Source organism: Myripristis murdjan, chromosome 22 (genome assembly GCF_902150065.1).
Source record: "Myripristis murdjan chromosome 22, fMyrMur1.1, whole genome shotgun sequence".
Lineage (NCBI taxonomy): Eukaryota > Metazoa > Chordata > Actinopteri > Holocentriformes > Holocentridae > Myripristis > Myripristis murdjan.
This window is the reverse complement of record NC_044001.1, coordinates 20,398,607-20,521,334: the sequence shown is the minus strand read 5'-3', so window position 1 is coordinate 20,521,334 and position 122,728 is coordinate 20,398,607. Positions and strand designations below refer to the sequence as shown.

Here is a 122,728-nt window from a genome sequence, read left to right as displayed (position 1 = left end):
TTCAGTGTGGCTGCGGGATGCCTTGTGTTTGACTCCCTCTGCTGACTGACGGTACTTGGGCCTGTATGTAGAAAACACATGGCAAAGCATAATACTAACTGAACACTGGGATTTAGCACAGAAATGTTTCACCATCCAACAATATGATCATGCCAGTCTGCAGAGGGAAATCTATTCTGAATTTTCATTTTGAAGCCGCCTAGCTCATAACATGCCATTCATGCGCATTATCTACCCCCTATCATGACTTGAATGACAGGTTTAAATTAAAGGGAAGGATAAATAATATTTTCGCTGCCAGTTTGCTGCCAAGAGCTGTTCACAGTTGATCTCTGCCACTGCGCCTGATACAAAGCCCAGTTTTCACAATTCACCGGGGCCAACACGCAAGGCCTGCCATGATGAATTTAAGACATAAGCCGCAGGAGGCCTGCTTTACTGCGCTTTCAGCAGAGCCAGCAGGCATGCACCATTGTATTTAAAAAGAATGGATGGAAATATTCAATGAATCTTTATTTTTATTTGATAATGACTAATCCTAAATATTATTTTGACAAGCAACATAGCTCTTGAACAGTAGGGTTTGCTGAGTGACACATACTGTTGACATTAGTGGTGATTTTGGCTGGCACATTAATATTTGCTGTTATAGGGTCACAGGTGCATATTTCTCATTGTGCAGTGGCTTCAAACCAAGGACTGGAAGTAGGCTATGTGTTTCAACATTCAGCGATGAGCAACTAAAGGCAAAGCTTTATAGTTTTAACGAAGCCAAGAGGCCTCGGTTTGGGCACAGCTTTACTTCAGATGGAATAAATAAAATTTTATGCAGTTTAAAATCAGTGCAAAACATGTCCCGATGTAGTGTATTACTTTTATAACAGAGTTTACAGAGTGCTTTGACAGAGAAAGGTACAGAGAAAGCAGAACGCGACCAATAACAACAGAAAGGCAAACAAAAACAATGCAAATTTAAGATAAAATCAAGATATGGTTAAAACAGGGAAACAGGAAAGCTGTTGTCCTTCCACTGTGCAAAACACAGTAGAGCAAAAAGAGAAGGATGTTGAAAGAGATAACAAAAAGGAGATAAAAAGGCAAAGAAATAAACAAACAAAAAAGTAAATATAAATTAACAATTACAACTACAAGAATAAAAGCAATAGTAAATAAATGCAATCAAAAGAAAACATCACATGAAGGCAAGTCTATAAAAATGGGTTTTAAGAAGTGATTTAAAAGAAGTTACTGATTCTGTGAGTCTTGTCTCCTCAGGCAGGTCGCTCCAAAGCTGAGCGGCCCTGATGGCAAAAGCTCGGTCACCTTCAGATTTAAGCCTCACCTGAACATCTGAGGCTGTGGACTGGCTCATACGGGGTCAACATTTCAATTATATAATGTGGGGCCACACAGAGACATGCTTTAAAAGGGATCAGTAAAATCTTAAAATCAGTTCTTAACTGAACAAGGAGCCAATGAAGAGAAGCCAAGATTGGTGTGGTGTGATGTCGTGGCCATGCTGCCTCATTCTGAACTAGTTTCAGGTGAAAGAGTGACTTTAAAAAAAGACATGGTAACACACCATTATATTGAGCACAACCTTTAATTTTTGATTGATAACTACAAACGTGCATGTCCTGAAGAAAGTGGAGGTGACTGTGTGTTGTACCCTGGACACTGAAGCCCAGCTCTTCTACAACTCCAAAAGGATAAAAGTAGGGCTTAGAAGAGAGAGGCAGATGGTGCTCAAGTGTTCTCACATTTAAAAAAGTACAGGGGATTAAGCAACATCAGGAAAAGCTTAGGTAAGAGAAAGAGAAAGAGCAAAGAGAAGGAGGAGAGAGAACCAAAGAAGAGGAAGCAAAAAAAAGAAGCCAAAAATAAAGCAGCAAAGAAAGGAGACGGAGCAGGAGGAGGTGAGAGAGGGGTGGAAGAAAGAGTGAGCAGAGAAAGAGAGGAGAGAGAAAGGGGAGTGAGGGGACAGGGGGCATCCACAGCAGCAGGACACCAAGATGAAGACAAAGAGCTGGAGGGCTGAAGGACTGGCACTTCAACAGACAGACAGACAGAGAGGGACATGAAGAAGACGGCCCAGAAGTTGTGGGACATCAGCAGAAAAAGAGGAAGATGATGCTAAAAAAAAAAAGGAAGAGGCGAGACAGAGGGAAGAGGAGCAGTAAGAGAAAAACTGAAAGAGAGAAGGCCTGGAGAGGAAGATAAGAAGAAAAGTTTATTAATTTTAGTATCAGATGGTTTGTGTGTCCCTTTGCAGTTTTTTATTAACGCATTCATCTGAAAAAAAAAAAAAAAAGCGTCTCCTCACAGTGTATGCACACACACACACACAAAACCCTCTTACTACCATACAATCTGTCTATCTTAATAGGACAGTGAGATCCCTGGTTTAAAATAACACAACAAAGTAAGGTTCTCCTCATGTCTGGGATTCCCCCCCCAACGTGCGCTCTTATGCTTTTGATAAAAAATGAACAGGCTCGTGCAGTCTCGCAGTTTTGTGCAGTTGCTTTGGCTCGGTTTTGAAAAGTGAGAAAGAGACTTCTTTTTACTTCTTCTTCTTTTTCTTCTCCTTCTGATGTTTGTCTTTTTTTGGTGTCATTTCCCCTACATCACCTTGAATTTGTTTTTATTAGGCAAATTTTAATTTTCCATGTACGTTTTTTCATGATATAAGAGTGTATAGAGTTTTAAAGTGCTGTAGATGTGCATGGTTTAATTCATTTTGGGTGATTCATAGATTCTGAAAATTGTACACGCTGAATTCATTTTTGTATTAAAGCAGCAAAACTCAAAAAGAGTCTGATGCACAGAGAACAGGGATTTTCAAACTTTTTCATGTCCACCACCCTCAAATTGACATTTACCTGCAGATGCCCATTTGAAGTGATTTGCTGTAGGGACTCTGGTTTGTGGGCCTGTTCAGCTTTCTGTTGTGCTGATGTCATACTTCAACATGGCCGAACAAATTCAAAGTGGTTACATGAACAAAATTATGTTACAATAATCATCCAATAAATTAAATTAGAGGGAAATTAAACTATTCCTCCTTTTTCTGAGGACCCCCATGGAAACTCCTCAAGGACCCCTAAGGACCCCACTTTGAAAACACAGAACACTGAAATTTTGGGATAATAAAATGGAGAAAAACAAGAATATGAATATGAATATGGCGGATGACCATTAACAATTAGCGATCATTAAATGTTATTTTCAAGCAACATGGGTGTGTAACAGTAGTCTATGCAGGGTGAAACTGGCTGTTGCGGTAAATGGGTTGCGTGCGTCAGCATCGAACAGCCAGTCAGAGCTTTGGAGCGGCACCACGGGGCCTGGCGCGGCAGGGGGCCCGCTGTGGTCTCTGGAGGGGCCAGGTAACAGGTTAAGACATTTTTCTCTGAGTCACTACAGCATCATAAATCTCGCCGCCCCATAATATTTTCCATGCGCTTTATCTGCTCTTTATATCTTCAAAAAAATGTTGGCCTTTAGTCAGAAAAATATGCTGGCATCCAACCCGTCCTTCAGGAAACACGTCGTCTGCGACTTGTTAGCCCAAGCGCCGAGGGTATGAGATGCTGATCCTGCAGCAAGGTGTGTTTCTCTTGCCAAGCTTCTCAGAGTCATGCGGCCTGTCATACACCCATCATATGTATGTCTTTTATTTATTTTTTTTGTTGTTGGCTGCAACAGAGGGTTCTTGTCTGGTGCCATAAGTAGGCCTGCATACTCTTGGTAGGTCAGTGCCAAATACATCAACATGCAAAGACTGATGTGGAGAGGTTATTTTCTACGCCTGAAACTGAGGAATATTCTCGAATATGGTATGTTTGATGCACGTTGATGTGTTTCACATACTTTTTCAGGAGCGGTGGATATCAATAGATGATTTAGCTGCTGTCCAGACTGGAGAAATTGGATGCACATGTCAAAAGTGGTGTATTATGTTTTATTTATCTGAATGAATATGTTTGTCACAGGCTCCCTCTGTTTCTCCAGCCTCCACACAATGAGTGTGTCTCTTGAGGACACATTGAGAGGCTCTGGACGGGCACACTTTGCCTCTGTAACAAATAGCATTAGTGATGACTTTACCTCTGTAGGGGTCTTAACGGCACCGCACAAGCCGAGTTCACAGTGGAGCTGATTGTGGCACCCCGTCAAGTTGCCAGACCGCCGAGTAACAACCCGACTTATCTGCTCCCCTCCCCTCTGTTCACTCTCACTCCAGCGCCTGCCTGCAGTCAACCAGCCTGGGTGGGTTCTGTGTGCTCACATTGTTTATTTTAGCCCTCATTAAAATGCGGTGGGGCGGCTTTCTCTCTCCGGGGCACGGTGGCTAGTGTGGTGGGGAGATAGGGGAGTGTGGTGGACCCCCCTTGGGCTGCCCAGGACGGCTGCCTCAACCCCTTCTCTCGTCTTTGCCCCTCACCCCATCTGGCCCGTTCAGTCACACCCTGTGGCAGAGCTGTGGTAATTGTGGCTGTTGGCTGGTAGACAGGCAGGGGAGTGAGAGAGAGAGAGGGGAGGTGTGGTGTGGTGTGGTGGGGGGGCTCAAGGATACGAGTGCCGTTTGCCAGAATGTCCACAAGAGGGGAGTCAACCACAGTAAGCAAAAAAAAAAAAAAAAAAGAAAGGGCAAAACACTCAAAAGTTGGCAGGGACTAGTCTCCTGGGGTATTGTTCTTATCTCCTCTACACGGTCAGCACTTTTTCACAGGAAGCATGAGAATAGAGAGAGGTGGTGTGTGTGTGTATGCATGTGTGTGTGTGCGCACTAAGAGAGAGAGAGAGAGAGAGAGAGAGAGAGAGAGGGATAAAGAGATATGTAAAAACAGGAACATTTTATGAATCCTCATCGCCTTTGTGCTTGAAAGAAGGCGACACCTTAAATGAGAGTGTCTCTGTTGGATTATGTGTCTCTGTGGCCCTTTGTCCGGCGTGTTCGGTCTCTCGCGAGTACAACAGTGGCTTGTTTTGTGTTGCTTGTGACGAAAAAACTATTAGACATAAAAGACTTTGCTCCGTCAGCAGCCGCTTCCCCCCCACCCTCAGCCCTGCTCGCAAAAAGATTTACCTTGCAATTTGTGTTATGTTAGTGTGTCAAAGCCTGCGGGGAATATCTGTCTGGTATGTGGCGAATTATTGCTGTGTGTGTGTGCACGCGTCTGCATGTGCGTGCATGTGTGCAACTATGTATATGTGTGTGTGTGTGTGAGTGTGTGTTTTCAGACTTAACCAAGCCCCTGTTGTTCTCTTTGAAAGGAATCAGGAAACGTCTGTTGGGTGTACTGACAATCCCAGGTGTGAGTGTGTGTACAGTATATGAGACAGCCTCCGCGCACTTCTTTGTACGTCTTTGTGCTAAAGTGAACTAGCAGGTTCCCTTTCAGAGCCGTATAGCACATCTATGGGGAGAGGAGGCCTTTGAAGTTCTGGGTCTGCCATCCGTCTCCAGCTCACTGGCTTTCTTTTCATGCCAGCTACTGCGAGGGCCAGGCCCATTAAAAGAGAAACGCTCCGGCCGGCTCCTCCTGGCCCCTCCCTGCCATGTCTCGGGGGTAAAACGACAGCACAGTGCAGCCATCCTCCGGTTTGATTCTCCTGGTAAAGTTCTGGCTGTGTGTTCAGCGTGTGTGTGTGTGTGTGTGCACTTCAAATGAACTATCATGTTCACACCAGGAGGGGGGGAATCACACAGTCAAGTAGAGTCAAAACAAGGCTTAAGCGATATCCAGAATTTACAAGCAGATGCTGTCCCACCCGGGAGATTTATCCAGCCTTTGAGAAATTATTAGGCCTAGCTTTTTTTATTCTAATTTCGACTTCTTAACCCTTCATAGGGCAAGTGACTATTTTTGGTCATTTCAGAAATTTTACATATCAGGCCCATCCCCTGTCTCAGTTAGTTCAATAATCATTTGGTCTTCACCCAGCCAGTCAGCAAAGATCGCTCTACATCCCAAGTCACATGATTGTGGCCAATTTGACCAATCTCAATGGCTTTGATTTTCTATTACAAAATGAAAATTTTAGAAAAATTTCATAGAAGTAATAAAGTCCTGTCATGTTCTCTAATAACAGTCTAGGGTTTTTTTTGTTTTTTTTTTATTTCAAAGTATTTCAATGAGTGCCCTATAAAGGGTTAAGTCTCCTAAATTAAAAGTTGAATTGCACATTGATCAAAACTTTCATGTGAAATCAAAAATACCTATGCTTACTATACTACTGTCAACAACTGAACATCCTGTAGTGAAAAAACTGCAAAAGTAACATGGTTAACCTGTTTTTACTGGATGTTTATCAGTTGCACTCACATCACATTACATTGAAGTAATGAAGCTCCTTTCAGAGTAATCAAAATAACTGCGCTCAACACTAAAATGGAATTGTCCTGCATAGCCATTCTTAGAAAACATCACTTTGAGCTGCAAATATCGCGGTATTCGATGATATTGGATATTGGCTCCAAATCTAGTAGAAACAATCGAGAGGGCCCTAAAGCAGAAAGCAGGTCATTTGTAATCTGCATGAATTAAAATGCCTGATCTCTGCCCGCATCGCAGGTCCCTCCACCTTTGATCTAAGGCAACGTGTCTCCTTTACTCGCCGGCCGCCACAGTGGACGCTGCAACATTTAGAATTATTAACACTGTCAGGAAGAGAGGAGCTAATATTGATTGGCTTTAGCTGCTCTTTCATAGATAGTCTGCATTGGTTTGTGTCGGCTAAGGCAAAGCCCTCTGGCCTAATGGCTTTTAGACCTCCATTAGGTTGTTGCAGGCAGTGTGGTTTAAGTAAGTAAGTAACAGGAGGGTCTGTCAGACTGCTTTAAGCATTAATAAGACAGTTGGTGTTACTGCTGCAGCCTGCCAGGTCATCAGGAAGCACAAAGTGGAAAGCTCAAAGCAGAGGTTTAACTAAAGGTATCTCAGCACCTCTGATTGCACCGTTATTACTGTTGGTAAAAGCTGAGGCGGGCTACCTGCAGCATCTTGGAAATGTGTTTAGCTGTGACCTCACTCACCAGTAAACCGCTAATTGTCCTTGAATGTGTCGCACTAAATTCCCCGCCTCTCACTGACAGGCCTGTGACGGAGGGATGGGAGCGCAAATGTTGCCGGGGTTCACTTCCCTTAACAAGCAGGGAGCAACCAGAGAGGGGCTCAGAGGGCGAGGACCGGGGGCCGCGCGTTCGTTTGGTGTTAAATCGCACCAGAACCGCAGGCCTGGCCCGGCATGAAAGGCAGAGCTGGTTGGGTTTTGGGGAGCTGCTTTGGGTTTTTTTTTTTTGGTTTTTTTTTGTTGTCGGGCTGCTGTCTGGTTCTGCTTCTCCAGCCATCTTGTTTTTATAAAAGTTGTTTATTAGGAGCGAGGTCCCTCTTGGTTGAAGAGAAAGGCGCTGTGGCCTACACTGTTTCAAATCACCGTAATTATTGAGTGGGTCTGGCTTTGATGGTGCACACACTGGCATGGGTCGATATGCAGGGTTGCACATATCCAGTATGTATTTGTGTAGACACACGTGCCCAAATGCACACGCACACGCACATATAATACTCCGCCTGCATTTCATACATGCGCCCAAATCACATTAGGTTGGCGTATGGCACTCCACTGACCCGTTTTGCCCAACAAACTCCCCTGCCTGCTAGATACTGCATGGTGTGTTTCTTCCCGGTCTGTCTCTAGAGTCGCTGTGTCCCTGCAATCCCTCAAAGTCCTGGGCCTTAAATGCATCTGTGATCATGTTTTTCCACGGAGGCGACTGTCGCTTGCCGGGAAAGCGGCACGCTGTGTGTATGGGCATGTCCGTGTGTGTGCGTGCGTTTGTGCCATTTTTGGAAGAGTCCCTGCGTTCTCTCTGCACCAGCGCTCAGGAGACTCGTCGAGCTACAGAAGCCTCTTGGGTCCATTTCTTCTGCGGCTGGACCACATGCCCCGGGACCCTGCTTTGCTTGGAAATGTGTCTGTTTTTTTCCAGCCATCATAAAGAAGACAAACTCTTCCACTCTCTCGCTGTCCCGTATTTAAAGGCTCTGTTGGCCCTGGCCTCACCATAATGGGTCCTTTCTGGGTTGCTGCTGGTTACAGCAAAAATCAACACCTTCTCTACCCCAGACTGAGACTTTTCAACGTGTGTATCCAGTTTCCCCCACGCACACTTGGCCTGCTCGGTCAGGAGGTGTGTGTGTGTGTGTGTGTGTCTGCCATTCTCTCTTTAGCCTTTGAGGCCCGCCTTGAACCGTGGCCTCATGGGGAAGTTAATTAAGTCAGCTTGAAATCTGTAGGTTTCACACACAATAGCTCGGTTTCCATTAAAGTATTTTTATGCAAATTATAATTGTCGCATAAAAAAGTTCTTGTTTGAGGCGGAAACATTTTTTTGTGGATGCAGATTTGAACAATTCACCCTCCATCGCCCGGGAGTTTGATGGTGGAGTGTATGGAAATGATTGAGTGTTTTTCCCCTCACAACACACACTTGCACCTTTCCCATAAATGAGGCAGACTTTGATCTTTCATTGTCAAGTGATCGCATTGCCGGCAGGTCATCAGATTTCACAAGACGGCAAGCGTGGGGTTCTATCAAAGTCTTGCGGACCTGTCTCAATTTGAAATAATGCAGTAATAGAGTGTGTGTCATTATGTTTTGATACCTGTAAGGCGTTCTCACATCCCCTCCCTTTCATCTTCGTTCCCTCCTCATGCGATACATTTGCTGGCATGGATTTCCTAGGATTACCATTTCGCCATCAGTTGCACCCCAGGCGTATCTCAGAGGCGCGCCGCTTCCCCCTCCCCCCTCCCCCCCTCCTTTTTGCGCCATCATTACTCCACAGGTAGTCTCTGCTGACGCTGTTGGCCTGTCATGCGGCTTATTGGCTGCTTGCTCTCTGGTCTGCCAGCCATGCAGGAAACAAAAGGGAGGCCAGAACAATGAGCTGGCTGCAGATCAGTAGGGCCCGGCTTGGCCTCTCCCAGACGCTACGTCTTATTTCCTGTTTGATTACTCACGCCTGCCTGATGAGCGGTGCACTCGCACTCCTTTTTCTGTCTGCCTGCCCCGTGAAAGAAATCACAAAGAAAAGGCCTTTTTTTTTTTTTGTAGGAGACTGGTTTTGATTTGGAGGCAGGAATGCCTTTGTGATAATGTTGCAAGATATCTTGGCGGGGGTGTGATCGATGTGTGTGTGAGTGAGAGGAAAAAGAGCAAAGTCGGGGCTGAGAATTATGATGTGTGCGCGTTCATTATTCAGGCGCGCATAGGTGAATTGTATGAGACACTGTGACTTTTTGGAGTATCGCGCGCGTGTGTGGCCGCGCGCGCTCGTGAGTGTGGAGGTTCGCTGCGCTGATTTATGTCAGTTTCCAGTGATGGGCTTCCAGGATCTGCCCATAAACAGCCTTTAAACAGCGGAATGGTAGTGCTGGCACTGAGGCCCAGACTGTATTGCCACCCAAGCGTGCTGATCGCCTGCTGTGGGCTGGGTCCCCTTCGCCTGGCCCACCCCCGCACCCCGCCACCCCTCTCCGCACCCCCCTCGCCACCAGGCCGGAGGTAGGAAATCAAACCAATTACGGCTGTATTTAAAGAAAATTGGAGCAGGGCCGGAAAAGTGGGGGCATTTCCAAAAACCACAAAAAGAAAACTGCAGGGCCACTCCTTGGCAAAATATGGAGTGGCTGTGGAGGGAGAATGGAACGGCCCTTTTCAGAAAACACAGAGTGAAATCTATTGTTTGGCACTGTGTGGTGCAGGCAGTAAACTGAACACAACAAACCCACTGGTCAACAAGCTCTAAATTTAAGTCGCTCTCCCAAACTATTCACAATAATCATTCTCAGTGTCATCGGTAATTTCTTTCTCTGTGTCAGTGAGTGAGATTGATGGTGCTGGCTCCCTCATGGAGCTATCTGATGGATGTCTTTTGTTTTTTTCCCAAGGAATAGCTGTGTTTCGGCTCGGGTCTACTTTCCCCTGCTGTGAGTCCCCTGCCAGAGGGCCGCACCTCATAATGCGGCTGAATCAGCCAAGACACCCCATTGCCCAAATCCTCCTTGGCTCGCTCGGCTGCACGGGCCCCTGCTGGGGCGCAGCGTAGGGCCCCTCTCAAAGCACAAACACCTGTAGGCTTCAAACCGGCTTCAGGACGTGTGCTCATGCGTGCCGGACTTGGGTATATTCACACGTGTGCGTGATCCTCTGGCCGTTATGAGAGTGTGTCCCAGCCTGGGACCATCTTTACAGCCAAGACGCTTGTCTGGGATCAGGTCTGTAATTGCCACCCCCTGGTCTGAGACGCTTTCTCTCTTTTACCTCTCTGCGTCTCCCTCCCTCTGTCTCTCTCTCTCTCTCTCTCTGTCTCTCTGATCCTCCTCCTCACTGTCATCTCTTAGGAAAATCCCCTCATTACCAGGCCCTGAATGTAAATGCTTCATTTTCCATCCCCCCACAAGCCGTCTTTGTTCCATGGCCCATTTGGCTGTTTTATCTCAGCACTTAAAAGCAATTATTCCTAAATATGAATGCTCCCCTAACAGACGTCGCCAGCCACTCAAAAGATATTTTCTCGTCTTCCTTCATCTTCCTCTATGCCTCATGGGCAAAAACAAAAGGCAGCAGGAATCAAGGTGTCTGGTGTCTACGGATCACCACTACACGTTTGCTGTGTGTGCGTGTGTGTGTGTGCATGTGTGTAAACACGCATACAAACACACAGACACACACACACACAATTACATGCCTTTGTCCTCGCAGGTGCACACACGGAAAACAAGAAAACACACACACACACAAACTCTTTACTTCACACACACACACACACCAAAAAAGAGTGTAAGATGATCTCCCATTAAGGATGAAAACAAACCAGTGAGTGGGTGGTGCCCCCTGAGGAAGCCCATAGTCGCTATAGTGGAACCATGGGAACTGGTTAGCTGAGGCCTGCGGGGCAGCTGTGGCCAGACACGGGGGTGTGTAACGCTGCCACACACACACACACACACACACACACACACTACAGACTGCAGACATAAACACCAAAGCAATGCCTTCGAGTCGCCTCACCTGTCCAACAGCAACACGGCGGTTCCTGTCACTGTGCTCGGTGTCACCGGTAGCTTGATTTATTCGGGCAGGACTCCAAGCCGCGACGGCCGTGTTTAATGATCAGGAGAGAAAAACAGCAACAGCCGTAAAAGTGACAGTTACGGAAAGAGTGATGCAATGAGAATAATGCAGATGGAGATGATCCAAGTTTTTTTTGTTTGTGTTTAATGACAACACGGCAACACGAGGGGCTGAGGGAGGACATGTTTTTGCCATTACTGCTTAGTCTGATACGTGAAGCTTTAGAGGCTGTAGGTCTGTGGTGCTCTACTGTTTTTTTTTGTCATTATAGACACATGAACTCTTACTGGTGAAGGGATATTAGTCACAAAAATTGGAGGCGAGCCCTGGAACAGCATTTGCATTCAGAGGAACAGACTTTTAAAAGATAAAACAATTAGCCAGGACCAGTCAAAAGCATGTCGTCTATCTGACGTGGCTGCTTCCCAAGCATGGGACTGGAAACTCGAAGGGAAAAGAGGACACAAGCTTTTTAATGACTATTCATGTTCCCACGTGATCTAAAACAGATTTCAGCAATCATTCTCATTTGATTCTCTGCTGGCGCACATGGATGAAAAAGGAAAGAGAGATAGAAAGATAGAAAGCGTGTGTGTGAACTGCCAATATAGCGTGTTCCCTGCTCGAGCAGGAAGTGAACAGGGACCTGGTCCACAGGGATCCCTGTTTCCCCTTTTGCCCCCCCTCCCCTCCCTGCACAGGACCCCACCGTGATGGCGGAGGCTCCCCACAAGAGCCTGCCTGCCTGGCAGTGGGCTACAGTGTGGTGTTTGTGTGTCTGTGTGTATTTGTATGTATGTGTGTGTGTCAGTTTCCTGTTTTATAGAGGAAACAGTGTTCACATGTACAGATTGTTATTCAGATTTGCTCTGTGAGAAAATCTGAATAACAAGGGCACAGTGTGTATCAATTCTCATGAATCTGTATGGGAAACAACTGCGATCATGTTTGGGAAACTTGCATTTTTTTTTTCTTTGTTTCTTTTTTTTTTCCTGCATCACTTCCTAGTAAATGTCTTGGTTCACTGGCAAAGCGCAAAGGCGGGAGCATAAAATGTAAATCAAACTTTGAAAAGCATGCTCTTTCATTTTTCCAGTCCACCAAAAAAATCCATATTATCCACTAATATCAAATGTTCTCCTTTCCTTCCCTGACATTTAATCAAATTAAGGGTGGGATTGGTTAGACACAGAGAAGCTGTGGTCATTATGTAATGAGAAGAATCTAAATCTAACCCATTAGGAGATCTGAATGAAAGTTAGCTGTTGTGGTCGTAGCCAGAATACCCTCTAACCATGGTCTGGGCCGCAGGTCCGCCACCATGCAGCGGTCTGTTGGGTTACTATAAAGGCCTGCGTCTGGTTTTGACTCATTTACATTTCTCGGTTCCCTGTGCCTAGATGAGTGGGGTAGGTCGATTCAGTCTGAGCTCAGTAGATTGATTCCAGCCTGGTCTTGTTATGATCAGCAATATCAGGATGGTTCTCTGTATCGCTGCTACCCAGTAAACAACACCACTTGAGGATTTTTATTTCTGTCATCGCAAAAAATATGGATTTCTCCAAGCCACGTAGTCAGATTTGGTGCTTCAGTGAGTTCTTGGCACAGGTAAAAAAAAAAAAAATCTGCCAATACTGTGAGATAACTTTTTTGTTTCAAGATTTCTGATATATCCTGATACACCGATATGTAGATGCTCTATAGCAAGATATTGTGACTTGTGAAAGTTTTGACAAAAGGTGAAAATGCGTTGGAAATTATTAAATGATCTCATCCCTGTCAGTTTTCTCCCCATCTTTCAAGGAAACTATTAAGACATATAGAGTTATATTAGAGTTATAGGCTTGTTAATAGAGATTGGAATCGGCAGGGACCTCCTGTTATACTCTGGTTCATGATGTTTGCGTGCTGATTTGATATGTATTAAATTATGTAACTGTTGTGATTCAGGTCAAGTTCACCCTGGACAATGGGAAAGCACAAAAAACTGAGATTTTCAGATGAATCAATTTTCCCACCATCCGTGCCTACATGAATATTTCCTGCATTGATGCTAAAACAAACATATGCCTCAGCTTCATGGTTGTTTTGCTCATCTTATGTCTGAACTTTGAATGTCCTTATCTCAGACGCGGTGCTGGTGACCTTAGATTTATGGTGGCAGCTCTCTGGATCGACCTGATAATGGGACTGAGTCTTCAAGCGGCTCCCGCAGGCTCTTAGGGATCCTCTGGGTATGAGCCGTGGCTCCATGGAGAGGTGCTCCACTGTGGGAACTGGCCTGGTGTGTGTGGAGCAACACAGCTCGGTCTCTGTAGACCCAGGCTGGATGAGAAACTACCTTCTGAACTGGGAGGGTATCACTTCAGCTTAACTCTCATATTCCCTCATCACCCTCTATCTTTTCTTCTCTCTCTCTGTCTCTCTCTGTCTCTCTTTCTCTCTCCCCCTTTCTTTTCTCTTATCTCATCCCCCATCCTGCCCTCCATCCACAAGCCTGCAGTAATCGTCAGTGTGAGAATGGTTGCATCACAGCTCTCGCGGTTTCTTAGCCCCTGGCCCCTGTGTTTCTCGGTCAATCTGTGGGAACCCTGATTTTGGACAGCAGCCTCCTTTCCCACCACCAGTCCGGTTAGAAAATAGACCTCTGGTCGCGTACCAGGCGCCCAAACCAAACCGGTTCTAGCCCGCTCCTTCTCACGGGTTCGGGGGAGGAGAGGTCAGCGGCTCCAGAATAGGCCCTAATGGGTTTCGTATGCAGGTACCGCAGCGGCTCCACGAGATACTGCACTCATGAGAAATGAGAGGGCTTTAACGATGCTGTGTTCTTTCCAAAACACTTTAACTCTCTCTCTCTCTCTCTCTCTCTCTCTCTCTCTCTCTCTTTCGTCTGTCCCCAGTTTGGACTCACAGCCACTGCTTTTATCTTTCTCAAAAAAATAGCCTTGCTTAATCACCATGCACCAGTTGATGAGGTGAAGATGAGCTTGGATGAGGGGAGAGAGCACAAAGAGGCTCGCTTTTGTCAAAAAGGAAAATCAGCCGAGATCATGCAAGGCCGTTGCGGTCACAAAGTATTTTCTATTTAGTGATCCTCTGTGTTTTCGTTTCTCTGCCGTCTTGTATTCACGCTCGATCACGATTACAGCCCCCTTTTATATTTCGTCCACTTAAAAAGCCATCCTGCCAGCCGTCTTATAAACCGATTCATCATGCCTCTGACTACAATTACATCCAGACAACAGACAAGCCCGTCTCGGCGCACGTTCACCCTCTTCCTGCAGAGTTACAATTTTAGGAAGAAGAGCAGCGGAGATGAACAAAGTGTCTCGGCTCATGTATGTCCATGACAAAGGACGGAGCCAGATGAGAGCGCCTCTGCTCCCCACATGTGAACTGCAGAAAGGCGATCTCATGGAGTGTGTGAAGACAGCTGGAAAATTCCCTTGAGCCCGGCCTAATTGAAAGCTTATCATCTTCTCTTTGTGCTTCCTGAGCTGTGGGGGATCGGCGCGGAGCGACTCAGAGAGAGCGCCTCTGTGATGAGACCTAGAGGAAATGGTGGGGAATGTTTAAGACGGCGCAGATCTGTCATACACTCGCACTCTGAAGTGGAGTTCAGACTGTGTGGGTGAGGGGTGGTGTGAGATCTTTCAGCAGGGGATTGTCTGAGTGTATGTGTATGTGTGTGTGTGTGTTTACTGTGCATGTCTGACTTGGGTGTGTGTGTGTGTGGAAATGCTTTGAATGTGCAGAGTTAATTGAATACAGTGTGTAGCGAGGCTGCGTGTGTGTGTGTGCATCCTGAAGCTTTGTTGTTCTGCCAACACTGCCCCCATAGAAGGCCTGATTCTGAGGTACACACACACACACACACACACACACACACACACACACAGCTTAAACCAAACAGAGGAAAAAGAAAGGAACAAATAGAAGAGAGGGAAAAAGGGAAGAGGAGAGAGTATAGATCAGAGAAATAATAGAATGAAAGATTTGGGAGAGAGAGACGGGAGTGATAAAAGTGAAAGCACTTTAATAGCATCTCAACAGGTGGCATTAGTTTAAGAGTGAGGGATTGTGGGTATTGTATTTCAGGTTAACCACATGAGTCATCTGAAATCAGACCACCCCACAAGGTAGCATCTCAAGTGTTTAATCTTGTGGCGAGGCCTCAAATGGGCCAAATAGATGCCATCAGCACTGCATAAATTAACAGCCTCCTAGCCGGGGAAAAAGACGGCTGACATTCCAGACTTCTCCTGTATTGTGTTTAACAAGTGACAACTTGCCGATGTGCGCTAACATGGAGGCTGCCAGGGCGGTGTTGGATTCCTGAGCTGCGCTTTATTTACGCCCTGGGTACCACCGTGTTGACAGCTGTGGCGTTTGCAAACCCCTGAGAAGTGTGGGTAATTTGCCAGCGAGAGTCCCAGTTACGGGAGGGAAGAGGATAATTATTAGAGAGGGTTATGAGGAACGGAGCGGCGGTGAGATCAGGGTTATGAATTGGAGGGGCACGGCATCTACGGTATTTATGGGGCTGAAAAAAAAAAAAAAAAAAGCAGAGGGGAGGAACAGATTTTGCTGGATCGAGATGTATCGGCATCAAATTGGGTCTCCTGAGCTTCTAGGTCTGTTTGCGCTGCTATTCAAATACTCATTTGTCATATTGGGTGAGGGTGTTTGGGCTTTTCTGGAGGTGAATTATACCCCGCGCCTTCGTGTTTAACGTTTTCACTCTCAACACCTCCCTCTCTTAAACCGTAAAAGATTTCACCGTCCAGACTTTTGAGTATTGAGTTTCATAATGAGTGAACTATTATACTATGGAATTGTTTTTATAGTGAAGCAAATGATGTTGAAGAATGTGGTCATAAATATTGACCTTAAATCTTTTAACCTTTTAATGTGTGTGTGTGTGTGATTTTCTCAGGAGAGCAGGTGGGGCTTCTATGCTGTGTAGAAAAAAAAAAATGTAAGTGAAAAATGTATGTAACTCAAAGTCGAGCTTCACAAAATAAGCAGCAGTTGTGAGGAAAAAAAGTGAGACAGGTCTTTTTTTTAATTAAAATGATTAAAAACTACATTGTCTTCACACTTGACAAGCACTTAATACAGAGGATGTAAGGGTAGTACATACATAGATGAGATTCTTAAATTAACATAGTTAACATCAGTTTTCAGACATACATGCTTTGAGCATAAAGAAAAATGAAGAGAGCAAAAATGAATTAACATCGTGGCATACCAAAAAAAAAAAAAAAAAAAAAAAAAAAATGAAAAGGAGATTCTTTTAAAAAGAAATGTCAAACAAAGAAAACAGCATTGTGCTCTTTTAATCCGATATACAATATAGTACATTTTAATTGTACAATTTGGCTTCATAGTCTATGAAACTCTCCGAAAGCTCTATTCCAAAACGCCTCTTGCATAAAGAATGATAGTGGAGAACGAACAAGACATCAGTCACTCAAAGCAAATCTTCCTCATCACTCAGATCCTAACATTATTACAGGCAGTTGTGGAGATCTTTGGTTTTTTTTTTGGAAGGAACCACACTAATAAAGGTACACATGTGGTTACTCTAGCTGCATGGTTGTTGCCCATAATAAAGCAAGACCTTCAGCCCCAGAGGGGGTTCCAGCGGAGGTGTGCAGGATAACATTCAACCCAAAGGGAGAACGTTTTATCGCTACTGATTGTCAGAAAGGGAAATAAGGCAGAGGCGCTACCTGTGGGGTCTGCAGGAGACTTTGCATAACCTCCTTTTAATCTTCTCTGTTTCATCCTTATTCACCTTTAAGCTTCGGCTGTGTCGCAACTGAACGCTTCCCGAGGCTCGCTCTTGTTTTGTTTTGTAAAAGTCTCCCTTAGCAGACATGAGACACCTGATACATGCTGTAAGTGGCTCAGTGTGGTTCGTACAAAAATGATGTGCGCGGGCATATCAATCGCTGGCAGAGCCATGAGCCTCTGGCACTAATGATCAGTAAATTACAACAGAAAAGACAAAAATCACGTCCATAAAGGCTTCAAAGGACTCGCCGCTTGTGTAGAACAAAGAGACCTCTGCACAACAAGTTTTTTGTTCTTTTTTTGTGTTCCTTTTTTTTTTTGCATAATTGCCCCTGGTGTTGGTAAGAAGATACCACTCCACCTCCGCCTCATCCCTCTATCCCTTCATCCACACACTCCTCTTCCTCCAGGGATAGAGGGATCACATGTGGGACAGCATGAAAAAGGCCCTTGGGACAGTTGGGAATGTGCACACTCACACCTGTGGTGCAGGAATGTGTGTGTGTGTGTGTGTGTATGTGTTTGTGTGTGTGTGTGTGAATAACAATTTGAAGGGTTTGGATTTAAGGACACTTTCAGTGAGTTGAGCAAATATGTGCAGGACTGGTTAATATTTAGCTTTGTTCTTTGTCGAAGCAGAGTTGCGAATTTTTTTTTTTGAAAATGCATAACTGACAAAGAAATTAACGTCTAAAAATAGTGCAAAAATTAAGAGAATGGCTTATGTAGCGCAGAAAGACATTTGGGAAATTGTTTCAAAAGAACAGGGGTCTAGATACACGATCTCATTGGCAGAATTGATGCTGGGCGTGGTTCTTAAGGAATAAAAAGATTTTAGTGCACCAAAGCTACATTGGAAAACAAAAAATAATTACATTAAAAGTTTTGTTTTTTTTATATAATTTAGGAGCAATATATTACACAAATTCCAATTTTATACTCAACAACAGACAAAAATGGTCTATATATATAAAAAAAGAAAAAAAGTAGAGAGAAATGCTGAATGATTTTAGGCATATCAGAATTTGGCTCAAATAAATATAAAAAGTAAACCATGTCATCCAGTTCAAACATAATACACTAGGACAAGTTTGCGGAGTTAGGGTTTGAATAAAGAGATTGGTGGAAACGATCCAAAGAAGGAGACAGGCATGAAACTTAAATCAAGACATAACTTTCTACTTTCGCCTCGTACATTCCTCAAAAAATGTCAACCATCGTCCTGCTGAAACTCAGCACAGCGGTGACACCGCAGAGGAGGATTCTTGGCTTTTTACACGTGAGTCCCGCCAGATAAAATGCTTCTCTTTCTCGCTCTCTCTCTCTCTCTCAAAAAAAAAAAAAAAAAAAAAAAAAAAAAAAGATATTAATCACGGTGAAACCCTCGCTGCATACTGTCACCACAAAACGGCTCGGCTGTCCTTTATCGAATAATAAATTAGGCATTTTCAGTTAGGCAATGCATAGGTACTGAGAGAACATAAAACAGGCTTGGGATGCAGTTAATGTTTTTGTTAATCTTTTTCACAACTGACACAGTAATTTGCAGTATTTAAAAAAAAAAAAAAAAGAAAAAAAAAAACTCCAAAAGTGAAAACGTAAAGAATAATCACTACAGCAGTGCAGCCACGCCTTGAGAGGATATCAGAGTCCCTCCTGGAGCAAACATCCATCCTGGCTCTTCTCCAACTGCCAAGTGAGTTGCGATCATGTGAGCAATGCCGTTAACTAATGTGTGCTGTGTTCTGTCCTTTTTTCCGGTTGTTTTGTTTTTCAGTTCGTCGGCTGTACAGATTGATCCTACAGTTGCTCCTCCATTGTCCTTTGTTGTCTGAGTCCCTCTGGTGAGCATGTATACTTGTTCATACCAGACAAAATGATCCTGATATATTACTATGGCTTCTCTGGTTTTACCCTGGCTTCTATTTACAGTTACACGTCGTCTCGTCTTATATGGCTTTTATAGTCCTGTAAGAGTACATTTCCTAGCACAGTGCAGGAGTTCGCTCAAAAAAAAATTTTTTTTTTACAAAACACATGGAAGTCTGGCAGACAGTTGGTAAAAATGCAGAAAGGCTTTGAAGCGAGTGCTGGAGAAATAAAAGACAAACATGCAGCATTTCTCTTTTTTATGTTTTTTTTCTGTTGTTTTTTTTTTTTTTTTTTTTTTTTGCAGTGTTCAGCTTTTTTGTTGTTGTTGTTGTTCTTGTTGTTCATCATCTTCTTTACATTTCCTCTCCCGCTTCTCCTGTCGTCTAGCCGCCCGTGAGTCAGTAGGGCCTCCAGACGGACTCATCCATGCGGCCTGAGGCGCTCATGGCCGTTGGGGAGTTGCTGTGGCTGCCGTCGGCCTCCACGCCCTCGCTCTGGTTGTTCAGGCCCGGGTTCATCAGGCTGTTGGCCCCTCCGGCGCCCGTGGCTCCCGAGCAGGACAGCAGGCGGGTGGGGGAGCGCTCGCCCCCGGTGTTTCCCGGCGCCACCATCGAGAACTGGTAGGACCCGGAGCCGGCGCCGTAGTACAGGTAGGAGTTGGACTGGAAGTTCTGGGTCTGGTTGTTTGAGTAGGGCGGGGGCAGGTAGGTGTGGTACCGGGACGAGGCCGACATGCTCAGGCCGCTGATGCCAGTGCTGGAAGAGTTGGCAGAGTAGGTGAAGGCCCCGGGATAGTGCATGCGGGGGTCCGAGAAACGAGGGTCAGTCAGCGGCGACAGAGATGGGAAGGTGGTTCTCTGCGGGAAGAGATCTGTACTCCCTGCAGGAAGACAAAAACAGAAAATATTGGACCATACCGTACAACAAACATCCTGCCATTAATGAAAACTGCTGCTGTGAATCAGAACCAGAGGATTCAGAGCTTTCTCATTTCCTTTCTTTAAAAAAAGAAGGGGGCTAGATCCCCAGATCGACAAATCTCCCCGAACCCCCTCTCCCAAGCTCAGGTTTCCCGCGATACGCTCAGAAAATGGAAATGTTTGCTCAAACTAATGAGCTGAGACATTTTTTTGCTTAATAACAGTCATCAAGCACTGACAGCACATCATCCCACAGCCCGATGCACAAGACCGGAGTTATGAAAAACGCCCCCTCACCACTGCCCTCCTGCCACTCCTTCAAAAGGAGAGCAACGTGCAGTATTCTCCTTTTTTTTTTTTTTTTTGAGAGCAGTGAAAAGAGGCATTGTCAGTGGAGAGGGGTGCTTTGTATAAACAGCGACGGCTTGTTGCGCTGTTGTGCAACTCATCATAAATCACACAAAGCGACAAGAGGCAGGAAACGAGAGAGCAAACCGTCGCAACCGGCGAGAGACAGATCTGGACGGGGGGTCAGAAGGAAAGGAAGGAGGACAAAGAAAGAAAGAAAGAAAGAAACTCGAGTGAATAACGCTTATATTATGGCCCACGATTGGTCAGCGTGAACCGCTGGTCTGTCTGGAAGTGTAATCTCTCAGGTAACAGGACACACCAAGCCCAGCTGTTGTGACTTTAATTTCACTGCGTACATTCTCTAATTTATCCAGCTGACAAACGGGAAATAAAAATCTTGCTCGCGGGTTTGACTTGGCAGCTTGCGTCTCTGAGATTTGGGGCCGCTACTGTCACCAACTTAGTTCCTTAAGTGAAAGACCACATTGCTGCACTCACTTAACTGCGGTATACTGCTGGCTGTTAGCTGATCTGACATCCTGAGCTGTGGATATGAACCCGTTAGTCCTCTCAGTCATGTCAGGCCCACTGAGGGCGGCCTGCTGCCACCTGCTGTAGCATTTGGGTTCGATGTTGATGCAGGGACAGACATTCAGTTTTAGGGTATCATGAACACATAGGGTTAAGTTAGAATGAGATGAAACCAAAAGATCCAGCATTTTTATCAGATCAGTGCTGCCAGGATGTACAGTAGTTTGGGGTATCAGGATAGTTTTTTTTTTAGTAAATCTTGCATCTCATCTTGAGAAATTGATGCAATCTATCTCTGCTGACATTTCATTACGAGGCAAGAAGAATTTATATGTCTTGCCTGACAAGTTCAACATGCCTAGTCATCTCCTTTATGACAGTCAGATGTCTCGGAAAATGGCGAGGTGGCCAATGGCCAGGCGGAGGAATTTTGTACGCCCTCAACCTGGCTGTATGCGTCAATAGCCTGGGAGAGTTCCTCATATCGATGTCAACATGTGCTACGTAGGTGTCTGCACCTGCTGCTTGTAAACATACAAATGCACGCCCATACACATGCACGCAGGCAAAAAAAACGCACAAAAATACACATCTCCATCCGTGGTGATTTGTTTGTCTGCATGTGGCTTTCATGGGTCCAGTGCGCCCACATGACTGTAAGTGTAAAATGTGGATTTGGATGGCAGAGAAAAGACAGCTTGTATTTGTGAAATAGCAAGCGCTTGCACGCCACAGCCCTGAGGGGGGAGGATGCCAAACTTGCGTGCCACAGTCTTGTTGAAATGTCTTTTCCCTACGTCTGGAGAACTGGGTCCGTTTTCAGCTATAAAAAAAAAATCTAAAAAAAAAAAAAAATTAAAAAAAATCTGTTCCTTTGCAATTTCCATGGCCTCTGCTGTGCTTTTTTCAACAACACATTTTTGCAGTTGAATTTCCTCCTCTTTTCGGGATGAGGGAGTTTGGTGGTGCTGGGAAGTGGTGGTGGGGGGGCTGTTTCTTTTTCCAGAGTCTACCAGGCACCGGAGTCGGGCTCCATATCTGATTTCACGCAAGGAAAATCCAAGCCTTCAGCTGCTGTTGATTCGGGAGAAGTGGAGTCGGCCCACTAATTCCTACCGGACTCCCAAAAAGCCTTTGCTCTCTCTCTCTCTCTCTCTCTCTCTCTCTCTCTCTCTCTCTCTCTCTCTCTCTCTTTCTCTCTGCTAAATATAGGCTTCAGGGTGAAGCCGGGGAGGGGATCTGTGGCACAGGGACTTGATGGCTCTGGCGGCTGTGGCCCACCCCGCACATGATCTCCATTTAATTGGAGTCGGTGGAAACGTGTTGGCTAAACTGCGGTGGGGATCGACTCCTGTGTTCTGTCAAGGGAAACTGGACTGGACACTTATCACAACACCTTAATGGGCTTGTGCAATATCAACCCCTTGGCTCTGAGCCAGGGAGGGTGCCCGCTACCACCGCACACTCTCTGTAGTACAGTAGCTCCCTCTGGAGGAGAGGGCTGTATAAACCGCTCTCTAACTCACACAATCAACAAATCTGCAGTCTGCTTTTTCTCCCTCCTAACCCTGTTGCATACCTCACTGCATCCCCACCCTCCCCCACCCAGTATAAGTACAGGCTTCGATGCTGCGGCTGTGGTAACAGTGGTGTATTTGGCAGAGAGGGTCTTCCTAACTGGGCCTAGGAGTAGCTGCCTGTAACCTCTGCGGCCCAAACCACACATGATCTCCATTAGGCTCATCTGAAACGTGTTGACTAAATTGCAGGGACAGGAGAGGGGATGGACCCCAGAGGGCTCGCTGGCACAGCCTTCCGTCTGTGATGTTCCCAGTCTATGAAGCGGGTAGCTGGGAATCGGGGCTTTTATAGAGAACATAGTGTTCCAGCGCACCCTTTGCTCCCCTTGCTCTTAAGCACAGCGCTGTGCGCTTATTTAATTCCTCAACACCATGGGTGGAGTCCTGCTCCTCTCTGCTTTCCCTCAAGAAGAAGTCCACTAGTCCACAGTCAAGCGTGTAACCCAGATTATGACAGGAGGTTTGCCTCATTTGGCTACGGGAGAAACTGATTTTGGTTGTTAACATAAGGCAAGTTTGAGGCTGTCATCCCAGTGTGTGTGAATGTGTGTGTGTCTGTGTGTGTGCGGTGGCCGGCGATGGGGAGATGCAAATCCAGGCGCTCACCTGTGAAATGTTTACTCAGGCTTGATGCAAACTGTGACGGCCAGCGCCCATGGAATGGTGTCTTAGACAAATAAGTGGAGGGAAGGGAAAAGGGAAGAAAAAAACCTGTGGCTCTTCCAGCTACGCTTTAAGACGGACACTGTCCTCTACGGCGAGATAGCTTCCTCATCTTTTCCCGCTTAAACAATAATACACCCTGGCCCCAAGGCTTTTCTCAAGAAATCAATTTGTGTTTCCCGCAGTGGAGTTTTGCTTTGAACCGCCGACTGGTTTGGGTGGTTTGAAAAGCGGATGCCATGAGGATGAGCAGTCACAGCTGATAACAGGGCAAGACAAGATAATACTGCTGTGCAAACCAACGAATAGGAGACCCAAATGAACACAAATGATCTCAAAGTGTTTATTTAAGTGCCGAGGCTTTGGGGACAGAGCATCATGTCGAATGCAAATGAAAATCACCTCTGTACAGTGGCTGTACATGGTCAACAACCCCAAAGCCTCATCCACGTTAGGCACTTTATCATGTGAGCGTGGAAAATTTTGCATGACCCTGATTTATGACATACAATACAAGCAGGCGGCAGAGTTTGTGATTACAAAAACCTGCATGAGATTTTCCTAATGCATCAACAAACAAGACGACATGAATAATCCATTTGAGTTTGTTAACTAAATCCTCTACTGTGAGTTGCTTGTAAACCTGCAGGTTGTCAAGATGAGGTGTGTGTTATATTATATATTACGAGTAGCATTATGATTCATTAAACATTTCTCCATCTCTGTCTCGATCCCTTCACTCTCAGGATGGATCGGAATTTCCTGTTTAGGCTTTAAGGCTTTAAGATCCAGTGCTTTTAGTGCCCTTCACTGTCAATCACATTTTTCACACTATAGTGAATATTTTGCGCAGCGCTGAATCCCTTGCTAGCAAATGTCTTGCACAAGCAGTGCCGAATGTAAATATATCACTGCACCTCCTCGGTTAAACTTTGGAAATGAACAGGTTTCAAAACTAAAATGCTGTGTTGAACTTGAAAATATTACACCCGGTCATACTTCTGTTTTCTGCCTCAGAGCTTTGTTCGTCTGATGAATTGGATGGGGAGAGCCAGAGTCATTCTCATTCTATTCTTCCTTTTCTCTGCGAGTGCGTAAATATGTCTTAGTGTGTGTCCTCATAAGAGTGTGAGTGGATGACTCAGCAGGTCTGGTGTGGTGTGCTGTGGTGGTTTCTGGGAAAGGGACGGATAGGAGACTGAGGGGGCTGTTAGAAACCAGCATAGGGCCAAATCACCAAGAACAAAGGAAAGAGAGAGTGGGTGGGAGTGAAGGAAGAAGGCAGGCAGGGTGGTGGCGTTCTAGGAATGTTCTGGGATGTAGTCGAGCCCTAAGGGCGAAACGAAACAGACTCCAGAAATTGTCACAGCACATGGCACACCCTCCACCATGCCCGCTTTTCCAGCTTCTCTGCTTCGGCGTTTGTTTGCGTTTCTTTGAAGCGATGACAGATGGCTAATAATGGAGATGAATTGTTCCAGTTTGTCCTGAGATGCTCTTAAAGACGAGCTGCTTGGATGATGTGAACTGAGTTTGGCTAGCATTGTGTGTAAAGTCCATAGCGCCTCAATTATATCCTCCATATTTTTCATGCCTGTTCTCTTAAACTAGCAATTAAGACAATTGCTTACTGCTAGCCATGCCTCTTATACTGCTTGCTGATTGGGCTTTGAATGTTATGATTAAAACTCAGCAACCGACGGACAGAACTGTTTTCTCATGAGCACGCACAAATGCACTCATATTTATGCTTATGCACAAACACACTGCACGCACATGCACAAACACTTTCCTCAAATTCACATAAAATTTGGGGTCAGCTAAGGAGAGAGGTGTTTGTGTTTGTGTCATCCCGCTGTGGTCAGGGAAAAAATGAAAGAGTGCCAAAAGTGAAGGAGCTGTGTGGTGTGAACCTTTGAGGAGGCCCGTTGCAGACAGAAGGCGGGGCTGTGTCTTACCTGGCCATGGTCTCAGGTCCTCCTCCACCTTGCATGTCTTCAGAGCAGGGGGATCCATCTGCTCTGGCCACAGGGCTGCAAAACACATTACGAACAACGCATGAATATTGGGCTCCGCTCATTAGAGAAACAACCCAGTGGAGGAATTCAGTTCATGCTGGAATGCAACATGTCAGTATGTCTGTGTGGAGCAAAGTTGTATTGGTGTGCAGGGCGAGGGGCTGAGTGTCTGTGCCATAGAAATCCAAAGCACATTCCACAAAAAAAAAAAAAAAAAAAAAAATCGTGACAGATTGTCAAAACTGTCTTGACATCTGGTGGTCTGGAGATGTGCCTTCCTGTGACGGGTCAGTCTCTGCTGACTGAGCAGTGAAGGCAGGGAAGGGCAGAGGAGGAGGGTGGGTTGGAAGGAGGGGGTCTTCTCACCGGAGTGAGACCGAGCTTGGAAAAACATGCCTGATGGGTGCATGGGAGATATTTTTGGGTCTCTCAGGCGAGACTGGAGGGGCAGAGGAGAGCTGTGAGGCGCAGGGCCTTTGGTGGCCCGTCCAGCCGTGCTGTCAGGGAGCGAGGGAGAGAGCAGAGTCCCAACTGGCCCAGCTCGTGGGACCGTGGTTCACACTCAACGGCCACACCGCAGGAGGGCTGACAATTTGACATGCAAATAGTGGCTGTTTGCTCTCGGTCTGAGACGGTGCATTTGTTACAAGACAACCTGCACGAACCACCACGGACGCCGGCAGCCTCAAACACGTGGGTTTAACAGAGGCAGGTTGGAGATTCAAGTGTTGAATCTCCAACCCCGTTTTAAATAGTGTAACATACTGGCAATCCTAAGATACATATACAATTCTTTTCCTGAACCTGCACATTATGTAACGGCTATAGAGGAGACCATAATGTTAATCTTATGGAGCTTCAATTTTAATGATGGGGCCCACTCAACCACGTAGTATAACTATGACACTAAGACACCGCAATATAGCAACCCTTTACCCGGACCTTGAAGGATGCCAGAGGCAGAGAGGGGTGGCACCAGGTTGTTCACCTATAGCCGCACTGGGCTCAGGGTGTGTTAAAGCTCTGCTTCCCCTGGAGCTCCTCCATTTCCTCTGCAAAGGCCCAAATCAGCACTCAGTCACTGAGAGGTCCTGCACTATGCTTCACAATGGCAAATTCTTACACATAAATGGCCTTATTCAGAAAGGCTTGCAAGCAGCTGGTGCGATTCGCTCAAGAAAATAAACATTTCCTTCAAATATTTTGATTGGCCAACGGACAACGTCAATACCAGGGGCACAGATTACCCCTGTTAATAAGAGACCCAGCCCCCTGGGCGGAGCCGGGGATTGGAGAAGGTGGAGGCTCAAATGGGAAGAAGCAGCGGCTGCGTCACTAATAAGTAGTTTTGGGGTGGTGCCAGTGCAGTTTTGGGGAGGATGCAAATAAACACACACGGCACTTTTGAAGCGCGCGCAGAGATGAAAGGGTGGCTGACGAGACGTTTGAGCCAAAATGGCGTCCATCCTCGTGACTCCGGATCCAGCAGCGCCTCTGAGACATGTAATGCGCCTGCCGTAATGAAGCGTGTCATTGAGACACAGTGAATGCTGGTCCTTGTGCTGGCTTCCTGTTTCGCTTAGGCCTTAGGCGTCGCAACGGGGAGAGAATGTGAGAGAGCAAGCAGGAGAGAAAGAAAGACGCCAGCGAGGGAAGGAGAGAAAAAGAGTGAGCGTGTTAGAGAGGGGAGGAACACGGCCTTGGCTCAGCTATGTGGGACATTTGATATGTCTTTTGAGCCCTCACTTATAACATGAGCAAAAACAAACACATGGGCTGAAAAATCCTATGTTCTCTTTGAGAGCTCGTCCTCCTCCCACCCTTCCCCTCTCCCCAGACTCAATAGAGACTGTTCATGGCACACATGTAGTTTCTGTAATTGCTGAAATGTAAAACTCAGCCTGACTCTGATGTGAAATTATAACTTACACAAACAGTTGAGTCTGGTAAAAAACTTGCTCTCACTTCTCTTTTTCCTTTCTTTTTTTCCACCAAGGAGGCAGCTTCAAAAGATTCTTTTTTTATTGACGAACAGAAACATTTTCAGTTTGAATTATTCATCTCAGGGTCACAAAAAGAGAGTAACCACAAGTGAAGCTTTCAGGCACCATAACAAATAAACTCCGTGGCGGCCATTGACATATTATGTAAATAGGGGAGTGAAGAAGTAAAACAGAGTGTCTAAAGCGCTGGTCCAGATTCCTGCTAGTTTAGGTTGTACTGGCCTCGGAGGGCCAGCTTCCTGCTTGGGTTTGGCACAAATCAGCATGAAACCAAACTGCCGTTACGGCTGTGCTCCCAAGTCCACACCGCAGCTACCTGACGGTGCTAATTTCCTGTCCTGCTCTCGCTTCTAATTGGCTGATCATGTCATCCTGGATGTGTGAATTGGTGTGAGGAGCTCGGCCGTGCCAGTAGCAGAGAGCTGTTTCTAACTTGGGGGGCCGGCCAGCTTGTTTATGTGGAGTAAACAGTGTGGTCACTGTGGACGAGGAGGGTGGGGGAGCGGTTGCGTCGGGCTGGTCCTCCATCAAACAGGACTTTCTCGAGTTCAGTCCAGCCCAGAGGCTGAGCCACAGCCTGAACGCGCTGAAAACAAGGGCCAAAGCACGACTGCAACAGATGTGCACCAGTCATACAGAAGGACGCCAGGAGATACAAACATTTGTGGAATTATCATAATGAGGAAAGGTTCAATAGGCTCCTTTGAAAGAAAGCATGAAATCTACATTTCAGTCCAAGTTTAAAATAAGAAATGTACAATATCGTTTATGAAAGATGATATTGTATTCAACACACTGTACTCTTAATGCTCTGATGCTTTTGATACCCCCTAACTGCTGCTCTGGATCACACATTAAAGCAGACACACACACATGCACACACACTTTTTCTTTTGGGCCCTCATCAAAGCAGCGAACACTTGATTTGATGGCGGAACGTTATGCTAGTATCTGATATTCATCTTCAGTGAGGAACACACAGGTGTTGGAACAAATAACATGTTAAATGATACCACCTCAAAAGTGCCAAGGCTTTCTTTTTGAATGATTAAATTGCTGCTGAATTTCTTTTTTTTTCCCCTCTCTCTCTCTCTCTCTCTCTTTCTCGCCTCCCCGTCTCACCGTTAAATACATTTACGGTTAAAACGAGCCGCTTTCGTCTCGGCTGCCTGTTAGAGGCTGTGCCAGGGGCTTGTTGAGTTTTGTCTGCATTTAAAATGGGATGAGCGAAAACTGAAATCGCTTTTCAAGGTCTGTAGCACCTTGTTTAAATTAAATGTTCTTAAGTGTGGAATGACCTGTGTGTATGTTACAAAATGTAAAGTCACAGTTAGATAGCAAGAAACGAAAATGTGCTACTTTCTGTGAGGATCACAGGCAGAAAAAAAATTGCCACCCACATACACACATACACATGTACCTCACTTGAGGTTAAGAAAACCAGAATAACAATTTTGTACGCGATTGTGTGATTGTCAGATTTGCTTGACTGCACTAGTAGAACCATGCATTTCCAACCACACACACACACATATGCATACACACACACACACACACACACACTCCCTCCGCCCTTACAGAGAATCATTCCACATGTCTAGCAGGCTTACCTGTGGCCACAGCAGAACAAAAACAAGCGGTGAACGCTGCGTCTGCCAGCGTGCAGGAATCCTGTCACTGCATGCACTGTAATGAGCTCTTAATTACCCTGTCTGTCTGGGGCACTAGTGGAGAACTTGCAACACTGGCACACAACTTTGTGCATGTGTGTGTGTGTGTGTGCGTGCGTGCATGTGTGTTTGTATTCGCTTTTGCGCCTATGGTGCAATCCTCTTTGTGTGAGTATGTGTGTGTGTGTGTGTTCCCAGAATCCAGGGCAGCGCTGAGCATAATGTCTGGAGTCGCGTCCTGTTGACAACACAACTGAGACAGTATTTCATAGCTCAGACAACAAAATGAAGCAAGGGGGCTTTAAGCACGAGATGACATTGTATTTTCTTATTTAGTCGTCTTGGAGGGAAACAGGCAAGGTCCCAGCCCGGATAATGGAAAACATCTTTTGTAATAGCAAGACGGGAATCCATTTAATTATAACGTGTTGACGGGCAATCTATCACCCAGCCGTTCTCAAACAAACAGGCCCCGGGATTAAATGTATCTGCAAAATACAATCGTGTCTGGCAGGGGCTGCCAGGACTCCGAGACGTGTGCGCTGTTTATATGTAAATACCTCACTGGATCTCTGAATGGGATTTATTACAGCAGGACTATTTTTGTTTGAGCTGCGCTTGTAGTAGTGCGGTGTTGTTGTCTGTGCGTGTGATCCCTGTACATGAGTACATGCAGTGTGATCCGCCCGTGACACAGGCTACATCATCTGCCAGTCTGCTGCTCAGACAGCGAGCTCCGAGACGAGGTGGGAGGGAGAAGGGCCCTCTCCACTGTTATTTAATTATTTTACCACTCTTGCCCTGCGGTATGCAGTCATGATGGTAATACCACAGATTAAGGTGTGTGGTTTTTACAACCCTCCCTCTCTCTCTCTCTCTCTCTCTCTCGCTCTCTCTCTATCTGTCTTTCTCTTTCTGACGTGTCTCCAGCCTCCAGTCACCAGCGGCTGTTATGTGAGCCCCTGACAGCTCCGACTGGACTGCATCTTCTAAAGGTGTGTGTTTGCCCGTGTGTGTGTGTGTCTGTATTTGTTGCAACAGCCCTTTGAGGCCCTGACAAGCACATTAAACGCTAATTCCTCCCTTAATCCCGCCGGTGCAAGGCAGACGAGAGCGGAGCAAAGAGGCTCCTCTTCATCTATCTGCCGTCCCGCTGCCGTCTGGACCAAGTCTGTACAGCTCTCCCTGCAGAGCGGAGCTGCTCGCCCATGTTCAGCCCAGCCCTCTGAACTAAAGCTCCCTGGATAAGCTTAGCTGCAGGGGGCTTTTCATTGGCAGACAACCTACAGAGCATACGCCAAGCTATAAACCGTCAGAAAGTTATCACCACAGTAGTTGTATTGTGTGAAACCCCCGATGTCGGCAAGCTGTTTATTTTCAGCGGAACTGGGTCGGTGGTGTTCTTAAAATGGCTGACATGTTTTCTGCTCAGTACAGGCTGTGCGGGAGGAACCAAATCAATATCAACAGAAAGTAAGGACGCAGGGCGAGTGGGGTGAAAGACCCTGTGTTCTCCACAGTCAGCTGTTAGATAGGCCCACACCGGTGACTCAGCGCCGGCTCGGCAAGCTACAAGGCCAAACACTGGCGTACGGTTGGTATACACACTGATAGAGTTCCACCCACACACGGCCCAGCACTCCCAAACAAGCCCTCTCATACACAGCAACATGCTGATACAAAGGTAATGGGACTCATTAGCTCGCATGAGAACCAGAGCGTGGGCGGGCGGGAGGGAGAGAGGAGGGCACACACCATGTGAGTGTGTTTGTGTGTGTGTGTGTGTGTATGTGTGTGTGTTTAGTCTGCATGCTCCCAGACATGGCATCCTGTTAAAAAGGCTCTGACATATGACTGAGAGTGAACACTCATCCTCACTCCAGCCATCACCCACGCAGCTGTCCTCACACACACACACACAAGCTGAAGACCCCCCTCTCCCCTCCCACCTTTAGTCTTCCCCTCTCTCTCTCTCTTTCTCTTTCTCTCTCTCTTTCCCTCTCTCTTTCTCTTTCTCTTTCTCTCTCCTCAGTCTGAGAGTGACGTGATTGCCAAGGTAGCGGGCGGCTGCTACATTCCTGAGGTGGTTAGTGTGTGTGGTGCGGCGGAGGCCAGGCCCCGGCATCCAGGCCAAGCTCGGCTGGCAGTGCCCGCCATGCCACCTGGCCACAGACTCAACCCTGCATGCTGTGTGGGGCCCAGACCCACCGACGCAGGGCATCCGGGGACAGGCCACTGGCATGAGCCTCCCCTCCGGACAGCCAACAGCCGTACAGCCCATCTCCTCTGACACTGAACATGAAGCCCCCACGGAGGAAATGTTAAGGAGAAAAACTGTGACGCTTGAGGTCTCCAGTGTGACTACTTAGTATCTTGGCAAATAGTGGAAAAATAGGTTTATCTAATTAAAAGAGTCATTAACCTAAAAATAATTGTGGCTGAGTGTGATCTGATTTAACACGGTAATTTTCCAGGGTTGTGTTGTGGGTGTTGGTGAATGTGGCTGTGGCTGCTCTGATCCAGCAGCTTACTCACTTCACTTGTGTGTGTCATGAGCCTTTACCTTGTGTGGTGCTGAGGTGGCCCTGGTGGATGGGGCGGGGGTTGTTGTTCACCGGGCCTATCCTCATACTCCGCTGGAAGCGCTCGATCTCGGACAGCCTGTCGGAGAACTGCATCTTCTGCGGGTCCTCGAGCTTCACTCGGTGCCCTGGAAACAAGCGGCGGGGAGAGGAGAGAGGTGAGGGCCGGCCAAGTTACCACCTACACAACTGGGAAACCCACATTGCACTTTATTATATTTCCAGACAAGCTCTAGGTTGTGCAAAAAATAGCAAAAAACAATAATAAGAGTCATATGTGAAAATATTTCCCTCTCTGTGCCCTAATTTCTTCATGAGGTCTGACAGGTTGACAGGTTGACAGGCCTTGGCTTAACAAATGCTCCCTTTCCCGGTCTGAACTGTAATGAATATGAATTCCACCTAGACTGTGAGGATCATCAGTATCACCCACTGGTATTCATAAACACATTAGATTTAATGATGTAAGGGGGGGGGGGGGGGGGGGGTGGGGGGGGGGGGGGGGGGTGGGTGGACAGCCACCGCCACTACAATGTTTTCAGCTTCCTACAAGAAAAATATTATTTGAATGTAAACAGACCTTGAAATAGATTGGCTAGACGCTAAGTATTACCCAAGCTGCACCTGCTCCTGGGTCATCCACAGATAACGACAGCATAAGAGGTTGAAAATAGCTGCTGTGGTAATGCCGTCTTCCATATTACTAGAAAGACGTTTATTTTTGAAGAAACCACCAGTTGTTGTTCAATCATCGCAGTAACTCGGTTCGACTTGATTTTCATTTCGGGTTAAGTGTAACTGCTAATCTTACCATCTTACCGCTTAAACGGCAGGATCTGAGTGGGTGGAAGAGCTGCTCTAACACCCCCTCAGCACACACACACACACACACACACACACATTCAGGTCTGACTGACACAGCACTTAGTCAGAAGGAAATACCCAGACAAGCTTACCAGACCCTATAGTCATCAGTCTTAAACATAACGGAGAGAAATGACATTGCGTGTGTGCGTAGGTGTGTGTGTGCGTGTGTATGTGTGTGTGTTTAGTTGCAGGAGGTGAGAGTGTTAGCTGGTGAGACATAACGGGTCCACCTCTTTTATCCAGGCCTGGAAAACGGAGCTACACACTTAGCGCCCTTATCCCTTTTGATGTCCCATCCAGGGAAATGGTACAGGGGAAAAAAAAAAAAAAACGTTAGTGCAATATCAGTGCGATCTCTTTGCCTTTTATGTAGCCACACACTTATATGCTGGCAGACATGTGCAAATACACACACATACGTGCACATACATGTGAACACAACTTAAACGTCCGAGTCCGGATGAGGGCTATGCCTCTAATGGGAGGAAGAGATTTTAATGTAACTATCAATGCACCAAAACTGTGTGTGTGAACCAACATGTATACATTCTGTGGTTTTCTCCCTGGCATCTCTACAGAGTAGCCTAATGTGAAGTAATGGCTGGATTTGAATATTTTATCACTATATAAAGGGGGCAAGGCAGACGGGCCAATATGGATTTTGCCCGTCCTCTCTCTTCACTGACCCATGGGCAATATATCTTCTTTCCGAGGTTGACCCATGGGTAAAGTTTCCTCTCGTTTACCGCTCTGTCCATTTGGTTGTGCCCACCCTCTCTCCTCCCTCCCCTCTTTACGAACAATATAGAAATATCTATCCCCCCTCCTCAATCCCTACCCCCCACCCACCACCCCGTACATACAAGACACACAGATGCACACTGATGTACACACATGACGTCTGGATGCAGCCGGGCACTTAAAACATCATTCACATTTGCACGCAGGGCCTTAAAATCCCCCTCAAACCGCCTCACACACACACACACACAAACAACAACAGCACTTTTTCACACCCACACCCACACATTCGCACTCTGATCCACACTTATGTTGCACTTTTCTGTGTGTGTGTGTGTGAGCGCGTGAGAACGAAAGAGAGACTCAGTCGTGAGTAATCTGTCTGAGCGGAGACACACAGCGGCTCTGTTGCCGCTCCCCAACGGTTTGTTTTCCCTGGTGTTAGGAGGACGTGGGATGTGAAAGGAAAAGGACGGTGGCGCGCGATCCCACCCCATCGGCCCACCGCTTTGCTCTGTGCTGCTCTACGTCCCGGGTGGACACACACGTGTGCACACAGGCATACACACTCTTTTTTTTTTTTTTTTTTTTATCACACTCACATGTGGCCCGCCTGCCTTTTCTCTAAACCCTGTTGGAAGGAAGGAATGAGAGCCAGAATTTTCTCTCTGTCTTTCTCTCTCTTTCTCTGTCACACACACACACACACACACACACACACACAGGCTCAGGCTCCATCACCAACATAGACAGTGTGGCTACTGTCTGCCCCAGCCCAGAGCAGGGGCGGCCAGGGGAAGCAGCTCCTCCAAATATAGTCCCTATATGTGTCCTTGTGTAGTTATTAAGAGATTTACACCACCTCAAACGGCTGAGGTCAGGGAAATGATACATCCCACTGCTCTCTGGTTGGAAAAAGAGACAGACGGTAGGGGGAAAAAAAAAGATAATTGGTCAGTTTTTCTGTGGCCAGTGGTGGTCTAAGATGAATTGGCCGGCTCTTTAGGGATGAAAGTGATCATTCAGCCGCCCGCAAACACACACACACACACACACTTGAGCCTGTGGATCCCGTGGCGGAGGTCCAGCTGGCAAGGGTGTGCGCGTGGCGACACACTGTTCAGTGCACTTCCAGCAGGGGGGTTCAGCGGGCTGCGAGAGGGCGGTGTGGGAGAGCATATTCATTAGAAGTGAGGCCTGGAGCTCATTAACCCGGGGCCCGCAGTATACCGTTAACACCACTAATCAACTGGGAGGCCGCTCGCCACTTTTCTCCTTCTCTCTCCCCTTTGCACACAATCCCCTTTTTCTCGCATTTGGTCGAACGCTCACCCCTGCCTCGACTCGTTCTCTCATGCATGCTTTTTATATAATAGAAAGCCTCAGCAGTTTCCGATCTGGAGCGCGCACTAAACTCCTCTCTCTCACTCACTTCCCCTCTCGTTTTCTTTAACTCAATTTTTCAATGGCTTTTTCTACGTCTTCCTGGCACATTAAGGCTTGTTCAAAGGGAACGGTTTGATTCTGCGGCCGCCGAGACGGTCCTAATGACTTCCTAGGCGGTTGCCATCCCCCGTCTAAAACAGAACCCGCGGCCCGCAGTTAAACCTCGTGTTAATACTTGCTCCTCGGGCCGGTTGACCCTGGCGTGAGCCGCGGCGTGTCTGGCCCGACCGCCGGCGTTTGACTCCTACTCTGCAGGGCCGGGGGGCCGGAGGGGTGCCGGCGCTCCACACCGGCCCCATTTCAGAGGGGTTTCTGTGGTCGGATGAATATTTAATGTGTCAGGGTGCACTTAGGAGAGAGAATGCCCTGTTTTTCTCTCTATGATATCATAACCGCAAGATAGAGCTGGGAGATGGGGGCCGATGCACACATGAGGCCTAAACAGCAGCACTCAATGTGCACCCCGAGCCAAAATGGATGCTAAAGGTTGTAGATTTACTAGCCTCCTCTCAGAGTAGCGGTCACATCATCTAAAAGCATTATGGAGGCCTACGAAGAACAAATGAAATGCTTGATATAAAATGTCTGGTATTAACGATGTACTGAAAGGCCATGGGCTGTGTTTTGAAGGAATGGGCGTGCTGTTCTCACCCACGGCTTTGTTTTGTATGTGTGTTTGTGGTTTTCTTTTCTTTTTTCTTTATTTCCTGATAGTGTTTTATCTCCACTGCAGAATAACATGAGATGCTGCACGCTGCTTTGTTCTTTTGCTCTCTCTTGTTTTGGAGAGCATGCGGGCGGGTTCGAGCGCGAGCGCGATGGGAAAGGAATGAAGTTGTTTTTCATTAGGCTGAGCTCGGCACTCGAAGACCCGTCCACAAGAAATGGCAAACTTGAAAGCGTCTCACCCCGGGCCGTCCCCCTCCACAAAGCCCATATCAGCGCGACACAGAAACAGTGTTTGCTCAGTGAGGTGACAGCCAGGCCTTCAACACTGACGGGCACAACCGAATGATCACCCGATACAGCCTGCTTCCTCCCTTCACCCCTCACTTTTTCTCCATTTTCTCCCCCCCTCCTTCTCTCCCTCTCTCACTCTCTCTCCCTCTCCATTGAAAGAAAGAAACATATGTTCCCGTCCAAAGGGAGACACATTAAACACAAGCTCTTTTTAGTAAAGGGCTGGGCGCTTTTTCAGGGGCAAAGTGAAACTCTATCTGTACGGCAAAGGGCAATACGTGCTTTGGCCCGGGCCCAAGTCTGCACTGAATATATTTGAAGTGTAAATATTTGTATTCGACGTATAAATGGACTTGATAGGCCCGTGATAACAGGCTAGAATTGATTTGGAGTGTCTGTATCAAGCTGAACAGTGAAAACTATGTCTGCCCTGCACAGCCTATGGTAACTACTGTATAGGATTACATGCAAGAATGTCTAGGCGCATTAGGTACCGTTTCTGATTCCAGCGTCAATGCTCCAAAATGGCAGCTTATGGTGATATTTATTTCTGCTATACGTTACTGTATGTGAAGTGGCTGCTTGTCTGAGCTCCACCGTCTCTGTTGGAAGGATGCTAGAAGATGTGAGGAAATAAAGATGTAGTGTTGTGTTGAGTATCTCCGGCTCTTATGCTTAGTATCAGGGAAGACCACGCTCTTTGTGTCAGTGAAGTTGAGTGTTTGGAGATAGCGGCAGAATCCTTATCTTGCTGTGAAAGCCCTGAGCGCGATGTGGGGCGACAGTTGAGAATTTGTTGCAGCAAGGCCTACTCGCCTGCGAGCAAACTTCCGTTTTGCCCTCAACAGACACCGAGGACGTTTCAACATCTGTTGAGCAAAGTGTCGTACACCTGTCTTCCTCTTCCTCCTCTCTAGCGGATCTGACACCCCCCCCTCCAATTTTTTTTTTACCGCCACTCCCCCACCCCTCTTTTTTCCGCTGCCCTTTCTCATACTTCCCCTTTCACTCTATCACTGGAGCCGTCATGCAGCTCGAAAACATCACGACGGTGGTGGACTCGATGCTGGTGCCAATCAGAGTTCGGGGATTTACTCTGTGGCCAATCAGAGCTCATGTTTTGAGGCTGACCTTGAAGGATGTGGGTTTTACTCTTGGCTGGTAATTGTGGCTGTCTCGTCTGGGCCTAAATGAGTCGATGCTAGCCACACACAGACATTACACTACCTTCCACTCATCCACATAACACTCTCGATATGAATACTTCAGGTTTTACAAGTGCAACATTGCCACGGGTGGAATGCATGGACGACTCTAACCATGAGATAAAATCAACGCCTTAACATCGCACATGCTGATGAAAGGGGCGATTGGCTTTTGTGGAAACATGACTCCCTCTAGGCTTCAGGTGGACCTCGGCCTAAAGTTTTGGCGCTCTCTCTATTGTGTGTAATCCACCATCTCTGGCCGCAGCTCGAGGATGGTCTGGTCCTCTACCCCCCCTTTAGGCAGATGCCTCAGACCAAAGACCAGAGCGGCTGTCTCTGGGGACTGCCGCGGTGCAAAAATCCCCCTCGCAGGCCTGACAGCAAGCTGCTCACAGCGGAAGTTGTTACGTGAGACTGTTTGAGCAAAGACTCCAGCCTTCCTTTTCTGATAAGGGGATAAAGCTCTGTACATCTGTGTGTGTGAATGAGCATATGTGTGTGTGTGTGGGTGGTGGTGGTGGGTGTAATACAGGCAATGCCACACAGGGACAGCCCTACACTGAGGCAGGTTGAGGCAGGCCAAGGTAGTGAAGGGGTGCAGACATAAGGCCCAATGCACCCGGATTCCCTAACAATACAATGAGGCCCGTAGCATGTGGAGAGCAATCATCCCTCCTTTGTCCCACCAACCTACAGTGTGTGTGTATGTGTAACTGTCTTCTAGTGGGGGGGGTGAGGCGTGTTGGGGGTGATATGGGTGGGTGAGGTTGTTTTTCAGGAGTTGTTGGCTGCCTGCCTGCAGCCCTTGTAGATTTCCAAATACTACTACTGTTGCTGCTGCTGCTTTTTGCCTTATAGAGCACAGAAGGCCTATTTGGCCCCTGTGACAGATCATATTAAAGAAATAAGCCGCTCCAGGAGTGTTATTTTAGCTCTAAAGGTGAAAGGTTTGTTTGTACATGTGTTTGTGTGTGTGTGTGCAGGGGTAACTAGGCTGGGTTAAGCAGGGTAGTGCTGGGGAGGGGGGGCAGAGACGGTGAGGTGGGGGCCTCGCAGGACTGTGGGAAAGGAAGGCAAGCCGCCGCTGTCACATGCGTCAAAGCAGCGCCAGCAGATGTGTCAAACGGCTTTGCGTTCACACCTCAGTGCGCACTAGCTGACACACGAGCTTGTGCAGCGAGCGTACACTTGCACACAAATTCACGAACACACTCCCTTCTCGCAGCTCCAGAAAATGACAATTGACAAAGAGACAAACATAACTCTGTAGGTGGGTCAAAGCGCGTGTGTGAACTTTCCACTGTGCATGCACAAGCTTCACTTGCAATATAGTACTTTCGATCGTGTAATCTCTACTGTGATGGAGGTTACCAGGATGAGAAAGGCTGAAGGTGGCGAGGGCTGACCTCTTTTCATCAGCGATGCTTGGAGCTGGCAGAGAGGGCTTCCCTCTGTGTTTATCCAGAGGATTACAACCTTCTCCACTTCTGGAGGCAAAAGAAAGATCTCGCTACACCTATTATTTGCTGACTGTTCCTGACCATTAAGGCCCGGGGAAATAAATATCCAAACCGCAGGGTGGTACACGGTGTCTTTTCCAGTAACCAGCAGGTGCCTTCTTCCCACACGCCTCCCCCAACTCCACCCTGTCCCTAATGCCCCAACACAGAAAACGGTTTATTGTCATAATGCAGCGGGGGAGAAAATATTCCTCCACTCATGGGCCATTTATTTTTCTAAATGCAGATCGGAACTTTTATTGAATTAGGTCTGAAAGGTTGTAATGGCTCCCTCCTGTATGGGTCAGTGTAAATAAGGAAGAGTGAGTACACACAGAGTGGGCATTTTACTTCCCTTCATAGGTAGGTAAACAGGAAAGACGCTTGGCCGGTGAGTTTAGAGGGGAGTGGGCATGGAGGAGGCGGAGAGGCAGAGAGAGAGGGAGAGCGGAGCGACGCAGTTGGCTGAGCTTCCCCGAGATTCTGAGAAAACGCCCTTTTTGCCGCCTTTGCTTGCATCATCAGAGCGAATTAAAAGTCCTTTCTGGGGCTTCTGTAAATAATTTGGTAATTCCTCGTGCGTCCTGGTGCTCGATCTGACGTCAGCACATACAGAGTGAATTTTTTTGTCTGAGCGGAAAGAAGAAAGGGCATTTTGCCCCAAGGCAGGCGGTTGTACGTGTGTCTGAGACAGTCCTCAGTTGGCCTGAGGAGTAGAAAGGGGACCGTGACAAAGCGCTAGACAATGCACTTCTTTTTTCCCATTTATAGCTGAAACTATTACATTGACGCCGCAATGACTTGCCAAAGAGCAAACAGTGGCGACAAGAGGCGGAGAGCAGAAACATAAAAACAGGCCCAGTAGACAAGACTAATTGGTATATTTTCTTTCTTTCTGTCTTGGCTTTGTTGAGGTATTTAGGCTATGCCTTCACAGGAAAACCTTAGAGGTATTACCAGTTGCTCTGTGTGGGTGTGTGTGTGTATGTGTGTGTGTGTGTGTGTGTAGCCCTCAAAAGGATTTGCGTCTAGGCTTCTCGATGTGGTTGAGGTGGCAACAGTGGTCAAATTGCTTCCACTTCAGTCTTTTATTTACCCTGCCACTAAAAATGTTGATTATGTTACAGACGCTGTCATGCGTGTGCCATGATGCTTTAGAGAGACGGTGCCTAATTTTTCCTCATAATATTTATCAGAGCAAGTCATAAAATGATTGTTTCACAGATAAGGGCCAACATGTGTGCGTGTGTGTGTGTGTGTTCCAGTCTGCATCAGGTACCTGTCACAAGGCTCATTGCTCAGAATGCAGTGAATGTTTTGTCCTAGCTCACCAGTCAGTCTGAGCCTACTGCACACACACACACCGGTGCATTCCAGTGAATTTATCAGTTGGCCAATATTTGCTCAGTTTCTAATTGCTGAGGCCGAGTGTGACAAGTTTAGAGTGACCCCAGAGAAAGGGAACGCTGGAGCCCTCGGGTGACACACATCATATTTCTCTGGGGAAACTAAAAAAATCTCATGGACTCTGTCTGCTCCCATTTGAGCTGTAAATTATTACTGTCTTTGCCAAATTATAAATTAGGGGATTGTGGGTTTGATTTTTTTTAACACAGCGTTTTTCTCTAAAATCTTACTTTGACATCATTTGTATGTGTGTGTGTGTGTGTGTGTGTGTGTGTGTGTGTGTGTGGGTGTGCCACTGTCTCCGGTTTATTCATCTGGGAGTCATGACTAGTCATTAACAGTCAGGAAAGCACCCAACGTCAGACATGCCAATGTTTTTTTTTTCTTCTTCTCCCTTGGCACTGATACACCTGTAGGCCTTTCTTTCAAAAACACCCATCTCCATTTTCAAACATCAAAGTTGCCTTTGAGAGAGCAATTCGCACCGAGGGCGAGCCTTTCATGTGATTTGTGGAGCATGGGCGTGGCCGCGGGGGCCGACTTAAAGAGATGGACACACCTGGCAGGTGCATGAGCTCAGCACACGCACTCGCAGACACACACACACACACACACACACACACTATACACATGCATGCTACCTTTTGTTTACTTTGCAGAGAGACTGCAATATCGCAGGAAAAATAACACAGCAAATGCCATTGTTTGTCTATTTGCATACTTTGTACAGTCTGCGTGCCAAATGCAAATAGAATCAACCTGCCAACTCCAACAAGCACCCCACCAGTACACCCCCCACCCCGCTTGCCCACCATTCCGCCATTCTCCTCCTGCAGTTGTGTGAACACACCCAGCCGAATAAACAGAAGCAACAAAACACAACAGTGGTTGTGTGATTTCTGTAGATGTATGGGACTGTGGATGGGAAAATGTGTGTGTGCATCTCTCTTTCTCTCTCTCTCTCTCTCTCTCTCTCTCTGTGTGTGTGTGTGTAAGCACTGAACAAAATCTCCATCTTAACAAGTCGTTTAGTCTCATATGCAGTGTTGAAATATTTCTTTGTCCTTAAAAACAGATGAAAAAGTCTGTCAGTGGGATAAGATAATCCCTCTTGTTTCCAGTGCAGTTCCACTTGTGTCATCATTTCTTTTTAATTTCTGTGAACAATTATAAGTGAGATGAAATAAGGCAGAGCAGTGTACTAGTATGGTGCTTTATTTAAGAAAAAATTGAAACAAGTTGTTAAGCATTTGAAACAAGTGGGATTATCTCATCCCACTGACAGATTTTTTTTCACTTGTTTTAAGAAAAACAAGATTTTAGGGCTGAATTTGAGACTAAATGACTTGTGTAAGATGGAGATGTGTTAAAGTCAGAGCTCTGAACGTATGCAGGTGAGCTGTGCTGCGTATAGACAGTCTAATTGTCTTGGTGCATGTTCAGGTGTGTGATTTTCTAGCCCCATCAGACAAATTGCCACTTTGACGTGACTGAGCTGCTGTGCGCCGAGCTCTGCGCTCATCATCTGACACGTAACAGCCCATAAGTTTTCATTTTTTTTTTCTCTTCCTTTCTTCTCACCCTGCAGATTTCTGATGTAGTCTTAGCTGTGGTGAGTTCATCTTTTTCTCAGGAACTGATTCATTCTGGTGGGGGTGGTGGGTTGTGTGTGTGTGTGTGTGTGTGTGTGTGTGTGAAAGAGAGAGACATACAGAAATACAAACAGTCCTTCCCCATTGGATAAATGGGTGCTGGCTGATGTCATGTATGAGAGAGAGAGAGAGAGTCAGAGGCTTATGGGCCAGAATATCCCTGCCTGGTGTGGTATGAAGTGCTGGGGGGGGGTCGGCAGGGTCGGTGCATGGGTCGGTGCTGGGTGGGGGTGAGGGTCTTAACACTTGAGTCACACCCTTTCCTTTCGTGTGTTCCTGTAGAAAAGCTGCTTCTCAGAAAGCGTAGGGAGGGCTCTGAGTGACGGCGCTTCCAGTGTAGCTTCAGCAGAATTGTGATTATGCTGTATGTCAGATAAATCTGGGCGTAGGGGAGGGAGGGGGAGACAGCAGGGGAGGCGATTGGGTGGGGGTGAGGGGTGGGGGGGTGTTGGCGGTAGCAGTGATGAATGACGGATGTGTGATGAGGAAATCAGCAGCAAGGGAGACAAAAATACTTAGCTGAACGTTAGTCTACTTTTCTGCAGAGGAACAGAATGTTAATATGGGTGCGTGTGTGTGTGTGTGTGCGTTTTTAATTTTCTCATACATGTGCATGCAGACATGTGGGAATACATGCGCACACACGAGTGCCCACGTGTGGGTCCGTCTTAATGCCGGAGTGTTTTCGCAGCAGTCACGGTGTTTTTTTGTTACACTGCCGCAGGCGAGCCGCTGCTGCAGTCCTGTCCATCAGGTTCTCCCGACTGGATCTGTAAACATTAATAAAAACCTCCTCCCCCCTCGGTGCCAGTTCCTGCCGCGGCTCTGCTGGCAGCCATGCAAATACAGGCCCTATACAAACAGCCTGTAAAACCCCGCGCAGGCTAGTCCAGCAGCCCGCCAGCCTGCCAACAGGTGAACACAGCAGGGCCAAATCAGTCTTCAGGCTGTCTGCACCCTGCGAATGATAAGGCTGCGGTGTACGGGCAGCTTTGTGGGGCAGGAGAGAGAGCTGCGTGGACTTCGGCAGGGATGGGGATTGGCAACGGGGATAAAAGCGGTGTTGGAACACATAATGGGCTCTAAGGATCACATGTATAATGAAAAAATGCTGTTAGTTTTATGTGCTGGCAATACTACCCCTCTGCATTGGCTGAGAAAGTTGCAAGGCCGATGCAGCGCTGCACCCTGTGGTTAAGAGGGAATCTGATTATTTTTATAGTCCTAATAATATCTGAATTGTACTGCGTGTTCAAGTGTTTCACCGAGGATTTCTACTGATAATATGATCTCTTGAATTGTCTCTTGTTCAAACGTGCAGTGGGCTTTTATCTCATCTCATAAATTGTTATGTTCTCTTGCGGCTGCAAGTACACTCCTCCACTCCGGTACTAAATTCGAGTAAAAAACTAATTTCAGTCTCAGTCTGACAGGTCACTCTAATCTGTGTGATCATAATCCATATTCTGTGCAGTGTATCAGTTGTTGGAATTTCCTTGTTGATAGTGAATCTTTTTCCACTGCACATTAGACGGCAAAGAGTGTATGGATGCATTATTCATATTTGAAATAAGCCTTGGCTCAACTATCCCAACATTTGACCTATGTGACCTTTCACTATTTCCACAGACAAGTGAGGCTCCAGTTAATATAATATTGGCACCGCATTGAAAATGCAATTGTGCAGCTATTTTCAAAAATCAGTGTTGGCTGACGTTTTATTTTCTGTCATTCTGTGAATTCTCTCTCAGCACCACACAACTGGGTTTAATACCGCCTTAAATTCCTCCTGCCCTATATTAAACAGTGTCACTTTATAGCACCCCAGCGCCAGTGTAAAAGTAGCACGGCCACTCTGACGCCTCAGCCAGGGCTGTGACGCGTTGACAGAGACAGACAGGAGACGTCCTTAATGTACACAGTCTTATTTCGAGCCGGCACGCTCGCGGATGCACCCGAGAATGCGTTTGTGCTCACGTACAGATGCACACACAGATGATTTTCGGTGAAACAAAAGACACACAACCGTCAAATTGAAACCATTCTCAAGCGCACACACATACACACACACACACCCACCCACACACTCGACCACACATAGGCCTGCGCAGCATTTATTATTATCTAGTCCTTCCCCCTCCCACACTCAGTACTCTTCCATGCCTGATGCCTCTTCAAATAGTGTCCAGCCTGGCAGGGGTGCATGCCCCTCTCTCTGTGCCCCTTATCTCTCTCTCTGTCTTTGCCAGCCAATCCCCCCCTCTCTCTCCTCATGTGGCACTTGCTGCCCCTCTCTCTTTTTTCCCTGCTGTGGCCTGGTGGTCTGTTTTGACTGGGCTAAATCCACCCTGTCCCAAATATCCCCCTACACAGACATGAGCACAAGGCATAGCTATCCACTCGTTCAGAGGCCTCTAAAACCCTGTACTCTAGAACCATTATAAACACGATAGCTCCACAGGAATGATCATGAAACCTTACCCACCTAGTCTATCCCGGCTTGAGCATGCAAGATTTCAAGTGCATGCACACAGACACACACACACACACACACACACATGCATACGCAGCATGGCACCAGCCCTCAGCGACTGACTCATCTGCGTAACCCTATTCTCCGCCATGTCTCACACCAGCAGCATTAAACCACATTAATATGTAGCTGCAGCTAAATGGTGGCGCTAACAGCTTTAGCATGCTGAGCCTCTCTGCCAGGGCTAACAGCAGCCACGGCCTGCCCTGTGTTAAGTCAACGAGCCACTTATGCGGTTGGTCAGGTACGACCCCTCTGACCAGACCAGTGTTGGGAGGCGGAGGGGGGGGGGCATCGCTGAGCTCAGCCATCTGCGGCTTGGAGACTCACACAGCTCCTCTTAGTGGTCTTGGGTTATGCCTTAATACGCTTTACAGTTTCCTCTGACTGGACCCCTCCCTGAGCTGCTGCTACACACACACACACATACACACAAACACACACGCTTGTACATGGCTGCATTGACTATTGATTGGGGTTACTGCGCAACCATTCTTGTTGATCTGCCAAGCTCTGAATCTGTGGGTGCATGACACACAAACACACACACACACACACACACACACACACACACACACACACACACACACACACACACGCAGTGCTATATTTTCTTATATCATCTGCATATGAGTCATGCAGTTCTTTTAGGCTGCCCTGACAAACCTCACTTTCAGAACCAAGAATAGCTGCTGCTCTCTTAAACTGTGCCACTGTGCAAACCACACTGAAATGCATTTTAGTGTCGAACAACAGCAGGCCTGCAAGCGGTGGAGGACTGGACCTTGACCACTGGCAGTTTGGTCTCTATAGTGTCTCTGTGTATGTATATGTGTCAATGTGTGTGTGTGTGTGTGTGTGTGTACTCACTGCGCGGTTCCCTGGGCCCATCCACGGTGACTTTGATGGCGCGGTGGTAGGTGGCCACTTGCGGAGGTCCGGTGAACACGGTGATGGTCAGAGTGAAGCTCTTTCCTGCACGGGACACAAATGAAAGTCGTGGTTTAGAGGGGGGCAGAGGAGGAGTGGGGGGGTGTCATCATCAGCAGAGATTTATGCCACTTCAGTTCATGAACGGACTCTTCTCGGACAATATATTGTGAAATGTATTTTTTTTTTTAAATATTTTTTTTCTGGTCCTGTTTGTAACAATGCACGCTTGTGCAACTTGAAATTATCACCGGATTTTGTCCCGTTGGAGCTTTTGAATTAAAACGCGAGGGACCACCGCTTTTGATGGCCTGACTGTGCATGGGTATGATTTAGATTATTGAGGGAATGTATTCCAGATTGTCCGAAAGGGCTTACAGAGATAGTTTATTGTTCAACAAGGCAGGATCTTGCTCCCATCTGCATCAAAGTCCGTGCAGGAGGAAGAGAGCCGCATCATGCAGCGGGTCCGCTATTCATCCCCGGCTATGAGAAAAGGCATGTCTTGTTAAATAGAGACTGTGTGTGTGTGTGTGTGTGTGTGTGTGTGTGTGTGTGTGTGTGTGTGTGTGTGTGTGTGTGTGTGTGTGCATGCATATGGTGTGTGTGGGGGGAGGGAATCCTCCGGCGGGGTAATTGACTACAGAAATGAAAGGTACTTTTTTTATTATTCAAAGACGAGACATTTTTCCATTCATCAACCCGCAACTATTTTAAGTGTAACATTTGAGGGAAATATGTGCATCGGCCAGAGGCCTAGGGAGGAGGAGGAGGAGGGTGAGAAAAAAGGGCTCTGGAGGAATGACAGAAATGACACTTCTAGTTCAGGAGGTGTGGAAACAATCAGGCTTTTAAAAGTGTGTATGCTGATTGCACTATTTTGCTGCGAGACTTTTGTTTGTTCGCCTGAACGTGGAAAGGCTTTGTTTTACAAAAAGAAATTATTTTGCTCAGCCGTCCGATGCATTAACCACAGCGCACAACCTAAACAGGCACTTCAAATTTTTTTTTTTTTTTTTTTACATCAATTAACACACACACATGCATACGCACAATATCTGTAGTTACATGCTGCAATAATGTTGGCTTTCTGCAGTCTAAATGTCGGCGGGGATTGTTTTACAAATTGCCCGGGGAGATAAATTGCTTGGTCTTTTTATCCAGCCCTCAGCCTACACCCCGTGGATAATTATTTGTATTCGCTCGGATTAAGAAAATTACAGTGAGACTCGCGTATCTGCTCACCGTGACTCAGGCCAGATGTTTTGCATGACACCCGTGAGCGTCAACTGGCGAGGTATGGGCCCTCGCCACGTACCATAAGTGAGTCCAAATTTAATTTTGCTGTTTTGTCATTATGGTGGAGACTGGAGATTCAAGGGAAAATTGCCAGAAAAAAATTATTTCAAAGCCATAACTAAAATAAAATGACATGCAGAGAACAATCAGAGTCACTGTTACCTTTAAGCTCAACTTCAAATAATTTATCACACTGACCAAATAATAATAATTTGCCTCAAACATTATTCCACCTCACCATGGAAATTGAATTCACATTTGTTGCTGCTAAATTGTGGGGTTTTGCCATAGGGGTTTAGGGAATTAAAGGGAGAAGATAGAGGTGTATAGAGATGTGTGTGTGTGTGTGTGTGTGTGTGTGTGTGTGTGTGTGTGTGTGTGTGTGTGTGTGTGTGTGTGTGTGTGTGTGTGAGCTCACCTCGTCCGCTCCTGCCCACGAAGCGCAGGTCGTTGAAGCGGGCCACCTGGTTCTTCATCACGGCGGAGGCGTTCCTCAGCTCGGCCGAGTAGTTCTCGTCATTCCCGGCCATCACGGTGACCAGAGTCCCGTCGGGGACGTCACCCAGAGCCACAACCTGCACAGACAAACCCGGCGGTCACCCTGGGTCACCAAAACCAAGTGAAGCCTACACCCTCTGTGTAAAACCGCATCCGGTTCCGTGGGTAAAATACACATCAAAACCTCCAAATATTCAGCACAAATATTCTCTGGCCCATTTCCCCTGAAGTTCCGCAATAAAAGAGAATGATTTGACTATCTTTTTGCTGTGGATTTCCTAAAGTAGAAGCATCCAGCAATAAACATTTTAATTGAATTTATATAAAATGAATCAGAGATCCTTTTAATTTCTCATTGAAAGTGCAGGCCTTAATCCCTCTGTCATTTTTTTTTTTTTTCCCATGTGTGATCATCGGATTCCGATGCATGATTTTACAATGATTACTAACAGAAACAAGCACCCAGATTTACCTGTACCTGTCCATAAAGCTGTCACAATCACCATAGCCTAATTAAAATACAAAATGATAAGAAAACAACTGAAGGCAATATTTCAAATCTGACATGTGTAATAATTTTTAGCCTGTGTGAAGATGTTATCATTGCGCATGGTGCATATCACAGGCAGGAAATGCAAAGTTTATTTCTGCGTTGTAACATTTAATTGCCTAAATGTAAAATGCTGACATTTAAAAGCTAAGCCTCGCAAAACCCACTCTGATTCAGGAATAAATTCGACTTAATTTCCTCCTGTAAATTCATCTAAGCGGTCCTAAAAAAAAAATAAGCACAATTTTTTTTTTTTCCTAAGCACAGACTACAGTCAAAATGCTACTGCACGTTTCCTATAATTAAAATACTATAAATGTTTGCCTTGCCTTGAAAGCCACGGGGAGCGTCTTGTTACACCTCCAGTGAGAGGGCAGGACCGAGCAGAGGAAGTTGGGGCTGTCGGTGCGGACCAGCTCGCCGGCGTGGTCCGCCAGCACATCCACTACGTTCCTGGTGTCCGGTCTTGACCTGAGGGGCCCCGGGGCGGCCATGGCCCCGTTGCCGTCTCCAATCTTACTGCAGGGGAAGGACGTGGAGGGCGGCGTGAACCGTCTGGGAGTGGTCGGGTCTACGGGAATATGCATCACAACAGCTTGGGTCAGTGCCACTTGACTGGGTTGTATCAGAAATGCGGGGCTCTTTTTGGGTAGAGAATTCTGTCTTGTTGTCTCCCCCTCAGACGCCGCTGATGGCTTCAGTCAAGTCCAGTGGTTGAGCGCAAGGATTGTGCGCACAGCCTCTGTGTCAGATAGTGGAGAGATGTCAACTCTTTAAGTGTCAACAAGAGCCTTGCTGTCTTAACAGGAAAAAAAAAATAACGCCTGGTGACTGTGAGCTAGATCATCTGCACAGGATGTCTCAACCTGAGGTACATCGAAGTTGTTCGCTGTTTTCTCTAACTACAGCAAAACCCGAGAGCCACAAGCTCTCCAAAGTCTCTCGTAGTGCCGCGCTTAAATCGACGCCTCTATCTATGGTACACTTGGTGGACTGTCCCAAATGAATTCAGATACAGCAACACATGAAATCTATGAGCCCTCAGTGAGAAAAAGCAAGTCTCAGTGATTTTCCCTAAATATATAATTTTCTGCCGATCAGTGGCAATATGTTGGCAGTCAGCAGTGTAATCCAGTCCTGGTGTTAAAAAAAAGACAATCCAACTGACTGGCTTGCTCGCGGGAATTTCTTTTCTGAATAATCACGAATAAACAGCCAGACGTGCGCTCCTCCAGGTCTTGCCAGACTCGGCGGTGCGCACTGGGTCCGCCGCTTCAAATATAGTCACCAAATCTGTTTCTCAAGCCCGGATATCTAAGTCAAAATGAAGTTGCAGAAGTGCAGCAGTGTCCCTTTCTTGCGTAAAAGTTCTTGCAACTTTATCCGCGTTGAATCCCTCCAAAAAACAATAAGCTAAACTTGCACAATAGGAACTGTCCTCTGTTTTGAGTCGAGTTTCCTTTCAAGTTATCCTTTAGCGCAGGGTTAGAGGGCGCGAGAAGGAGTCGTGTGGCTGAACAGAGTGCAGAGTGCCGTGATATTATTTTACCCGAGTCATTTTAGTGTTTAGTGGTTGGGAGTGCTGAGATGATTTCCACCAATGAGTCTGCTGGGTTGGGCTTTCATCAGACCAATCAAACTCTCCGGCGCTCCTTCTTCACCCTTTATTCTGCCACACACGACCTGAATTATTGATACGTATCTGTGCTTTTCTCTCTGCCTCCAAAGCCCCGTGTTTTTATTTAGCATATAGAGAGGTTAACATGATAGTGAGGAATGAAGCCTAACATTATGACTTAAAAGGGAAAAAAGCGCTTTTATTTGGCAGAGCCATGGTTTTGAAATCCTCAGACGTTATGAATGAATATAATAAATTCACAGATGACTGACTTTTACATGTGCGCTGTTTAAAGCCATAAAAGTCAAATCGCCGATGACCTGTGTATTCAAACTGCGCGTCAGGAAAAGGAGACACGCTAAATAGGCTTTAGAAGACAATTTAAAGACAAAAGGGACCGTTTTTGAAAAAGCGTTTAAGAATGTATTCTTGCAAAGCATAAAGAAAATTCAAGAGCGAGATTAACGATTGTAAATCATTCTAACTGAATTAATTTGCGGATTAATTCACAGTGCCACTCTCACAAAGGTTTATCCTACTATATTTTTACTATATATCAGTTATTATAGGTCTGCATGCTTTACCCAGTCAAGGAATAATCTAATAGCCTATAAAGTTTTACACCCATCAATTCATATCGCAGTTTGCGTATTATTATGGTCAAAACCTTTTCTGTCACAAAGTGAAATTGTGGGTTTGAGATTTATCTACATCACTTTGAGTAATTTGAAAGATTTGAATGGATTTGAAAATAAGAAAGTAAACAAAGCATTTTCTTTCTGTCTTAAAAAAAATAAAAACATCAAACGACGCAGCAGGCCAACCCTGTGCCAAATCACCCTGGGCTGTATTAATTATAATCCTCAAATGTTAGAGGTTAGACCATAAAGTGACGGCACACCCTGCAAGCCCTGAGTCATGCTGCTTTCAGACACTAGTTGGCGCATTTGCCTTTTCAATCGCCCTCCGCACAGACAGCATGAGGCAGACATTTCAAATCTGCAGAGAAAATGAAACTTTTATTTGTGCACTAATATATTCGGAAATACGAGTTAATTTCTAAATAAAATAAACGAATCCACTTTCTTAGATTTTTTTTTTGTCCTTGTTGGGAAAAAAATGACATGTCCATTTTTTTTACATCCAAACGGACCAGTTTTAATGGAATTACAATATCCTTAATTCTTATTAAGACATCAAGTATTATAAACGCACTCATATTTATTCGTTTACTAAACGTATGATGAAGCCCTGTGCTGGAGGAGACTGAACTGACCCGACTGAAAAACATCATTTTGGAGAGCCAGAGCCTTTTTTAAAAATTTATTTTATTTTATCAATATTACTGAAAATACAGAGTAATTTCTCAATGGATATTAAATTAATTACCTTTACTGGTGAGCGTGAGGTGGACTTTATAAGGCCGCTGAATCGGGAGACACTGGATTATTCTGAAGGATTTTGTGACATATAAGTGGTGGAGAAATTAATTCAGAAATTCCTGGCAGCTTTCATCGGAAATTCTCAATAAACTCCAATAAAGGATCAACCACAGTGATCGATTAAGAATAAAGAGAAAACGCTCCGGTATACCGTTTAGATTTTCCCTGATGCGCATTTTAAAACGAAGTGCTCGAGTGGATTAAGAATATGCCCTTTCATCTAAATAACTAAATATTTTATTTTCCTGTGTGCGGCGTTCATGTGTGTGTGTGTGTGTGTGTGTGTGTGTGTGTGTGTGTGTGTGGTTGAGGGCGGGATAGTTGTTTACTTGCAAGAGCATAAATGAGATGCATTAAAGGCGTGAGATGAGTTGTCACTGTGGCTTTAGATTTGAACCTTAATTTTCTCTGACATACTGAATTAAGAAGTAAAGAGAGATAGGGTAAGACTGTTGCATTTTTACAACTAAAAAAAATAATACTAAATAATTAAGATTAAAAATGAATAAAACAGTCTGAATTACCAAAACAGTCTACATAATGGGTTTTAGTTTTGCAGCGTCTGAACCTTTGAGCTTTCATGCAGCCATGGCTTCAGCTGTGAGCCTTGTCTGTGTGGGCTATGGGCTCGCCACATAACCTCACCAATAATCTCAATGGTGGTGCATCAAAGCAGCAAAGACTTGAAAGTCCCGTGGATAAATATGCCATTGTGCAAATGATCTGCTGAGAGACAGAAAGCGATGATCCAAAAACCAAATCCAAACAACAACACCGAGTTAGGTCCTCAGTTCATCCCTTCTCCCTGTCTCCTTCGCGCTTTTGCTTTTTTCTTTTCTCAGCACTTCCCTCTCTCTGTCCTATCCTGAGGTCACAGGGACTCTGACCTGTGCACTTTTTGTTTGTTGCAATTATACTGATCCAGTCGGCCTCCAGTGGCTCTTACAGTGGAGTCTATGAGTGAGATGAAGCATAGCTAATTTTATTCTCTGGTTAATTCACTAGAAATGATCTCAATTAAGAGGCAGTCCTGCAATAAATATTCAAATCCTGATAATAATAACAACGAGCATACCTCACAATTATCATTCTCCCCACATGCATTATGAACAAATTTCTTTCTATATCAGGTCCCTGAGAGAAATCTTATCCAACAGAAGTCCAGGGTGTACTGTGTCTTTTTGGGTGGTCTTGACATGAAAATGTGTGAGCATCGCTATTCTAAGAAGCTTATTTTACAGCTGCACTCATTGCAAGACATTCCACATAAAAGCAGCTAAATGCTTAAAATGTTTAAAAAAAAAAAAAAAAAAAAAGACATCTTTGAAAGGATCACCTATCAAGTGGCCACTATTTTGAGTAAAGCTTGACTGGGACAATGACAACGCCGGTGATATTTCAGTCGTCCTGCTGCCCTAGTTCATTATTAATATGTGACCACATGCCCAAACTACCCTGCACAGCGGTAATGTGCGCTCCGGGCGCCTGTCACATTTAGACCTCCACATTTCAACACGCAGTTTCTACAGTTTCAGCCGCACAGACATTGAGGACGGAGCCCGTCGTGCCCCTGAACGATTTTTAATGATCCGGGTGGGTTGAGCCTGAAATCAAGACAGAACTCCTGGAGGATATGTGAAACCCCGGAACCACCTCATGCAGGCCGAGCCATATACAATTTTTTACCAACATAAATTGGTAAAAGGAAGAAAAATCAATTTCTTAGGGATACAAAAAATAAAAGCTTTATGTTTTCTCCAGATGTTCTTCTTATCACTGTTTATGGATGGCATCTCTCTGAAAACTTCATCCCACTAACTATGCCTGACTTTCATCTGAGCTGGACACCCTTAGCATAAAGGGCTTTGCATACTATCAGAAAATGCTTCTTTGGGCCTGTGATGTAGGAAAGCCTATTTGTGGTGCTGTAAAGAACCCTCTAAGTAAGGTTCTCCACAGCAGCGAGCTCTAATGGTTCTTCTTGGGTCTATTATAGTGCTTTGAAGAGCTCAGAATCTCAGACAGAATGTGACTTACATATTTTTTTGTATTTTAACAAATTATAACATTCGAAGAATCTTTATAGCTTCTCATAGTTCTTTATAGGACCCTGACGTTGACAGAGAACCCTTAAAGAAGCCGCCTTCCTCTGTGTGCATAAACCCCAGGGAAAACCCACTTACTTTAGGTTACACTGATAATGAGTCAGAATGTAAAAGCTAATATGAGTGTGATCCCCATTAGCAGAGAAACCAGTGGAAGCCTCTGGGGTCTGTAAGCTTATACCTGATTCTCAGTGCCACCCAGCCCGACCTCAGTGCCACTTAAAAGACACTTTGAAGATCGGGACAGTCTCAGATACACAGAGATCCTTTAAAGTTGCCATTTTCATCTGAATATGATCTATTAGCCCGTGTAAACTCCCGGGCTATTTTCAGACATGCACACATAAGCCTCTGGATGGGCAGCTATTCATTTGGAAAGGGGGCTATGGGGGCAATTAGAAATAGTTTGAGGTTCAACGATGACATAAGACAAAGATTTCTATCTTTAGAGAGGCTGTGGCGGTCGCACATTTCTGTACATTCACAAATTACAGGGCAAGCTTGGCCCTCAACCCACCGAACGCATTCCTTCCGAAAAGTGTCTCCTCGAATTTCAGCCGGGGGTTTCTGCTCAGTGGAAATATGAGTGTTCTGAATGGACGACTCCTATGAAATGGAGTTTTATTCCTCTCGGATTAAATTAGCTCTACTTCAGGGCTCGGGGTATTTTTTTGTATGAATGATGAATTCTGCGGTGGCCTTGGAATGCTGGACTTGTTTACCCTTCCCTCCTTTTTGAAATGTAGATTGCTATGAAATGGACTTTTTCAGCTTGATATGACAAGAGTGTCTGTGATTAGACTTCCAAGCATGATGTAAGTCACCAAAGCCATTTGTGCCAGTCCCCTCAAAGCCAAATCATATTCTAGCGTCGGGAGTGTTTATATATACAAGTATATGGAGAAACTTTGAAACAACAATGAGCGGCTACAGATTGTTTGGGTTTTGGGTTTTGCTGCTCTGATGGCTGATTCTCTCTCAAATTATGATTACATAATGTGTCAGCACATCGCAATTGGTGGTCACTGTTGTCCATTTTGATGTTCAGACAGAAAACAGAGAACACATTGAACAATCTTTTTATCATTTAAATCCCTATTTTAAGTTTGCACTGCCAAGGCTGACCATATCAGTTCTTACTATCGCAGGAATTCATGCATAAGATAGTGCCCTTGTGTGCTCAAACTTAGTTTTGGGTCATAAAAACCCTACAAAGGCCTTCTGGAGAGCTATACCAAATTCTGTAGTTTATTGAAATAGAAATTGTATACATCCAGTAACTCATGAGATTGTCAGGCCCCAATTCAGGATCCTTGAAGGCGTTTAGAATATACATTAGCCTTAAAATGATGAACGAGCTTATGACATTTCCAAAACCAGCAGCTAATTACTACGTAAGCATGACAAAAAGTGAGATATGGGAGTCACCAGAGGAGACAATGAGCACATTCATGTCATGCATCTTTAATACTCTGCAAACATTTTTATAAAAGGTGCAGAGCCTTTGAATCAGCTGACCAAAGTAATGGTTATTGGGGGACTGATCCTTCCCAAGGAGGGCCATGTCTTTTATTTTTTTGAGCTAAATGCAGACAGATTTCTGAACAAAAACATCTGTTTTCCAATATCCTTAATGCTTTTTGCTTTATCTAAATGTTAAAACATTATCTTCATTTTATATTGAATTCATCATGAGATAATGAGAGTAACCTGTGCACCGGCTCCTAGAGGGAGATGAGAGGTAAAGGTGCCACTTTGATGTTTACTTCTCCTCTAGAGGGGGCTGCTGCAGATAGGATTTGATGTGTGTGTGTGTGTTTTCGTGTGTGCATGTGCATGCATCCTTGTGGGTGTATATGGCTGCATGACAAAACACGTCTTTATGTTTTTCATAATTCTGAAATGTAACTCTTAAACAAACAGGTTATGAAAGCCACAGTGACGCCCTGTCATGGGCTCACTGGTGGGTGTTGGGGTGTTGAATATGAGGGTCAAGCCCCCTCCCTGTCCTCTCGGTGGCAGTTCATCGGGGCACACCACACCCGAGCCAGGCAGGGGTGACGCTGTGCGAACCCGTAGTGTCACGGGCACCCCGCCCTCACATCATCCTTTGGGTACACTCACCCAACGATGACAGTCAGCAGCCTGTGATGTGGTTCCTGGGCCTGTTTATTCTTTGGAACCCACTAAAAGTAGCATTGGATGGTAGGCTCACCAAAAGGCCCCAGTGCTATTATAGGAGCACTTTGGGTTGAGTTTTGATCTGGTGGGTTATGTAAATAGGGCCCTGCCTTGCTGCGGGGCACCACTTTTTAAGCTATATTGTTTAGTATGACCTGAACGTAGCGTTTTGATATCCAGGCTGATTTGTAACCTGGAATAAAATGCAAAGTTCAAAACTGATATTGACTTATAACGCTCAGATTTGTGTACTTTATGCGTTGGACACGAATTAATACCTGTTTATATTTTTCTCAACGTTGATGATGATGGACGATGGCCTGTGGAATCTACCCTGCTCTACATTTGTTCATTTCAGTGAAGGACAGATTGTATTTTTTTTTTCAGGGTCTTTATTTACCCCTGGAAGTCAGTATAACTTTTAGATCTAATGAGTCCCATAAATACGTCAACTCCCCCATTTTTTCAGTTGTGGTTTTTAGTGTGAGCTATAATCATTTCTCATCTTTCTTTGTCTCTGTGTCTGTCTGTCTATTTGTGTGTAACGACACACAAACACACACACACATACACACACACACACAAATGCACAGTGTTTCTCCTTTTCTGGCGAGAGCTTCTGATGCAAGGACGGCAATCTGTAATCTGTAGTAATTGCATGTTGCAGAAAAACATTTTTCCGCTGTGGTAATCGCTGCAATATGTGCAGTGGCGTTGCCAAAGTGACAGCACCCCCACCCCCTACAGACACACACACACATGCACATACACACACACAGTATCCTGACTCACTGTGTCTTGCCTCTGCCAAATGTGTCCAGCTAAAATTCTGTAGACTTCTCCTCAGGATGGCTGAGATACACACACACACACACACACACACACACACACACACACACACACACACACACAGACAGATAGGCAGTTGTAGTGCAGGGAGCAACTGGCAACTGGTGTGCAGCACACACACACACACACACACACACACACACACACCTGTGGCACTGTCATACTGCATTCACCTTCTGCAAAAGATTTACAGTTCCTCTCAGTGACAGTTTAACTGCCATGCAGCTCCAGTGCCAGAGCCGAGCCTCAGCCCAGCTGCCACACACAGATCAGGAGAATAATCTTTCATAGGAGCCGCACTCACTTCACTCTCCCTGCTCTTTTTTTAACAGCTATTTTACTATCACACTGCACAAATGGGTGATAGCATTATCCCGAGCATGTCTAATTCAAATCCTTTGTTATTTCTTGTCTTAGAGAATTGAGTCATTTGTCAGAGTGCCTCCTGATTGGTGGAAGCTGTTGCCACGTCAAATGCAGGGAGTGCAGTGTTGGTCTGTGGCCGGACCATTGATGCATATTTATCAAACCATTGTCCACCATTCTACCACTCTGACACTGGCATCTGCTCTCCCCCCGTTGGATTGCGGCGCAGGTTTATGAGGTTATCAGCCACTGTATCGCCACCCCACTCCTCACAACTGCATCACGAGACCCTGGACGCACTGTGGTTTGTGTAGCTGAAGACAGCACCTTCTGCTTGCCCGTCTCACCACCTCACCAAAGGATACATCTCTCTCTCTCTCTCTCTCTCTCTCTGTGTGGCTAAGCTGCGGCGCACATTTATGATATCATTCCCCTCTGCGTCACCACCCCTTTTACCCAACACAGCCCCAAGATATGTCAGCTCATTTAGGCGTTCTTACTTTGCACTCCTCGACGGGTAACCACACACACCTAGTAGAAGGACGAGTAATGCTCAGAGACATTTATAGATACACAGCACAGACACCAAGATTGCAACCAGACTGTGTGTGCAAACCTTTTTCCTCTCTGGGCTGCTACTCTGACTGCTGAAGCCATCCAACCTCCCAGCAGTTGAACTTCCCTGTGTCTCTAATGGAGTCTCTCTGTCAGATCAAACAGCTCCCACTGACGAGGAGAGGAGACAGATCGCAGCGCTGGAAGCCTTTCAGTCTGACAGCCCAAACACGTTTGACTGGCAACGCAGCCTGTGTCTACTCTCCCCTCGCTTGAGATCCCACACAAATATAGTAGTGCCACCAGAGAGGGGAAGAGGGGGTGAAGAGTAGAGGGGGTGGGGAGCCTGAGCCTGCCGGCTCCGAAAATAAGTTGTGAGGCGTCCCTCGCGCACAAAGCCGAAGCCCCATAACTCAGTGTTTTCTTAAAATGAAATCGCATGTGAGCTGAATATTAGGAAGTGCGCATGGCTTCCAGCAACCACCAAGCCATTATAGCAGAGCCTGTAAACCACATTTTCACCAGCAGACAATGCCTCTTTGTGCTGGTGTGGCTGTCCCCTTTCTGCTGCAGCCCAACAAGAAGCCCTGCACATTTAAAGAGTAGGGCGAAGATGCGCAGAAAAAGGGAGAGGAGGTGAAGACGCCGAGGCATTAATGGAGAGGAGTGTCAGTTTTAGATCTCCGCTTAAGTAGTGGCGTCGGGAGAGGCAAGCAGGAGAGTCTGCCCTCATTTAGCCCCATGGCGAGGGGGAACTTTGATGTGGCTGCACATGGAATGCTGTTGTTCATTCCTCCCTGCAACAAAAGCCACATGTTTTTATTTTCTAAGGCTAGGTTCCTGTTCCTTCAAACTGTGAAGGAGCACAGTGTGGTATGTAGCGTATGAAATGAATGGCATGAATGCCAACCAGGAAAAGGCGAGTCAGAGAGGATGCTGCCTCGCTGGTAGCGTCCTCTCATAGAACGCTGTTTGACAACAATCTAGGGTTGCCTGACCACCTTTGATGCTGCGTGACAAAGGTGTTGTCTTTGTCTTTATTGTCTACTTATAATTTAATTTGTCTATTTATATTTAATTATTAAAAGGTGACAACAAACTACCTTAATCCTTCCTGTTTGCTATTGTATTACATAACTGAAAAAAACCCACTTGCACATGCACACACACACACACACACACACACACACACACACCCTACATGCGCACATGTGCACATTTTCAACTGTTCAACTGTTGTCTTCATTGTCTGTCCCTTTAAACTCCTTTCATTGCTGTCCCGGGTTTCTCAAACAAGGGTCATCCCAGGTTCTGTCACACTCATTTATGTGTAAATGGGCTTCAAAGAGCTCCTAGATATTGAATTTACATTTATTTCCCTCTTCAGAGGGGTTCAGCCTCCCGAGCACCATCTGACTCACCGCAGAATCCAACCAGATTCAAGCAGTGACCCAGTGCTGGTTTCCTGACAAGTGTCCATGCCACTTTCCTCTGCAGACATGAGACAACTCTTGGAAAGTACTCGGTTGGCCCTCGGGGCTTTTCATCATAAGGAAACAAGGGTGTGGCGACGCTCAGCCTGCAAGCCAAGGAGCTCAGAAGTGCAATTAGACACATAAATCATTTCATCCCCCATAAATCCACTCTTTTGTGTAGTAAATGATTACTGTCAATCAGTCCAATTGAGTTCAAATTAAATAAAAAATGAACATGAATCATCTCCAAACGTCTCAGCCTTTTTGCAGTGAGTGGTGAGAGTGAAAACATTGCATGCAACCCTTTTCTGTGTGATGTCGACGGGCCCATTTCCCAGATCTAGATTAAGCAAACCTAATTCAAGCCTAAAACTTGATTTTATACGGAACCCCTCCATTCAGGCCATCGCTTGAGTCTGAAGTCTTGAAGGCCTCGGTTTAATTGGGCTCTGGGAAACCACCCCTGTGTGTCCAAGGTGACTGAATGTTTCCTCTCATCATCTCTGTTGCTAATCACTGGTGGCGTTGCCCGTGTACAGTTAGCGCCGTGGCCACGTGGAGTTAGCATAGTAAGGCAGGGCTTTTCTCTCTTTGACTCAGAGCCTGAAGCGTCTACTGAGGCTTTGCTGTAACTGCACACTAATCCCCTGATTGCTGTGTTTAGGCCCGGCACGTCGCTGCTCCACGTCAAGGCGGCCACAGCTAACGACAAGCTAACGACACAACGATGACAAGGAGCATTTGTAAACCCAATCAGCGGCCTGGAGCTCGCCTGCCTGGTGATTAGGTTAATCAAACTCCACTGACTGAATGACTGGGTCACTGTCTGCCTGTTGTGTCATTACGCTGATTAAAGGGGAAAAGTTGTGTTCATGTCCATCAGCCTTCGCCTTCTAACACAAATGCGTCTCTGCCAGGTCGGCGACAGCAGCACGGCATGCCGTCCATGAATGTAACACATCAGAGTTTCATCAGAGGGCAGGGTTGCCAAGTCCGCGTTTTTTCCGCCAAATTGGGCTACTTTTTAAGTGTTGCCGTGGGTAACAAATTTTGTCCGCGGGTTGGGCTTGGGCAGACATGAATAAAGATTCATATTTTGAATGACCGATGTTTATACCCAAATCCTGTCAAACTGACTCCGGGCCAGATCAGCATATAAACTATCCACATATGTCACATGCTCCACAGACAAATAATATGCCAATGCTGTGTGAGGCCACTCAGCACATGACCAATCACATCATCAGCACAACTCGCGCCCAGTGCCTGTCAGCTGAAGTAAGGTATCCCATATTATATTTTAAGTTCTGATATACTGTAAATTAAATAGGTGAAAGAACTGTTTCGGGAAATTGCCTTCAATGTTTATGGTGTTATTTTATAGTTATTATAGTGAATTTTGCAATTATAGCAATGCTGTTGGACTTTAAAAGCAACATATATGGATTTTTATGGGCATATTTTTAGTTCTGGTATTGGGCTGATTTTTGGGCCCTTTTTATACCAGGTTGGGCGGGTTTTGGGCTGGTTTTGAGTTGCTGTTTGGCTGCTTTTGTCTCACAGACCTGGCAACCCTGTCAGAGGGGGGGTTTCCCCATCAAAATGAGGTGTAGCTCAATTCCACTGTGAGCGTGATGAGTGAATGCCCAGTATGATCCTGTGATCACATTAATTGGCCTCACTCTTACCTCCCCATCCTCAGAACATTATATACTTCTGTGAAAAGTCGCCTCCAACAACAAAAACCTAAAATGGGGTCCCTTAGGGCGAAATCTTATCAAATGGTGCTCTAATGCTTGTTTGAGGTTTGGCAGTCCCTATGCTAGGCTGCTAACAAGTTTGTATTTCACAGGGAAAAGCTCATTAGTGTGAATTTTCGCTCGTGTCAGGACGCTACAGGAGAACCACAGCACACAGTAGCTGGTTGAACTCCTTTCGTGCGTGAGGCATAATTCGGCAATTCCTCAAAAACAAGAGAGACGATATTTTTCAGTTCAAGTTCGCCGGTGTTTAGTCAACGCTGTGGATTCTGCTGGACTAAGGCATCGGGAGACCATATGTCAGCCCTGACCAGCTATTACGGTGAGGTCAGACAGTATTTAGAGGGGGGAAGCGTCACGCTCATCGTAATGACATGCAGTGCTCCTCTCTGACTCAGCAGTGGGAAAAAGTCAGGCCGGCCTCAGTGTGCACGTCTGCATGCATATGAGCACAGGCCAGTTGCAGCGTGTGCGTGTGTGTGTGTGTGTGAGTGCACGGCTGGGTGTGTTTGCACGAGTTCCCTATGTGGTAGCAGGAGTTTTTTTTTTGCATCAGACGGGATGACCTTGTGGTAGACAAAGAAGGGAGAGACAATGGAGAAGGGATGGAGGAGCCGCTTCTGCTGCACAGCTGAAGGGGGGAATCCCGGCCTGCCGGCGTCTGAGCCAATAGAGAAGTGAGCAGCTGTGGAGAAAGTACAGGCCTTGCAAAGTTTACTTCAGGGCAGACCTGGTGCATGCAGGGAAAAATAGAGGATAATTGAATGAATTGTGTAGCAGTTTATCTAGAGGCTGTTTTTGGCTTCTAACGCATTTCAAAACTTTGTACTTCAGGGTCTTTTAGTCCAAACTTGGGTGATTACACTCAGCGCTCAATTGTGTATCCCTTATGTGCAGCACAGAGTAGCAGTGCACAATTAGTTGGCCATTACTGATGCAGTTAGCAGCGCTGAGATTCACTGTCAGTTATTTGTACCCCCTGAAGAATAGGCCAAGAGAAAAATAAAATCCCATTTTTGAAATGCCGTCTCTTCCAAAATCAATTCCCTTAGGTTAAAATGCTGCTTTGGGGTAAAGAAGATGCAACCCAGAAACGTGTGTTATTGCACCAAGGACAATTAACTGTATGTAAACAAGTTGAAAAAAAAAAAAAAATCTGGGAAAATAGAGAATCAAAAACCATTTCATTGCCTGCAGCCTCTCACATCCTATCATTATCTGCATTTTTCCTCCACCGTAATTAAGTTTTTTTTATTGCTTATGGGAAGAGGGGTGGGATAGGGATGTTTTGAGCATGATTAAAGTTGCTCGTAATGAAGTGAAGACGATTCAGTGCGGAGGAGGGATTTGTTTGTGAAAAACATTCTTTTTCATCCTTTGATGGCGACAGAATGAGTTCCTTACATCTTTGCTAAACTTTCACACGTGATAAAATAAGGCCTTCACTTTCCTCGGAGATGGCTCAAACCTGTGTTCCATCTCATATATTAAAATAATAAAACAAAAAAAAAACAACAACTGTCTCCTGTTATGTTTCTGAACATGTGGCCTCTCCACGTGATTTTTTTTCGTGCTGTTGACCAGACTCATCCTGTCCATTGTACAACAAACAGTTTTCGAGCTGGAATGCACCTGTGCTTTTAAAAACAAAATTGATTTTGTGCTTGGTCATGGGCGTTTTTTTCTCGTCTTTTCTTTCCCTTTGTATTATTGCAACAGAAAGGATGTTGTTGAAAACATCTGCACAACGATAACAGGGAGGGGTCCGAGAAATAAGCCCTCTTGGTTTGAGTCAGATTCAGGTCACAGGGGCGGGTGATGACTCTTTTTCTATTTCGAGTTCCTGAAAAATCACACTGTAATTTGTGTCAAGGAAACAAATTTTAATTGTATTTTCTTTGGAACTGTTGATCGTATATCTCCTCTGTGCTATATTTTAATATTGGACTCAAAACTCAGGAAAATCTACATGCTGCGCTAATTGCTACATAAAGTTCTCTTAATAATATACAAATTAACTCACAATAATATGTGTGTGTTTTCTAAAATAGCAGCCTGACCATACAATAAGCTGTGGTGTTGGCCTGTGGTTTAGGGTGTAGGTTATAAAACATAATAAGTAACACAGAAAATTGAGAGAGCGGCGTTTGCTTAATTCAAGCTGTCCACCGAGCCGTTGGGATGAGATCATGAGCCGTCTGATAATGTTGACATGGATTCAATCAATACGCCATAAAGGCCTAATGAAATATCGCTAATAAGTGGAGCAAATTAAGGATAAAGGAGTGACTCATCGAAAACACAAGAGGCACATCCAGTGTGCGCACGACCTTTCAAAAATCAAACAGAATTACATTGTGATCATTTCCACCTCATTATCCAATTATCCGAATATTTTCAAAGTCTGCATATTTTCCTGCCTACATGCATTTTGTTCCTGTTCTGATTTCTTTTTCCACGTCAGAGGGTCCCGGTTAAAATAGCTTGTCTAGACATTATAAATTCCACTGACATCCATTTGCATTGTATCTGGACCGACATTTGTGTCTTTCACCCCGCCAATTATTTCATACAGCCGCTCGGTAATTATTATGTAAGACTATAGTACATATTCTCTCCTTTTTTTTTTTTGATTCGTTTGAGAGTGGGGTGCAGTAATGTATTCAGCATACATTTGCAGGGTTCACTGCCCTTACAGCTGCCACAGACAATCAGAGAAGTGCCTCTTAACATGCAGACTAACTCTGGATGAACTGTGTCGAAGGGGCCGGGACGCCGCCGAGCTGCCTGGCTCACTGGCCCGGCACCAGCCTCAGATCACATCACACACTCTCTCTTTTCTGGGTCACCATCGCTACTGCAGAGCCTACCTCCAGTTTACTTTCCAGCAGACTTACAGAAACATACGGCGTGATATGTTGCCTCAGCCCCTCCAGCAAACTTTGTTGATAGAAGTTGCTCACCCTTTCAAAACACTCCAACTTTTTTTTTCTTTTCTTTTTTTTCCAGCCAGAGAGACCTTTACTGCATAAATTCATATTATCAGATTGGAGGCCAGCCGCAAGGAATCTGGCCTCTGTGGTTGCTTGTCGACCACCAGAAAATTGTATTTACTACAACACTTAGCACAACTTTAACCTTGACCAGCGAAACGCGGAGCATGCCGGTCCAAGCCAAGCTATGCACGGGACGGCGGCTGGTCCAGGATCAGTTAATCAGCCCCTTTGCCTCCTCTACCTGGAAGCCGCCTCACTGGCAACCCCTGAAAGTGTTCCCCATCAGGCCGTGTTGACAGACGGTGAAAACGGTGAGACGGACCAAAAAGTAAATAAGTACCTCCAAACGTTTACAGCCCCTAATCAAGTCCAGAGCGTTTCTCCCATCCAATATGCCTTCAGAGTTTTATAAATAGATATTATACCCGGCTAAATTGGAGACAGGATTTCGCCGCGCTGTGGCTGTCATGAGTTTTCTATTATTTGCTTTCGCTTTAAAATATTGAAACTCTTAATATCTGGTTACAGATTTCAGCTCGCTCAGCCAATCTCCATGTTTTGGCGTCAGATGCCTAACACTCAGCAGACGGGCTTTGAATGGACTCCAATCAAGCAACACTAATTCAAGAGAGGAAAACAAATCCTCACCACATGACTGCGTCATTAATAAATTCACCAAGGGCCAGCTTTGTGTTTTGTCAAATTTATAGTATTGTTTTTCTTTTTTTTTTTTTTTAATCTAGAGCTACTGTATAGTGTCTTTTTTTTTTTTTTTTTTTTTACTGCTTCCGAGCTTGAAAATCATCTTGAGTTTCATCCACTGTGAAGAAATCATTTTAGCGCTGCATTCAAAATGTCTTTTTCTCACACTGTGCATGTGTCTCTCAGGCATTTCCCTCCTCTAAAGTTGTTGAACAAACCAGACCACCTCCCAGAATCCACCAAAATAACCTCGCTACTACTGTGGTGAAGGCATGGCGCGTTTCTCACACACAAACCCTCACTCCCATTCATACAGTGCAACAAGCCAAACATATAAAACCATTCCCACCCTAATAAACTGGGGCCTTTTTTCTCTGCCACAAAGGGAGCTGGCTCCCAAGAGCGCCGCGCTCTAAAATGGACCCCTGTATAAAAGAGCCTGCTGGGAACACAGCGGCCCCGTCTAAGCCAAGGGAAATGTGGTGACAGAAGTCGGGCCAAGGATATGACCCGCCGCCCGGGCCCAATAAACCAGGTACCCCACCTGATGCAAACACCGCACGCTGCCAAAACGTCAGATTCAGAAAACCCAGTAAAGTTTATACAATTCTGCTTCACAGGGAGCAAGTCTGCTATGTTTTTTTTTTTTTTTTTTTTTTTTTTTTTTCTTTGGTGTTGCTTTCAAAAGCAGAGTGTCTATCTGGCCAAATAGCAGGGCTGTTGTGTGAGAGTTAGCAGGTGTAGCCTCATTGTGGTTATTATCAGTGAACGGTAGGAGCACTGCAAGTCTGTATCAGATTAGCGCCTCATGGAGGGGAGCTCAACATCTCTGTCTCTCTCGCTTTCTCTCTCTTTCCATTACACACTCACATACACTCACAGTTAGCCTACAAACCATCAGGGCCCTTCAAACTATTTCTTGTGCATCTTATATAGTGAAGCACCACGAGGGAGGCAGTTGGCCCGGCTGTTCTGTCAGTGACTGAACTGAAGTGTGCATGTGTGTCTTGTGTGTTTTGTGTGTCTTTGTGTGTGTGCGCATGTGTGTCTTCCCCTCAGCTTCAGCAGGGGGACTGAGGTTTCTGAGGTGAGGCGTCCTCTCTCTTCTCACGCGAAGTGCATCAGATGTTGCACATCATATGCTTAAACGTGTTCTCTGTGCAGCGCAACATGAGCTCCAACGACTGATATGGACTGATAGTGTGTGCGCCTTGCTGATTAAGTGTTTGTGGTAATGCTAATGTTATTTTATCACAAAGGAACTTGTGAAATAAGAGGCTTAAACAACTGACAATAAAGAACTTTTTTTTTTATATATATATTGGTGGTTTATTTTTAGGCATGCAGTTCATTTATGGGTGTAGCCTCTGTGTGTGTCATTTCTCAGACAGATAGGCCTATAGGCAGAAATGCTGCTTACAGCAATACCTCTTAACTTGATATATTTTTATTTCCACAAGATTCATGCAGCTTTGTATTGAAGTCAGAGTTTTGGAAAGCCACACGTATCCACAGACATTTAATAGTCGCCTTGATTTTCTGTAACTGTTCCTCTTAATTTCAGTTTGATTTGCGTCTGAAAAAAGAGAACATTGGCCAAATTGCTCTGCCTGTGTAATGCAAGTTGTTAAACTAACCACTGGGGTATTTTGCTTACATGAGGTAGCCCCTGTTTGAAAGTCTCTCAGATTGAGCCGGAGGATTTAATGACTTTTGGCCTTTGTTCTCCCGCTGTTCAGTTTCAGTCTCCCCCCTCAGTTGAATGAATTGTAAAAGGATATTGCACATTCGCTAATGATTTCCAATGGCGATTACAGCCTTAAACGCTTGTGTCTTTTTTTTTTCTGTGGTGTATCTGTTTTATGAGCACATCAGCGTTCCCTTCTCGCTACACTGGCAGCGCTGAAAATCAGAATCAGGCAGCCAAAAGCACAGTACATTAGAGGCTGAAACGGCTGCGAAGCCTGATAGAGGGTGTGTATGAAAAGTGCAGTCAGCAATACAAACACTCATACACGCACACAGATCTGTGGAGTCATACAGTAAACAGTGAGGAGATAAAGGGATGCAGATCCAGTGGTTATAGAGAAGAAAGGAGGAAAAGGGCCCGAGCCTTGTCAGGAGGAAACTATAAATGCCTTGGTGTCTGAACGAGCTGTGAGAACACTGGAACATCATCCCCTGTCACTGCGGTTCCACTGGGGATATCAGAGGATTGTTCTCATGTGAGCCACAGATGTATGCACTCAGTGTGTGTGTGTGTGTGTGTGTGTGTGTGTGTGTGTGTGTGTGTGTGTGTGTGTCTGACTGTCTGTGTCTGCCTGTGTGTGTACTGAGGCTCCAGAGATTTTAAGATATACTCTGCAAACAATTAGGAGCTGGTAGTGCTTCTCCCGTGGCTGTCTCTAATTAACACTGCAACGAGGCCTTAATCGGGAAGGAGATTTTATTTTTGCCTCCTGCCTTTCGGTGGCTGTCTCGGCGGTTGCATGAGGAACAGTGGGAACAACTGAATCCCCTGGCCCCCATCAGATTAATGAGTCCAATGTCAGCGTGATATGCTGTTGTTACAATGACATGTGGAGGGATTTTTAGATTGATTACCAGTGGAAATCTGTATTTTTGAGAGGTTTATCAGCACTTTTTCAAACAGATTTGCTGAAGTAGACGAGTTCCAATGAAACAAATGCTTTTAAACTGTGGCAAAAGTCTTTTATAGCTTCCCTCCTTTCTAATTCTCCAATACACCGCAAAAAGTCTCCATCGTAGCAAGTCATTTAGTGCATCGTTCAGTCTTAAAATTTTGTTTTTTCTTCTTAAAATGGAAAAAAAAAATCATCCATTGGGATGACACCATCAGCTCAAATTTCCATGAATCAAGTGTCGTTTTCTTGATCATAGTGGGCTGATCTGCTTTATTTTATCTTGTTTCAATGTATTTGTGTTTATTCCCAGGAAAAATCCAGAAACAAGTAAAACCACATTGGAAACAAGTGGGATTATCTCATCTCACCAGCAGGATTTTTGTCAGTTTTCGCACTTTAAGAAAAAACATTTTAACGCTGAATATGAAACTGAACGACTTGTCAAGATGGAGAGGTCTTCAGTGCAATCAAGAGCTTCGCTACTTGCGAGTAAAAGCTGACTGATTGGAATTGCCATGGCAACAAATGGCTTCTTCATTAAGACTATAGCGTTTCGCATTGCCAGGCATAGTGCACTCACCTCACCACACAGACCAAAAGTACCTCCTGGAAGTAAAGGAGGGCGAAAGAGCTTCATATGTTTTTTTTTTTTTTTTTTTTTTTTCCTTTTGTCTTTTATTGTATTGCTCTGTTCCAGTAAAGGGCCAAGTCACATGGAGCCTCTGAGCTCGTATTCTCACAGAGAGCCCCGAGTTTCACTTGATAATGAATGTCTGTGGTGAGAATCCCATTATGGCCCTAACCCATCAAGTCTACAGAAAACACAGCAGTGGAGAGGCAAAGGCCTTTAAGGGCCATATCAGTCAAGTAGATGTGGGCTACCGTGCAGAGCAGCTTCCCCTTTGAACAACTCCCATCTCCTGAAACACACTGAGACACTCTACATGTGCCACAGCAAGAGGCCTGCATACATATATAAATACATACAAACACACCAGGGAAAGCATCCAACTCTCACATCTGAAGGTGTTACTCTCCATGCTTTTTTTTTTTTTTTTTTTTTTTTTTAAGGCAGTGGAAACACACACACACATACATACAGCTGCCAAACTGACAAGGCCACACATATAACAACTGGAAGCAGGGGGGGAAATGCCACAGTTGTTCTCCCTCTGAAGCCTCAAGCCACGGACCTGACTGAGAAGAGAAACGACAGAGAGAGAGAGAGAGAGAGAGAGGGAGAGAGAGAGAGAGACAGAGAGAGAGGAGAGGAGAGGAGAGGAGGAGAGGGGAGGAACAGCGCTCACCTCTGAGTAGACTGCTGCTGTAGTTGGTGAAGGAGTCAAAGATGCTGTTGGATGCCATGACAGGGAAGCCAGAACGCTCCGGAGCCCTCGGTGCAGCCGATGCCGACCAAGCTTGGAGAGAAAAGGACGGATTTGAAAAAGACCAGAACGAAAGAAACGAGGGGAGAGAGAGAAGGAGAGCGCGGGAGGACAAAACTCCTGGAACTCAGGACCCGTTTGCAACCAAGAATTTGGGGTTTCGCGACTACCGCAGGAATCCCAAGCCACAAGCCTGCAAAGAGAGCAGCAGCATATGTTAGCAGCAGTACCAGGAGAAGGAGACATTTGAGAGAGAGAAGAAGGGGAGAGAGAGAATGATAGGGTGAGAGTAAGAGAGTAAGAAAAGAGGAGACGGAGGAGGATGAAAAAAGTCCAGCTGAGAGGAAACTGTGGCCAGTTCACACAGAGGCACCGGCAGCGCTTTCCTCTACAGGTCTCTGGCCTGGAGGTGGACTCACCAGGGCTGTGGATGGGGGCTGGTGGGTGTCCTCCAAACTGAGCCCAGGTGGTAGAGCCAGGCATGCAGGGAGGGCTGGGCTTGTGGTCCTCTGTCAGGGAATGGACGGGGGGTCTGAGGTTAGCCAGCTAGCCTGATAGCGTGGTGTCTCTCTCTCTCTCTCTCTCTCCCTCTCTCTCTCTCTCTCTCTCTGTCCCACGATGGTGGTCGCTGGCCTGAGTGGAGTGGTGATACTAGCAAAAGGCTAAAAGCCACAGTCTTTCACTCTCTCTGCATCCTTCTCGCCATCCTACACACACAGAGACACTCGCACTCTCCTCCGTGAGTGGTGGAGCCCACGTCACATGTCACGTGAGGTCACAGGGCCTCTCCCTCCTACCCTCCCTTGCCTCTCTCCTTCGCTCGTCTTTGCTTTCTTTTTTTCTGTCTTGTCTCTGTTTTTTTTTTTTTTTTTTTTTTTTTTTTTTTTTACTTTACTTTCCGTGGTTCTCCCTCTCTCCTTCTTCTCGCTGTTCACTCTTGCTTTCCTTTTCACCGGGCTGTCCAAGTTTTGGGAAGCGTTCTATTTTCTTTTGAGTTCAAACCAGGCGGCGGCCCGCCTGTGCCACCGCGGCTCGACGAGGTTTTTCAGAGAGCATTGAAACCAGCGTGAGAGGAACCGGAGAGGCATTAAAACGCATTAAAGCCCAAACACAAATGAGAGTGAGAGAATAAGACAGGAGTGAGGCGCAACAAAAGGAGAGAAAGAGAGAGAGAGAAAGAGAGAATGAGCTGTGGGTTTTGCCGCCCCGTGAAACAGGAAAGCAGCAGAAAGTGTTCTGTCTCAAGCTGCTCGACAACACCGTGTGTGTTGTGCCTGATTGTGTGTGTGTGTATGTTTTGCACGGGATTTATGTTTGTCTGACTCACAGCGCATCTGCGTTTGTAGGAACCGGTGGTTTTGGGCCTGCAAAACCAACCCTCCACCCTCACTTACCACTTGATAGTATCATAATCTTAGTCTCATTAGAAGCCGTGGTGCCAGTTGTTTCTCCTCACTTGCCTCCTTTCACACACTCTGACTGTGGACTCTCTTATTCCACTATCTCTCAGGGTCTTTTGCATTACGGTCTGCCACCCGTCTCTCTCCCAGAATTGCAGATAGTCATTCATTCTTTCTCTGTCTTTCTGTTTCCTTCTTTGGCTTTATCTCGCTTTCATGTCGCCCCACCTCAAAACGTCTCATTCAGGCCACCAGCAGCACCATGAAGGGAAAGATCCCCACACTTTCTGAAGTGATCACAGCTCAAATCCTAACACCAGCCTTTATATATTTCAATTGATTGACTGATTGAGACTGGAGCTGCGCTGTGCATTGCAGCAGGGCCAACACTTTAGTCAGTTTTAGCTACTACACTCTGTTTCCCACCTTGAAACTGCAAACGGATTTAACCCGATTGTGGTTTTCACACATTTTCATATTCTGGGTTGACATTAAGAGTAGAAAACGTTTTCACTGATGCAGTCCCTACTACTTGAAAGTACATAACCACCCTGAGATTTGGTGTTTAATTTCGCTGCTTATTCTGCTGTTCGATTTGTAGTTTCTTTTTCATGAGGGAAAAAGGAAATGATAGACGCATACAGACATGAACAGACAGCCAGAGAATGTCAGCTGAGGTCTCAATAATTTGGCAACCATACATAACCGTATATGTGTATGTGCTTGTGTGTGTGTGTGTGTGTGTGTGTGTGTGTGTGTGTTTCTGCGTCTGTGTCTGTGTGCACGTGCGCGCATGCACGCGAGTCATAGGTGGCCTTAGCCAGCCTGTGGTGGCCAAACTTCCTCTCTTTCTCCTGTTTCTTTGTGACACACTAACCATGTCTGGCCACGGGACAACAGACCCAAACCACTGTCTGGTCATTCATGTGACCCAATCGCTTTCCCTGGAGAACCTGTGTGTTTGTCTGTGTGTGTGTGTGTGTGTGCGCACATCTGTCTACTTCTTGTGTTTTACACTGTTTTGTGTACGATTCTCAGCCCACATGTTCTCCCTTGCTAATTGCTGGACAAAACTGCTGCATGCACCACAGTGTGTTTGTATGTGTATATACAGTACCATGTTTTGTGTGTGTGTGTGTGTGTGTGTGTGTGTGTGTGTATGCGAGCTCGCCGCTCTCCCCGGTAGCCCGCACTGCCCTGTAAATGAGCAGTTGCCGTTGGGTTAGGCGGCAGCGCGGGCTAAATGACACGGCGTGTCGGCGAGTGTGGCCGAAGGCTGAGGCCACAGCCGCGGCCCCAGGGCTTTTATCAATCCGTCCACGCGGCCACTACAGGCCTCCGACGAAACCTCACACACACAGCAAGGCTTCCTCTTCTCACACCTCTGCTGCCTCCCGACATGGCCTCGGTCCTGGCCTGCCAGCCCAGGGACAGATTACAGCTCTGTCTGTCCCGGCTGAACAGGAGGTAGCACTGTCACACAGACCCGCCGCTCTCCGTGAAGCGGGCCGTCAGAACGGCATTTCAAGTGTTTCAACTTAATCCCCCGAGAGAAAAAAAAGGAAATTACAAAACATTTTGCAATTGCGTGAGCATTTTTTAGCTAATCAGTGTGAAATTTATTCCACCAAATTGAGTGCAAGAATGAAAGCGTGGGTTTGTGCGGAGGGCCTGACCCAGCCTCTGCTCCCCTGCTCCTGAACATGTGAAGCGAGGGCCTCTGCAGGGTTTTGGCTCGGCCTCATCTGTGCTTGTTTAGAAAGGGGGATGCTAGCGGAGAGCAGTAATGGGATCATTGGTTTCACAGTGCAGGGGCTCTGGCTGGGCTTGTGGTTGTTTGAGTGTGCAATCATTTAACGTGCATGGTGCATTTGTGCATATCAGTATTGAGACTTATTGTTGGCCGTGGCGTATTTTGTTTTCACATTTTTGCATTCCGTTTAAGTGCGAATTATATTTTTCGACTACTGTTGTTTGCACAAGGGAAACTGTTTCAGATTATTGCCAATTTCCTTATTTTTGTCCACTTGTGGAAAGAAAGACTTTGCATCTGGATTTTCAATGAGGAACAGAGAAAAGCAAAACAAATACGGGATCATCCCACAGCATTGCACAAGAACAGGAATTGGCTCCATTGTAGTCATAGACCAAACTTGACATTTGAAGAAAGCTCTGCAGTCAAGACCTTTTTCTTAGCCCTCAGTCCTCTCTGTATTTTCTCTTCTTTGTCTAGGTAAACATCTGCTTCATGTTTTGAAATGTATCTCATGGCTTTGCACTGCCCATGACCGTAAGGGGAAAATAGTCTGAAGATCATTGTGGCCTTCTTTCACTCAATTCTTTTTTCCCCTGCCCAGGCCTTGTTTATCAAGCCCCTGTATTTAAGCTTAATATAACTTCTGTTTTGCTGAGAAAACTGTGGCGGTTTAATCACTGTCAGTGGTCCTACGCCTCTCGGGTGTGGCTCACGAGGCAAAAAGGACCCAGTGCGGTCGTGCGTCCAGCTGCAAAGGGTCTTATTTTGTGGTCTAAAAATTGCAGGCTTCCCCATATGTTCCCCATAAACGTGGAATGCAGCGTGGGACTTGAGGAGGCTTTTATAATGAAGTGGCCGTCATTGCATCAAACACCATGGTTACGGACCGCCCTGCCTCTAGGATAGGCCATGGGAGCCTGCTCGGGCTGCGTGCACGGGGCCAGTGTCCTAGCTGCTCACTCACACCTCAGACCGGCCTATTCCTGCTAATTGTATTACAGCGAGTGGATATTCCTATGATTCATATCCCTGTCCATTTTCAGCGCTGCGTGACCACAGGCTATTCTTACTATTTCGACAGTTCTGTAACGTTTCATGGACGCAAATATCGAGTCCCAGTGTGTTGTAATGAAGTCTCCAGTGACTTACCAGCTTTTTTGCGTGGCAGTTCGTTTTATCTTTGACACTGCAGACTCTCTCTCTCAGAGGACACAATTTTATCTGGAAATTCTCAGGTTCTCTGTAATCTTCAGCATTTTTAGAAGTGGATCCCCGTCGTAAGAGGAAGATAAAAATGTGTAAACTTTGGCAAGTAAACACATTTTAAATAACCTGGTGTTAAAACACAGCGGCCCAACAGTTCAAACCGCCAGTCCAAACAAGTTGACACTTTATGAAAAATTAGTTCACTGTTACCTTCGGCCCAGCATTAGTCTGTGTCGGTGTGTTTCTGCATGCTCTGTGTTTTTGTGTTTGTGTGCGTGGGTGTGTTTTTATGCATGTACATGTGTGTGTGTGTGCGTGTGTGCTTGTGTGTGTTGTTGTTGTCATTGTAAGCGAGGCACTCCCAGATGCAGTGGTTTTAGCGTGCAGTATCACGGTTGGAAGTGATCACCGGGCCCATTATTTATTTATTGGCTCCAGCAGACATGGAGACTGTGGTAACCACACAGAGAGGAGAGGGAGGGCCGCCATGTCGCCACACACTCTGCAGGCCGTAGCCCAGAGTTCCTGTGCAGCCGTGTGTCTGCTCAGAAGCCTGAGGCAGAGCCCAAGACAGCAGATAGCCTCTGGCTGGGCGGGGAGGGACCGAACGGTGGGGGATCAATGTCGCTGCACCGGAGATATTAAAGCAGCGAGTCTAAGATCTTTGTCAGCGACAGACAGACACTCGGAGAAAAAAGGGCTGAATTTTTTTTCAGGCCTGTTGCAGGCTTTTTGAATTGGTGCACAGAACAGTGAGAGCAGATTGGTGAGCGCTTTAGCCGTAGAGCGTTGATGTGGTTTTGTCCATCGGTTACCCAGCTCTATTCTGCGACTGTGCCAACAAAAATACACGTCTTCCAGTTTGCCTGGGCATCCGGTTTCCTGATAGGAGATCAATTTAAAACCCTCAGAGCCACTGGCAAGGAGCTCTAACTCATTTGACACACAGGTCATGGTTTTCCAGAGGTTCAGTCGTTTAAGATCCAAGCAGTCAGGGCTGTGGTGTTTGGGCAGATCACCTGTCAATCTGTCTGTCTGACTGTCTGTCTGACTGTCTGTCTGACTATCTGACTGTCTGACTGTCTGACCATCTGTCTATATCAGTTGATGAGATTTTGACCTAAGATTTCACCTTTCAATTTCAGCCACCGCTGTTCTGCTGTGTTCATGCACCGGGGGCCAGCGTCCATGTCAGCTGCTGAACAGCGTCGCATTCACATGTCACACAAAAAAATCAAACCCACAAGACAAACAGTAAAGAAACACAGAGGCTGCAGCTTTGCAAGTTGGAACACTGTTCGGTCTCGGCGAAGGTCTGCACTCCACAAGGTGTCTTGCCGTGTTTGGGTTCACAATCCATATCGCAGTCTGTATCTTTGTTTTGTGAACCACTTGTACTCAACTGTGTGGTAGATTTACCCCAGGCTTTGAGGTACGCAGAGACACCACATCATGGCAGCGCAGCAGCTGGAAGAAAAAACATTGCAGCTTCACAAAAAAAAAAAAAAAAGAAAAAAAAAAAAACACAACGGTAAACCCAAGACCTCAGTCACCCCAAATGCCCCATCCTTCAGCAGCGCACACACACACACGGACACACTCTCTCCTCGCCCCCAAGCAGGTCCAGACCAGACCAGACCGGACCAGTCCAAGCCAAGCCCGACCTCAAACCTCACAGATTCCACTGACCTTGCAGCGGAGTCAGGACGTGCACAGCTCACGCAGGTGGAATGCTGCAACGTCGCACTCATTTTTTATGCCACTTTTCACCGCTTGATCGCTGCAGCCGCCTCTCCCGCGAACTTATAACTCATGAAAATGCATGCTTTCAGTGTGGCTGAGGGCTGCAGTTAGTTAAGTCAGATTGCTACTCCGGCTCCCCATGTTTTATTACCTGTGTGTGCATGCGTGCGTGCGCTTGTGCGCTTGTGTTTGCGTGCATGTGTCTACGTGTTTCCTGTGGTGCAGACAGGGGTTTTGGATGTGACAGACGGGCTTGCAAGCATGCTCGTCTGTCTGCAAGGGGCAGGATGTTCCTCCACACCTCAGCGACTTACTGAAGCACCGTGTGTGTGTGTGTGTGTGTGTCTGCATGTGTCACTGCAGTGAAAATAAACCCCGCGACTTATTTCAGAAAAGTTAAGAAAGCATGTCCGGCGCTCCTGAGCATTGCAGAGTTTGTCCACCTGCATCTATTGGAGATTGTATCTGAGCTTTGCTTATGCAGGCTAATCAGATCAGGTAGGTCGAGATCAGGCTTTCTCGTGCTAGAGCTGCTCGATAAAACAAAGTAACAACTGCAGCATGCGAGGGAGAGAATCGCAGCACTCACTGAGAGATTGCAGATAATGCACAGGCTGTTATAGGGGCTTGTATGTGCCGTAGACAGAGAGAGAGAGAGAGAGAGAGAGAGAGAGAGAGAGAGGAAGGGAAGGAGGGAGGGAGAGAGAGAGAGAGAGAGAGAGGCTTGTTTTCTTCTCTGGTTTACAGATTACACTTTTTTTTCTCCTTTCTGTCTGATCTGGAGCTTGATCAGTTTCCAACTTTCAAAGCCGTTGGATGATAGAAAGAGGCCTGTCATCTTCACACACACACACACACACACACACACACACCCTTCCTCCGGCTTTGTATCTATGACTTTCTCTCTCTTTCTTGATACAGTGAGTCAACAGCCTATGTGTTATACGCCGCAAACAAACAACAACACCTTTAATAATCAAAGGATAATAATCAAATAATCACTCTGGGTCATTGATTATGGCCTCTGTTCCTAACAAAACAGAAAACATGAGAAGCGGTTTTTGGCGTGATCCATAACATGACGATTACTTTGTATTTACATGCACTTAATGAGTGTATTCTTAGACAACCGCTAAATTCAAAGCAATAAGCAATTTCAGATTATTTTGGGGCATTTTGATATGGCACTGTTTGATTGGTTTAAGCATTATTAAACACAAAAATACTCCTGATGATGATGATGACTCTGGTATTAAGAACGTAACTCGTTTCAGGACAAGTGGCTCTAAAGTCGGGGCCTGTGAATTTGGCAACTTACCGCTGGAAAATGGTCCTGGCTTTGCCCTGGGCAGCATTTTGGGAAGGAAACAAGTGAGCACTTTACATATTTATATGACATTTATCTTCAGCATTATAGGAAGGATATATAATTTAGCATTGCAGATGCTCAGAGCAGATGAGGGACATTTTTGCCTTTCCCAGAATGTGGTGACTTGCTGTAGTGGTCACCGCAGAAACCGTGCTGCTCTGCATCACTCTTCCACTGTATTTCTTGTGTGTGTGTGTGTGTGTGTGTGTGTGTGTGTGTGTGGGCATGACCTGCTTTCAGTTGGCAGCCCACACATTTCAGTACCCCGGTGGGTTTGTACTGACCTAGAACAAGGGGAAGGGGGGATTTAGAAATCGGCTGTCTGTGTGTGCATGTGCGTGTTTGTGTGTGTGTGTGTGTGTGTGTGCTTGTGCCTGTGTGTGTCCGTGTAACTGTAACTGCAGGCATATGTGCGTAAGCCTTTTATAGTCGTTTGAAAGCCAGTAACATAATAGCGCACACCATTTTTCTCCAAAATGTCGTTCTCACTTTCTCTTTCACCCCTCCCTTTGCTCCGTCTCTCTTTCATTTGTCTCTCTCTTTGACAAATAGCACCGGCGTCCATTAGGATGCTTTATGAGGTGATGGTGACACAGGGCGCTCTCGACGGCCTCTAACACTGTCTCAACTCCCCAGACACACATACACACACACACACACACACACACACACTCACACTCTTTCCCTCTCTCTTTTTGCCCTGTTCATCCTCTGTGCTCTTTAATATCGGAGCTCATTGCTCTTTGTCATCCACAACAGAGTGTGCCTGCACTGTCCTCTATGTGTGTGTGCATGTGGGTGTGTGTGTGTGGGTGTAGCTGAATCCCTTGGCTCTTGCGGGCCGTCCTCACTCATAGAGATCCAGGCTAGGCAGGCGCTCCATGTGTCTGATGTATGGACCGGGCCTGGCTTTTATTCTGGGGGAGACAGACAGTGTTGCCTTTGTGGGGTGGGAGCTGGGAGACTCGGGCTGCTCCTAATGAAGGCCACTCAGGGCGGCCTCTCCCCTGGCCTCTAATGCATCCCAGGCCCCCTGGACTGCCTGGCAGGCTGGAGGACTACTGGGACACAAACAGAAAAACCCCTCACTCAACATATTAGGCCATGTCCACACTAAGCCAGGTACATTTGAAAATGCTATTTTGGTGTTCCGTCTACACTGCACCACACTTTTCAGACTGTTTTTCTAAAACTCGCCAACTCACCTTTATAGGTGCCTCTTCGGCCAGTATGTGGATATGTATGATTGATTACTTTTTTTCTGTTGTATCACACCGACCCCTTTTTATGTCCCTGACGAAGGCCGTAATCCAATAAAATAAAATGAAATAAAATAAAATAAAATAAAATATATTACATACAATTACAAGTATGAAAAGTAAGGATAAAATAAAATATATGATAACATAATAAAAATGATCAAAGAGTGAAATAATAAAACAATTTTTTTTTTTTTTTTTTTTTTAGACATAGACAGTAAAGAATTAATCAAGTAAAAACACATTTAAATAGAGTTGTTCTTTATGGTACAAGTGTTGCTGCACCGTAGTAGTAGGTGAACTTGTGCTAGAAATCCCGACTCTGTTCTTTATATGCTTAACTTTCTGTTTTTATAGGTGAAAATAAGCTTTTTTTTTCATCATAAAAAAATGACACGGTTGTGTTCAAAAGCCCAAGTCAAGCATGGAGAGTGTGCATGCATGATACTTGACTACGGTTTTGATCACATGACAGTCACACATCAGCACCTTCAAAAAGCTGTTTTTTTGCACGTCGACATGAGAACACGAGGAGTTTTTAGATTGACATACTTTGCTTTTGAAAAGCCCGTGGATGGAAAATGCCACCTTAGGGCTAGAACAAAAAAAAAAAAAAAAAAAAAAAAAGATGCATTTTCAGTTTTTCCTCAAATGTGGACTTGACCTTATTTGCTCTCTTTGGTTTAAACTCCAGGGTGGTGCTGACCAACACTAAAATGAGAAAGTTGTGAAGATCCACACTGGTTGTGTGGTTTTAACACCTTTTTACCCTAAATATCAACTGATGAGCACAGGTTGAGGAGCAGTGAGGCAGCAGCAGCGATAAGACGTGTAAAAATAAAACGAATGCCGCGTTGAATCATGTCCACAATATGCAGTGAGCTTGTTTTTCCGCTGTGATGAAAATGCAAAGGGAAGGCGAGAGATGAGTGGCGTGGAGGTGGTTGAGGGAAACGTCCTGTTGGTTTGGGGCCTCTGTGTATGTCCTTATCGCAACGTTACCAAACATTTCTCCTCCATCTGCTGATTCTATCTCACTCTGTGTCCAAACAGTGTGAGTCTGTGTGTGTGTGTCTGGCCATGTTTGCATGCCCAGGTACTTGCCTGTAGCAATAATAATAATAACCATGATGATGATGATGATAAACAGTAAATGTATAGGATTTTTCAAAGTGCCTCACAATAGCAAAATAAAAGGCAGAATCCAATAAAAATGACAATAAAATAAAATAAAAAATAAATAAAAGTATTAAATGTCATGTACAGTCTTAAAAGTAATGATTAAAATATCAAAATCAATTCTAAAATGCACAGTAGGTGCTCTGAGTGTGTGGTAAAGTGGGCGTAGTTTGGAGGCAAAACTTGCATGCCTTAAAAATACCATAAAGTGTGCTGATAGGTGCAACCATAAGGTAGCATCTATCAGCACACCGGGTTATATGTAGTACATGTGCATATAGTAGTGTGTATTTCATTTTAGTTTTATGTGTATGCTTAAGCAGCATATGGTAGTGATTCAAAGCAGCATCTCTCATTTTCGAAGACAACACTTTTGATGTCGTTTCCCACGCTCAAAGCTTTAAATAGGTCTCGAGGCTGTTGGGTTCCACTGAAACAAGCTCACACACATACGCACGAGCGAACGTGCACACACACACACACACACACACACACACACACACACACACACACACACACACACACACACACGCACTCACAGTGATCCATGCAGGGCCCCACCTATACGTACGGTATACATGAGAAAAGCAGGTGCTTTTTGCATCATGTTCCTCATAAGTCTGAAAAGAAGCCAAAACTGTGCATCCTTTGCTGCTTATGTGCAAAATGTTGCATTTGTGTGTGTGTATGTGTGTGTGTGTGTGTGTGTGTGTGCTGTCTGTCTGGGAGCGAGTGTATAGCCAGGTGCTTGCTGACATACTGGGGCTTTGTGGTTGTGGTTGGTGGCTTACTTGCTGCTCAGTGCAGACAAGCGAGAAGGAACTGTCTCTTTTTTTCTGTATGTGTCTTTGCTTCTGTGTGTGTGTGTGAGTGTGTGTGTGTGAGTGAGAGAGAGACACACACACACACACAGAGAGAGACATCAACAGCATGTGGATATACATTCTATTCTGCATCACCTGACTGCCAGACAAGAGCAGTTCGTGACAAGACTTAGGGGGTTTGGTTTCCGCTGTTGTGTGTGCACATTTCTGTGTACTTTGAGTTTGCTGTCATATAAATGTGCATGTTTCCTCTCCATTTCTCTTTGTGCAGTTTTTAAATAAACTTGCAAGTGAATGTGTGAAATGTGTCCAGCACTTCTGACGTAGATGTTTTTAGTCTTGCAGGTCGACTGAGTTCAGTCTAGCGACTCACTGCAGGCTTCTCGGTGATATCATGCTACAATATCGTTATCTCTTTGAGCTTCTACAACTTCACATGCAACTTTATATGCACAGAGACGAGCCGTTTCACGGACAACAGGCCATAGATGAGAGGATACAGTAGCGCTGGCTGTATCAAAGGCCCCTTTTCAACCCACATGAGGAGCTTGTAGTTGTGGGCTCACTACAAAGGGAAACAATGGTTGGAGTGGGAGTCGAGTGTGCCATTCCTGCGGCCTTGGCTCAGGAGCCACAACACATTTGGCTCAGCAGTGCCAGAGATGAGTGTTATCAGGGCCCAGGCTTGGGTACGGACACAGGTTTGTGTGTGGGCACGCGACATGACCACGGTATCTTAGAATCAGGTTAACCCAGAATCAGCCAGGTATGACATTGACTGTTTTTGTCACTTTTTTTTTTTTATTTGGTGCGGTGAAACTGCAGAGAATACCGACTGAATACCGACAGCCCATTGTGATGCATCTTCTAGTCACCAATTAACAAAGTTTGTCTTTTTTTCCTTTGGTAAGTTAGGGATTTTCTGCTGATGAATGATGCAGCACCACACCCAGAGCAAAATCTCACCAAATATGGCTTTTCGTTTATGAAAACAAACCAAACACATGTTTAGAACAGTACAAAACAACTTTGATAGTTTTTTTGCATTCATTCAAATTACTTTGCGAGACAATGTGACACCTTTGTTGTGCTGTATACAGAGCAGCACATGAATGTACCTCGCATTGCCACACAAAAGGACACATGCTGCCACATTCTCACAGAATTGGTTAGCCAAACCTCTTTACCCAGAACCCCTGGCTAGGTTCTGCTAAGTGGAGTCATCTCCATACAGCTCAAGGCTTTGACTTCACCCACACACAAACCACTACGTACTATGAGTCACTGAGATAGGCTACTCAAACTTCAGCTTGCACACAGACATCCACGCAGACACACTCATACACACATTCGCAGATTTAGCTATTGCTGAAGTCCTGATTTTGTTGTTTGCAGTCGCATCCCTGAGAGATATTTAACGGAAATGTTCATTTTAGCCATCAGAAGGTACGTTTGACAGTCCTTGCAAAGAGGGATATCAGTTATAGCATGGTACAGCATCCCTATTCATTTATCTTTATACAAATACACACACATGCAAATGCATGTGCATGCACACACACACACACACACACACACACACACACACAGTCACACACAGTCACACACAGGCAGGTATAGCGACACACAGACTTTTCCATTGCAACATCAGACTATGACAGTACACACTGCCTGAAAATTTTTAGAGAGATGTCACCGGTAGTGATTCATATGAGTATGACAATGACTTGTCCCGCTGTATGATTAGCAATGTGCCAGCCGTTATTACAACAGATATGTCACAGTCAAATTTGGTAAGCAAGCGCTGGTGTAGAACATGAATCATGAAATGTCCACTGACACTTTTTTATTAAAAGATACAATATTCTGTTTTTTTTTTGTTTTGTTTTGTTTTTTAATTTTCCTCAGAAGTATTCATTTGCATGGTTTCAGGCTAATCATGCATTTAGCTAGTTTTAGTTTTGTTTGTTGCGGTAACTTCTATGCACAGTGCAGACCTTTCTGCTGTAGTCATTTGGTGAAATCAGAGACAGGTTGGCATGAGAGAGCCTTGCCTGGCACAGTGCAGACCGCAGACGGGTTCCGGTATGAGTCTACAGTATAGTTTGCCTCTCTGTGGCTTGACGACTGTGTACTCTGAGAGGGACTAAACCATGCGACAGACATGCTATGCACTTTCCCACAGCCGCTGTGGAGCTAAGGCTACTCTTATGGTTGCTTGACCCTTACACTTGGCCACCTACTTGGCACCTCAATTTTGCAGCATACTTCCAGGCAGCTTTTTTTTATTTTTTTATTTTTTCTGTGTCTTGAGAAAGATAGTGTGAGAGCTTTGCTGATCCTCTATTTGCTACTGTGGGTGGCAAATTAAAGGTCAAAGTTGAATTACGGCACATGTGTGATTGCCAACCCCTGCACTGATTGTGCACGTGCAAGCCTCAGCAGCTAGAAGCCTGTTGCCCTTGAGGACTTGTGGTTCAATATATTAAATGATCGCATCCCGTTCAATGGTTAAATATTTGGTTTTCTTCAGGCTGTGATGAGGGCAAGTATAGCAGGGTGACTCACGGTTTACATAAGCATCATCAGAACCAACGGTCAACAGCCGGGAGATGAGAGGGAGATATGAATCACCTCGTCCAACACTTGTGGTTGTCACAACGCCTTGCTCGTTTGCTGGATGTTTCCATTATGCTAATGAGGAAAGCAGACGTGCTTCCAAAACCTCCTCTGTGATCAGCCCTGGCTCTGTGACAATCTGCAGTACACACACACACACACACACATACACACGTCAGCAATAATGCCTGAAAGTCATTTTGCATCAGGATGCACTTTGTAATCAGTGCAGTAACCGTTTAGACAGTGGCACAGGGTCACAGCTTGTGATTGCATGAAGGAATAACAATAATGCGTGATATTAGTAACAATGCACTTTGAAGCAGTGTTGCTGACATTTATCTTCCTGCCAAATGTTGAAGATAAGGTTTTGCCTACGCTGTACAAATTTACTTAGAATGGTTACTTTCAGTTTTTTCAAAAGGGCTCATGAACGTGAATCATCACAAGTACACATCACACTGGCTGCCTCAGCATTAATAGCATATTTTTCTAGACAGGCATGCTTTTTTTTCATGTGTGTGTTTGGGTGGGTGTGGGAGTGTGTGTGCAAAACGAAGGCAGTTAGTATCGGGAGCTGGTGGAAAGCTACTGTTGACAGGCAGTGTGTGTTGTGTCTGTGTCTCCCCAGCCTTCCCTAAATCAAGAAGGCAGAAGTGAGAAACGGCTGAGAAGTGCGTCTTCCTGTTATATGTGCGTGGAACCCCAGACGGCTGTCTAAGTTGCTCGCACGCAAACGCCGGCCCGGGAACCATGACAACGGCAGGTCCCCATGCGCGGAAGGCAGAAGTGAGCTGGCTCGCTGAGGAAGTCGTTGGTTTTTTGATGGCCATTGCCGTGGTTTCATGAGAATACCGTGACTTGGCCCTTGTGCTGGGCCGACGGTCCCCCCGCGTGGGAACGGCTGAGCTCTCAGCATGATGACAGTGATGACACCTATGACCGTTCCCCACAGTCGTCATCTCTTCAGCATCACACCTTCAGCTGCAAAAACAGGAATTAGGATAGGGATCAGGACATGCATACCAAAGGAAGCAATGCGTCAGATCAAATTATAGGTAAGAGCAGTGTAATGCAGAATTGTAATCGCATTACATTTGAGAGTAACACAGTAACGTAAAAAAAATGGCAGAGTGCTTTTGATGGGTGGAGGAGATATGCACGTTACTTCCTAAAATGCAAATTGTGCCCATGTCAGAAACAACTGTCCACTAGTGTGAACAAAACAGCCAATCTCTCCAAACCCCTGCAAAGACAGCATGCAAACATGAGCAGCGAAAAAACAAAACAAAAAAAAACCCGGACCCTGAGTGATGCTCAAGCCGAGTGTATGCCGACCCAAACCAAGCAGCCAAAGCTTGACATTCAACACATAATAACAGCAGAGATGACCAGGCTTGTAGCATTGCAAGAAATATTGCTTGTTTCTACTGCTGTAGTTTTAACTGGCAAATACGCAACAATTTGTCCCAGGCGATGTTGCGGAGTATCGCAAAAGTAATACAATGAGTAGAGAGACAAAGTACTTGCCACAGGGAGTAAATAAGTAAGTTGCTTTAAAACAAACAAACAAACAAACAAACAAAAAACAGTAGTAATATGTAATACATTATGTTTCTTGAGTAATGACCCTAACATTGTGAAAAAGTGTCTGTTTGTAGCAAAGTGATGCTGCATCAGTGTTCATTTATTCAATACACACTGTGACTAAAGCATTCGTTAAAGGTCAAAATGACAAAAAAAAAAAAAAAAAAAAACCTGGAAAAATGCTAACTAAAACTGAATTCCTTTCAGTGAAGGTTGTCAACATCAACATCATCAATCACTGAATCAAGCTGGTTTTCTCCAGTAGCTCTATCCGATTGTGTAAATGCATCATGAATTAAAGTTTATCTAGTGTAAATTTAAACCCTTTTATTGGCCAGATTTGCTTTTCCAGTGATTGTCTTTTCCATGCATAGAATAGCATTCTCTCACATTCCAGCGCCAAATACAGGCTCACCTATTTTGTACATCTATGAATTCGAAAGGGTGAAGTTTGGAGAGTATCATGAAATACAAGCAAGGAATAAAGTGGTACAGACTACAGACTTGGATTAAATAGAATGACTGAATTATGACCAAATTAAAATGACATGAGAGATTTTGTGGACTTAATCAAAATGAAATGATTAAAATGTGACTAGAACTATTAGTCACACTGTGCCAAACGACCAACACTAATGACAAAAATGTGTGTCTAAATTCAGTGTGCTGTATGCCAAATGAGTGATATCACTGCTTGAGAGTGCAGCAAACCTCTCTTCCTCAGAAACACGTCATTACTGTAAACAACGTAGCCGTTACGTGTTTTCTGACGTTGACTTACAGCAGCAGCAGCTGCCTTTCTGACATGAGACCAGCCAACCCCCAGCAGCGCTGCCGTCACAGCACACGTCTGCTGCTGTGGAAACAGCAGCGTAGGTGTCACCTGGTCTCAACAAACCACAGCTACCTCTTTAATTGTAAGTCTTCTCCCTCAGAGCATGTTTACAAGGCATCAGCCACAGATGTCCAGTGGAAGAAGTTATTTCCATACCAGAGAAATTTACTAGAGCAGACAGATAAAACAATAGGGTTTAACAGGCCTCCTTCAGTGGTTTGAGTGTCACAATGCGATGATTTGATGTGTTCTGACCTCCTCTTGGTCAGACCCTAACTGTGGTTTTAATGGTCTGCTCTCGGTTTCCGACCGGGGGGCCGCCTAATGACAATTGATCGTTATCAAATATTCGGCAAATAAGCTCAAAGTAACTGCAAACTCATGGCGGTGGTGGCTCCTGGCCCCGCTTGTTCTCGCGGTCGTCTGGCTCGTGCCGGGTTTCTCCGAGAAAGAGTATCTTAAAACGCAGATGGAATTTCATCTCTGACTCTGGGTTTCTCTTTTTTTCCCCCCTCTGCAGATACTGAAGATACTTTGCTTTCTGCTTTCAATTGCCATCCATCTCTGTATGCGATATCAATCCTTCACAGACCATGATTGAAGCGGGTAACATATCCAACATGTGTCCTTCACTGACTCCTAGGAACACATTATGCCAATTCTGCACAGTCTTTGGACATTGTTATTCCATTGTCATGCATCACATGAAAAACATCGCATGCTGAGCTGGACTTTTATCCTGCATGGTTTCTGTAACACACTCCACCATAGCTGGTATATGTGGCTGGTATATGCATGTCTGAAATGTGTGGCTTTATTTTGACATAAAAAATCAAGGGCACATAGCTTGACATAAAATAGAGCCAAAATCATCACTTTTATTTGATCACTTTCAGGGCTAGTGACAGTCTCAGTAAGTGATGACAGCATGAGCTGTTCTCCCTTGTCCCTTTTTCTTTCATGTCCTTGTGCATTTGCAGTTGCACTCAGAGTTTATCACAGAATACTATTGTGTATAAATATTATTGACTAGATTTTTGCCCAGCGATGTGACCGTTTACTTCAACTGAAAGTTAACTCTCAGCACCTGCATCCATGCCAACTCAGAGCGCAATATCATTCTAGATCACGTCTGCTTTCATATACTGATGCTTTATAGCTGTGTATAACTGCATGACAGTGAACGAGAGGCATTGCATCTTGCAGTAGCAGTGTGTAGCAGTACGTGCGGCTGCTTCCTTCCATTTCCCACAGCCACACCTGCCACAGCCTGGCTTCTTCTTGGCCTCAAACCTCTTGTAAGATGTGACCAGGCTGACCAACTATGCCGCCAAGCACCCTCAAGGGCAGGGCAACCCCCCAGCCAGAACCCCACAACCCCCAGGCCTCAGCCTTCCCAACAGCCAGAGAGGGACTCATTCTGAGGCGGCTGGGCAAGAAACCACCCTCACCTCTGCCTCGGTTCTGTGGTGCTCAGATGCTGCGCTGCAGAGGTTCAGTGTGCAGCCACGCTGGGACAGATAAAACCTGAAAGAGGTCACGTAGAAAAAAAAAATCATGCGATCCTAGATGTGCCTCAGAGTGGTGTGTGGGGTGTGCATTTGTATGTGTGAGTCGCTGAGAGAGGGAGAGAGTGAAGAGGGGGGTTAGGTTTATGAGCTGCTAAATGCCAGACTCACCACAGGTGGGAGCTCCTCTGTCGACCCCATAAAAACCCGAGCAAAATGGAAAACGGAGGGTCTGTTTATATTCGCCTTATCTCTAACTCAGCATCCCACAATGCGGCAGGCAGTAGCCCAAAACACAGAGACAAAAACAAATCAGTAAAAATGCAAAACACTAGATTTGATCAGATATTTCACTGTGTTGACTCAGTTGTAAATGCCTTGTGGTTTGGTTAGAAGCGGACAGGCTGCTGCAGGGTCTTCTGGGAAGTCCCCCCCTGTCAAAGATGTGACTGCCGCCATGAAGCTTGTTGGCTGCAGTGTCTCCCAAGTGCAAGCCTACCACAGGTGACTCATTCTACTTGCACTGAGGCAGGAAAAACCAAAGGTGGTTGACCTAAAAAGACATGTTGCTCTTCCCCAGGAGTTTTGGATTTTGAAGAAATCCCCCTTAAAAAGTACAGTCGTCTTAAAACAATAAGCTCAACATATATTGCTGCTTGCAATTTCATGTAAGCATGCAAATTATGTAGGGTTGAATGAGTTTACCCTTTGAGACCCGGATGCATGTCAGATTTTCTTGTGTTTAAATGCTTGTGAACGCTGTCTGAATGCAGCCTGAGGCCTTCCTCAAACAAAAAGACCTGGAAATTAGTTTGAAAAAGAAAAGTAAAAGAAAGCAAGAAAGAAAAAAGAAAATGAACTGAAAATGATAAATAAATATAATTATATGTTTAAAATTAGGTCAGGTCAGGTCTATTTTTATTTTCGGGACTTTTGGTTGCTTATTTCAGGTTATTTCATTGTTTGTTTTTGTTTTTTACTTTTACTTTTTCTTTCTTTCTTTCTTTCTTTCTTTCTTTCTTTCTTTCTTTCTTTCTTTCTTTTTTTTTTTTTTTGCTGATTTTCCAGCAATTTTCTTGACACTTTTTGTAATTTTTTACAATTTTTGGGGGGCATTTCTTGTTGCTCATTTCCTTCTTCCCCATTTTTTGAAAGAAATCAAGCACAGAAATCAAAGCGTTAATATGTGAAGAGAGGTGCTGAAAGATGAGAGAAACGCCTCCTGGTTTGGCTTAAGTCTGTTTTGCCATTGCCAAACTTCTTCTTTTTTTTTATTTTAAATTGGTTTTAATTAGTTATAATTGAATTTGGCTCGCATTTTACACGATTTTCCATCCCATGATGTGGCTGAATTATGCCTGTGATTTGGCGGTAAGGTGAGCAGAGCCTGTTGAGGTCCATTACATGGTCCAGTAAAAGGCCATCCCTGTGCGGCCTGGTTTTAGGGCCCTGGTTAAAAACACAAAACCAAGCCAGGCTTTTAGGGTTGGTGCAGAGGAAAACCACTACTCTGCGACGATGAATATTTTACCTTGCTACCGGCAGTCCACCAGCATTTAGTGACCACAGGCCGTGTTAAGTGTTCCTGACCAGAGGCAAAGGGGGCACTTAACAAATGATAATGCCCACTATCTGTCAGTGCTCTGGGCTGCCACTGCTGCCTGAGAGCTCTGTGGTGGCTGGAGCCAGACCACTCTAGGCCCACCGCTGACCTGCCAGCTGACCACACACTCCACACACTGCAGCCTCCAACTCACACACCTCTACTTCCTGGCGGGTAGAGAGATATCAATCAGTATGAATCAGATGACAGCTGCCAATCAGGTGGCTACCCGACCTTCTGACCCCAGCTCTTGTAAGAAAATGACACTAGGCTGACCTCCCGATGAGAGGGCTTTTACAACAGCAGCAGACACCATATTTGCATTCAAGGAAATGAGAGAGGAGCAGAAACTCGGGTCGCCTTAATCTACAGGAAGAGAGAAAGACAGAATAATTGATGGAGATTTTTCAACCCTAACAGAAACCTAAATTTGAAACTGAAATCAGCTCCGAGCGGATAAGGCCAGTATTGACAATATGTAAATACAGAGTGAAGGCATTCCCCCATAACCCCAACCAACCTTTGCCGGTGGTGGAAAATTTGCAAAACCATAATGGAAAAATACTCCATTGATAGAAAAAGTCCTGCAATCGAACAGTTCCTCAAGTTCGTGTGTGTGTGTGTGTGTGTGTGTGTGTGTGTGTGTGTGTGTGTTAGCAGTAAAATGTACTTCAATATCGAAAGCACTAAAGTATTTCAATTTTACAGGTGGTCCAGACTGTGTTCGTTCTGATTACTCCATATACTGTTTGGCAGTTTAAGTCTGCATGTATGAGCTTATTCTGCAAAATAACAAGTAACAACAGCTGCCAGAAAAATGTAGGACAGGAAAAAGTACCTTACATTATTTTCCTTTGAAATGTAGTACAGTAAAAGTATAAAATCTCACAAACTCTCCACCTCCGCCCTTTGCATATTTTCATACACAGCAGCAAGTTCAGAGCCACTGTACAGTGTTGCCTCTAAATTTGTGTAAAAGTCCACTTTTCAGGGCAGCCTGATGAGAGCTGAGGCAAATCAAATCTGGCGTGGGTGTGTTTCAGAGGTGGAGGGGACTTACAGTATCTATCTGTGTGATGCAGGGCAGAGACAAGACAGCCAGTGATAACTCCCGCCTGATTAGATTTGCCACCCAGGGGGGGACGTCCAATGTGAGCTAATTGCTGACTGGCAGTGTGTTAGATGCCCTCAACCCACTCCACCGGTTTCACATGACACGGTAACGCTCGGAGGTCTCTGGGGGGGGGGCTGAGGCGCAAGGGAGGGAGTGGACCTGTGAAATGATGCTTATCACGCTCTGCATAGGTCAAACCTCTGTAAACACAGGGCTCTTAGTGAGCCACTAGTCACGATACATGTGTGTTTTGTGGGCTGTGTTGCATTTCTGTGTGCAGAGCCATACATTAGGGTTCGTGCGGCCTAATTCTCAAAAACGGCAGCCAGCATCATCTGTGCTGTTTTATGATAGCTGAGTTCAAGACACAGGACTGAATATTGTTCTTAACACCCGAGAGAAAACAAGAGTAAATCAGTTTGTTAAAATGAAAAAAAAAACAAAAAAAAAAAACAGGAAGGGCAGAATAAGGAGCAGTGAAGCTACACATCTCATTTTCCACTAGCACAAGAAACAGCGAGTGCAGATGAGGTAGTGAGGGGAAAAAGAGGGGAAAAAAAAGGAGAAATAGAAGCCGGTGGGCCCTCTGTGTGGTCCTCCTTGGGAGCGTGTTCTGTTTAACTCTCGCCGAAGTGTTTTAAAGTGTTACAAGTGCATTAGTGCCATGGGTCACGCCTTTGCTTGGCTAACCTCTGACCCCCTCCAGCCCCTCTAGCAGCGTCTAGCCCAGAGAGTGAGCTCATGCTGAGGGGTTAGGCCCCAGTGTTTGGAGAGGGAGTCGCCCCGGGGAGGTGGAGGGGCGGCTGGGGAGGAGAGGGCCTGTAATGATCTCCTCATGGATCTTTAATGGCTCCCCTCCGTTAGTGTTAGTATTAGCACGGGGGCAGGAGGAGGAGGTGGGGGGCACTGAATTATTCAGGAAGCTAAAACTGTGATCACACACAGACTTGCACGACAGATATGAACCTTTACACACACACATACACACACAGAGCCCAAGCCTTTATCTCTCTTATTTACCATTCTTCCTGTTACAGATTTCATACACAACCAAAATAACATCTGCAGTTTCACCTATTCGTCAGAATTGTTGTGCCAGACGCTGAATGTGCACGTTGCAATCATAACAGTGAGCCATGCACAAAAAATAACCTCCTTTGATGACTAAATCATGCTGTCAGTACAGAAGGCCAAAGATAGTCAAAATGCATGCCTCAGTGTTATTTTGCAACATATCACCTCTCAGCATTTGTACTTCACATTATGCTCTTGAAGTGTAGTTGAGTTGTTTGTACAAAAAAAAAAACCTCATCATGAAAGGTCAGTCTCATGAATGTTGGCTGCAATCTCTGCGTCGTTCAGACATACATACCAAAAGTGCTTACTCAACAACAAGCTGTGAGCATAATGAAATATCAGAATGATGCATCTCTCATATGAACATCTGAGTCTGTGGTTTTGATGCTTCAGTGGTTTCGCTGTACGTGTGCGCATGTGTGTGAATGTACGTGTGTTCGTGTGTGTGTGTGTGTGTGTGCGCGTGTTTTTCAAAGTGACCATGCCACCTAGTGGTGCTCCAGCCACTCCAGCCTCCGGGCCCTCCTCACTGTTTACAGCATCTTCAGTATCAAACGTCACAGCAGAGTCCCAGCTGCCTGACACAGAGGTAAAAACCTCCGTGTTGAGCTGAGGCACGTCTGAGGTTTACAGCCCCGCCGATCAGGCCCGTGACGACCCCTCTGTTTCCTCCCCTGCTCTTGATCCTGAAACCAAAACCTCTCGACATATGAAAATACTGTCAGGACCCGCAGACCATAACCACCCTCATAAAACACAAACACACTCACACACTCTCTGACCCCTCTATCATTAGGAACTTGACGCTGTTAAAGAGAGCCTTCCACTTGTGCCAGCTGTGTGAGTCTTAAGCCCTGCAGCCTCTTAACCAGCACTGGGCTGCCTTAGCTAATTGCGGGCAGTAGTGAAGCAGGTTAACCCCGCTGTCTGGGCCTCAACCTGCAGCACAGGCCCGACTGTCATTAGTGAGACTGCAGCGGGCTCTCACCCGGGTCCTAATGCTGCCGTGCTCCCCGGAGGGGGATCTGCTGCCGCGTTTAATGACAGAGCCATCATGTTTTTCTGCTTGAGGCCTCAAATATTTCACTCCGAGCCTCTGCTTTGTCCATGCACGGTGTGTTTCTTGCTCCAGCGACACAAGAGCTTAGCACGTCGAGTGTGCGGCTGTCTGATATGTGTCGGAGTCACATTGAGAGGTTATTGCATGTCATTTGTGCCTAATTTGAGTCGAGTGTACATAGCAGAATTTAATTTACCGTAGCATAAATGTGGCGCTGTCTCCCCACAGTGCCGTCTGTGTAAAAGCAGCACTTACCGCTCAGCATGTCATATCAGCAACAGCAGGGCAGTGTGTGTTTTCATGTGCGTAACACTACGAGCCCTGATTGAACATGTCACTGATGGCTGATGGGGGGTCCCTGGGCGCTAAATGACCCATCGCCTCCCTGGGCGAGCTTCATCCGTCTCTCTCGCTCTCCCCCCTCCTCTCTTGCTCTGCTCCCTCTCCTTTGGCCCCTTAAGAGGCCCACTACAGTTTGCGCTGCAGACCCAGGGGTCAGATGGAAAACATACACTCATAAACAGCATCTATTATTCATGCCTTACAGCCCAGTGATCCACTCACAGCATGCACTGGCTACAACAGCTGTCCAGCCACTCTAGTCGCTGACAGACAGACGGGAGGTCGAACGGCGTTTTCGAATATGTTTTCAAGTTAATACGGGCCTTCTTAACCAGCTGCACTTATCATGATAACTTACTGTGATAAACACATCTGCGTTGCATCTGCGTACAAAATAAGGAAGTTGTACATGGGTTTGACAATGAGGGCGTTCCGATAAGTCAACGAGCATCGGCTTTGTATTATTGCCTTTTCCCCAACCAGCCGGCTCAGACGATTGTGCTCAAGAATGAGTCATTTGAGCACGACTGAGTCCTCTGCTGCTTTCTAACAGGGGCAATTAGGACTTTACAGCGAGCGGCGCAGTGAGTGTGTCATTTGACAGTGTTAGCTGTTCCGTGTGGGAGAGTGGGCCCAGCTTGGCCTGGAGTTGACAGCGTGTTAGTGTACTAATCCATTAGGGTCCCCAAAGGCCCTGTCATTACATGCACGGCTAATACACACACTGGTGCTTTTCTTTGGAGACTTTTGCTGATGGTATCAGTGGCAGCTTGGGTGGTTTGATGTGTGTTTGTGTGTGTGAGAGAGAGAGAAAAAAATGGGAGTTTGTGGGTGTGTGCGCTTGTGTGTGTGTGTGTTGGAGGTGGATGGGTGGGGCAGACGCTTGTGGCTGTATGTGGGTCTGGCAGTTCATCATGCTCTCGTTTAGGTCAGCGACGATGAGGAGAGAGTAACACTAGTCTCCCATCTTGACCCCCACCCGCCCCAACACACACAACCTCCTGCCACACCCCCACTCCAATCCCCTCTTCCTCCTGACCCCACCCAACCTTAAGGACGAGCTCAGCAGTAAGTGAGTCTTTCTAACGACCTCTAATGATTTTAATCATCCACAATCAGTTGCAGGAGTCACGAGTCTCTGGGCGAGAGGGAGAGAGAGAGAGAGAGAGAGAGAGCGTTGACGGGGCAGCAGACCAGCAGAGGGGTGGTCATATAGAAGCGCATGAGCCTGGCACAATTACCTCCAGGGCTCCAAAGGGGAACATGACTCCCGACTCCAAACCAGAGAGACAGGGAATGAGCGAGCACGCCGCCGTGGCCCAACCAGGCTTGATTTGTTGGCTGGCTCCTGCGATATCTGTAAGAGGAGAATCTTAAGTCTTCCTGGTGTAATTTGACAGTCAGTTTCCAACTCATCACTGCGAACCTGCCTTGCAGCCGGCCCCCTCGATGATTTCAGTGCCCCGTCTTGATGATTTTAATTTTTGGTTGTGGTTCATTGAGAGAGAGGGATCGTGGCAGGAAAAGACGGAGGGAGATAGATCAGGAGGAGGGGGCACATGAGACCAAGTGGAGGGAAGAGAGAAACAGAGATCCGGAGGTTAGGTTGGAATCAAGCAAAAGGACATGTCTGCCTCTTTTCAGCCTGCGTGTCTCCAAACTATCAGTGACACCTCTACCCAAAGACGCATGCAAATATACGATCGCAGATTCATATGCAGCCTAAATATAAACATCCCCGCTTACAGTTATCATTCTCTTTTCACTTCTCACTTCTCCAGAAACCCTCAAAAATACAGCACATCCACATCCTCCCTTATGATAAAAATATAACTTGCAACACTGACTGATTCTCAGTGGAGCTCCACATCGGGAACACAGTGAGGTTGTTTGTGGCCGGGGAAAGAGGGGGCAGGCGCTGTAGAGGAGGGGGGCGATTTGAGCGGAGCCTGCCAGAGCCGCATGAAGCGGGACCACCCAGGGTGGCGTCAGGAGGCTGGCAGGGGTTCAGGGAGGCTGGTCGGCCGGCCGGCTGGCAGCCCGTGCCCGGGGCTGAAGCAGCAGGCGGCAGCAGGCGCTCTGAGGCCCTGCCAGAGTGGACAGAGATATTCAGCTCAGCCCACAAAGGCCACTTCAGCCTCCCACAGCATAGCACAGCGGACCCACAGTGATAGTGAACGTGTGTGTGCATGTGTGTGTGTGTGTGCATGTCTGCGTCTGTGTCCATCCATGTAGGTCTGGTCTGGTGAGTTGTTACTGTTGCCGGAGATATTTTTAGGATGTAGCTTCCTCAGATATAAGAGACCTCCCATATGGAAATGAAGAGGTCTTATAGTTTAAACCAGAAAATGTTTATTCATGAGGAAGCCATGCATCAGCAGTCTAGTAGCTATCTTAAGCTACTCCTGCTCTGCTAAACAGTCTGTGTCTGAAACTTTTCAGTCCATTGCTTTGCCATACATAGGGAAGCACTGTGCTTTGAACCATACGTAGTTTATCAAGTTCCCTATGTTTTTGTCCCATACAAACCCCGGTTAGGACACACTGTACTGTTCTTTATGCAAAACAACTACTACAAGCACAATGTCTGTTAACCAGTTCCTCTCTGCTGGCCTCTCCGTCAGTGCAGAAACAAAGAATCCGCCGCCATGTTTATCTCCTCCAATGGGGCCAGTCATTTCATCGAAGCACTTACAGCTTATAAACTCCCTGACAAATCACATTAGTATTTAGCTTCTCTCAGCAGTTTACTGCCTTGCTGCCAAAGTATCGTTTATCACCCCGTAATTCACTTTACTAGGTAAATTCACTTTGGCAGGTAGTCGGTAGCCTGCGCTGTAGTGGGTTTGAGGGATCGAGGATGCTTGAGCGTGATACACAGTAAGCAACGTTTTAGCGAATAATATGCGAGCATAATTGTGAGTCACATCATACATTTGGGCTTTCTTGGAATCAAGTCAGTTGCTACAACGAATAACAGCAGTGAACAATGTTGCCCTTGTCCAGTAATCATTCATATATTCATCCCTCCTTTCTTTTTTCCTCCTTCTCTCTGTCCCATGAGGGGAACAGTATGCATCAGGTTCAGTCCTGATTCCATTTAAGCCCGATAAAACATTGTCTAACACAGAATAATATTTGCTGTCAAGCTTTATCAGATTATGACAATGTAGTGAAAGAGTAGTGAGGGATGTGGAGGCTCCAGGAGGACCAGCTACACTTAAATCCTGCTTCTTGTTTGACTAAAAGCAATATAATATAATACTCATTCACACAGCGCCACAGACAGTATTTTAATGAAATATTTATTTGCCATTCCAATAAATGCACTGAGATTCCAATATAAGCATGATGTCAGTTACTTGTTGTAAGCCTGATTTATATTATACTGTAATTTTGTTGCTCCAAGTATTCCCTAAAACCACATTTCACATCGCAGGCTGTCACAGTTTGTCCTTGGGAAGCGGATCACGTCGTGTACGCGAGGCGCTGTTAAAGAAAGTCAAACAAGTCCCACTGTCTCACTCCTCCTTTGTTATCGATAAGCCCATCCATGTTCCTGTGGCTTTCGAACAACAAAGTGAAAACAGTGCAGTGGCAGGGGGCAGCCTCCTCCTTCCTGAGTTGGCACGCTTGTGCTTCCTGCTCCCTCATCTTGTTTGAGTTGAGTGGAGCTCATGCAGGGCAGGGCAGGTGTTTGACTGATCTCCACAGCCTATTTCCCCAGGCCGTTTATCACTGTCACAGCCACAGCCCCCCGCCGCCCCCCCCACCATCTCCATGCTTCTCTGCCTCTAGCAGCCAGCTCTCTTAAAGATTAACAGATCTGCCTCAGCTTTCAGATGCATTTAAATATAGCCCGCCCATGTAACACCCCACTGTTCCCATTTTCTCCCACTGCCCGTCTTTCACTTGGCTGCAACCGGCCACCTCATCACCTGTGCTCCTTTCCAGTTGCCTCGCGCCGCTCCCCACTCTCTCACCGCCGGCTTACTCGTCCCGTCCCCGTCCGTCATCACAGATAAAGCACCCCTGTCTCTCCCCTTTGCCCCTCTCCACGATACATTTGCAATTAATTTATGTTGCCTCGGTTTCCTCTCCCCGTGCCTCTCCTTCCCCTTGATCCATAGCAGAGCGGTCTGGAACTGATTTTGACGCTTTAGTTGTAGCGTGCAGCTGCCTACTGGGGACATTTTGCACTCCCTGACTTTTTATCACAAGTGAAATACCATAATGGGCTGAGAGGGAGGGGAAAGATCGCTCAATGTAAAATTGCAAAAGGATGTTTGCTAAACAGTGAGTCCTTTTTGAAGGATTGCAGTTGTAAACATAGCAGTTGTTGCCACAGGACGTAGTACTATCTGTCTTTTAATGGCTGACCAAATAATTGGTTTAATGGGTGAGTAAATAAAAAAAACAACAACAATAAGTTGAAAACAGACAACAAGTACAGAGCAGTCCTGCATATCTTTGTGCTTTCTTGAGTCAGATGTGGTATGGAGGTTGCCAGTTATAGGTAGCTGTGAAACTGTTAAGGCGCGGGCTGTGAGGTTTTTTTTTTTTTTTGTTATGTTGCAGGCCCTCCACCCTGACACCTCTCTCCACCCAGCTCATCACTTCTCCCAGATCCTCCACAGAAAGCGCACGGCAAACTGTGGGAGTTCTCATGAAAAATGCTTTGCTGGCAAACAGTTTAGATAGAGTGTAGCTCAGCTCTTTCTCTCTCTCTGCTCCTGTCAGTTTTTGCCCTGCAGACGTTCGGGGTTCTGTAGGTGGCAATTTGGTTGGTCAGTTGGTCGCTGTGTTCACCATTTAGTTCATTTGATCTTGGTCTCAGGTGTGAGACTGTTGTGAGTTTTTACTTTTAGTAAGGACTCAGTCAATGTGTCCCTACTGTGGTGGCCCACCACTGTAAGATCAGTTTTTCAGTTTTATCAAATATAATGTGATGTATTAAATGTAGTTGCTCTGTGAAGAATCGACCAGTTTGAGCATTTTCACATGGCTACAAATTGAGTATTTAGCCTCATTACCAACAACACAGGCCTTCAAACACGACAGTGCCACTAAGTCACTCATTTGCTCAGACAGCTGAGACAACCATTTTGGTCTCTTATAGAGGCTGCTAGTGGTGCTGTCAGACTCTTAGTCTTGTTTTGTAGCAGATTATGTATGCCCATACTTATGCTCAATGATTTAATTTTCAGCAGAAGCATCAGGTCAGACACAACTAAGCTGCAGACACCTTGGTTGTGTAGTAGTAGTTGTGTCTCCACTACTTTCTGGACTTTCTGGCGGACGAGTTCCACACATGTGCGATCGCAGCTGACTAGCTGAGAGGTGACTAAATTTACACCATTCAGACCTTCACATAGGCCGGGGCTATACTTCTATAGCCCCGGCCTAAGAGTAATTCATGCTATTACCTATACATATTCAAGCATTGAAAGAAAGACATGCTTTAAATATTACAGGGCGCAACATCTGTTAGTGCTGAACAATTAACTTGTTGTTACACCCAAAGACAGTGAAATTGGCTTGTAAGCATACCCTTCACATTTGAAATCCAGTCTCTAGTTTTGTAGTTTTAAAAAAAAAAAAGTAAAATATCTATATTTATATATATAATATCTATATCTATATCTATATATATATATATATATATAGATAGATAGATAGATAGATACACACACACACACACACACACACACACACACACACACACATATATATATATACATAATTGTTAATGGTGGAAATCCCACACCTGGATCACCTCCAAACTCTAATCCATTGTTTCTTAGCCCAAGGCCGTTTTGTCTACCAAATTTCATGGAAATATGTTGATATGTTTTGACGATATCCTGCTGGCAGACAGACAAGCTAATGAACAACAAGAAAGGACTAGAGCACAGACATCCGCCAAGGTTGCAGCTGAAAGTTGCAGCCCTGCTTGTGCTAAGCCACGTCCACTTTCAGCAGTGTTGTTGTCATAAGCCACGCCCCTTTTGGCCAATCAGCAGGGAACGCTGGTCAGTGCTGCCTTGACACGTGACCTATGCCCCACCATGTTTTGTGATCTTACATCGATCCATGTTTTTGGAGGCTACAGCCCAAAGGGTCTTTGCTGGTCTGTGACCGACCTCCCTGCTGGGTTTGGTGACTTTACATGAGCGGCCCTGTTTATGCTGATTCCTGCCCCTGTTTGACAGTGTTGTTGTGAAACATCACACTCCTTTTGAAGAATCAGCATGAGAATTTGGTCAGTCCCACCTGACCCATGACCACCCTCCCTGCTGGGTTTCTTAATGTTACATAGATCTGGAAACTAGGGCCCTGTCTGTGCTAAGGCCTGCCCCTTGCCGGTTGAAGCCAATTGGTCTGAAATAATAACTTCTTCACTGGTCCAAGACCAACCCTCCCATCATGTTTAGTGCAAATCTGTCTAATACATTTTGAATTGTCCTGCTGACAGATTCACCTCCCTGGTGAAGGTAATGAGGTTAAATACTGCAATGCATTCTCTACTTTTCATTTGAAAAGTAGTAAAGGAAAAACAATGTACCTAAATCTGAATCAGCCTTCAGAAATATTAGATATTATCAATATTTGCATTGCTATTTTATGGTGGACAGCAGGATTGGAAAAGCAGGTATACAGACAGCTGTAGAAATCCATAAGTGTAGTAAGATTTTACTGCCTAATTGCACCAAGACCACCCTACGTCAATGTACCTGAGTGTATTTTCTGTCTGGGCTCAGCCTCTGCCTCTGGATTGGAGCAGAGTAACCCTGTGGGTTGTGTTTGCCCTGCAGATGTTTAATCTGCACTCAGCAGCAGCACCTTAGCTGTTTGCTGGTAATCTGTCAAACCAAGTAAAAGCCATAATTAACTGTCTGAGTAACTTCCAGACACACTGGCTTCAGGTTTCACACCTTCTTGTCCGGCCTGTGCCCTGCCATTACCGACTGTCTCAGACACATTACGAAATACTAAATTTAAATACAGAATTGTGAAATATTAAAACTTTGAATAGCATGGGAATTGCAGGGGAAAAAAAAACAAAAACAAAACAAAACAAAAATGAACAGACTTTTTTTTAAAGGCTGTGTTAGTTGAATACATGGAGGAAACTCTGCTGATAGTGTGACCTTTCACTGCCTGAAAGCCAGTTTTTGTGGCCGCTGGGCAGAGAGTTGTTTATATCGCCACCAATTTGGTCAATTTGTTACCCTCCCTCCAGATTTCAACTGTGTGTTTGTGTATACTGTATGTGCATGTGTGTGTGTATGTGTGTGTGTGTGTGTGTGTGTCTGTACCATCCCACAGTTCCACAACCTAGTGGTCGTCTGGCGGTTTTAGAGGGGAATCTCCACCCCAAGCGCAGAGTTGGCTAATTGCCCCCCCTGCAACCACACACCCACATACGCATGTACACACATACGCACACATACACCCACACACACACACATTGGTCCTTCTCATTGTCCTGATGCTTGCAGGGAGGAGGGAGGGATTAATCCTAATTGCGGTGTGTGGGAGCCTGGAGTGAGGCCAGGATTACTAGGGGCTTCTCCTTGATCCACAGAGATGCTGATGCTAATGCGCCCTGCCCGTCCCCTGGCAACTGCCACAGCTGTATACGCACATGCATTGGACACACACCACTGCCACACACACACACACACACACACACAGAGAGCAGAGTACAGTTTTGTGAACACAGCAGCACATAAGTATAGGTTCTGTGCCCTGAATCACCAGAGTGGGTGATTCACTTCTCCCAGTGCAACGCTAGACTCTGTGTGTGTGAGGCCATGGCCTTGCGTCAGGGCTGCAGCGCTGCTGTTTATGTCTGCTGTCTTTTGCGCAGGCTGCACCCCCAGCTGACGCACTACCACCTCAGTGGGGTTAACCTAGTCTGGGACGGGAAACCGATTTAGCCCTGGTCATTTGCCGCAACTTTGTAAGGTATTTTTGTGATAAGAATGAACCAAACGTTTTGATTTTGAAGCAAGAGGTAGATAGCATGCGTTGCCCCGCAGGCTCACGGGACCGCGTACTTGTGACTGTGGTTGTCTGGCTTACAACCTATTATCACATGTCTTATCTAGCCTCTTATCTAGCCAGTATGAGGAAGTGATCTGTCTAATAAACAAGAAACGAAATGACAATAATCTTTTAAGTCACCATGAAACGGCATTTTGAAAGTCTCTTGGTTCCTTAATTTGGTGTATTTCCTGTTGAAACAGGTTGCAGGGGCAGCAATGTCCCAGCATCTTTCAAACATCTAAACCAATGAGTGATCCGTCAGGGACAGAAAGACAGTTTTATGTTGTGAGGGGTGTCACTGTTCAAACATGTGATGCTTTTTCTGGCTGACAATTCTGTTCACAGCTATTTCTTCAACATCACCACAAAACAATACAAAACAATACAATCAATACAAAACTCTCAAAATTTAGGAATTTTGTTTGCAGTTATCATTAAATAAGTGAGTATTACGGTATTGAAAACACTAAAAAGTAGGAAAAATCATTTTTAATTTAATTGTGACTTAAAAATCTAAAAAAAAAAAAACCAACAAAAAACGATTTTCTGGATTGCTTTTTACTGTCCATAAATATTGTTATCGTCATGATATTTCAAATCTATTTTTGTAACAGTAATTTTGAAGGCAGTGAGGCTGTGATGGAATGCAGCCTTAGTCGCATTGTTCTCTCCCTTCCTGCACGAGGGCCCCAGCCAGGCCCTTTCTGCCCCGTCAGGCCTCTCTTACCATTACGCCGCCCTGTGTGTGAGAAGCCGCAGCCCTGCCCTCCTCCCTTAACAAAATCATGTCAAAAAGCAATTAATATCTTAATACCTCCATCAGCGCCGACCGCCAAAAGGCCCTACTCTTTGTTTTTTTCCGCCACTGTGTCGGCAGCCGCGCCGCTCTTGCCTGGCCCGTGGTTTCCCTGGTTTCATTTCCCATTGCCCCGGTGGTCAGCTGTGGTTTTTCAGGGGGCATGGGCTAGAAGGTTGTGGGCAGGCAGGTCCTCCATTCCTCCCCAGCGTTAAGTACTACACTCCAGGCCTGAGAGCTCCAGTGGCCGCAGCCCCTCGGCTAATGCAGCGGCCTGCGGGTCAGATCTGACCAGCGCCACTCATGCACTCTGCAGCCTCTCCATCCATTATAGACAAAGCACATGGCCAGGATAATGCTCGACACCTCTTATTATTGCAGTGGGTTTGCTCCTTGGGCATTTTCAGTGTGTTGGACTGTGTTTTTTATTATTCATTTGAATGCAGATCAAGTGGATTCATATTAATACATTGTTGAGCAGCACTGCTCTGTAATTTGCAGATGTCTTGCCTCTGTAACAGGGATTACTTTCCCTTTTTTTCCTCCCAGATAATCATCAAGGCATGTCGCCTTACAGAAACTATGTAAGATGTTATCTCGTCTCTGCTTCTGCCTTCTAGCTCAAATATTGCTGACATGACACTTTGTTTTGTCTTTGAGTAGCTTATATGTGCTTATGTTGCACCCACATTACCCAGGTAAAATTAGGGACATGAATTCGACCCATCCCTGAAACCCAGCTTAAGTGTTTTCCCATGTCTCTCATCCACACACTGTGTGAATACAATACCTGGTCCCAGTTAGGTGTTTCTTTTATAGCTTAGCACTTCAAAGCAAAGAAAAAGAAGGGGTTTTGACTTCTGAGCCATGGCTCCACAATATTTGGTTTCTCCACTTTTTCATTCATTTCTCTTGGCAGGCTCTGCCAGTACTGGTGGAAGGTCTTGGCAGAGCATGCGATAAAAGCTCATGATTAAAGAGACTAAAATAAGTACTGTATATAACTCATGTATCTATTAACCACTGAGAAGAGAAACAGAGAGATGGAGAAAATGTGTTTTTCTTTTTCCGCCTTTGCCTGGCCAGTGAGTCTAGCCATATAAATGTATAATCTATTCCTCCTCATCTCTCTCCCTGTTTCTTTCTCTCTTGGTCTCTGTGTATCTCCAAGTGTATTTTGTGTGTTCTGAATTTTGTAGTGCATGTATAATCAGTATTTTTGAATTGCCTCTGTATGTTTTGGTCTCTCACTACACACACACACATGCAGTGAAAATGCATGCACATTCACACTCCACCACACCACATCTCCACCCCCACCCGCCCAGCTCTGTTCTTGCTCCTGACCGTCCGAGGTCATCTGATCCCAGGAGCCAGCGGGCCCACACACCTTGGCCGGCTGGGTGGTGGTGCTGATGAGTACACTGTAGTGGTTTGGCCCCGGTCCCCTGGCCGCCTCCCCGCCTGGCCCGGCCTGGCCTGGCTTGGCCTGGCGTGCCTGCCTCAGCGCTCTGCTGCTCTGGACAGTCCGCCTCACAGTGCTGTCAGAGGCCTGGCTCCGCTGCTTCCCTTTACCTTCAGGCAGGCGGCCGCCGACATTAAATAGCAGCTGTACAAACACATATACATTAAACCGAGCCTGTATTAATGACTTTATGTTGGAGCCACTCTGCAGCAGCGGCTCTGATATTCTAAGAAGTTGTAGTCGTCGTTGTAGTGGTGGTGGTCTTATGCAAAGAAGTGCTGATGCGGGCGCACAGCCGGCTCTTTCAAGGGCACATGCCAGTGGGAAGCGATGGCACGGCACCAGCTGGACAGGGCTGGACTTCGGGAAGTGGATTTTGAAATGTGTAGCATAACAGTGATTGCCCTGACTTGGACAATGTAGGTGGCTATAAACTATTGGGTTACACTTGATTTGGCTGTAGTGAGCACATTGTCTTTTTATAATTATAGGCTTCATGATTATGGGGTTTGAAGACTTACATCTGCCTCAGGCTGCAGCCTCCTCCAGAACTTTGATTTATCTTTGAAGAGACAAGACAATGAACTGATTGAACAGCTTGAGTAGTGATTGTTGATGGTTTAAGACAGAGAGAGGTTGTTACAATCCGTCCCGAGCAGACTCTGAGTGGGGCCCATTGTAGAGAAGATTGATTTACTATTTATCCCTCTGACAGCGCAGATAGGGAAGAGTCATAATTCTGTGCACTGGGGAGATTAAATTCCTGTATCGCTGTCAGCTACATTAACTGACTTCCTGGATCTCAATTCAATTAGCGCAGCAGCATTCTCCAGCATTAATAAATCAATAGTGATGGCCTGCTGATAGGCGCGCTGGATGCAGAATGTCAATGATGCTTTCTCTGCACATGCATACACACATTGTTATGTCCCAGTATTGCTCATTACTGCCCATTAATAATCCCCAGCCCTGCTGTAGACAGGATAGCCAGCTAGCATGTTAGCTGACAGTTAACTACACTTCCACTTGGCAGGATGGGGCTTGTTCTTTAAACACACATAGTGTAGATTTGTGCAAATATCCACACACACACACACACACACACGGCAGAGATATCATCTTTGGAATCATGGCACAGTAGAGCTTTACAGGAGTATTTATCATTTTGATCATCTTACTATTGCTGCTGTTAAGCTGGGTAATTAAAGAAGACACATTGTCCCTTAAGGCCCTTAACTCTTCCCTCAACACTTTAACAAGGAGCTAAACCAAGAGATGCTTGCCTCTGTGTTTGAGCTGAGGAAAGGGGATGGGCTGTTGTTTTCCAGCCGTTAAACCTCCACAGCTGTTTGGAAACCTCGCAGACAGCCAGTGCTGAAACAGAACCAGATCCCGGTGCCACCGAGGAGGAAGACAAGGAGGAAGAGGAGGATGAGGATATTAGCAGTTGTCCCTTAAGCACATTTCTGTGAGGATGGAAAATCTAATACTCATACACAGCCTCTTACTTTCTCTTTCTCTCTCTCTCTTGCTGTCTTGCTCTCTTTCACAAACACACAAACTCACTCATCCTCAAATGCACATGTTTACAGGGACAAACACATATGTATGGACAAAACTGATACCAAGCAGGTAGAGGCAATTAATACAATAGCTACAACAATCTATTAACCCTATAAAATCATTTGTATCATATATGGTATGATATGACACATTTTCAGTTCTTTTTTTGTTTTCAGTTTAATCAATACTTGACCAAAATACTGTTGTATACCTTTGAACACTTCCCCTGTTCACCCTGGACCATACCATTGGCACTTCAAGTACATATCATATATCATACACCAGAAAGGTCATGTAATAACATATTTTCTTTTTTTTTTTTATGTATTTTGTTATAGGACTAAATAAAGGGTTCAATTTCAAAAAAATTGGAATTTTCTGCCAATTCTTTCATAGTTCAGGCTTTACAGGGTTAAGTTTATAAAATTGCCTCCCTTTCCTATAATACCAGAAAGAAAAACACATCACAGTATTATGATATACAAAATCCCAGACAATACTTAGTGTCATATCAGAGTATCGATATAATATTAACATATTGCCCAGCCTTAATACATGGGAACACTTCTACGTGCTGTAGAGGTACAATTAGCACCTCACACACACAGGTGAGTGTATGTGTGAGTAAGCACACAGACTTTATGCCATCAAGTGAGCCAGGAGGTAGAGCTCTCCATAGTTTAAATGCAATTTCCCTGATCGTTTTTGTTGGAAATTTTCAGATCCCTGAAGCCACTCTGTCATGTCAGTCATCTGAAGCTCATGTAAAAGTGCATTTAGCTTTGCTTTCCTGAGCTACTCATCAATGCAATAGGTACGTTGGGTAAAAAGCCTCTTTGAGTACCGGTGTGCTCTTTAAGGCCTTGATTTGTTGACTTGGATCTTTATCATCGTCTTCATCTGTTGCTGTCGCTGGCCAATTATCCAGTTGACTGTTGCACTGCTGTTTTTCCAGTGGAGATGCTCGTTTCTTAGATGTTGATTTCTCCCTGATTACACAAACTGTGCGCCACTCTGTGAATTGCCAGCGGCTAATTTGACCAGTCGGCCTGATGAGACAGTTGATAAGGACATTGATTGGCTTTCCCTCTGAAGGAGGGAAGGATTTCATTGGGACAAAGATATGGGGGCAACACGGCATTCATTTCAGCAATCAGTCCCCCCTCCTCCCTCCTTCTTTCCCTTTCCCCATTTGGCCAAACTCTTCCCAGAAGTCTTTCAATATGGATTACATTGCATGGTGTGCACGGTGGTAATTCAAGGTGAAATAAAACTCTTTTAATCCTATTGGGAGCTGCGGCAAGAGTATGCAGAACAGAAATCAAGTGAGAGGTGATTAGATTTATGTGGCCCCACATAACTGCGCATGTCTACCTATGAACACTGATTTGGTACAACCGGTCTGATGAGCAAGTCCTCAGTTAAGTCCCTGTCTCCTCCTTTTTCTCGGCCCGAATCCTGCTCCAAAAAATCATAGGCTTTCATTATCTCCAGTCAGGCAATTTTGGGAACATAATACTGTCTCAGGATTGGAGAGCTTCCCCCCATCAGGGCTGGGGCCTGATCAAACCACTTGCACTGGGACGGGGAGTTAAAGAGAAGCATGCCCGCCAGTCGGTTCATCTCCCTTCAAAGGCATATGGTGCAAATTTGATCAAAAGTGTAGGGGTGGGTGGGGTGCGGGGATTGAGGGGGCATTCACGTTGCTGATGTGAAAAATAAGGCTGGGCTGTAAAAAGCCAAATCAAACCACGGTCGGTTTTCTGGGAGTGATTAGAGCCAAAGAAGAACCAGCTGCTGCATCGTCAGCCGCATCTCAATCTCCTTGGTGGAGTGGCAGCCTACCGGACGGGCAGGGAAAGAGAAAAGACAAGTGCTCATCCCTTTATCTGCTTCAGTCACCTCCAGACTCTCCTCACTGGAAATCAAGGAAAGAGAGACAAAGGACAGTAGAGAGAATGAGGGGAACAAAAGAGGTGTAGAAGCAAACACTGGGGGAAAATGAATACAGGCGCTGGGAGGGAAGGGGAGGTGAAAACAAAAAAGGTGAGAGAGGTCAGGGCAAGGAGAGAGTGCAATAAGGAGACTGTATGGGCCTGCTTCGCCTCCTTTGGGATGTCAAATGGAAGAGTCCCAGTGTGTCCTTAAATATTCATGTGTAGTGTGAGTTCCAGGCCTCTCTAATGTTCACTAGTGGCCCTAGGAGACCAGGCCCTCCATGGATGAGTATACACTTCATTTCAAATTACTGCCTATCGTTTAGACAAGCACTTATAGATTGTTGTTTTATGGCCATGCCATCCTGTGCTCATGAATTTCAGCATCAGTTATTTTTTAGCCACCACTGATTAACAAAGGAAAATTACTGGGATTTATTTGCTGCTGATGATTCATTGTTGCCTCTTATGGAAAGAAGTCGCAACAACAAAAACAAACCAAAACAATTGATTCATACACCACAATATAGTCACCCTGTTATCCAATGTTTCACCAGCATTACTGTATACATTTTGGCATCAGTGTTTCAGTGATTAGAATCATCTCCATTTCCAAAGTCAAAGACTTCTGCTTTAATGACAGCAGTAACTGAGATGAGAGAGAGAGAGAGAGAGAGAGAGAGAGAGAGAGAGAGAGAGAGAGAGAGAGAGAGAGAGCTAATCAACCTGTGACTCTGACTGCATCCTCATCAGGCCCCTAAAAGCCCTTCTCCACTCCACAAGGGAGGGATATGAGATGGAGCTGAGAGGGTGTAGGGACCAAGGGGACTGTATACTTTGTACTTTAGGCCTAATCCCAACTGCCAGTACACACAACAGTACACACTCACATACATGATGCACTCACACACACCAACAAAACAGGAAAGGTAGTGAGTCCTTGTCACTGCCATGAATCATTCAAAATACTCAACAGAGCCATACAGCATCCATTCTTGTCCCCATAACACAAGGCCATCAATCCATCTATTAGCATCACTCATTCACTCACACAAACACACGTACACACACACACACTCACACATCCTTGTGTCCAGGAGCAGCAATCAATGCCATTACCAACAGAGCCACAGAAGCCAGTGCAGGGCACAGCCCCTCCTCCATCCTCCAAGCTTGGGTTTTACCATGGTCAGGTCCAGAGGTGAAGGTCAAGTTGCCAAAGTGACTGTCCCAGCTGTAGCTCAACCACAGAGCAGAAGGTTCAAACCCATGCTCCGTCTGTTTGTGCATTTTGAGCTGACCTGGGTCTTTGTCCAGACCTTGCCCCCCCACAGATTGTGAGTGGCCCTTCCTCCTGGCCCTCTTGGTCATGGTTGGCCCTGGCTGACCATGCTGCTGCAGACAGAGGGGGGGTCACACTACAACAAAGAGCTCTCCTGTTAGCTGCACGCAGTGGTGTAGTTGGGGTTACCAGTAGGGCAGGGTGATGGGTGATGCTATTGATTGGTTATGTTCTAGTTCAGGAAAACATCACATTCAACTGTACAATTAGACCGATGACTGAGTTGTATTCATATTTTTATATTGAAACATCTGATGTATTTAGTTCCCAAAATAACCACTGTAGGACAAAGCTGAGCTTTAGAACAGCATGTGGTGCAGCTCAGCAGGGTTCTTGCTGTGGCTTGGCCTGATGTTACCATTTTTTGGCCAGTTTGCATCCCTCCTATTAGGCCTTAAGGTAGTTTAATTTTGAAGTGCAAGCTAACATGAAAGAAAGCAACCCAGAAGTCAGTCCTAAGTGTGTTATGTCCTACAACCTTGGTATGTGACATGATATTAATATTATATTGTCATGGTGGCGTTTGTTTGTGTGTCACACTTTACAGCACAGGTTCCCAAATGATTGGATGATTTGAGTAGAGTTAAGAACACCTTGCTGCGCACATTTGGGTAATAATGAGTACCTATAGATTTAGAATTTTGAAATTTCTATAGATATATAGTTTTATATTAATGCCACCACATGTACATTAATGAGCATAATTGATGAACTCATTAGTATAAGTGGCCAGGTTTAAAGCTGCAATAACAATGAGCACCATGCACCATTCTATTTTTGTTCAATGAGGCTGAACAGTCCTCACTTAAATCAGCCCTTGGCAATTTTGGGTCTAGCAGCTTTAATATATTATGGTGATTATGGACATTAGGCAGCTCAAGTGCCCCTTGCATATTTTTTTGTTACATGCCAGTTAATGTTCAAATGCATATACACTACTCACAAAAAGTTAGGGATATTTGGCTTTTGGGTGAAATTTATTGAAAATATAAAAAGTTCATGCTACAGTGATATTATATCATGAAAGTAGGGCATTTAAGTAGAAGCATACACTGGTGATTTCCTCATCTCAAACAATTTCTTGAAACAAAAGCCAACAACAGTGGTGGATATACCACAACAAAAAATGTCAGTGTCAATAACGTGTCATGTGCCCTTGAGCATCAATTACAGCTTGACAACGACGTCTCATGCTGTTCACAAGTCGACTTATTGTCTGCTGAGGCATGGCATCCCACTCTTCTTGAAGGGCGGCCCTCAGGACATTGAGGTTCTGGGGTACAGAGCTCCGAGCCTCTACACGGCGACTCAGCTGATCCCATAGGTTTTCTATGGGATTCAGGTCTGAGAAAGAGCAAGCCACTCCATTTGAGGTACCCCAGTCTCCAGCAGCCATTCCCTAATGATACAACCTCGATGAGCTGGAGCATCAAACACCTGATGTGAATTTTGCCGTTAAGCTCCTTGTTAGAGAACAGCAACTTGTGCAAAAAGTACTGAAACATTGAACAGTTGGACATGTGCATTCAAAAGTTTACAGAAGGTCACATTAAGTTCACCTGTAAAGGTTATAATGCATTTTAGGTTCATCCTGAAATTTCACCCAAAAGCCGAATATCCCTAACTTTTTGTGAGTAGTGTATGTAGGCCAAATAGAGTTATTAAGCTACAGTGAATTACTCATAGCTCATAGGCAGCAACCTGGTGAGGTTTCTTCACCTGCCCTGTGAGGGAACGAGCCTCACGACTGAAGTATCTGAAACACTGACATATGGAGAAGTGGAGAAAGTTTGACATTCAACCCCGTCCATGACTCGTGCTGTAGTCATTTTTCTTCCCCCTGCACTGGTACGTATGGATGTGTTCAATCAGAAGCCATTCCCACTGAAACATGCTCTTACACAGCGAGTGAGTAAACCTTTATGTAACCGCCAGTCGAGTGGAGAGTTCATTTGATGGAGAGCCCTGCTTGATTTGTTTGTGGCTCCAAAGAGGCTTACGACACGCAAGCTGCCCCTGTTCTGCTCTGATAAATGGTTCTGGAGAGAGGGGGGGGAAGGAAAAAAAGCGTTTGTGTGTGAGACCTCGCCAAAGACTTTGGGGTTTTTCACAGCTTAACTATATTAAGGGAGCCCTCCCTCCTGAAAAATACACACATACATGCACAACTATTAAATGTTATGATAGAAACTAATACATGCATGTATGCATACGTGTGTAGGTATGCACACGCACAAGTTCAGCCACGTATGTTTATGAACATTCACATGCACACAGGGATTTTTCACAAGCTGGGTGGCATTCATTGACTGAAACCAGCAAAACGATGAGGTGGAAAGCTTTTCTATTGAGTCTCCAGGGGAATAAGGGTGGAGCCCCACTCTTCCAGTGTCTCTCCAAGGCCTCAGTTCTCCTCCAGTGTGTGTGTGTGTGTTATGTGTTTGCTTAATACAAGCGGTGCAGTCTTTTTGTCCTGTCCACGGCATCACCCTAACTGAATGTTACCTGTCCCACCCAACCAGGCCCCGGAAAAACACTGCCACAGTCATTTAGCTCACACTGCAGCAACGCTAATGGTCCGTGAACGCATAAGGCCCGAGGTGGAATGTGTGTGCATGTGTTCATGTGACCGTGTGTGTGTGTGTGTGTAGCGTGTGTGCGTGCCCCTTTGCATCTGCCTGCCTCTTTGTCTCTTTGACTATTATGTGTAATGAGTGGGTATTACTATAGCGACCGGCTGCTGACAGGCCACACAGAACGGAACACAGTGGTCATACAGTTGTCCTACCGGCTCCCCCACTCTGCCCACAACATACACACACACTCACAGCGGTCCTCGTGTCAAGACTGGGCAGAGAGTGTGCCACTGGAACACACAGATTTGCTTGGGCTGATGGCAAACCACAGCAGTGGAGCCTGTGGCGGCCTGCATTTCCTTTAATATCCTGGCTAATGTACAGAGAGAAGCCAGGCCAGGCCCCAGAAACCCACTGGATTTCAGCCAGACATCCTAGCTCACCCCACCACCACCACACTCGTCTTATGTAATGTTTTGATCACTACAGTAGGCGCTGTTTAGTGCAGGCGATGTAAACAGAACTCGTAGCTGGACAAAGCAGCTCGCAGCTCATGCACAGGATCCCTGTTTCTTTTCTTTGCTCGGCTGTGCTTGGTTTCCTGGCATTCGCAATCTCACTTTGGCACCGGTGTTGTTGGAGTTTGACTCTCTGAGCACCAGTTGTTCGAGGATGAAAGATAAACACCAAGCTGATGTACACTGTGAATGAGAATAACCGAAGATGATGTCAGTCAAGAGGTGAAGCAACTGAGACGAAGCGCACAGAAATGGAGACGAGGCAGACGCGGCAGTGAGTGGAGTAGATGGAGCTGATGGAGGGAAAGTGCGCACTCTTGAGAGGGATGTTGGAGGGAGGCTGTGGGGGAGGAGGGGGGGGGGGGGGGGCGGGGGAAGGGGGTATCGCAGCCTCGACCACACAAATTAAGCATGGCTGCGTGCGCAGACCTTCATTGCAGGATTCACAGCAGCTGGAGAAACCGCATCTCCTCCCATGGACTGGAGCCAGGGCCACAGCCAGACCCGAATAAGCATCATCTTTTTTATACAACAGGGAAAGAAAAAAAGAAGGAAAAAGACATGGAGGGGGAGAGAGCGAGAGAGAGAGAGAGAGAGGTGGAGAGAGAGACAGAGAGAAAGAGGGAAGGAGAGAACGGTTTAGGAGGCAGCAGTAAAAGGGAGGCTGTCTGCATGGGGGTTTGGGGCCGCGGAGCTGAGGAAGGAAACCACAGGAGGATTACGAGCGAGGGGCTCTATGTTTCAGTTAAACTTTCCTCGCTCACTCACTCTCTTTTCTCCCTCTCTCTTTGCCTAACTCCGTCTCCCACCACTTCCCTCTCTCTCTCGGAAACCGTTATATAGACTTGCTGACCCTTTCTCCCTCAGTCAGAGCTTCCTGCCGCTGTCTACCACGCATAACCCCCCCCCCTTCTCACCCCCCACCCCCTCTCAACCACCCACCCAACCACCTACTTCAAGCCAACTCACACCTCTCCCGGCCAAACTATGGCAGTTCATGAATTACTCCGCAGAGGAGTGCCGTTGCCCAGACTCGCTCCCTTCCTCTCACCTTATAACCGGGGCCACAAAAGCGCTCCAAGCCGGCTCAAGTTAAAACTGGCACGTTTTGACTTGGCCGTCACCGAGCCGCTGAGTAGGCACACCTGAGGACTGCCTGCCTGTCTGAACACCCGGCGCAAAGACTTGGAGGCAGCAGCTGCTTCTGGCACCATGATGAATGGCGAACGAAATAAGAGTGGGAATAAGGGAGGAAGGCTCACTCACTGGTGTCCCGAACCTGCCGAATGTTCTGCTATCCCCCCCCCCCGTGCTGAAACTTCCTGTTGACCCTGGTCATGTGACAGAGAGGGGTGGTTGCGGGCAGTCGAGATCGGGTGTTCCGGCCTCATCTGGTCAGGTCTGTTTTCTCTCACATGGGCGGAGCGGCGCTTGGCCCGGCCGCCCCTCTACTTGACTCTCCGCAAAGGTTGCACTTAACAATGGATAAATGTTACGGCTAGCGTGTTCTTGTGTCAACGCGACAAAATTATACCCTGTGCGATGGTCATCCTTGGACCGGCACTGCACGCACCATGTGTTTGTATTGATTTGCTTGGCTGTGGGCTGTAGCTTTTGGAGCCCTATACTTTTCTTATTTGACATTTTCCCGAGGCTGGTGATGAGTCTTTTTGTTGCTCTGGGTCTGGCTGGATGGAGGTGATGCTGAACCGATGCAGAGAGCAGAGGAGTCAAAGGCTGCCTCTGCTGACAGCCGCTTTGTTTGAGAAGTTTAAATGCACTCGCACACACAATGCGCAGAGAGTGTGAATGTGTTTGCTGCAGGGTGACCAAGAACTCCCTCTCTCCTTGTGTGCGTGTGTGTGTGTGTGTCTGTGTTTGTGCAGCGTACAGTAAGGTCCTGACCACCTACAGCGTGCTGCAGAAGCCCAAGCAGCCATTCCCAGCTGCTCTGCATTTGCTGAAGCCTTTGGAGTACAGCAGTTGTCATAGGAAATAAATTCAATTAACATCATGCTGTAGTTGCTGTCATATCCTCTTGCTGCATGCATGTGGTGGTAGTGGTGTTACCATTTATATTATACGTAATGCTCACTCTCTCTGATTTTTTCTTTTTCTTTTTTTTTTTTACTTCTCCTCCATGTAGGTTATCAAAAGAGATATTAAATTTCAACATCAAGCATGGCAATATTCCAAATTGACTCTATCCGTCCCCCCCTACATCACCGTTCTATCTCAGATCTGGAAGAGAAGGAGGTGGAATAAGAGGAGGAACATCTGCAAAGAGCCTCCTCAGTTATATCTGAAGATATGGAGAGAGGGAAGATGAAGGAGAGCAGGGATAAAGGAATAAAATGAAGGGGGTGAAGTGAGAGGGGAAAAAAGACACACACACACACACACACACATACACACAAAGTTTCTGACTGTGAAATGACTGCCAGATTTCTATTTGTGCGTCTTGAAAGGCCCGTGTCTCTGCCGCTGCATATGGGATGTGGGATGAGAGCTCTGGCAAATCAAAGGCGTGCTGGATAAAGATCTCTGGAAGCCCAGGCTAGTAAACAGGCCCATAAAAGCGGCTTGCGGGGAGGAGCGTCAAACAAAAACTTGAACGTCTGCCCACCTCCAATAAAGCTCGGGCTTCTGCAGGCGTCGGTTCCAGCACTGCGCATGGCTGCCTGCTCTCGCCAGGGGTGTGGGGTTGCTGGCGGTTTGGAGCTTCATCACTTTATCATATCCTCTGTTTCAGGACTATCACTCGTCCAGGACACTACTGTGCCTCCGCTACATTTTCCAACTTTTCCTCTCAGCATTTTTTCCCCCCTTTTTGATGGTTCTCTTCATCACCTCTTTTTTTTCTTTTCCCATTTTAACCATTGCTTTTCACACTCTATTACTCATACTTTTTAACTATTTAATTATACATCCACTCCAGGGCTGAGCAAGATGATGAAAAAAATGAAGTTGTTTTGACAGCATTGAGATTGCAATATCAGTGGGAATGATCATTTTTGCATCATCATTTTGATATTTACTGGAAAAAACTGCTAAAATGATGAAATGATGTGATCTTTGCTTCGGTCCACACCAAACAAATGTGTTTTCTTATGTCTGAAGCATCTCTCTAGCACCACAGTTCTTCATTTATAATGGTATTTTGTTGCACATTTTACTTCTACCAACAAAGTGCAGCTCCTGCGATTTAGATACAGCATTGGGCTCATATTGTGAATATTTCAATTGATTTTTGTGACCAAATCCTTTCAGTGTTTTTCTTCAGTTATTACCCTCAGATTCTGTCTCAACAGCAGAAGGCCTACCCAGTTCTCATGTTAGAAGTTAGTAGGCTTCATCTCCCACACCTTATGGAGACACTGGCCCTCTCTTGGCCCAAAAACCCTGACTCAGCAGTTCTAGCTCTGTGGCTGCTTCATTTTTGCACTTTATAACTGCCAACCATCGTTGCACACTGTGTTGTTTTTTTTTTTTTTTCTCCGTCAAGGATGTAAGTGTTTGTGACATTGTGGCTAGAGGGGGAGGAGGTGTTGAGGCCAAACTATTTCATTTGAAACAACTCAGACCCGGTAGCATTCCAATATAGGCAACCCTGCTGCTGTTTGCCCCATAAGGGAAAAAGAAAAAAATATATATAGCAAAACATGCCTTCGTGCTTAGTGGTTGAGGAGGCTTCACGCTGTGTGGCGTTTGTGTGTTGTTGTTTTTCACTTTGGTGAGCCAAGTACTCCACCACAGGAGCACCCTGCACCTTGAGCATGGGTTATTATGGCAAACACGGTGCACTCAATTTTGCTATGGCAAATATGACAACCCTCCTTAACCCCGTATTTAGCGCTTGCATTGAAGTGAAAACACCAGAAAAATATGTCGCTGTTTGAAAGTTACATTGCACATGTGCATCTCACGCAAGCAAATAGAGGTAAAAATATACTTTCACATCACTTTGTCCCTGAGGCTCGCCCTCCATGCAGATCTTTTCAACAGGCTGCAACATCTGCAACAAAGAGCACTCTGTCTGAATGCAGACGGAACAGCGCCCTCTAGTGGTGTCTTGTTCTCACTCAGATCTACATGGCTGGATCAAGTCGAGGGTCCCTGCCTGACAAAGCCAGGGCACAGCAGCTTTGCAACAAATATCTGTCTCTACCACCGTCTGAGGAATGTTTATCAGTGGTGAGTGTGCTGACCTGGAGGCACATGATGTGGTTTCGCTGCCTTGGGTGTATGAGAGGTGAACCTAAGCATCATCATGGTATATGTCATAGGAAGCCTGAGGGCTGGGAGTGAAAATGTTCGTCTCTCCAAGCTGGCTGGTTGTCAGATCAGATTCTGCACTGGTTCATATGATAAAATGATAAAATCAATCAGATAATAGTTACACCGTTACTTTTGATGATTTTTTTTACTACTTTTGGCAGCTTTGTGATCAGATGCTTTGTGGTGAGCTACCAGGACAGCATCAGTCTTCAGGACTGATGCCATTATACCTTTGTGCTTTCATTTTGACAAAACGTCCTGTGAATTACAGTTTGCGCTTGCAAGAATTATTTTTTGCTTTCTGTTCCATGTGCTTGTACTGATCTTGAGAAAAAAAAAAAAAAAAAAAAAAGTACTGCTCCCAGTGCTTGGAACAAATTTCAAGAGGTTTATACGCTTAATAAATTGGGTGCCTTTGGAGTTTTAAAGTCATTGTTGAATGACTTTGATGGCTCTTTGTTTTGGTTAAATCCAGTTTATTGATATGTATTGTGCATTGGTATATTTTGAGAATTGTGTAATTTGTGTTTTTTTTTTTTTTTTTTGGACTCATTTTTAGGCAGAAACCTCACGTGCTGCTGCTCATCTTGGCCAGGACTCCCTTGAAAAAGAGATTATTGATCTCATGGGGACTATCTTAGTAAAATCAAGGTATAATTAAATTGAAATAAAAGAACCAAAAGGCCGTACCATACAAGGGCAACATTAACAAGAACACAGTAACAAAGTTTCCAGGGCCCCTGTTATTAGCTTCAGAATGACTGTCTCCCCAGTAGTCCTCTTTAACTTCTTCTCAGGACAAATTAGGAGATATTAGATGAGTCAAAGGTCTGTTGCTCTTATTGCAGTGCACGGGTCTTCCTAATGCACAGCACATGTCCACATTATCTGTAACCCTAAAAAACACTGGCTTAAGGTTCATTACCTTATTTAAATGTTTCCCAGTCAGTGCAACAGGCAGCCTGCTTGAGTGGAGACGGCAGAGTGGCAGGTCTCGATTTTTGTTTCCATTGTCACCCAGGTACGTGCATTTTGTAGTCTGAGTGGTTTTACGAAGGTAAACAATCCATGTGGGGAGCAAAAGAGGCATAACTCCTTGGCAGAAATGTCGTCTGGACATAAAACACCCACAAAACGTATCAATGCTTATGTATTGTGTGGAGAAATGTTGGACTCGTGTTCTGGCTGGCTGAACCCACCACTTCATGACAGACAGACATTTTGCTTTGGTTGGGGCACACTGAGACTCAGTATGCCGGTTTCTGCTAAATGCAGCGGCTTTAGGAAAATTTACATCAGTGATTCAGCAGCTTGACCTCTGCATAGAGAGCGGGATTGAAGGAGATGGTGGAGGAGAAGTAGCATTAGGTTGGCTTTCCATGTGAAATGGATGTAGCGACTGGGAGAGCGGAGGATGTGAGGAGCAGAGAAACCCGTTGAGTTATACTGGCATATTTTTACCTTGCATATGTTTAATGAAAGACATTCTACCACGAGCTGTGTGGTATTGAATTATTCTCTGTACATCAGATGTTTCAACAAAAGCAATAAAAAATGAAAACTCCCTTAATGAGTTCACTCAGCTCATTCACTTTAAAGCTCATTTTATTGAATCAATTAAAGTTGATAAATGGCACATTCAAATGTGCTCGTTCCAGAGTGTTACAGTATGAATCAAATCAAACATACAGTTGCTGCTTCACAGTGCAGAATATTAGTGAAATCAGAGCCCGCTGATAGGTCTCATATAACGCCTCCTACACTCTTTGGCACAAATACACTTGTTTATTTTGGTCTGGACCCTGTGATTTCTCCAGTGTAAGTGTAAATTACATGTCGCCACCATTAAATATTAAACCCAATGGAGGATTAATAATTGATGGCATCACCTCTTATGCAACAGTGGCCGTGTGGCCTGCCTAGAGAGGCCCCCCTGCATTAGGCTGTTCTTGAGGTTAGAGACTCTAGCCACCATTCCCACCCATTTCTTTTTAGCGGGCTGATGGATGATCGCAGGAAGTTCGTAAAAGAAGATCTCCCCCACCAGAACGGTATCGTCTTGGGCAGGGAATGGCAGAGCGCTGAGTGGATCTAAGTGCTTCTTCAACCACAACTAAGTATGTTCTGTGGACCTGAGGACTCTCGAGCTGTGGGCAGGATGGGTATAATGATTGGTTTGGTGGAGAGAAAGACGAGGGTTTGTGTGTGTTGTGCACGTGTATGCGTGTGTGTGTGAGTGTGTGGACAGAGTGGTACAGGGTAGGTTACCCACATGGCTTCCAGAGCCTGTAAGCCGTTCCTTCTGCCCCCAAAAGTGGTGTGTTTGGGGTGGCTCTGGCATCTCAAAGTGCTACCGCTTCAAAAGTTTATTCAATAAATGGACACCCATAATTATTGTGACGATAAAAGCTCAAAACCACTGATGGAATTTGACGACGAATATGACTTCCTCGACATACGGCCTTAGAAAAACAGGGCATTATATTTATTACACCAAAAAGTCAGCAAAAATAGCAACCTTTAGGAACTATGAATTCAGCAAAAACAGTTGTGTATGTGCAAACACACTCTGTACATTATGTTTGTTGTTAAATTATCCAAGCCACTTTAAATTTTTCAGTATGTTTTTTTTTTTTTGTATCAGTCCCAGTCACATGACTTGAGAGGAAAATGGAAATTAAATTGAGTGAATAAGCTACTGTATCAAAGTGTCCAGTGCTACTGCTATAGTTCAGGGATCTTTAAAAGTCTCTGTACAGTTCAATGGTCTCACGCCACCACATTTTGCTCCCCCTGGCGCTAATCAATACAGCTTAATAACCTAATAATCAGCTCTCATCACATGGGAGTGATAGTGACTGATAAGGCTCGGCTTGTCCGCCTGGCGCTCCTGTTGACACTAATGCACCAACTGTCTATGAATGACTGTTTATTACTCAATAAGGACATTTGGAAATAGCCTGATCAATAATGAATGGTGCTCCTTTAACTATGCCTTCCTGAAGGAGGCCGAGAAATGACATGTAAACAATAAAGTGTGTCGAAGATTAGCAGCAGTTAAGGTGTAGGTGCCTGAAACCCCTCGCTGAAAAAAAAGGAGAGCGCTGTGATTAGCAGTGAGTGTTTGTCTGGCTAATTTGCGTAGCCACATGAGAGTGGCGACAGTGGAAGTGATGTTTGACTGTAACTGTTCCCTGCTGTAGAAAATGGCAGTCATAAAATGAAATGCGCCATTGCTTTATGAGAGAAAAGAGCTGCTTAAAATAACAGCAACATTTTTTTACTCTATGGGTTTGAGAAAGCTATTCATACACACACATACACATACACACACACACACACATACATATATATGTACATGTATATATATTAACTCTAATGGATTTGTATTTTGTTCTTTGGACTGAGGTGGCCTTGCCTCTCAATAGAGGGCCATTTCACATAGCCAAAACACTTTGATTCTGGCCAGTGAATGGTCCTTTTCAACTGACACACTCACTTTCAAACGGCGAGGGCGACAGATATATAAAAGCAGCTCTTCAGGCCTTAGAAAATATTTTGGGAAACCGAAATAGCCTGGCACTTATGAGGGAGAGGGAGAGAGAGAATGACACGTTTTTTCAATATAACTGGAACGGCGACAGGCAGTATATCTGCCTGTTGAAATTTCATTGGTCGGAGAAAATGTTTATTTTTTTCCTCTTGGCCACAACTTAGAAACCCAAAGAATCTGCTGTCCTCTACGCTCCGCCGTCAGATGGTTCAGTGTTAGCGCTCGCCGCCAGAGTTGTCAGGGCGGGGTTGGAGGTTGGTGGGGGGCTGATTGACTCTAAAAGTGGCTGAGGTTTCCTCAGGTTCTATTTGGACACACCGAGGCCATCCTGTGCCTGGCCCGGCCCGCCTGCCACCGGGAGTAACCCTGTTAGAACGGAGAGGAGACGCCCCGCCGTCTACCTGTCTCTGTCAAAATATTTATTCCGCAGGGACGGGGGTGGGGGGGGGTGGGGGGGTATGTTTATGAGGATGGTCAGTGAGACTTGTGGCACTCCATGTGTGGGCATTGCCCAGGCTGTCCTTCCACCCTTTACCACCACACACATACACACACACACACACACACACTCTCATCTCACCTTTTCTGGACTAGTGTCTGTCCATGCTTCGTCCACACACACACACACACACCCCAGCACCAGAGTTGGACCACCCAGGCAAGTGGGGAACCATGAGAAGGCCACTTTATGCTCCCAGACAGCCCAGTCCAACCACAGTGGCGCCCCTCTAACACCCATGCAGCCACGATTACCCACAGGCCCTGTGTGTGTGTGTGTGTGTGTGTGTGTCTGCATTTGCGCATCTAGGTCTGTCAGCCTATCTGCTTGCGTTGACAAATGTGTGTGGACGAGGTACTGACTCTTCTCTTTATATTCCTCCGACCACAGGCTCCAGAACATTTAACTGGGTTAATTTCGCTAAATGACTGAAATGTAATCAGACGTCTCACATTTGCTACCTATAGCAAACCTCCGTGTGTTAGCATTACCTCTAGCCTCAATCAGGCACAAGTACAGGCATTAGCCTTGCTGATATTCATTGGGCTGGTGTGTGTTGATAGAAGCAGAAAGCAAGGCCGGATCGGTCAAAGTGGTGACATTTATCCTGTGTGTTTGTGGCTGTGCTGGTGGGATTGGGACTTGTCGTGTGACCGCCCCGCCTTTGTTCTATCTCTCTCTCTAGACCATCGACCAACCATGATGGAAATTGCTGGGGACAAATTAGCCACATATGTTGGTTACAACAATTGATTGGGCACAGCTTGCAATGCAGCATTTTTGTGTGTGTATGTGTGTATGTGTGTGTGTGTGTGTGTGTGCATGTGCGTGCATGTGTGCTCGTCTGTGTCTGAGTATTTTTGCATGTTTGTGTTCATGAATTGAGCTTGCGTGCTTGCAGACTGGTGTGTCATTCAAAGCCTGTTTCAGCTTGCCCGCCTGTATGTGTACAGTATGCGTATTTGTTTGTGTTCCTCTCACTATTGATTGTCAATGATGAATGATCAGAGAATTATTCCGTACTCGGCCACTGTCGTGTTTTCTCCAGTCTCTGTTGAGGGAGGGGGGTGAAACCATGGAACTGCACCAGAGATTCAAGAGAAGCGTGATTCATTTTCTATGATGCCTTTCCAACTGAGCCTCCCATCAAGGCACGCACATCATGGCAGCTGTTCCACCTTTGATTGATGACCTCTCCCACTGTCGGAAACCGTGCCTGTGATCTTTTAATAAAGTTTGTTTTTACACCAAGAGAGTTGGACTCACTGCAGTGACTCACTGTGCTGATATTACTCTGTCACAAACAGAACAGATTAAAACCACGTGACTTCTGTGCACATTTGAGACGCAGATACACTCAGTCGCCGCTTTATTAGGTCCACCTGCACAATCTAATGCAACCAATACAACTGTTCTTCCATAAAGTTTACTTTTATGATGCCGATAACGCTCAGGTTTTTTTTGTTGTCACAGTAATAGAGGTTTTCATTCAGTTCTATGTTTGGCATTGAGCCCATAGTTAGTGCTGCTGTTGTACTGGACTGTGTTTTTACTATTCTGTCCCACCTCATGTATATAAATAAAGTAAATAATAAATTAAATTAGAAACACCTCTCTATATAATGTAGTCCAGCACAAGACTTCTGCAAACTACGACCTTAATAATAAACATGTAATTAAATTTACACATTCTCCACAATATCAGAAAAAAAAAGAACATTATAAGTTTTCCTCAAAGGTGAAAGTTATGGCAGAGCTGTTGCATTGAGTTGCATTAGATTGTACAGGTGGACCTAATAAAGTGGCCACTGAGTGTTTAATGATATATATTATTTTATGACACACAGTATGTATGTGATGTAGAGACTAATAGAAATGCCTGGCCAGAAGAACAAAAGCAGAAAGTGAAAAGTCACAGACATACGTGTTACCGTGGTGATGACAGAGAGCTAATTAATTCGATTTCTACATGAATGTGATCTCAGCATAGTTCTTTTGCTATGGAGAAAGCTGTAGCGCTCACTAGTTTATTGCATATTGCACATATAAATAGAAGTGCTGCTTGTAGTATGATGCACTTTTTATTAGGTGGACTGTGCTGTCTTGTGCTCTCATGCCATGACATCACAGAAACTCATCCACAAATTAAATATATAATACAATGAACTGGTATGCCATTTTAGTGTAGACAGTCGTTCATACGCTGGATATATGACAGAATATATTGGTAGAGACATTTTTATGTTTTGTGTGAATTACATTCTACGCCTTGTGTTCTTTTGTCCTCTCTTTAATGTTTTATATTGTTTAACTATAAAGCACACTTCTTTCTTTTGATTGTGTGAAATGTGCTATATCAATTTGATAGCCTGAGTAATTAGGATTATGAGAGACTGAACATGTGATAATATTTTCCATAAGTAAGACATTTTCGCAATAATGCACCTTTCACTTTGTTCTATCAATTATACTTGATCTTGATTTTTTTTTTTTTTTTAACACACCTTGATGATGTTTTGTAGCACCTATGCATACAGGAAGGGCTTTATCTGGAACTAGGTTTTGAAGACTGTGGTGCTGTGCTAAAAAGAGGCCGTTCACCAGACACAAGGTAGAGAAGGAAAGCCCGAGAGAAAAAGCAGAGGGAACACATCCCAAGAAACACTTTCTAAGAGAGACACAGTGCTGTCACCATGGTGCCCGACACCCCAGGATGATGATGAAACCACCGGTGTGAGCTGTTCATTCAGGGACACAGCCGCTTGTTTGTTTATCTGTCCAACTATCTGATTGGTCAGCAGAGGTGTGCGGCCAGCGAGCCACAAGCTTCCCCTCCAAGGCTTGACGACAGATCTAAAGGATTGTTCCCTATCCCCCTTGTTACAAATAACTTCCTCTGACATGTTTGGGCACGCTGACAATGTTTTGAGTGAAAACAGCTTTCAGGATTGGATGGGATACAAGCTTTCAACCCCTAGGGTGGGCTACTTCTTCAATTGCTGTTTTATCCCTCAGAGGAGAGAAAGGCAGAGAGAGCGAGGGAGAGAGAGAGCCCAAGCACTGCTGGGATTAAGGACTTCTCAAGACAGCGAAGCGCCATGAATAAAAAGCAGTCTGGACTGTAAGCAATTTGGCTTTGCAGTGTGACACAGGCCTGTTTTTTCTCTCTTTTCTCTCTCTGTCTCTGTCAGTGCTGTAAAGACAGGGGAGGGAGGGGAAGAGCCGGAGTAGAGGTGTGTCATTGTTGACACAGACAGGGAAGAATGCCTGGACAGTTTTCCTCTGTTTCTGTTACTGGATCCACTTCTGTGGTCTGGGCTGTGTGTTTAGAAGTAGTTCCAGGTCGTTGCATGTGAACTGTGTCGTGGACACAGACAGGCTTTGTGTCTGCACTCTATCCTCCAGGTCTGAAATCATTGAGCAGAACATATTTAACTTCTTTGTGTATACCACAAATCCACTGATTTCTGTCAGCGAGGCACAGAAGCATGGTTGGCTCGGATCTTCCATATTTTTTTAAAGAATCTATTGCTAATTCGGGTGCTGCTCAAATGTTTGTCCCTGTTTCTCTTCCCCCCTCGCCTGTCTTGCCCTCTTTCCTGCAGCAGTCCTCTGGGGCAAGTCATCCTGATCAGGCCCATCGGAACACTGGTGTGCTCTCGTCAATCGCCTAATCAGAGGAGATGGTGAAATCAATGAGCTGGATGGATCCTAACAGGAATCTGAAATGAATACCGGCCCCGAGGATCAATGTATGTGTGCATGTGCATGTGCATGTGCATTTGTATGCGGGTGGGGGAGCGAAGGGCTGAAGAGGTTCGACCTTCCCCAGGACAAGCAACACTTGGTGATTGGGTTGTATTGGATCACTTTTGGGAAATGATGGCGGGGGGAGAGAGGAAGGAGGGGGCAGCACGGTGGTGACAGAGGAGGTGTTAATTAGCCATAGAAGGTCTGTAGAGCGAGTCAGCCGCCACAAGACACTTCACCAAAATCAAAGCATGATCTGCTGAAGCCAAAGTCAATGTGTCTGTTCTAAAAAAAGGACAACTGATCCTGTATGATCAATCATCGGCGCTTTATAGGATGGGTGAGGTAAAGTGAACGCACATTGATTTGGGCTATTGGAAACCAACGGCAATAAAAAAAAAATACTCTTCAATGGCAGTGGTGCAGGAGGGATGAGCCCCAGCAATCAGACAGATAAGATAAGGCAAGGACAGAAAGAAAACCACATGGATGAGATGTGAAGAGAAGAGAGACTCAGGAGTGGCTCGTCACCATCTCTTCCCCATCTGGTCCCCATCACCTCGCCCATGACTCCAATGATGTCACCCCGAGAAGAGATGGTACCAATTAGAGGCCAGATTGAAGACATCTCCTGTACAGAGATATATGGGCTCAGTCCCAGGTCGCTGTACCAACAGTCTCCTGAATGGGACAAGGACAGAGATCTCAGTTGGTGAACCAGAACAGAGGAACCTGAGAGTGAAACCTGGATGACAGCATCAGTCAAACATACAGAGGAGGCAGCAGATGGATGGTAACATGCAGCCACCAACTTTGCCTCAGCAAGGGCAGAGCTGAAGTAGGTGATTGTGTTGGTAATCCATTTGGGAGTACAGGGTCTTTGTGCACAGTTAGATATTGATCCTATAATTGTCTTTGAAGAAGGGTGGTATTCCAAAGCCCTTCTGAACATCATGGTTACTCGGCGGTGTAGATAATGGCCGTCTGGCTGGCAAAAAAACACCACATTATAAAGCTCCTCTGTCACCTCCAGGGCGAGACGAGCAGCGCTGGCTCTCACTGGAGCTCCTCTTATTTCTTTATCAGGACCGGAGACGGCCCAAGCGCTTTCCCAGAATCTGTCAGGGCCCAGCGAGCACAACGCTTCATCCATCACAGGAGCCAGCTCCACAGGCTTTTCATTTGACTGGGGAGGCCCACTTCAGAGGCCAGGCCCATTAAGTTTTCACATTCGTGTCCCAACGCCTGTCACTTGGCTTACATCAACCGAAACACTCTTTCATTCTCCCGCTGTTTCCCCCTCTCTCTCTCTTTATTCCCCGTGCCCCATTTATCTTTATTCCTCAGTTTCTCCTTCGTACCCCCTGTCCCTCTGTCACTTTTCTCCCTTTTAATGAGGAGTGAACTCGTTTTCGAAATTATGACGTGATCCTGAGGTCAGAGCTGCAAATCAAACGCACGTTTCGGAGCTCACCCAAGACAAAGGACGAAAGGATGTGTGGCTCTTCCCAAATAAAGCGGCCAGTTCGTGCGCCGTTCTAGCCTTGCGTAGTGCGACTGCTACTTCCCAATTATGCCACATAAACACACCGAGCATCCCTCCGTAATTGCTGGTTTAACAGAACAATCTCCCTTAATCTTCAAGTCACGTGCGCAGCAAACAAAAGAGAGACAGAACAGTTCCCTCAACACAGTTAAGCAGAAGACGTCTGGATCTACTGAATGGCTGAATTGGCCATCTAAACGCTATCAGGTTCCTGCTATTACTGTATTTCCCCCCAAAAGCATGGCGTGCAGTGTGTGTCATTCTGGAGGGCCCGATCAGAGGCTAACATTGTTGACAGTCAGATTTAGTCTTGGAACAGACCTGATGCCTCTATCCCTTTTCCCCCCTTCATCTTCCCTGACCATTTAAAAGTGGTTCTGGCATCACCGCCAATCATTCCACAAACATTTACCCTAATAGGAATCCGATGACTCAAGGCAATTTATCCCTCATGCTGGCATTGCCTAAAAATGTAGTGAGGCCGCAGTTCTGCCATGATAACATTTGGTCTCAGTGGAGTGTCAACGGAGTCTCAGAGTTATCCTTGTTATACATGCTAATGCACTGAAACAGTGATGAAACCCTAACCATGAAATACACCCCCCGGATTGAGGTCTAACATGTATTATAGTTGCCATGATTTAAGTGCTTATTCTTGATTTTACCCTATTTAGGCTACATGCCGTTCCACAGGACCCTCCCGTGCTCTTGAATCTTATTTCCACCTTCTCTCACCACAAGATATGATTATTCAGGGTTTACTGTCGTCAGCAGACAAAAAAAACAAAATACTTCTTAAGTATTAGTGTTTCACATCAGCCCACAAAAACATGTAGTCACATGTGAGGAAAGTCTTTCGCGCAGTCATTCCCTCAGCAGCACGGGGAATGACAAATCCTCAGTAAAACTAAAAACATGAAAATCACTAAAATCTGCTTCACCCCGTGCCATCATGACAGTTGCCTCCTCCACACTCGCCATACACTCGGTAAGTTTCGTGTAATATGTCTGTAATAGATGTTGTGATTATAACCACAGCTCCCAACTCATTAGACAAGAACGGGCTTGGCCACCGTGGGTTTTGCCACCTCATTTGCATGCTTGCATTGTTTTTGTGCCAGACTCATATTTGTGGGAATCCACATCAGACTGCCGATAGAAGATCGTTTAAAAGTAAACACACTAAACATTCCTTTGTGTTGTGATTGCGGTGCAGTGTGTTCTCACATGTTAGGGAGCCTCGTTGCGACGCAGGTATTGCCATCTGCATTTTAGCAGTGTGCGCTTTTTGTTGGGGGTCCAGACATAGAGAGGGAGTATTGATTAGGGGTCAAGACTTGTTCACATGGTATATTTACTCTCCTCTGCCCCTCGCAATTTGGAGGGAGGAGTTGGCAAATTTTCTGAACGGGCCCCTTTGTCGATTTTCACCACTCTCCCTCTCTTCTCCCTTATCCCTCTCTCTCCCTCCGTACCTCCATCCAGGAAGGAAGCAGTTGTTGTGAAACACTCTGCCGGTTTCCTCTGGACCTCATCTGTCAGCTCCCACAGAAAAACAGCAACAA

At 45.6% G+C, this 122,728-nt stretch overlaps 1 protein-coding gene across 2 annotated transcripts; it reads right to left on the bottom strand.

The window, feature by feature from the left end:
• Positions 1–17,232: 17,232 nt before the first annotated feature.
• On the bottom strand, positions 17,233–67,652 carry runx3 (RUNX family transcription factor 3). Of its 2 annotated transcripts, none has more exons than XM_030045224.1 (8): positions 67,227–67,652; positions 66,730–66,840; positions 47,058–47,299; positions 46,099–46,255; positions 44,322–44,426; positions 31,120–31,266; positions 24,824–24,901; positions 17,233–19,700 (listed from the first exon to the last, which is right to left on the bottom strand). In XM_030045224.1, the coding sequence occupies exons 1-8, from the start codon at positions 67,288–67,290 to the stop codon at positions 19,219–19,221; spliced, it is 1,386 nt and encodes a 461-aa protein (XP_029901084.1). In that variant the 5' UTR covers positions 67,291–67,652; the 3' UTR covers positions 17,233–19,218. The 2 variants fall into 2 exon arrangements, with proteins under 2 accessions (XP_029901084.1, XP_029901085.1); XM_030045225.1 differs by having other exon boundaries at positions 24,824–24,898; positions 67,227–67,651.
• Positions 67,653–122,728: the final 55,076 nt, after the last annotated feature.

Excerpts from the sequence above, each read along its gene's own strand:
- runx3 (XM_030045224.1), bottom strand. The coding sequence starts at position 67,290 with ATGCCTGGCTCTACCACCTGGGCTCAGTTTGGAGGACACCCACCAGCC. Across the intron at positions 44,427-46,098 it reads CGTGGGCAGGAGCGGACGAG|GAAAGAGCTTCACTCTGACC; the intron begins GTGAGCTCACAC and ends TGTCCCGTGCAG. Across the intron at positions 24,902-31,119 it reads CCACCTCAGCACCACACAAG|CAGCCCTGTGGCCAGAGCAG; the intron begins GTAAAGGCTCAT and ends TAATGTGTTTTG.